This window comes from Monodelphis domestica, chromosome 5, assembly GCF_027887165.1.
Source record: "Monodelphis domestica isolate mMonDom1 chromosome 5, mMonDom1.pri, whole genome shotgun sequence".
Classification (NCBI taxonomy): domain Eukaryota; kingdom Metazoa; phylum Chordata; class Mammalia; order Didelphimorphia; family Didelphidae; genus Monodelphis; species Monodelphis domestica.
Window position 1 is genome coordinate 194,877,526 of NC_077231.1, and position 144,179 is coordinate 195,021,704.

A 144,179-nucleotide genomic window follows, 5' to 3' on the forward strand; every position below is an offset into this window, starting at 1 on the left:
CTCCTAGTTTCTCCATTAGAAATTTGGGTGCTATATTATTTGGTGCATACATGTTGATTAATGATATTTCCTCATTGTCTAGAGTCCCTTTTAACAAAATATAATTACCTTCCCTATCCCTTTTGATCAGGTCTATTTTTGCATTGGCTTTATCAGATATCATGATTACCACTCCTGCCTTCTTTCTATCAGTTGAGGCCCAGAAGGTCTTACTCCATCCTTTAATTCTGACCTTGTGGGTGTCTACCCACCTCATGTGTGTTTCTTGAAGACAACATATGGTAGGGTTTTGGATTCTAATCCATTCTGCTATTCGTCTACGTTTTATGGGTGAGTTCATCCCATTCACGTTCAAAGTTATGATTGTCATTTGTGGACTCCCTGGCATTTTGATTGCCTTCCCTAATTCTAACCTTTTCTTCTTCGGCTCTACCTTTTAGTCCAGTGATTTACTTTGAATCAGTGCCCCTTGTCCCCTCCCTTGATGTTTCCCTTTTTAGTCCCTCCCTTTTTCTTCCCTCCCCCTTCCCCCTCTCTTTCCCTCCCTTTTTGTTCTCCCTCTCCCCCTCCCCCCCTTGGTTTTCCCTTCTCCTTACCCTTGTTGGGTAAGATAGAATTCAAGATCCCAATGGGTCTGGATGTTTTTCCCTCTCAGAGTTGATTTCCCTGAGATTAAGGTTTAAGTAAAAAAAAAAAACCCTCTCTTCCTCTCCTTCTTATAGGAGTTTTCTTCCCCTCCCCTTCCCATGTGAATCTTTGTGTGAGAACCATTATTCTATTTGGTCTTTCTTTACCCCCTATTTATACATTACATTTCCCCCACATATTAGTATACATAGATTGATATAAATGTAGTCCTTATAGAAGAGAGTTTGAGTAAAAGAAGAAGATAACATTTTTCCCCTTTCCTTAATATTTACCTTTTCAGGTATTCCTTGCTCTTTGATTTTCGGTATCAAACTTTCCACAGAGCTCTGGTCTTTTCTTTGCAAAAAGTTGGAAATCTTCTATTTTGTTGAATGCCCATACTTTCCCTTGGAAGTATATAGTCAGTTTTGCTGGGTAGTTGATTCTTGGTTGGAGACCCAGCTCTCTTGCCTTTCTGAAGATCATGTTCCATGCCTTACGATCATTCAGAGTAGAACTTGCAAGGTCTTGTGCGACCCTGATTGGCATTCCTTTATATCTAAATTGTCTTTTTCTGGCTTCCTGTAGGATTTTTTCTTTTGTTTGATAGCTTTGGAATTTGGCAATTACATTCCTGGGAGTTGTCTTTTGGGGGTTTAGTGTAGAAGGTGTTCTGTGAGCTCTGTCAGTGGCTGTATTGCCCCCTTGTTCTAGAATCTCTGGGCAATTTTCTTTGATTATATCTTGTATCACCATGTCCAGTTTGGTGTTTATTTCTGGCTTTTCTGGGAGTCCAATTATTCTTAAATTTTCTCTTCTCCCTCTATTTTCCAGATCTGTCACCTTGTTGGTGAGATATTTTATGTTCTCTTCTAATTTCTTGGTATTTTGGCTTTGCTTTATTAATTCTTGCTCTTTTACACGATCGTTGTCTTCCAGCTGCCTGATTCTGGCCTTTAAAGCCTGGTTTTCCTTTTCAGTTTCATCACACCGGTTTTGTAGATGCGTGAATTTCTTTTGCATTATTTCCAACTTTTCCTCCCAGAAGGCTTCCATCTTTTTGGTCATTTCTGATTCAAATTCTTCATAGGTTTGTGGAGAGTTTCCATTTCCTTTGGAAGATTTTGGAGCATTTTCTTGTATATCTTCTTCTATCTCCTCTATATTTTGTATTTTGGCTCCATAGAATGTGTCCAAAGTCACCCCTTTCTTCTTATTTTTCTTGGTATTTTTGGGCTTCTGTGCTTCTGTGGAGTTTGCCATCTCTGAATGTGGAGGATTAGCTTTTCTTATCTCTGTCTGGTGTTCAGAGGCTTTAGTCCTGGGCAGATTGTCGGTTCTATGAGGTTTCCCTGGGTTAAGTTGAGTATGCCTCACTGGAACTGGAATGGAAGGGTCAGACCAGGAGGCCACACTCTCCCCCGGCTCTCTGGGTCGGGTTGCTTTCCGGAAGTTGCCTTCAGAATAGCTGGCCGTGAGGCTGTTTCATTGGCCTGTGGGGGGATGGGCTGCGGCTTCCCGGAGCTCCGAGTGCAGTGACTTTCACTGAGACTTGGATAGCAGGATCCAGCCTGTGAGGCTGTCTTGCCCGCCCTGAGGTTTGTTGTTGTTTCAAACAACCCTGCTCTCTGAGCCGGGCGGGGCTGCGGCTTCCCGGAGCCTTGGACTCTGAGCTCCTACCCCTTACGTCCGAGTGATCTCGGGTTCTGGCTTTTGAGGGGGGCCGTACCTTTTGATCTGGGTCCAGGTCTAGGAGGAGGATTCCCAGGGTCTATGCTGTTGATCATTTTGAATTTCGGCACCTTAGGAGCTTATAGTTTGAGGTCGGTCAGGAAGGGTTTTCTGGAGATCTGAACTTTAGCTTTCTCTAAGCCGTCATCTTGACCGGAAGTCTTATTTGCATTTTTTTAATCTGGCAAAAACTTATTTGGCCACAGATTAAGGTTTTTTTTTATATCTGGATATGTTTTCTACTCATAACTGTCTCTGAAGGATTTTGGAAATCTCTGTGTTTTTATCTAACTATTTTCAAGCCAATTCCAGAGTAATAAGGACATTTTTCACTAAAGATAGGACTTTTGGTTTTCTTATTAGCTTTTGTAGCATCAGAAAAAAATGCCAGGTTTTTTTTTTTAACATAGAACAACACTCACCAAATCCATACCTAACTGGAGAAAGTTCTTTCTATACTGTATCACTCACCAAAAATAAATAATGGTCTTCTATCATAACAAGACTAAAATTTACTACATATTTGAAATACTAGTAACTAGCATAGTTGTTTTTTTCTTCTGGCATCACTTATTTGATAGAAACTGTCAACCTAAACTTAATGAAGTAGCTGATGATCCTGTAAAACATTACTACAATAAATACTAGTACAGAATGTGGGTAAGACTTAAGTGGCCCCTGAGGTATCAGAAAGAACTTTGAAAAATACTCTCTTTTAAAAATGTCATACATTTTCCAGCTGTACTTTGTGCTATATTGTTCTGTAAGGCGTTTCCATTTGAAAGTAAAATGGGGCTCTGTATCCAAAGTATTTTAGCCTTTTTTTTTTTCACTGAAAATCCTTATGTTCTTTTGGAGACTGACAAAGGGCTACCACAGAAATGATAGAATCTGGATTTCTAAATGGGGAAGGAGTTAAATAATAGCATCCATTTTTAAACAAAAAGAACTTTGATGATGTTACAGGGGGTTGCAAACTGATTAGCATGCTGGGATTCATAGTTCATAAGAAAAAATATTTTTTTTACAATCCTGAGAGCAATTTGGATTATTGTATTCTTTGAGTTGGAAGGGTAATAATTTATGTCTGGGAGTTTTAAAAGAGACACACTGCCTGTGAGAAAGCAACATGAAAGAAATGAATGATAGCCACAAGAATTGAGCAGGAGCGAGACTCCTTAGCCCTACCTAGGGCTGGAAAAAAAATAGTAGCACAGCAGAACTATGTTAAAGGAGAATATCAAAAGCTATGCCAGAGAAGGGAGAGAGTTGGCTGCTGGGATCCTGCTGGCATCTCAGAACAGATGATTCAGATTGAAGTTACCGGTTGTATTCACTCAAGGACTGTATTGATCCAGTAATGGACACTAATACTTTCACTTTGCTTTCTTTACCAAAATGCTATGTGTATCTTGATTTTCCTCAGTTATTAAAAGGTCAGGAGTTAACTGAAAGTAGACAAACATTTAAAACTCAGAAAAAGCCAAAGTCTCCATCTAACTTGGGGCTCTGAGCTGTTATGATTTTACTAATAATATTTTTACTGAAATTATTTAAAATTAAGAAAGGAACTATGTGGATTGAGGGTCATTATATTGCCTTTAATCCAACTATGTCATTTCTAGGCCCATATCAAGCAAGCAAGCAAGCAAGCAAGCAAGCAAGCAAGCAAGCAAGCAAGCAAGAAAGAAAGAAAGAAAGTACTATATATACAAAAATATATACAATTGTTCTTTTGAGCTTTCAAAAAACTGGAAAATAAGAGAATGTCAATTGGGGAATAGCTAAACAAATTGTGGTTGGGCTATGAACATGGTCAAATATAATTGTGCTAGAAGAAATGAGGAAATAGATGGTTTCCAAGAGAAGTGAAAAAATGTAAATGGGCTAGGACAGAGTGAAGTAAGGATAACAATTCATATTATAATATCAATTTGAAAAAAATGAAAAAAAACATTTTTTAAGATGCATTAACCATTAATGAGCCCAGAGGTCCAATGATGAAGCACATTATCTCCCTTCTAATAGAGAGGTGATAGATTTGGAATAATGAAGGAGATATCTATTTTTTTTAACACAAAGAGGTATATTATCTCTTTTATGTATAGTTGTTACAATTAATTTATTTTTCCTTTTTCTTTATTAAATGGGGTGATTTGTGGTAACAAGTGAAATTAGATTCATGTTAATTAGAAAAAAATTAATTAAACTTTTAAAAATTCAATGAGAATAGTCTCTTACCCCAGAATGTAAGGGCAAGACTACAGGGCTTACATCACAGATAGAGAGATTTCAGACCATTTTTTAATGATTTAAAGCATTGGGAAATTTTAATACAAATGCTTTATTTAAGAGTAATATAGACTTTAGGTTTACTTTCCCAATACTACTTTCACTGGAAGGTCAGGTATTCAAAGCGCACCTACAGCTTCTTTCCACCAGGTCCTAAAGGTCACCCTGAGGATTTCTGGCCTCTATGATTATCCTTTACTAGACTTTATCTGGTTCATTCCATCATGTAATTTAACCAGTTGGCATTTCCCCAATATAGATAAACCAATTAATAGAAATTTGCTTCTTTAGAGACATATTTATTTACTGAGAAGGTAAAATATGCACCAACCTACAAGTTTCCCCTTACCTCACCCCACAGGAGTGTGCATTCTCCCCTCTATATGCCCATTTGGTCTCTTTGGAGAGTGGAAGTAAACCTAAAGTCACTTTTTCAATTTTTTTTCTTTAGCAGGTATTGGGGTTGGTGTACTTCATGACTCCCCTAGACCTTTTCTACCTTACTCCAAACTCCATTTCTGGGAGTGACTTAGACCAAGTATGAGGTCCTCCCTTGCTCTGCTGGGCTGGTTCCTTCCTAGAATGGGTCAAGAAAATCTCTTGACTTCTTCATAATCTTTTCTCTAGACTCATCACTGTACTTGGCTGCTGTGCACTGGCAAACTCGATTATAGTCTCTAATTCATAGACTTCTAATAGCACTTCTGTCTTTCTTAAGTCTATGTGTGTGTGTGTGTGTGTGTGTGTGTGTGTGTGTGTGTCTCTCCAAATATGTGTATATATGTATATACATATACATATATATATATAGTAGTAGTCTCTCGGTAACCGAGGATGATGATTGTCTTTGTGCGAAATATACAGTTATATATACATTTACCTAAGAAAACTAAAAACAAAAGAGAGTTGTTATTTGTGACTATGTAGTTGGATGCAAAAGAGGATGAGAAACCCCTTCCCTACCTGGAAATTCGAGGTAACTCTTGCACCTCACTTGAAAGCTTCCAGGCAATAAATCTAGAGATTAGCTGATTAGGATTTTTGTATGCACACTCAATTTTAGCTCTTCAGACAATTAATAAAGTTCTTTTTTTCACCATGAAATAATCTACAGAGACTCCATAATGAGTGTCTGAAAATAGGCTTAAGAAGTCTCCAAATGTTTGAATGAAGAAGGGCAGAATGGGCCTTCACTGGCTAGTCCTTCCATTACCTAAGGTATGTGTTTTTTGTTCTTAAGTTAAATCAAAGGTAAAAATCATTGTTAAAAATAGTTTTTTTCCTCTTTTCTATGAACTCACTTGTGATGAGTTATTAATTGAACTTCAAACTTTCAGCAATTTAACTGGTTAGTTAATTGCACTAAGATTTTGAGAAAATCTATAGAAACTTCTTTGAATTATTTAAAGTAGTACAGTTTACTGTGTCTTACTTTCCATAATGGAGTAAGATATCCCATTTATATTGAAGCTATAATGACTATACAATTTGTGAAAAAGTTCACTTTGATTTGAATTATCTCTATAATTACCACAAGCATCCCACTCTATTCAATACATATAAAATTTTAGATTAGGCAATTATTCTGTGCAAAGCCACAGGTCTGTCACTATTTTAAGAATGATATGATCCTTTTAATTCTATTCATCATTTTTCCAATGTAGACCTCAGCAGTGGTATTTTCATTTTCTGTCTTTTTTTCTTATAGAGAGAATTGAAAATGAATGATTCTTTAACATGTGCTGTAGTCAATGGTTGCTCCATAAAAATATTTACCTTTAACAAACCCATTTATCAAATTATGAATATATTTAGGAATACTGAAAAAATCTTTAACATGCAACAAATTGTAGGCATTACCTCTAACATAACAGTGTTCTTCAGATTTGAATTCAATGGTGGATTAAAAAAATTCTTATTTTATTCCAGTAACAAATTTACACATACGTTTTCCATGATTACATAATTCATGTTCTCTTCTTTCCCTCTTACCTTCCCCCTCACAGAATGGGCAAGCAATTCCACTGGGCTATACATGAATTATCACTCAAAACCCATTTCCATGTTATTCATTTTTGTAATAGAGTAATATTTTAAAACCCAAAACACCAAATCATATGCCCAAATAAGTATGTGATAAATCATGTTTTCTTCTGCATTTCTACTCCAAGAGTTCTTTCTCTACATGTGGATACAGTTTTTTTCATAAATTCCTCAGAATTGTCCTGAATGATTGTATTGGCAGTAGCACAGTCTATTACATTTGATCACCCCACAAAAGTGCAGCTATAAATATTTTTGTAAAAACAAATCTATCCCCATTTTTATTTATCTCTTTGGGGTACAAACCTAGTAGTGGTATTGTTGGATCAAGGGGTGTGCATTCTTTTAAAGCCCTTTGGGCATAGTTCCAGATTGCCTTCCAGAATGTTGACTCAATTCACAATTTAGGGTGGGATATTTTTGAGGAAGGTTCTAATTTTGGTATGCAAAATACCAATTAACATTAAAAGCTCTTTGGAGAGGACAGAGAATTCTATTTGAGTTGAGAAATATTTTCAATTCCATGATAGGCACTTTTGTATCTAGAATCTACTATTTCACAAAAAAGTTATCTTACTTTCCTTAATTGTCCTGTTCAACTCATAAGCCTATGTCTAAGGGATTATATTTTAAGAATGTATGACCATTGAACCCAAAAGATTACAGAGATTTATTTAGAGCTATTGAGAGCCAATGAGGCTGTCATAAGTAAGAAATACTATAATATCCTGATATTTAGAATGCTTAGATTTATGACATTGTTGCTTTAATGATTACATTCTTAAAGTAAAACATGTCAAATTATGAAATTGCGGTCATTGGGATGCCTGGAACAGAATTTTATAATCTGATAAATCTAATACAAAAAACTCCAGGTTTAAAGCAACAATAGGGCCCAAATGATTATGAATACCTGTGTATTAGCCAGTTCCTTAGCATAGAGGAATGCATTAGTTGATCCAAAGGGACCATTTAAGACTATGATAGATTATATTTCTTGTTACTATTCATAGAGAATATACTTAATGAGCTACTGGGCCCAAAGAGACTGGTGCTAAAAATTAAAGGTATAAACAATTTAGCCTTAATTTTTGATACAATTTTATCTATGTATTTTTAAAATATCTTATTGTCTTTCATACATATCACATATGATCAATGTATATCCCTTTTATCATAACTCTGCTTCTAATGTAATATTATTTTTTCTCATCTGGAGATGGTCATTACAAAATTGTCTAGCCCTTTAATTGGAAGCACTTATAATCTGATTTTTTTTAATTTATTACTTCCATAGATTAATTTCCAGCCATGTAAATCATCTATGGCTTTCCATTCTTTGCAATTCGTGTCCATGTCTTTCCTTAAATTCTCGCTGGAGGTTGGAAAGGACTTACCTATTTCTTTAAAATTTTGTGGCTATAATTTCAACACTTAACTAATTCCTCTAATATTTACTTGACTATCTCACTACCATTTCCTGTCAAATATATCCTTGATGAAGCTGTTTATGCTAATTATTATGTACATGTAGTCATCACAGGTAACATGCTGGACTTATTTTCATTTATTATGCATCTCTCTTGTCCTTTGGGTCATCTGTAATTCTGAGTCTTGTGAGATCATATTTTTCAGTGATTTGCAGCCATATAATCTCATCAGGAGAATATTGGTGTTTTAGGAATAAGCTGTTGCATGCTGGGAAATGTAGAAAACTAAAATGTACTATCATTTTCTTAAATGTGGTCTTGCCTTATTCAGTTTTACTTCCATTTTACTATCCTTTTATGGTGTCCATTTAAGATAGACTTAGTCAATAGGTAGTTTTTTTTCTCAACTAGGTGCCATAATCTGGGAAATTTATATTTTTAATCCACTTTGTTTTTCCATTGTGGGATTCTAAGCAACTGAGAATCTCATTGAAGACATCCTTCTGTTTTCTAATGCTTGATGTCAACTAGTCCAATATTGGCTATGAAAAGAGCTTGTGGAGAGTCTTACTATTGATTGGGAATCACTTTTCCCTTTGGAATTTTCCTAGGACATCTTTCATGATGCATTTGAGAATGTTTTCTTTATTTTATGTATACCTTGTATAACTGACAATAGATGGAAATTTTCTGTAGTTATATATGATTTTAACATGTGCATGTGAGACACCTTGTTTGAGAAATTTTAAGACTACAAAGTAACTAGCTGGCTTGACAGATAAAGCATTAGACCCCAAGTTAGATAGATCTAAATTTGAATCTGACCTCAGACCTTTACTGTATAATTCTGGGCAAGACACTTAATGTTCTGCCTACTTCAGTCTCCTCAACTAGAAAATGGGTATAATAACAGCTTGAAGAGCTGTTGTGAGGATCAAATGTGATAATATTTGTAAAGCACTTAACACAAGACCAGACATTTAGTAGGTGCTTAGTAGGCGTTCAAGTTCCATTGTCATTATAGACTTTAAAGATGGAAGTATTCTTCAAAGATTACTATTCCATCCACTCTCATTTTATAGATGAAATATCTGTTCCGTTTCATAGTTGTTGCCCTCTTAGTTTCATTAATAAATGCAAGTTGATTTCACCTGTTTTCACTTTCAAGATTATCTGAGTCACATTCAAAGCTCCCTGCTACCTCATTTTCCCTTCAGTTGCTTGAGGTTCCTTGAAGTGGTCTTGCTCATAATTTTCTATCGTGCTATGCCATAATGTTTTATAAATGAGCTTGTATCTAAGCTCATATTTCCCTTGTCTAATATATATTTCTGCTTGGAAAAGAAATAAAACATTTGCTAGCATGAGTTCTTTATGAACTCTTCTCCTGCTCCTTCATTTGTGGTCATTAATTCTCATTTCATTGGTTAAACCTCTCTAATAAAAAAGGTAATTGAATCAATTTTTTTTATTTTTTCCATTTCCCACAATTTTTTCAGCTAAACAATTTATTTGAACTGATTAAGTTGAATTTTGTGTAAATGCATGCATTGTATTTACACTTTTATAATTTTTCTAATTTGATTTTTTTCCAAATAATTTTGATCTTTTTCTTAAAAAAGTTATCTTTCTACACACAGACAAATAATTCTGAAATAACTGCTATATCCATGACTAGTTTTTTCTTGTCTGTTAAGATATAATATTAATTTAAATTTTTTGCCCTGGTATTTAGTGATTACAATGCCCAGTTTAATGCCTTTGATGCTCTTCTTCATAGAAGTATTCATTGTGTACACATATGAGACTTTTGAGTGGTTTATACTAGACCTTTTTTCTTCTTTTTTTCCTCCTAGAAGGAAAATTAGCTTTTATTTGGAATTGCAGTCAATCTAACCACAGGAGAGCACATCAAAACACTACAATATAAAGCATTTACCTAACTTTTAATGTTTTCATCTTTTTCATTTGTAATGTATTATATCTAGCCTTTTAATAGACTTTGTTTTTATTTGGATAATTACTTTTAATTTAACTTCAATTTCAATGAAAATAAACTGTTTTATTGCAGAAAATTGAATCAATGGTCTATCTTTCCAATTTACTATTATGAATTTTCAAATACATAATGATGCCAGAACATTGTCTTAAATTTCAGTAGGACTGGTATTATTATTAGCTCTGCTACTTTTTGGGGGGCAGTCAGGTATCTAAATGGATAGAGTTCTGTTCTAAGAGTCAGGAAGACATTTTCCTTAGTTCAGATCCATTTTCAGGCTTTTACTAGTTGGGTCACCCTGTGCAAGCCACTTCACTCTATTTCCCTTAGTTTCCTCTTGTGTAAAATGAACTGGAGAGGGAAATGGCAAAGATTCAATTATATTTGACAAGAAAACTCCAAATGGTGTTACAGAGAGTCAGACATGACTGAAATGACTAAACAACTATGCTACTTAGAACTACTTGTGTGACCTTAGACAAGTAATTTCAATTCTTTGAGCCTCAGTTTCTTCATTTTTGGAAAAGTATTGAACTAGATAATCTCTAAGATCTCTTCTACACCTAATCCTTCAATTCTAAGCACCCCTAAATTCACTAAAATGAATTTTTCTTTATCCTGTGACAGTTTTCTCTGGTGTTTATGTTATTTATATAGTATTCTGCTCATTTAACATTTTTCAGTGGAAGTGGAAAAAAAGTTTTTTTGTATATTCTCCTTGATTTCTCTTTTCATACCTATATATTTCATGCTCTTTATGTATATATATATATATGTGCATGTATACATTACACTGATTCAATCACATTAAACATACTTTTATTACATGTGTATTTATGTAAGTATGTATATCAATTACTTGAATAATATTTATTAAGTGCATACTATATACCAGGTACTGTGTGAAGCACTAGTGATTAAAAAAAAAAAAAGCTAAAGATAGTCCTTTATGTCAAGAAGTATTTAGACCCTATTCTAGGGTTTAAACAATTTGGGAAACTGAGCTTTTCTAGACCACTAGATATGACTTCTTAATTCATGTTCTCACATATATACATATTTGCCATCCTTTTTGGTGCCCACAATTGAAGCTAAATCAATAAATATTGAGGTATATTTTTGTACGTTTTGGAAAACTTTTCTAAGTTCTTCATAGGAGTTTTTTTACATCACTTCCTGCAATAAATGTTGATGAATAGATTGTAATTTTCCTCATCATGAGTACTTGCATGGTGAGATGACCAAGTGTTCTGTGAAATGATGTTTCTTGCTGCATTTGGCACACTGTAATGCCATCTCTGCCAAATCCTTTATTTGCCTCTCCAATAGTGCATCCCAGGAGTCATCTTTCCATTTAGCTATAGCTTTTCTATAGCTCCTGTGTTCACTTATTGCAAGAATGCTGGTATGTGCTTAATACAGTAGAAATATATCTACCTGTTGGCCTCTGGATAAAGATTATACACTTAAAAGTATAACCCCTCAAATTCATATTTCTAAATGGCCTAATTCAAAATACTTAAAAAGCCTAAGAATTGGGTAGTAATTTTTAGCAACTGTGGACTTCCTTTCTTTTATTCTTCTTTTATTATAAATTCAATAATCATCCCCAAGCACAAACATTTCAAAATACAAAACACACGGAAAAGAATTGTATAAGAAGTGTGAACTTCTATTATATGCAGTTTTTTGAAAGAAATATTTATGGGACTTTTAGGTATGGCACTAAGATGACCGAGTAGAATCAGAAAAAGCTTGAACCACGATGAGAATCCTCTCCAAACAACCTAAAATAACACCTCAAAATGAATACTGGTGTGAAAGAACCATCAAGGAGACAGAATGAAGCAACTTTCATGTAAAGAACAAGTTGAAAGGTAAGCAAAGAAGGTCTAGTTCACTGGGTGAGAGAAGAGCATAACTTGCAAGAGGCCATGACAAGGAGTTCCTGGGGAAACCAATAGCAAGCTCCCCACCCACATTTACTATTCTAGGTTCTGAAGGTATATGTACTAAGTGTACTATAATATACCTGGCTCAAGCCAATGTGGAGACCCTGAGACCCTGCCTAAGCCAATAGCAGAGTAGCCCCCCCCCCCACACACACACCCCTTAAAGTTTCAAGCTCCAGCCCCAACCTTAAGCGAAGTCTTGGATGCCAGCACAAGGTAGTCTGTGTGGCATGCCTGATCTGTGTAAGCCCAGATCAAGGCTGGGGACCCCAGCTCAAGCTTGTAGTGAGGACTTGAACCCCAGTGCAAGGCAGTATGTGGTATACCTTGTTTGTATGAGTCCAGGGCAAGTACCCCACCAGCCCCAGCACAAGGGAAGTCCACAGTGCACCTGGCCAGAGTAAGACCAGGGAGAGGACTAGTGCCCCAGCTCCAACCTGAAGGGAGGATGTGAAATTTAGTGAAAGCCAATTAGCAGCTTATCTGGTTTGCTTAAATCCAGAGTCCCTCCCCAAACTCAAGGCCCCCAGGGTACCTGACCTACTCAAGCCTAGTGTGAGGCCAAAAGCCTACAAAGTCTGAGATTAGACCTTTAGAGTAGTTCACAGCTCTCTGAGCTCTGCAAGCCTCCAGCAGTCTCAGGGGGTGATTGAATCAGCAGTGGGAGGTAGCTTTCAGAGCTCCCAGCCCACAGAAACAGAGCTAAGGGCAGCAACAAGGAAAAACTGAAGTTTAAGAGAATGTTTCCTCTACCATGAGAACAGAGTAAGCCTTTAATATAAAAGTGAAAGTCAAGAAAAAGGTTGTGAAAATGAGCAAACGTCAAGGAAAAAAAAACACAACACCTAACCAAGAAAAATTCTGTGGTGACAAAAAAGGCAAGGAATAGATTAAAAAGGGGACAGTGGAAGCAAAGAAAGCTTCAAAGAAAAATATGAATTGGTCTTAAGAATTCTAGAGAATCAAGTAAAAAACTAGTTGAAAATGTTAATAGCATTAGAAACGTTGCTGGACACAAAATAAATCCCCCCAAATTATCAGCATTTCTATGAATTTCCAGCCAAGTTCAGTATCTAGAGATAAAAAGAGAAATTCCATTTAAAATAACTCTAGATAATAGAAAATTTCTGGTAATCTACTTGCCAAGATGAACCCAGGAATTATATGAACACAATTAAAAATGCTTTTCATATAAATAGGGTCAGATTTAAACATTTAGAAAAAATATTAATTGATCATGGGTACACCAAACTAACATAATAAAAATGACAATTCTACCTAAATTAATTTATTTACACAGTGCCATACAAATCATACTACCAAATTATTATTTTATAGAATGATGAAAAAAACATTAATACAATTCATCTGGAAGAACAAAAGGTCAAGAATATCAAGGGAATTAATGAAAATAAATGCGAAGGAAGGTGACCTAACAGTACCAGATCTCAAACTCTACTTATAAAGCGGTAATTATCAAAATAGTCTGGTTCTGGCTAAGAAATAGAATGGTAGATCAATGGAATAGAGTAATTACACAATATATAGCAGTAAATTACCTTAGCAACCTATTCTTTGATAAACCCAAAGACTCCTGCTTTGGGGATAAGAACTCACTATTTAACAAAAAATGTTGGAAAAATTTGAGAATATTATGGCAGAAACTAATTATAGACCAATATTTCACGCCCTGTGCCAAGATAAGGTCAAAATGAACATATAATTTACATATAAAGAATTATAAAATAAGCAAATTATGGGAACTTGGAATCATTTACCTGATGAATCTATGCAGAAGGGAAGAATGTATTTAAAAACAAGAGATAGAGAGCATTTTAAGTTGTAAAGTGAATAATTGATTATGTTAAATTAAAAAGATTTTGTAAAAATGAATGTAATCAAAATTAGAAGGAAAACATAAACTGGGAAAATTTTTTTACAGTTTTCTCTGTTACAGGTCTAATTCTCAAATCTATAGTAAACCAAATGACGTTTATAAGAATACAAGTCATTCCCCAATTGGCAAATGGTCAAAGGATATGAACCAGCAGTTTTCAGATATAGAAATCAAAACTATCAATGACCATATGAAAAATGTTCTAAATCACTCTTCGTTAGAGGAATATAAATTAAAACGATTCTGAGGTGCCACCTTATACCTATCAAATTGGCCAATATGACAGTAAAGGAAACTGACAAATGTTGGAAGGGATATAGCAAAATTGGGTCGCTAATGCATTATTGGCAGATTTTTAAAAAGAAATTAATTAATTATTATTTATTTCTTTTAATTATTTGTACACAGAAATGCTATTTAAGTTTATAATAATAAAATATTTTAAATCTGCCCAAGTTGTTTTGAAGATTTTTATAATTTTTTTTCTTTCTTTTATTTTGATAACAAATTTCCAAAAATGTTTTCCAAAGTTATAGGATTCATATTGTTTTCCTTCCTTCTTCACTCTCTCTTCCTGGAATTGACAAGCAATTCAGTCTGGATTATACATGTATTATCAAGTAAAACACATTTCCATATTACTCATTTTTGTAAGTGGTAATCTTATAAAACCAAAACCTTAAATCATATATCCAGATAACCAAAAGATGAATCATATGTTATAATCTGTATTTATATTTCAGTAGTTCTTTCTCTGGAGGTGGAGAGCATTCTTTTTCATAAGTCCCTCAAAATTGTCCTTTATCATTATATTGCTGTTAGTAGCAAAGTCTATCACATTTCATCGTTCCACAATATTTCAGTTACTGTGTATAATGTTCTGGTTCTGCTCATTTCACTCTGCATTAAATTGCATAAGTCTTTCCAAAATCATACTATTCATCATTCCCTATAGCACAATAGTATTCCATCACATCATATACTGCATTTTGTTCAGCCATTCGCTAATTGAGGGACATGCCTTTAGTTTTCAATTCTTTGCCATCACAAAAAGGACAGCTATAAATATTTTTGTACGAACAGATCCTTTCCTAATTTTTAAAAAAATCTCTTTGGGATAAAGATGTTGGTGGAGTTTTGAACTGTTCCAACCATTCTGGAGGTCAATTTGGAACTATGCCCAAAGGGCTATAAATTTGAGCATACTCTTTGGTCCTGTAATGCCATTTCTGGATCTGTATCCCAAAGAGATAATAAAAAAGAAGAAAGGACCTACAAATATATTTATAGCTCTTCTTTTCATGGTAGCAAAGAACTGGAAATGGAAAGGACATCCATCAATTGGGGAATAGCTGAACAAGTTGTGTTATATTTTGGTGATGGAATACTATTGCGCTCTAAGAAATGATAAGCAAGATGGTTTCAGAAAAAGCTGGAAAGATCTTCATGAGCTAATGCAGAGTGAAATAAGCAGAATTGGGAGAACAATGTATACAGTAACAATAATGTACTATAATCAGCAGTGAAATTTTAGCTATTCTCAACAATGCAAGGATCTGGGACAATTCCGAAAGACATAATGGGCAATGCTATATACCTTGAGAGAAATAACTGTTTGGGGTCAGATGGATACAGATCAAAGCATACTGTATTTCATATCAGCGTGTTTGTGATTTTGTTTTAGAGTTTTAATTTTATAACAATGACCAATATAAAAGTGTGTTTTATATGATAATACATGTATGGTACAGATCAAATTTCTTCACATCTCCCAGTGTGGGGAGGAAAGAGAGGAAAGGAGATGGTTTGGATCTTATAATTTTGTGAAATATGTTGAAAATTATTATTACTTATATTGGGAAAATAAAATATATTTAAATTAAAGAAAAGCAATATTTATGAGTATTTTGAGTTCAATAAGGTAGTAATAAAACTTCTTTATTTATATCATTCTTTGTACTTCCTCTCCTTTCTTTGCTTTCAAAAATGCTTTGTTGACGCATTTCTTCACGCCTATCACTATTAATGCATGTTTTTCCTCCATGAGTAGAAATCCTCTCATAACAATTCTAAAGCCATTATGTATATAATATTATTAACTCATAGACCATGTCTGAGAATGAGTATATATGATTCAGTGTCTCTATAGTCCATCACCTAACTACCAAGAAGTGACATGTGTATTGTTTATTATCAATCGTTCTGAAGTTTTGATTGTGCTAGAGCCAGTTTGATCCAGATCAGAAGAGCCAACTATTAAATTTTCAGGAGGAGCACTTATAACTTAGAAATCAGCAAATTCATCAGATCAGGGCTAGATTTGTTGTCTTTCTGCTTGTCTACTTTTATGGATGAAAATTAAACTAAAAAGAGGAATCATTTATAAGTTTGTTTTACCCCATAAAGCTAGTTAAATAATTGTCAGTACATTGTGGATTGTTCCCCATTTGGGGAGAATTCTGAAACCTTTCAAAGTTGTTTCTCTTTAAATTATTTTACACTCTTTTATGAATTATTATCTTGATTCGGCTCATTAAATGGCAATAGCTCATCTATCTTTCCATATTTTTCTAATTCTATCAGTTATTATTTCTTATGGCACAATAAAATTCCACAAAATCAATATTCTATTATTTGTTTAGCTCTTCACTAGTTGATGGGCAGCTATTGTATTTTCATTTATTTATTACAACATAAAATGCCACTATAAATATGTACATATATTTATGTAGATTTTCCCTTTTGTCTTTTACTTTTAGAGATGTATATCTAAGAGTAATACAATGAATCAAATGATATGTACACATTAGTAATTTGGGAAATATAGTTATTATTTTGCATGCTGATTGATCCAATTCACTGCTCCACAAATAATAGCATGCAAGTGTTCTGGGACTCCCCCAATAACTTCTCTAAAATTTCTTAATCATTCTGATGTACATGAAGTGGAATATTAATGGCTTTATTTTAATTTCTCTTATTATATTAGTGACATGGATTTTTAAAATATTGTTTTTGATAGTCTGTATTCCTTCATTTGAGGATTTACACTTTATATCTTTTGACCAATTAGCTATTGAGAATTTATTTTTTATATTTGCATCAGTTATTTATATGCTTTATATATCAGAACCTTAGCAAATAATTTTTCTATATAAGAAATATACTCTTCAATATACGTATATTATCATATGAGCTTTTGTAATCAGGTATTGTATCCATTTAGAATTTCTTATGTCATATAGTATAAGACATTAGTCTGAATTTAAAGTCTGCCTTATTGCTTTCCACTTTTCCCAGAAGTTTTTGTCAGTGAGGGAGTCATTAGCCCAGCAATCCACGTCCTTGGGTTAATTGAATACCATGCTACTGTTTGTTTCTGGATCTCATTTTTATTATAATTATCCCCACCAATTATTGTTTTGCTATTTCTTGCTATATTTCACTTAGATTTCCCTTTATATATTTAGAAATTATGCCATTTGGTACATATTTATTTAATATTTATATTATTTAGTAATTCATGTCACCTTTAAACAAAATGGTTTCCTTGTTTATCTTTTTAAATGTCTATTTTTCTTGTTATCTTGTCCAGAATCATGACGAGTATTCATGCTTCTTTTGGATTCACATGAGATATAATGAAATCTACTTTAGTTTTTCATCTTAACTCTACATAAATTGTATGTTTCACATACATTACTAGTAAACTACATATTGTATTTTTCTTCCCAATCCATCCTACCATTCTGCCACTTTCCTTTGGGTGTGTTTATTAATCTTAAAAGTTATGTCTTGGGCATATCTTTCTTTACATCACTTCTTATAATAAGGTTTCCCCTCTTCTCTTTCCTCTTTTTTCCAATTCTCCTTTTACAGTGAAGAAGGTAGAAAAGATACATACTGAGATCAACACTAATAAGCTCTCATTTTAGTTGTCTGTTCCTATTCCTTTGCCCTTCCTTTTTTTATGCTACTCTGATCTAAATTACTGACCAGAGTTTCTCTCCTTTTAAGTCTCCATTTATAATCTCTCCTTCTTGGTTGAGTTTGTCCTTACTTGGGAGAATTTTCTCCACAATATTCTCCTCATGAATGCTCCATTTCCTCCTCTCTATTCCCACCTGCTTCCCTAATGAAGTTAAAGTATTTCTGGGATAAACCCTGCATATATTTGGATGTTTAAACTTTCTTTTCCTGTTTGAGATGAGTTAAATTCATCAGTTGCTTCTCATGTGTCTATATTTCTTCTGGTCTGCCAAAAATATGAAAAAATTGTGAATTCTTTTCTGTATTTCTTCCCTCATATGTTTTCTTTTCCCCATCCCTTTTCTTTATTCTTCTAAGTCAAAGAATATAGCATAAAACTCCACCTTGGTGTTGTGATAAGGGAATCACTTTAAAAGACTGATATATATTAATTTAAGGTCACCAAGGAATTCAGCCATGTAATTCCTAAATGAAAAACTCAAGTCAGCTGTCAGCCTTTTTTGGAGTTTAATTACAATAGGAGCAAGAAAGGAATTAGAGATAGAGAGAAAGAAAAAGGGAGAGAAGGGAATAGAGCTTAAATACCCCTTCTGTTTAGGCTGGGCCAAAAGGCCCAAGCCCTTAGATAGCTGGGGCAAAGAAAGGAGATCAGTCCCTATCACTCACGTGACCAAAATGGAGAAACAGTCTCAGAGGCCCCCACCTTCAGCTTCCTTCAGCGCAAGCTTCTCCGAGTCCACCACAATCACCCCGACCAAACTCCTCAACCCCCCTCAAGTCTCCAGACCTTCCTATCTTTAAGGAAATCATCCAAGTTCCTCCTCTCAGTTCTCCCATCTACCAATCACTGTTCATCAATTTCCCTGTGCCAATGGAGGCTCTAGCTTAACCCAGGACCGCCCAGAGGTTTCTGGCTTTTGCACATGTCTGTTGAAGGTCATATTTTCAAATGATTAAATCTTTGATCTAAGCTGCAGCCCTTACTCAATCCTGTTAGGACTGAATAGGGTGGAGATTGATTCCAAGTATCTCCATTGTATCAATTCTAAAATCAATCATGATTCAAAGAAATTCCTGTTCTATGCTTAAGCATAGGTCAAAGTCCTTTCCATTGTTCAGCAAAAGGTTTCTGTCCTAAAGTAATCTTAAGAAGGGAAGAGAAGGATCCTCCCATGCCAATGGGGTTCCCATTCCAATAGACTATCAGTAAGAAATTTTCCAAGTATGAAATATCCCAATGGTGAAATTTCCAACATTTATAAGTCTAAGGAATTTTGAGGTTTACAATCCCCCCTGATGATCATTGGGAGACTAGTCTCCCCATTGATCATTTAACATAATCGTTTTGTAGTTCTAAATTCACTTCTAACTAAAGATATACACAATATTCAAAATTGCAAAAAAATTAATTTTTTTCCAAAGGATCAGTGTTGAGTTTATCTTTCAGTGTCTTTCAATTGGCTCTAGAAGATAGCAGAATTTTGAAAGGACAGTTGCCTCCTTTCCCTCATGCAGATATGTGCATTTGGTCATAATTTAACTATTTGAAATGGCTTATAAATAGTATTTAAGTTTCTCATTTGTATTTCAAATATTCTATAAAACTCTCTTATTTCAATAGGAATGCTTAGATGTTCTAAATTTTATTAAAAGTTAATTGTTTCTTTATAAATTATACTTAGCTTTTAAAAAACAATGTATTCTAGGTATTAAGCCTTTTGCATTTTTTGCTTATATTACAGGATTTCCATTATTTTCTAATACTTGCTGGTGGGTCTTATGTGATCCTGACTGTCATTCCATGGCATTTCTCTTTCTTCTGGCTACTTCTAATATTTATTTTGAATTTTGACTATGACATTTCTGAATATATTCAATTCTTTCACATAGTGAGGAGTGTGTTCTTTCCATTTTCACTTTGATCTCTGAATAGTTCTGGAAAATTTTACTTTCATGATTTCATATCTATAGTATATGAGTTTTTAGTTTGAACATAGTTTTATAGAGTCTAATGATTCCTAAATAATCTCTCATTATCCTATTTTCTGGGTCAGTTGATTTTATAGTAATTTTATATCTCACTTGTTCTTTTTAATTTTTCAGTCTTTTGACTATCATTATATTTCTTGTTGCCAAATTGAATCCTTCAGCTATATTTGCTCATTTACAATTTTCAGGCTTCTGCTTACTGGCTAAATCTATCAATTTCTTGCTTTAAGTCAGTGATGGAGAACCTATGGCATAGGTGCCAAAGGTGACATGCAGAGCATTCTCTGTGGGCATGTGGCTTCCCCACCCCCACCCCACCCAAGAGTTTCTTACTAGAAAAGAAGAGGACTTGGGTGGAACTGCTCTCCTCTCTTCTCCATGGCACCTGAAGACATTTTTTCACATCACTCTCCCTTCTGCCTAGCAGCCCACTGAAAGTGCTTTCTTCCTCCCCTGGGTGGGGAAAGGGAAGGGAAGGGCACTAGGTGGGGGGGGTAGGTAGCAGCACTACATGGGGGGAGGGAGCAGCAGGCAAAGCCCTTGGTCTGGAGGGTGAGGTGGGGGCAAAGCCCAACACTCCATCTCTAAAAGGTTCACCATCACTGCTTTAAGCAATTTATTCTTTATCAAATAGTCTAAATTTAATTTCTTTGTCTTTTCTTTCAAAACTTCCTTCATTTTTCCATTCATTCTCAGGAATCCTGCTGCTGAATATCCATGATTTTTCCTTTTAGTTCATATCTACAACTTTTTCTATTGAGTTAGAATTTTGTGACCCTTCCTGTGTTGCTTGGGGTGCTTAAGCCAAGTTTCAAACACCAGTAGCAATCCTAGATGATAAGTCCTGCTTCTAACATCATTTGAGAGAAGCTACCCTGTGGAGCCTGGGTGGAAAGCTGACTGAAGCAAGTCCTAATCTTTTCTTGATACTTGGCCAGAAGCTTTAAACTGGATATAAGATGGATACCAAATCCTATGGACCATTGCAGTCTCTATAGCTTCAGCCAAACTTCTCAGACTTCTGGGGTGACATGCGAACATTATCCTTTTCTTTGTGTAGTCATGTATTGGAGGTCCTGTACTTTAGGCCTAGAACCTGGAATGTCCCAATCTAGAACATGTTGGCTTTTATCTGCTCTCTTTAAATGTTTCCAGATCTCCATCATGCTCTCACCAGTTTCTTTGTACAGTCAGCTTTCTACCAAGAAATCTGAGCTTCTGGCTTCAGTTTTTGGTCTCAGTCCCTGGATAAATCCCAGAATTCAGGCCAATCTACCATTTCAAAACCAGACCTATTTCCTTGTGTAGTTATCTACCTCAAGATATGTGGTTTTATGCTTCAAACCTTGGGGCAAAACTAACAAATATGGTAGATTTCATGTCCTTCTCCTAGAGATTCTTCAGATCCATGTTGTTTGTTTTTTTTTTTAAACTGTTTTTGGTCCATTTTTATTCTGCCCCTACCTTTTGAGAGGTTGCAACTCCTGGGAACAGTTCTTGCTTCAGATCCCTATCTCTTTGTTTCCTCCTTTAGGTGATAAAGGAATTCTGTTGTATTTTTGTCTGGTTTTGTTGTTTCTTCTGACATTATTCATCTTTAGTAAGTATTCTTTAGGGTACCTGAGTTTACTTAGAACTTTTACATAATAATCATAACTAAAAGTACCCCCACCATCCCCTTTTCAAAACTCTTGCTTCTGTCCCTTGTAAAAGCAAAAAGGGATAGCATTGGTCTAAGGACCACAACATTTTATTTTACTTTCATAGGTTCCCCTGGTTCCAAAATCCAATATTTAGTGGCCAATCTACTTTTCTATGATTAGAGAAGCTAGCCTAATATCTGGTATGAAGATAATACTAGTTTGGGGATATTTACAAAAATCTTTTTTCCCCTCATATGCACAAGATACCCAAAGTGAGTTTCATGGAGGACTGTTTTACTTCAAGGAATAGAAATTCTAAATTTAAAATTGAAAGTTTAATAAATTAACCCAATATGACTATGCCTAATTTTTATTTCTTAAGTATATGAGACATTATTTTGAGAATTCTTGATTGTAATGTTTTGTCACCTTAGACTGTATTTGGAATTATTTTGACCTTCCCATTCCTTTCTGTAGTTTTTAGTAGTTACTGAATCTTTTCATTTTATTTCAGTATCATTTCCTTTTTATTTGAAGCTTTTTCTTCTTTGAAACCTGGAGAATCGGTGTTTGCCATTGGAATTGTCAAAATTAATCACTAGGTATCTAGGAGATTGCGAAAGTTTTGAACAACTTTATTTTTATCATTTCTTGCATTATGATACTCAGGATTTTGGACACATGCTCTTCTTAGAGCTCTATGATCCTTAATTAATCTGTATGCTTTCCTTCACTGAGATTAATGTTTTGCTTATATGGATATCTCATTTTATTTTAATACTACTTTTTAAAGTCTCTTCCTGACTTCTCTGTATTTGTATTCACAATTAGTTATGCCCTCTTTTGTTTCTTTGGTGAGGTTTTTTTTTAATTGGGGTTTTAAGTTTTTCTATTCTGCTGATGGTCTCTGCTTTATGGGCCATAAATTCTGTTTTGCAATTCTTGTTTCTTTTTAGTATCATTCATGAACATCCTGCTATGATTCCATGAGGAAGGATCTGGGTGAGGACTGACTACATTAGAAATTAATCTTTTCTGCTGTTGGTTCATCCAGTTTTATTTTTTAAGAGTTCTTTACACCTACAAACTATGAGAGAGTTAATAAATTTGAGTGGTTGTGAGGATCAGAGGACGTGTTTAATCATCTGTCTTGTTGATCATATGACCCAGGAATAGAATATAATGTTTTATACATCTATCAGATTCTTTGGTAACTAGAAAATAGTGAGAATTCACTAGACATTTCATTTCATACAGCTAATTGTTTCTCCCCCTTCCCTGTGTAACCACTGTACAAATATGGATTTTTAGATGTTGGTTTTAAGCAAAGAACATCTTTCTTTTCTTTTCTATTTCCTCTCTCACTATTCTAATTTCTCCTAGAAAATTGAATATTGTGTATATCTTTAGTTAGAAGTGAATTTAGAACTACAAAATAATTATGTTAAATGATCAATGGGGAGACTAGTCTCCCAATGATCATCAGGGGGGATTGTAAACCTCAAATTTCCTTAGACTTATAAATGTTGGAAATTTCACCATTGGGATATTTCATACTTGGAAAATTTCTTACTGATTGTCTATTGGAATGGGAACCCCATTGGCATGGGAGGTTCCTTCTCTTCCCTTCTTAAGATTACTTTAGGACAGAAACCCTTTGCTGAACAATGGAAAGGACTTTGACCTATGCTTAAGCATAGAACAGGAATTTCTTTGAGTCTTGATTGATTTTAGAATTGATACAATGGAGATACTTGGAATAAATCTCCACCCTATTCAGTCCTAATAGGATTGAGTAAGGGCTGCAGCCTAGATCAAAATTTAATTATTCCAATCTCTACCCTACTCAAGTTAACAGGATTTAGAAAGGGCTGTAGCAAAGGAGTAAAGATTTAATCATTTGAAAATATGACCTTCAACAGACATGTGCAAAAGCCAGAAACCTCTGGGCGGTCCTGGGTTAAGTTAGAGCCTCCATTGGCACAGGGAAATTGATGAACAGTGATTGGTAGATGGGAGAACTGAGGGGAGGAACTTGGATGGTTTCCTTAAAGACAGGGGGTCTGGAGACTCGAGGGAGAGGGAGAGTTGGTCGGTGTGGTTTGTGTGGGCTCTGAGAAGGCTTGCTCTGAAGGAAGCTGAAGGTGAGGGCCTCTGAGACTGTTTCTCCATTTAGGACACGTGAGTAATAGGGACTGATCTCTTTTCTTTGCCCCAGCTATCTAAGGGCTTGGGCCTTTTGGCCCAGCCTAAACAGAAGGGGTATTTAAGCCCTATTCCCTTCTCTCCCTTTTTCTCTCTCTCTATCTCTAATTCCTTTCTTACTCCTATTGTAATTAAACTCCAAAAAAGGCTGACGGCTGACTTGAGTTTTTCATTTAGGAATTACATAGCTGATTCCTTGGCGACCTTAAATTAATATATATCAGTCTTTTAAAGTGATTCCCTTGTTACACTGAATATGTATCATATCTTAAAACTGAACTGGTTAATATCTGCAAGGAGAGGATAATTATCAAATGCTTGTGTTATATCAACAGGGAAAACTTCAAGATTACTTGTCTCTCTTCTTGTTTTTGACTTTCCTAGGGACTCCTGTGGTAAAATTGATGCTATGTACTAAAGAATTTTTATTTGAGTTGAATTTCCTCCAATTATGCTGGAATTCTGCTATGAGAAGAAAAGGCAACTCAATCAAGTGGAATAGTGATTCAGCTGGAAAAAGCATAAGGGAGGTCTTTCCTTTATTTTGTTCCCTAGGTGTAAAGAGGAGTGACTCACTGCTTGTTTCAAGTTCAGGGATATATGTCTGGGTAAATGGGGGATTATATGTTCATATCATTCTGGTCACTCTAAGTTCTTCCAGAAGTCCTTTCACCTGCCTGTGCCTATTGTCATTTTTTGGTTCAGCCTGTCAACAAAGTAGGGATTTATCCTGGTGGCAATGAACTAATTTCCAGGCTCTGGGAAAGAAAGCCAAATAAAATAAAACAACACTAAAAACAAAAAATGAAAACCTAAAACAAACTTTGGGTAACAGATCATTCAAGTTTTCTTATTTGACTATTATATAGTTTTAAGAGAAGAGATGATATAAAAATTTTACTATTCCTTCTCAAATCAAGGGAATATTATATGTCCCTAGCTCAGTCCCTGCAGAACTCAGTTTCCTTGCATAATTTGTCTTTAAGGACATTTGAGATCCATTTCACATTCTTCTCAACATCTGAGTGGTGCTCAGGATTCAAACATTCTATATCCAGTGGGAAGTGGCAGATATTTTTTTCTTTTGAAGATGGAAGTATTTATTAGCACATGGAAGGATAGGCATAATGTTGGTATGGATTTATTAGTTCTCTATTGAATCTGCCCATTTTTTTTCAGAAACATTTGTATCTAATGGAAGGAACTTTCATATTCTTATTTCTTCAAAGAACTAAAGATAATAGTTAAATACCTAACTAAATGTACTGTTTTAACATTTTAGTATTTTTTGTTTATATGCATGTTTAAAGAAAATTATTGAAAATTGGGAATGAGGGAGGGAGGGAGAGAGAGAGAGGGAAAGAGAGAGAGATATTTAAATAAGAGTAATGGAAGCCATTGTATTATACAGAGTAGATTAAACTAGTATTTTATTCCTTATTTCAGTTCTCATAGGTTACTTTTGATAAATATTTTTTTTCAATATTTTACTGCAAATTGAAAATGAAAGAACCTTTTTTTTTTACAAGGCAAGATTGTTCCATTTGTCACTAGGCCACAGATAACTTTCCTTGTTTATTCCAAAGGCAACTTTTGTGCCAAGCAAAGTAATTTAGAATGTTTTGTATTCATCAGAAACATTCATAGAGAATGATTTAGTAACAATGATCTAAATGACTTAAGTGGTTAGATTGGAATCTCTAGACTTTTCTGAGGCTTTGGCTAAAGGTTTGCAACAAATGCAATAAAAGGGACAATTTTGGGAAAAGACTAAAGTCTTCTTTTTTTTCTCTTCCCTCTTATTTTGTAACATGTTCCTGGCCACTTTGTTTAGAAAGCAATCTTGGTGGGAAATCAAGAAGATAATTCATCAAACAAGCTTGTTTTGAAAAAGGAAGCACTTGACTTAATTAGAAATAAAATGGAAGACTATCTCATCTTTATGTGAAGCATCGAAGAATTTGTTCAGGTAAGGAATCAGAAAGGAGGTGGTCTGAAGACCTAGGTAAATAAATTTCTTAAGGACCACCATTTAAGATTTGTATAAAACAATTCCTCATACTCCAATGCCTTAAGACAACTATATTTTTTTTCCATTTCATACATAAATAAAAATGACTTCCAGGCCTATTTGATTCTAGAATGAATTATTCTGTCATAGCCTGACAAGGAATGACAAATAAGCCCTCCATAATGAAAACTCTGGCAGAGCCTATATTCTCAGTAGGAGCTCTTAAGAGAAAGCAAGGACAATTTTTCTTGCATCCTTACTCTTTTAAATGTAGGATGCAGGCTTGTCAATCCCTATTATATTATTAGATGACTTTGAAGAGTCTGAAAATGTGAGACAATAATTTCTCTGACTAGCAATCCAGGACATACAACTATAGCAAGTGGTAAAAGAGATCGATTAGACTAGGTCGATGGCTTAGACAACATTAATATATTTTGCCTACTTGTCAACATGGGTATAAACCTCTCTCTTCCAATTCGAGTTAGGAAAACAAAAGTCACATTCAAGCTCTGGGTTTTTTAATAACAGGAGAGTACCAAAATGGCAGTTTATCAGGGGTGTGCTTCTACATAGTTAACAACCTGTTGTTGAAAAATAATGTATAATCAAAACACTTTTATGTTTAATCAGTATTACTAATGTTAAACCTAGAACATCAATATAAGAAACCAAGCCCTGATTTGTAGCAGTTTCCAGGTTTTGTGATATAAGTGCTCACACTGATAATATAATTTTATTTGGCTCTCCCAAGCTAGTACAAACCAGTTCCAGCACATCATGGTGACTAATGTTCAGGGGTACATTGGAACTGCTGCAGACTGTCTAGGACAGCCATTGTTGAATTTTCAGTGTGAACATTTACACTTCAGACATAGTGAAACTACAAATCAGAGCTTGATTTCTTGTTTTGTTCATTGTCTAGACTTAAGAAAGTGATGGAGAAAATTTTAATAATGGAGATTAAACTTAAAAAGTGTTTGTTGCATATCTGGGAAATTTTTCTGAAACATATGGAAGCACATCCTTGCTTATATGTTTCTCTGAATAACAATAAAAAGAACTTGACAGTCTTAATGTGTATTACAAATGCATTTATGAACTGCTTTGGCTCAATTAATTCACCCAACATCCTAGACAATTTATCTTTTAAAAAACTGTTTAGTAGTGGGAAAAGGAGAAAGAAAATAGAAGAACAGTGCTCTCTTCTTTATTCTTATTCTCTCCTCTTCTCTGCTAAGAAAATGCAAACTGTCTCAGGGTACCTTTACAACCTTTCTTGGCTACTTTTCTCCCACAAACTATTCTTCCAGATGTATCACTTCTCCCCAAATCCCAATGTTACAATGTAACATTTTGTGTGAAGGGAGGTGGTAATCAGATTTGGGATAATCACAAAACAATGTGTTTTTTCCTCTGACCATTGAGACCTATTTCTGTCAGGGTCCCATGATCACTGACTTGCAGGATCCAGTGATCTCTGACATAGACACACTAAGAGGGAAACATATATTCGATGTAAAAGATAGTAGTGGGCAACCCACAAATCTTAGAGTAGAGTTCTTAACTTTTAAACAGTCTGGTGAAGCATATGAAAGACTTCTTAGAATGTTTTTAAATATATATAAAATACATAGGAATATTATTATATTTATAAAAGGTCTGTTTGCCAAAGCTGGGACCCTGAATAGTTGGTTGTTTTTTTCCTAAGTACTAGTTACCTAGAGTATGACTCTGGGCAAGTTACTCAAACCTGTTAGCCTCAGTTTTTCTCATTGGTAAAATGAGATGGAGAAAGAAATAGCAAACCACTCCAGTATCTTTGCTAAAAAAACCTCTATTGGATTCACAAAGAATTGGACATGGGCAAAATGACTGAACGACAATAAAAAAGAGAAGAAACAGCTCTAATCATTACATTAAGATTGGGGCTGGGGTCAAAAGAGTTGGAATTTCCTGTTCAGTGGGATTTTGAAAAATCTCTCTGGAGATGGATAGGATAAGAGCTAGAGAATGTGAGCAACAGAAGTAGCAGCAGAAGCAGGGGCAGATGGATGACTCCTCCCAGGAGACAGAGAAGCCTCTTAGCAGCTGGAGAACTCTCTCTTCCCTGGCTCACAGATCAGCTTATTAAGAGAATCCAGCAGAGAGTGACTGAATTCTCTTGTTTCTGAGAAACTTATGCAATAATGGTGAATCTGCTCCACCTTTCAGTTTCTCCCTATTGTTTTATTTCAGGTTGTAAGGTTAATTACTAAGGGTTGCTTTGAATATTTAAAAATTTTTCCCATTAGCTACTTATTTTTTTAAAACAATGATTTAATAAAGATAAGATAATTTTAGTAGCATCATAAATTTGTGCCATTCTTACTTGGCCATCAACAGATGGCCTTAGGACTTGAAGCATCTTATTAATTCTGTTTCCAGTTTGCATTTTAAGATTTTTTCCTTCTTCTTTTTTTAAAGCTTTGTAGAAATAGGAAATTAGTGGAACTGGACCTAGTCTTAGACTAAAATCATCATGAGTTAATTTCAGTATTTCCTACTGAGACTGATTGATGTGTGCCAGAAGCCTTTGGGCTTTTTTTCTTCCCTCATCTATAGAGGAGAGAAAGGAGTAGAGACTTTAATAGGTCATGTCCTATGAGAGTCACAGTGACTTCTGCTGGGCATCATATTGAAACTTAACTATCAAAATACTTTTTAAAAAATTCATAGACATCAGATCAAGACCCCTTACTCTAGTCCTATGTTGGAGAAGACATGCATGCTTGCCCTGGCAGCATGGAGGTGGCTGCTTTGGCCCTCCTCTCCATGATGCCTGAGGACATTTTTGCATGCTCTGCCTCTCTGTCCAACAGACCAATGAGAGTGCTTCCTCCCTCCAATCTCTAGGATAATATGGAGGGGCTCACAGGTGGCTTGAAAGTGCAGTTTGAGCACTCAGTCTCTAAAAGGTTCACCAACACTGTAGTTTATCTCCAAACAGAAATATGTGGACATGCTTTATGCTTTTAGGGAGCTTACACTTCATCAGGGTGGGGGGAAAAGATGAAGAGTTTTCTCTTCTCTTTATTACTTTTATTAGCTTTGGGCAATTGAGTTTAATTTTTTCAGCCATGATCTGTTCGTCTGAAAAAAAATGAAGAGTCTGGGTTAGATTTACCTCTATTATGTCTTGTCCAGCCCCATCCTGCCCTACCCTCCATGATATAGTGGAAGGTGAAAGGAGGTGAAATATTAGGACTACATTTCACAATATCTGGCTTTCTAAAATATTTGGAAAGAACAGTTCCTGTGAGGTGTGTGTGTCTGTCAGCACTGATCATAGAACAGGGGTAAAGGGATGAGGGGAAAAGAGTTTTAATTCCAAGATGCAAATGGAGGTGATTTTTGTGTTTATGAACATCAGGATCAGGGAGAGCTTTTTAGCATCAGCAGCAATATTCCATTAGATGGAATTCTGTGCAGAGATGATGTAGAAGACAAGATATTCTAGCTATGAGAAGTTAAAAAATGGTGCCTAAGGCTAGAAATGATGAGTAGCTCCTGAGGCAATCCAAGCTAATAGTTTTAGGCAGTGGATAGCCATGAGCAGCAGAAGCAACTAGGACAGGAGCTAATAGGAAATGTCTGGGGGTTGCAGATACTGAAGATTCCAATATCACCCTCACCATCTTGCACTTCAGTTTCAAAGACATAGCTCCAAAGGAGCCATGAGTTGTTAAAAAAATGCATACTTCAAACTCCTCTGGTGGGGAATAGGTTGAAATTATACTGATTTGGGAGATTTGTAAAAAATTCTATATTATTTATTTCTATCCTGGTTAAATGTTTTATTGTTTTAATACTTCACCTTGCCTGAATAAGTTAGTAGGTGAGAAACTGAATATTTAGACCTGAAGAGTTCAGAGATTCCAAGTTTTCTAACTGAAAGAAAGAAAATTCAATAGGCAAATTATTATTAAAATCCCTATAACTTGATTTTAATCCACTCATGTGACTTCAGTTTTAATTTTTATGCACATAAATTCTAAATATATTATCTCCAGTTCAAATTTCCCTTTTATCCTTTAATCCAGAATGTGTACCTATCTGCTTCTTGTCTTTACCTGGATATACTGAAGAAATTTAAAATTCAACGTGTTCAAAACTGAGCTCATTATCTTTCCCAATAATCCTTCTTTCTCCTTACTTTTTTATTTTTCTTGCTAACATATTTGTCTCCCAGTTATCTCTGTTTAAAACATTAACATCATCTTTGATAAATATTTCTCTCCCTCATGCCCTACATCCAGTTATCATGCCCTGCTATTTCTGCCTCCACAATATCAATTTGATTTCTACTGAGAATGTCTTTCTCTCTCATTTCATCTCCCTTCTTGATATTCCTTTTTGAGCATTAACTGCTCCTCTAAAATTGTAAATAAACATCATTATTTGCCTCAATCTTAAAATGCACTCAACTATAGAATGAATTTTAAACTTTTTGTCACACTCTAGTCCCCGCTTAAAGTTTGATCAAATTTTCAGTTGCCAGTATTATTTCCGTTGGTTATTGCATAGTAGATAATTTTGTTTTATTTTTAAAAAATATCTTCATCATGGACATTGTGTATATTGTTTTGCTTGTTTTATTTCTTCACTGAATCAGTTAATAAAATTCTTCCCCTATTTTTCTGAATTTTTCATATTTAATCTTTGAATGGCATAATATTTTATTATTATATAATCTGCTTCACCATTACTAATGGATAGTTCCTTGATACCACAAAACAAATTACTATTGTGAATTTTTTGTTATTTATGAGTATGTCTGTTCTTGGCATCCTTGAAGTAATTTGCTACCACTGGAATATCTGGGACAAAATTTATAGACAATTTTTACTGCTGTGCATAAATAATTTCATAGTTTTTTGAAAAGATTAGAACAATTCTCAGCTCTAACAACAGAGTGCTTGTTGTTGTTTTTTTTTTCTGAGCCATTCCAACATTTACTATTTTCATCTTTTGCTGTCTTTCATAATTTCCTGGGTTACAAAGAACTTAAAAAGAAAAAGATACATTTTCCATTTGGTATTATAAAATTTCCCTTCTAGTCTCTAGTATTTTTATATTTTCTTTCCTCCTTTCCAGTTATTTTCCTCCTCTGTACCAATGACTAATATACACCCAATTTGTGGTGTGTGTGTGTGTGTGTGTGTGTGTGTGTGTGTGTGTGTGTGTGTGTGTGTGTTTGAAAGGGGAAAGAGAAAAGAGGAGATTAACAATTCCTGGCTCCTCATCTTTGTTGCTGCTCAGTCACCTTCTTGGTTTTATCCTTTGATCACTCTAGTATTTCTACTTTAGATTCTCAAACTATCTCTTTCAATCACTTGAAAATAATTGTTAAACTTTTCTTTTTTAAATGTGATATTTAACTAGTAATAGAATGAACTAAAAATACACATACACACCTGTTGTCTAATGGATTTAGCTCTTGCCTACACATGTTTTTTTAGAGCTTTGTTTCTATGAGACAAATAATGCTCTGAATGTTAAGGTCTAGAAAAAGAAACAACTTCTACAAATGCCATGAAAACTTTTTCAATCCATTCTGTTCCTCTCTGCTCTATTCTTGTAGTTTTCATATTTATCACTAGCCAGGGACACTTAAAAGATTATTTTTTGAAGGTCTTAGAGATTTCATATCAAGTTCTAACATTCCATGATGTCTGGAAAGATATTCTTACTCTTTTTCTCATATGGCAGATTCACCATGGTAGAGTTTAAAAAACATCTCTTGAATAGAAATCCTGAAAAATATCAATATGGGGACTATAGCAAGAATTTACATTTACCATCTTCTGAATCATAACCTATCAGTTAAACAAATACTGCTTTGATCATATACCACCCTGACATTATAGACCTGTGTCTCAGCACAAATTTTTTTCTTGGATAATAGCTTTGTGCCACTAAAAATAATTTAGAAGTAGTTGATCAAAACAAAACAAAACAAAAAATAATTCACATGATTAATGTGAAAATCTGAGAATGAGGCAGAACTCTCTTGAACAATAAATAAACTATACTGTATTCTGATATTTTAATAGATCTCATTGAGGCAGACATTCCCTTCAGTAACACAGACTGCAACCAATTAATGCCTGCCTAGACTCTGCAACTCTTGTCTGTGTATGTCTTCCTACATGTTCACTACTACAAAATATCCACTAGACATAAAGGGTACCTTTCTTGTATTCTCTGGCTGTCATGAGGATACAGGAACTATTTGGTCGTTCTTGCCTCATCAAAAGCTCATCTTTTTACCCTGATCATAATTTCATCAATAATATGCTTTTATTCTATTTCTGTGTAACTCCTTATTATATGTTACAACCTAGTGGCATCCACCATATGCCACTCAATTGTCTTATGAGTTTCATTCTCATAAATGTTCAGAGGGTGCTAAGAAAGCTTTCCCAAGGTTAAATTATTTCTAATACACCAATGAGTACTAACAAAGGTCATCATTTGTAAATTATCTTCAGTCCAGATAGTCAATTCTTTAATGATAGTTTCTTCATTGATATTTGTTTTTAACAACAAAAAAAAACTAGCTTTTTTTATTGCAAAAAAATTACAAATTCTTCTGCTCTTTAGAGAGAACATAGACTAGAATGGTGCTTCAAAATAATAATCTAATTATTGATGACTTTAGGGCACATGATAAAACTTATTTCCAAAAGCAGTCAACTCCTGGGAATATACTAGTAAGTTTTTCATAAATGGTTATGATAAGCAAAAAACAATGTTTGCTTAATTAGGTAGAAATCAATAAAGTCAGCAAATGAGTTAAAAATCTCTATTCTTAAGTAATCCATACTTCTAGAATAGAGATTTCAGGGCTTAGTTTCCTCAGTTGTCCATTGACAAGTTATTTGTTATTCTTATATATTTGTAAAACATCTAGTGTGAGAATGAGGCAAGTAGAATATGCAGATTTTTTTAGATTGTAATTCACATTGGGCATAAAAATAGCCCTTGGGCCAGCACCATTCTTTCAGTTTTTCCTCTCTTCTCCTTTGTTGAGAGTTGAACACATCCAACATGATGGATAACAGCTATATCCACTCTGGCATGAGAAGTTTTTTTTTTTTTAATTAAGATTTTGTTTAAAAAATGTATCTCACCATGAATTTCTTAAAGGTATTTACAAAGATGAAAAGATCCAATAATTCTCAGAATATATATATATAGTTCACAGTCCTAGAGATCACTAAGGCAAATCAAAGAAATATGTCATATTGTTCAAAAGAGCTCAACAAATTAGGAAGCTCTGGGAACAACAGAAATGTCTCCTTCACAAAGGTGGAGAGTTCTGGGGTGGTGTTGGACTAAATTGGTTAGTTTAGTCAAAGTGGCTTATATGTACAGAAATTGGTATATGCTATAGGATTTAGTGGAAATTTTTACCATAGAAGAGATTTGTTAAGTCATTGTGGAATTCCAGAATTAATCCTGTTCCTGGTCACTGAGGCCCTTGGTTTTAATGTTTAACTCAGTCACACTATGTGACCTTGAGCAAGTCATTAATCCATCTGGTTCTCAGTTTCCTTAAATGGAAATTAGTGACAATTAAATTAGGTGATCTTTAAAGTTTTTAGCTCTGATGCCAAAGAAATAAAGCCATAATGTTTAATTAAGTTAAAACATTCATCAACCATTTAAGATGGTGCATTTCCCATAAGGTATTCAGACTATTTTAATATCATTTTCTCATAATTTTGACAAGATTGATAAAATCTTGATGACATTATTTCTGGAAATAAGGCACAGGATTTTCAATCAGTTAACCATGTTTTGAATCTATATTATATATGGTCATTGATATAACATAGTTAAGAAGCAAAAATTATGATATGGAAAGAATGCTAGACATAATCAAGAATGACTTGGATTCAAATTTCATATCTGATATCAGGCATATGACAAGCCATTAAAATTCTCTGAACCATAGCTTTTTAATATGTTAAATGAAGCTATCAAAGATGCTCATCCTATAAAGATCTCACTTTTTCAAATATATAAAGAACTAAGTAAAATTTATAAGAATACAAGTCATTTCCCAATTGACAAATGGTCAAAGGGTATGAGTAAAGAGTTTTCAGATGAAGAAATCAAAGCTAACAATAATTATATAAACTATTCTAAAACACTCTTGATTAAAGAAATACAAATTAAGGCAACTCTGAGGTACCATCTCACACCTATCAGATTGGCCAATATAAGACTAAAGGAAAGTGATCAATGTTGGAGGGGTTATGACAAAATTGGGAGACTCATGCATTTTTAGTGAAATTGTGATCTAATCCAAGCATTCTGGAGGGCAATTTGGAACTATGCCCAAAGGGCTATAAAATAGTGATCCTCTAGTAGGTCTATATCCTAAAGAGATTTTTAAAAAGTGGGGGGAAGGAACTTATCCACTGCATTTCAAATTTCTCCATTTGCTCTAACTGATAGTTTCACAAATGGATGGTGTGGTGTTGGTTGGTGGACAACCTCTGTTTTCTTCATGTCAGTCTAAAATTGGCACAAGAGGGAGACACTTGATACATTCTCTGCTGTATCACAAACATCTTCAAACAGAACGTTGTACACCAACTGTTCCTCCCCTATAGTCTTTTCTTGTAGCCTTTGCAAGTTAAATAATTTATCAGAATTGTAGTAGCTTATCATGTTGCCATTTTCACCCCATTGAAATTAGTTGAGTGTGGGACATGGGATTTGAACTCTTGAAAGCAGCATAGAACAGTGAAAAGAATACTGGAATTGGAGTCACATGACCTGGTTTCAAATATTGATTGTTATTTAACAGATGACTAACTTTGGACAAATCACTTAAGATCTCTAGACTTTACTTTTCCTCATCTATACAGTAAAGAGGTCAAATTAAATGATCTCCCCAATATAATTCCCATTTAAATCTATGATGTGAAAATTTCTAAAGAGTGAAAAGATTAAAACTTTTAATAGGACTTTGAAAACTGACAGTCATTTTAGAATTTGTAGTTAAGATGGAAAATTATTTCAAATCCAAGAGTAACTTATGACTAATCAAGCCCAATAGTCCTAAAATGGAAATACATAGTCTATGAGACAGCATGAGGCACTGAGCGGAGAGGACGACCTCAAGAGACAAGCTACATGGGCAATAGATGAAATGAATAAAAAAGGAGGATTGATCTAGTATAGGAAAGAGAAATTAAGAAAGGCAATCAGTCCTAGAGGAATAATGGGGCAGAAGATTCAGACTGTAGCTACTGATTATATCTTCTCTTCTAACCACACACATGAGCAAACAAACATACATACCCACATACCCTATAACATTCCCTCTTTACTGAGAGAGGTTCCAAGAAAAGAATAATTTTTTCTCCAAACCCCCCTTCCCAATGAACATGCTCTATTTGTTTCTTTACCTAAACATTTTTAGTAACCTGAAATTTGCTTCAGCCATAAAGAAGTGAGGGTATAACTAAACATAAGTATGACTTTAAATTAGGAGGAGACAAATCTCTTTTCTAGAAGTAGAATTTTTCCTGAGCATAACTTTCTTACATGAATGCCATACAGCATCAGTGGAGGGAACACATTGTTCAGAGGGGCCATTATATTACTCTCCTGTTTTAAACAAGCTTCACTTACTAAATTTCTAGAGACAAAGGGAATAGGGAAGAGAGGCAAGGGACAAAAATTGACTGGCCAATTTCAGCCTCAAAAGGGACACTCACATCCACAAGTGTTATAAAAAGTGTCACACCTTATCTTCTACAGGCACAAGAATGCATACAAGTGAGCCTTCTGAACTGTATGGGAACCTGATTCATATGCCAAATAAGCCTATTTTTTTTGCAACAAATAACATCAGAGGGAATGGTAGTCTGACAATTCAAATACATTGGACACCATTCCAAATTTAAGACTATTTGCTAATGGCAAGTAATGTAAACCAAGAAATTCTGATTCATACCATTTCATGTAACCTAGCTTTCCCAGGATATTTCAGAAGTGTAGGTATCCAATAAGCTGGGAGAAGCAACACATCAAATTGTGACTATCGTCATTATTTTGATCCCATCAGCCTTCCCGAGTACACTGGAACTTTCCTGAACCTTTACCCCAGACATTTCCCAGAGGTCTTGGAAAGCCAGGTTACCTTCAGATAATAGAAAAGTAATCAGAAACAGATAATGTAATTCCCCTCAAGGGCACAGAAGTAGTCAGTTGGCTGGGTATAGCCTCAGGTAATTTGGGCTCCATAAACTACATCCATATATCTTCTTGTGTTACTGAACAATAGTCTTTCAATTATTTTGTTTTATTTCAATTTTTTTTGGAACTTTACAATTAAGCAGGCTGTGTCTATTTAAGGTTTAATCAAAAAGGCCAGTAGTTTGAGTTCACCCCATCTCCATCGCCATCACACACCACTACTGTTGGCCAATTTTCTTTAAATTTAGATAAGTGCACAGGCATTTTATGATTGAATATAGTGTAAAAGAGACTAGCTATTTTTCAGGTTACAAAAACAAGGAAATCCAATAATATTTAAACCCCTTGCTTTATTATATTTGAAATACCTTAAATGCCACAGATCTTTGAAAAGTTAAGATTGTTTTATGAGTTTTCATGTGTGTTGGGAACACCTTTCTTAGCTACTGCTTTCTGACTCATGTCGTTTAGTAACTTCAACACTGGCGATGCCAAACTGACTTGACACTTTGACCAGAATAATGAGTGACAGTGATTGACAGCTTACAATCTTAATATCTTTGTAAGATATTAATTTTTCAAAATCCAGAAAATGAATAGAATTAAATTATGCTAAATTTCTTATGCTAGAATTATATAAGAATTCAAAAGTACTAAACTTTTTCATGGTTCAGTAGTATCTACAAAATCAATACATCATGCCCAAGAAATTATGAGCTATTTCAATTGAGAGAACATGATAGCTGCCTTTAAATAGTTGAAGGCTTGTCATGTGAGAGAGAAATTAGATTTACTGTTCCTGGCCCCAGAGGGCATAACTTGGAGAGTGGGTGGAAGCTGGAAAAAGGCAAATTTAGATTTGATATAAGAGGAAATTTCTTAACAATTAAAACTATCCAGCAGAGGATTCCAGGAGTTAGTAGATTTCTCATTCACTGGAAATTTTCAGGCAAAAGTGGTCTGGCCTCTTGTTAAATGTTATAAAAAGAATTATTTTTTAGGTATAGATTGGATAAGGTTGTCTCAAGTTCTGGAATCTAGTGGTTTTGTGAAATATCTATTAAATGTTGATAAGTACTTGACTATCCTGACATTATTTTAGAAATCTTATCATGTCAAAACTGGACATATTTTGCTCCTAGCATTCTCTCTCCCATTTGGTTTATAACTATTTCGATGTCAACACAATTAATTTATTAGGAGAAAGGACAACAGTGTTACCAAATGTTCACAAAATAAAATGAAAATTATATAAAATTACTTAGACTGCTTACAGTAAGGAAGCTCCAAAGAGACCAAAAAGCATTAAAATTTAGGGTAAAAATCCCAAAAGTCCATTAAATAGGAAGCACAGATCTTGTGTCATATATGTCCATGACAATAAGATGATAAAATAATTATCTCTCACAAGATTGCCTTTTCTAGGCATTATCATAAAATTATAATAAAATAATACAGGATTTTAGTGATATGCCATAGAGTTGATAGTTCAGTGATGGTTTTGTTGTTTAAAGGTCAATAGTCGAAGGAAAATGGAAAAGCACAGGATAGGTATAAGTACTTTGCTATTGAAGAACTGTGTACAACAGATATAGTGAAGGATGTCATCAAAGAGATAACATGATTACTAAAAGGAGCTGGGCCAGTTGTGATTTGAGAGGAAGGATCATGGATCCATGAGTATATACCCAGTGATAAGAGATCTAGATGAAATTGTCTAACTGCCTCACACTCTCAGCCCCCAACTGCTGGACAATTTATAGGAGGACATATACAAGAGTTAAATAGGTAATGTATCATTGACAGAATACTTGTAATGATATGAACATAGATCCATCAAAGTAAATGGATGACCAACTGATGATTATATCTTGGTATCATATTAAGGATGGTACATTAAAGAAGACACAATCTAAATAAGAAAAAGGTGACAGCTAATCTTGAGATAATATCTCAGTCATTTTGATTAAAAGTTTACTTGTCTTTCCCAAACATATTCTGGTATTTAAGAAAAGGATTTTGGCTCAATGATAATATCTCACATTTATAAAGAGTTTCAAACTTTATAGAGTACTGCCCTCACACCAAACCTATGGCTTAGGGGAAACCATTCTTAAGTATCTGATAAATTATACAAGGTATTTTTGGAAATTGTATCTTTTTTGTATTCTGTATTCAAAACTGTTTTCTGGAAAAGTATTTTTCTATGTTTTGCTCACAGCAATCTCTCCTCATCCTGCCTTATTTGGTTTGTAAATACTGTAATTCATTTAGAGCTGGAAGGAATTGTAGAGATCACCTAGAAAAATCTTCTCATCTCACAGAAAACCATAGAAGTTATGTGATTTGTTTTAATTTATATAAAGAGCAAGTAGTAGAACCCACACTTAAATTACAGGCCTTCTGACTCCAAATGCAATAGTCTTTCTATTATATCACATTAGGGAAGTATTTCCTGAATTTTATAGCTGGCTGTGAAACATAAAACTTGTGAAATGTAAGAACCATGCTTGATGCTTGTGAAATAAATGAATGAAGGAGTGAATGAATAATGAATTGAAAAGAATTTGTTAAGTACTTCGTTTGGGCTAAAGGTAAAGTGCTATGGATACAAAGAGAAATTCATTTCCTGCTCTCAAAGAGCCAACATTCTAATTGGGAGAGATAAACCATAGAGGAATCTTCTTCAGAGCAGATAGAAAAGTCTAGAGATCCTTGGGGTCAGCAAATCAGATGTCACTATCTAGAAGCCTAGAGAACAATGTGGTAGGATAGATGGTAAAGCCAGGGGTCAGTGGCAGTTGAGATGGCACATCTCCATCCTACCCAAAAGGTTGTAGTTGGTGATTCCCTGGTCATCCAAGTAGAATGTGTCTATGGCTCTTGCAAATAGTCCAGTCTCTAATCACTGGGGATGGGAAAATGGTTCTTGGAGTTAGAGTGAATTGGGAACTCTCACCTACAGAGGTGGAGATAAAGTCTTACTAATGGTTTAAAATTGGTGTCATTGTACCATGCCAACATATTTTTATATTTTTAGCCAGCTAGAGTCAAGACAAAATAATTTTTAAAAATGTTCATTTGACTAAAAGTGCAAACTGAAACACAATTCATGAACTGATTATTTAAAATAATAATCAGCTGAAATGGACACACTCTTTCTGAGGTTGCTCTGCCTCTAACCCACCTTTCCCCTTTTGAAGGTCAGCCTGTGGGTCATTCCTAAAGAAGTCATGCCAGAAAGTTATCAAGCATACATTAGAAAGTGGTAGGTAAACTAATTCATTATGTTTACAGGAAAATTGGTGGTTTTCCTTTGTGAATGTTCCCATCCTTTTAGGAAAAGATATACCTAGAAAGGAGGAATTTACACTTTTTGGCCTTTTTGTAGAGAAGTCCTAGGGAGCATCTGATTTTCATAGTACTAGCTCTTCTGGCATTGGCTTCACCATCTATGTGATAACCATTTAGTCCTACCTGCTACACACATCAGCTAGCATTTTATCTTCACCTAATACACATATAAACCCACTATGAATTAAGTAAAGTACTTTTAAATCTTTCCTTAACAGAAATTTGGCATTTGGATTATTGGACTTATACTCCACTTTATCTTTAGAGTTGGAGTCTTTAAAGCTAGTGCTCTATTACTTTGGGACATAATGAAAAAAAGGGCTTTAGCTCCATTAGAAGTGAATTTCCTTTCATAAAAGTTGGAAGCAGACACTCTATATATGAAATTTTTAAAAGGATATGCTAGAATTTATTGTAACTTTGACAAAAGAAAGGTAAAGAAAGCCTGCTCACAAATAAGCAGGTCCCTATTAGTTTAGCAGAAATGATCAGAATCAGTTAATCATCAATGTTGAATGAGGGTTGATGGAGGAGAATACAAGTCTTTGTTCACTCAAAGTCTATTTCTCATTTGCTTTAGAGCAATGTAAAAGTAATATGGTACCTTAGGCAAAATAAGGTAGGTATTGTAGATTAATAGGTAAATACTGAGAGGAATCAGAGGTTGTGATGAAGGCAATAAAGATTTAATCAAAGGAGGCATCTTTGAATATGTGAGTTGAAAATTTCTTAGCTATGCATGATAAATGATGTAGTGATCTACTGGCTAACACTAGGTGGCACTCACCTGACTTATTGTTCAGTCCTTCCTAATGCCTCAAGGGAAATTGAAAATATAGGAGCATAGATGGATAATTAGAGCTGGTTGGAACCTCAGAGGTTATTGGATTTGATGTTCTCCTTTTACAGATGGGGACACTGAGACTCACAGAGGTTAAGTGACTTACTCAAGATCACATGGTCAAAGTCACGATTTGAACCTAGGTTTTCTGATTCAGGATGAAGTTCTTTTCCTATCTTATCAAGGACAAACTCTATCACCAAGTCCTGATTAATGTGTGTTTATGGATTAAAAGAACCAAAACTTGGGGGGTCTTTTAGAACATTTGTGTTCCAGTAACTAACAAGTCAGAGCCAAACTCTGCCAGTTTTCCCAAGGTAGTAAAAATAGTTTGAAATAGACCCCCTTTGGAAAGATTCCATTCAAGTAGCCAAGTGGAGTCATTGCTCTCTTAGAGAAGCATGGGTCATGGCACCTCATCTGGGCCCTAGTCTTTACATCTCAGTTCAAGCTTACATATGCAGATACTTGGGAACAATGCTGAAGACAAGGTAGAGACTAGAGAATAATGATTCTTACATTTCATGCCTGGCACTCAGGGAATCAGCAAATCCATGACTGCCTACCCCACAAGGCTACCATAAAGAAAATCCTTTACAAATATCAATTTCAAATCATAAAAATAAGTAGTCTATTAGATTTTGAAACAAATAGAAGTGGATTGTCTATTTCTGTTTTTAGAAGAAGGGAAACTAATTCCTACCTAGTCAGGTAAAAGTATGGATGCCTTATTCTTCACACTATAATCTGGTAAAGTATTTTCTTCCCCTTCTTAGGCTGGAGGGGGAAGAAGACATGCCCCCCCCCCAGCTCTCTTTTGGTCAGATTATTATAGAGCAATAGGGGCAGGAGTTAATTTTTTGGTGGGGTGTAGGTATCCATAGTTTTCAAACTTGAGGTGAGGAGAAAATGGGGAAGGGGGCATTGTTTGGCATCTTGCCCAAGATCTCTTGTGATTTCTCTGTCTTTCATCAATATCTTTTGCTGTTCTAGGAAATTTTCTTTAATAATTCTTTTTTATTTATTCACATCAATGATGTAGTCTGCTTTTCTGAGGTTCTGCAGAGGCTACTTTTCTATTTTTAATTCTCTTGTAAATAATGCCCTGAATTTGTTTATTGCCCTCTCCAGAGTATTATTATTATTGGTTCACTGTCTCACTCCTCTTGTCCAGATCCATTAAATTCTTTACATATGACCAAGATTGAGAAGAAAAACAGGGACAGTATTTTAAGTAGGATTTTGGAAAATGATTAAAAAAAACTAATAAAGACCAGAAAGAAAAAAAAAACATACAAACAAGTGTTTAAAGTGATAGATATGAAGTCAAAGATCAAATCCCATCTCTATCACTTGGTACCTGTTCACACTGTCCATATGTTGAGTCTCTTAACCAATGTGGGCTTTGGTTTCTTATCTGTAAAATGAAGGATTGGGTTAGATGATTACCCAAGGCCCCTTCTTACTCTATATCTACTATTTTACAACAGACCTACTATTAAGTACTACATTTTATATGGAATCCAATGTCTTTCCATTTTGACAGACCTAACGAATTCTGGTCAATATGATGAAAGTCATCTTTCAGGTTTCCATTTTCCCCCTATTTCTTGCATGCTGTGAGTTTTTTTTCCTACTAATCCTTCCTAAAATCTTGGTTATGATGAGTAGAGAATTTATTTTTTAGGAATAGCTTCTTGCTTAAAGTCATTGCTTAATTTCTCAGATCATCAATCCCTGCTTCCTTTCTTAGTGCAGTACTTGAAAAGAATCTATTCCACTAGGGGAAATTTCTCATTTTTTTCTTTATGTGTGTTTGCATTTTGAGAAATATGAAGCATGATTATATTTGACAAAGAGCAGCCCTAAGAGCACCTTAATTTAATATTTTTAATAAGGGTAAGATATAGTGGCCTTTGCTTCTATTTCCCAAATACAGTCCTTTATGTGTCCAATTAATCTACCCATGGTAAAATATACAGGGCCTTTATATTCCCATAGTGATACATGGTACATTGTTTAGAAATGGTTATTCTTCTGTCTAAAATGAGGGGACATGAACTAAAAATCTGTAAACATTATATAATTTCATAAGGGTCTTTCAATTTAAAAATGTATATCTCGACTTCTGGGTAAACATGGCTGCAATCTAGATGTGAATTGCTTCCCCTCCCCAGCACTGAACGAAATAGACTACCTCAAAAGAGCATAAAAATCATCTTTGGAAGAATGGAGGGGCTCTCCAGTACCCCATAGAAACGAAGGTAAGTGGGGTTTGAACATTGCCACACTATAAGAAGAAGGAAAAGCTTGCACAAAAATCTGAACTGAGCTGCCCTTCCTCCTCCTCCCCCATGGAACCAGAGTAGGGAATCAGAGCATTCACTGGGACAACGAGTGAGTGAGGAATGTCTCTGTCTGGGGGGGGGGGGTACACCAGGGTCCTTGGGATCTAAAGACTGCTAGAGAACGACTTCTCAGGACGGTTTCATGGGAGAACCCTGCTCACTGCAGAGTGCGCAGACTGAGGGGCCCCTGCAAACTGCAAACAGTGTGGAGTCTTGAGAATCTGTAAAAATTTCCTAAGGCTGAAGCTTTGCCCCTTGTTATAATGGGGGGGGCATGCCAGGCTCCCTGGAAACTAACAGAGAATAACAGAGATTCAAGCCACAGAGTGGTTTTACAGGAGATTCCTACACACCGGTGAGAAGAGGCCACAGAACACGGGGGCAGGTGTACTAACAAACTGCGGAGTTGGGAAGAACTAGTCTGAGGCAACCGAAATCCACAGAAAACCCGCCCATATCACCCAGACCTCCAACCAAAAAGGAAAGGGGAAAAAAAAAACCAATGAAGGGATGGCTCACATGGCCCAAAATCAAGTGTCCAAGGAGAAAGGGGAAAAAAAGTGACTATTGTAAACTTTTATGGCAGGAATACCCAATGAAAAGAAGAGAAAGAGGATGAAATTCAAACAAAATCAAAATATGCCGCCCAAAATGGAAATTATCCACAAGCTCTGGAAGAACTCAAATTGGAGCTTACCCAAAAGAAGGAAACCTTCTGGCAAGAAAAATGGGAAAAAACCCAGAAAGAGGTCAGCAGCCTGACAGACAAGACCTCACAATTGGAGAAAGAGCTGGAAGTCTCTAACAGAAGAGCAGATGAAGCTGAAAAGAAAAACCAGTCCCTAAAGACCAGAATTAAGCAACTGGAAGACAGGGATCTTGCAAAACAGCAAGAATTAATAAAGCAAAGCCAAAAAATTAATGAATGAGAAGAAAACATAAAATATCTAACTGACAAGGTGACAGACCAGGAAAACGGAGGAAGGAGAGACAACTTGAGAATCATTGGTCTACCTGAAAAAACAGAGATAAACAAAAATCTCAAAGCCATTCTACAGGAAATTATGGAAGAGAATTGCCCCAATGTTCTCGAGCAAGGGGGAAAAATAGAAATAGAAAGGGTTCACAGAATACCCTCTGTACTAAATCCCCAAAAGACAACCCCCAGGAATGTAATTGCCAAATTCAAGAGCTTCAAAGCTAAGGAGAAAATCTTACAAGAAGCCAAGAAGAGGAGCTTCAGATATAGAGGAGCCCCCATAAGGATCACACAAGACTTAGCGGCTAACATGCTAAGAGACTGCAAAGCATGGAACACAATATTTAGAAAGGCAAGAGAGCTGGGTCTCCAACCAAGAATCAACTACCAATCAAAACTGACTATATACTTCCAGGGGAAATTATGGGCATTCAACAAAATAGAAGATTTCCAAGTATTTGCTAAGAAAAGACCAGAACTTAGTGGAAAAGTTGACATCCAAATACAGAGAGCAAGAGAAACATGAAAGGTAAATATGAAAGAAAGGGAAAAGGAGAAAAATCTTATCTTTTTCTTTAAGTCAAACTTTCTTCTATAAGGACTACATTCATATCAAATTATATATATATATATATATATATATATATATTAATATGTGGAGAAAACGTAATGTGTAACTCGCAAAAATTGTGTGCATCATAAGAGTAGTTAGAAGAATCACGCATAGGGAAAGATTGGAGCATCAAGACAATTTGGTGGGAAAAGAAAGAAAAAGGGAGGGGGGAATCATTGATGATACTAAGATTTACTTCAAGAAATAGAGTGGGGTGAAAGAACTAAATATAATAATCTTTCCCACACAACGATACACATGGGAAGTGGAGGGGAAGAATTCTCATATGAGAAGGATAGGAAGAGAGAGTGAAGTGGTATTACTTAAACATTACCCTCAGTGAAATCAACTCTGAGAGGGAAGAACATCTAGATCCAGTGGGATCCTGAATCTTATCCAATAGGGTAAGAGAGAAGGGAAAATTAAGGAGGGGGAGGGGAAGGGAACAAAAAAGGGAGGGGCCAGAAAGGGAAGCATATCAAGGGAGGAGACTAGGGGGACTGACCTAAAGTAAATCACTGGTTTAAAAAGTTATAGCTAAAGAAGAAAGGTCAGAATTAGGGGAGGATATCAAAATGCCAGGGAATTCACAAGTGTCAATCATAGCTTTGAACATAAATGGGATGAACTCACCCATAAAATGTAGAGAAATAGCAGTTTGAATTAGAACCCAAAACCCTACCATATGTTGTCTTCAAGAAACACATATGAGGAGGGTTGATACTCACAGGGTTAGAATTAAAGGATGGAGTAAGACCTTTTGAGCCTCAACTGATAGAAAGAAGGCAGGAGTTGCAATCATGATATCTGACAAAGCCAAAGCAAAAATAGAACAGTTAAAAAGGGATAGGGAAGGTAAATATATTCTGTTAAAAGGGAGTATAGACAATGAGGAATTATCACTAATCAACATGTATGCACCAAATGGTATAGCACCCACATTTCTAATGGAGAAACTAGGAATTGAAGGAGGAAATAAACAGTAAAACCATATTAGTGGGAGACTTGAACCAATCACTATCAAATTTAGATAAATCAAACCAAAAAATAAAAAAGAAAGAGGTAAAAGATGTCAATAAAATCTTAGAAAAATTAGTTAATAGACATATGGAGAAAAATAAATAGGTACAAAAAGGAATACACCTCAGCACCACATGGCATATTCACAAAGACAGATCACAGACAAGGTCACAGAAACATGGCATACAAATGCAGAAAAGCAGAAATAATAAAGGCAGCCTTTTCAGATCATAAGGCAAGAAATATAATGATCAGTAAGAGTACATGGAGAGCCAAATCAAAAATTAATTGGAAATTAAATAATATGATACTCCAAAATCAGTTAGTTAGAGAAGAAATCATAGAAACAATTAATAATTTCATTGAGGAAAATGACAATAGGGAGACATCCTTTCAAACCTTATGGGATGCATCCAAAGCAGTACTCAGAGGAAAATTCATATCCCTGAATGCTTATATTAACAAACAAGGGAGAGCAGAGATCAATCAATTGGAAATACAAATGAAAAAACTGGAAAGCGATCAAATTAAAAACCCCCAGCAGAAAACCAAATTAGAAATCCTAAAAATTAAGGGAGAAATTAATAAAATCGAAAGTGATAGAAGTATTGAACTAATAAACAAGACTAGAAGCTGGTATTTAAAAAAAACAAAATAGACAAGGTACTGGTCAATCTGATTAAAAAAAGGAAAGAAGAAAGGCAAATTAATAGCATCAAAGATGAAAATGGGGACCTCACCTCCAATGAAGAGGAAATTAAGGCAATCATTAAAAACTACTTTGCCCAATTATATGGCAATAAATATACCAACCTAGGTGAAATGGTATTTACAAAAATATAAATTGCCTAGACTAACAGAAGAAGAAATAGAATTCTTAAATAATCCCATATCAGAAACAGAAATCCAATAGGCCATCAAAGAACTCCATAAGAAAAAATCCCCAGGGCCTGATGGATTCACCAGTGAATTCTATCAAACATTCAAAGAACAGCTAATTCCAATACTATACAAACTATTTGACATAATAAGCAAAAAGGGAGTTCTACCAAATTCCTTTTATTACACAAACATGGTACTGATTCCAAAGCCAGGCAGGTCAAAAACAGAGAAAGAAAACTATAGACCAATCTCCCTAATGAATATAGATGCAAAAATCTTAATAGGATACTAGCAAAAAGACTCCAGTAAGTGATCAGGAGGGTCATTCACTATAACAAAGTAGGTTTTTTACCAGGAATGCAGGGCTGATTCAATATTAGGAAAACCATCCACATAATTGACCATATCAAGAAACAAATGGACAAAAATTACATGATTATCTCAACATATGCAGAAAAAGCCTTTGATAAAATACAACACCCATTCCTATTAAAACACTAGAAAGCATAGGAATAGAAGGGTCATTGCTAAAAATAATAAACAGTATATATCTAAAACCATCAACTAACATTATCTGCAATGGGGATAAACTAGATGCATTCCCAATAAGATCAAGAGTGAAACAAAGATGCCCATTATCACATCTATTATTTAACATTGTACTAGAAACACTAGCAGTAGCAATTAGAGAAGAAAAAGAAATTGAAGGCATCAAAATAGGCAAGGAGGAGACCAAGTTATGGCTCTTTGCGGATGATAGGATGGTCTACTTAAAGAATCCTAAAGAATCAACCAAAAATCTCGTCGAAATAATCAAAAACTTTAGCAAAGTTGCAGGATACAAAATAAAGTCATCAGCATTTCTATATATTTCCAACACAGCTCAGCAGCAAGAACTAGAAAGAGAAATCCCATTCAAAATCTCCTTAGACAAAATAAAATACTTAGGAATCTACCTCCCGAAACAAACACAGGAACTATATGAACACAACTACAAAACACTTTCCACACAACTAAAACTAGACTTGAACAATTGGAAGAACATTAACTGCTCATGGGTAGGATGAGCCAATATAATAAAAATGACCATCCTACCCAAACTCATTTATCTATTTTGTGCCATACTCATTGAACTTCCAAAAAAATTTTTTTTACTGATTTAGAAAAAACCATAACAAAGTTCATTTGGAAGAACAAAGGATCAAGGATATCCAGGAAAATAATGAAAAAAAATACAAAGGAAGGTGGTCTTGCAGTCCCAGATCTCAAACTCTATTATAATGCAGTGGTCATCAAAACAATTTGGTACTGGCTAAGAGACAGAAAGGAGGTTCAGTGGAATAGACTCGGGGTAAGTGACCCCAGGAAGGCAGTATATGACAAAACCAAAGAGCCCAGATTCTGGGACAAAATCCCACCATTGACAAAAACTGCTGGGAAAACTGGAAGGCAGTGTGGGAGAGATTAGGTTTGGATCAACACCTTACACCATACATCAAGATGAACTCAGAATGGGTAAATGACTTGAACATAAAGAAGGAAACTATAAGTAAATTTGGAGAACACAGAATAGCATACATTTTCTAAATCTCTTAAAATCAGAGAGATACAAATCAAAACAACTTTCAGGTATCACCTCACACCTAGCAGATTGGCTAATATGACAGCAAAGGAAAGTAATGAATGCTGGAGGGGATGAGGCAAAGTAGGGACATTAATTCATTGCTGGTGGAGTTGTGAACTGATCCAACCTTTCTGGAGGGCAATTTGGAACTATGCCCAAATGGCAATAAAAGACGGTCTGCCCTTTGATCCAGCCATAGCACTGCTAAGCTTGTACTCCCAAAGAGATAATAAGGATAAAGACCTGTACAAGAATATTCATAGCCGTGCTCTTTGTGGTGGCCAAAAATTGGAAAATGAGGGGATGCCCTTCAATTGGGGAATGGCTGAACAAATTGTGGTATATGTTGGTAATGGAATACTATTAAGCTCAAAGGAATAATAAAGTGGAGGAATTCCATGAAGACTGGAACAACCTCCAGGAAGTCATGCAGAGTGAAAGCAGCAGAACCAGGAAAACACTGTACACAGAGACTGATACACTGTGGTACAAGAGAATGTAATGGACTTCTCCATTAGTGTCAACACAATGTCCCTGAACATTCTGCAGGGATCTAGGAGAAAAAAACACTATCCACAAGCAAAGAACAAACTGTGGGAGTAAAAACACCGAAGAAAAGCAACTGTTTGACTACAGGGATTGAGGGGACATGAATGAGGAGAGACTCCAAATGAACACCCTAATACAAATACCAACAACATGGAAATGGGTTTGAAACATGTGATACCCAGTGTAATCGTGCGTTGGCTAGGGGAGGGGTGGTTGGAGGGGCAGGAAAAGAAAAGGATCTTTGTTTCCAAGGAATATTGTTTGAAAATGACCAAATAAAATAATGTTTAAATTGGAAAAAATGTATATCTCTCCCACTTGTCAGTCTTAATTTCATCATCATTCTGTCATGTTGACATGCCAACAGTTATTAAAACTCTTCCTTCATGTTTCATATTTGGGTTACTTATAGGGTTTTTGTTTGTTTGGGGAATTATAATCATTATTGCCATGAAACTCTTTAAACAGATAACCATTTTTCTTAATTTTTTCCTAATATTCCCTACAATGAAATTATTGCATTTGCAGTTTAACCTTTTGATCATGTAGAATCCTCTCTCATGAGTACCATAAAATTTATCTGTCAATATAATTGGCAATATAATGTTATATCAAAAAGATGGTTTCTTGGTCCTTGTTTCAGTTTCTAGAATGACAGACTTTTGAGTGGTATTTATCTAAGAAAGTCCAAAGCAATTTTATGTTTTTATGTACATGACATCCTAATATCAATTTAATGAAGTGAAGAAATCAGCCCATTGAAATGTATCATACTTTGTCACCAAATCACCTAGTTGTTTATTTTTTGTTTTGCAGCAATTTTTTTTTATTTTTTAGAAAAGAAGTGAAATGAACTCATTTGGGATCTGTCCCATTAAATCCCCATCACTCTCCCTCTTTTAAGTCAAAAGCAGTAGCTCACAGACTTTTGAAAAGTATCAGAAGTCAAAAAGGAAAGGCAAAAAACACTGAATTGCAAAAAGGAGTGACAATTCAAGGACAAAGATAAACTATTTGAATTATCCTAGAAGGTTCAATGTGATTCCCTTTTGAATGGGTCACTTGCTTTCCACGCTCACATCATCCTATCTTCATACACTTAAGCACAAAGCCCTGTCATTGACCGTGATTTTGTTTAAGAATATTTAGTCTGAGGATGGGAGTAGGGACCATGTTGAAGTAGTTGTCAGAGGCTATTATAATTACAGTGATTGTTATCTAGTGAAAGCTTTTTTGGCAGATTTCCATCAGAAAGATTAAAAAAGCACCAATCTAAGTTTACTTTCATTATCCCCAAAAAGCTTTGATGGTTTATTTTTTTCCATTTAAGATGAGATTTAAGCCATTTAAAAAAAAAGTCATATATTCAAAGTCACAAATCAGGCTTCCAAATACATTTAAATTCAATTAATTGATTTTTCAAAAAACTACCATAAACTCTGGGTTCTAAGTATATTTGGTGAGTATTTGTGTATTTTACTTGGTGTCACATATGGTGGTTTTTCATATTTATTTATAGCTACAACTGTGCAAAAATATTTAAACCCTTTTATTTCTCTATAAGCTATAATGATGAAGATGTATTTCATAGGAAAATAAGTTCATATAGGGAATTTTTAATAAAACTTCCCAGGAACTAAAATCAATTTATTTAATTTATTATCAATATACTAGGTATATGTCATGTGGAGTGTCATGGTATTTACTAGGATGAGTAAGACAAAATCTTTCTCTTCAGTGAACTTACAATCTAAAATGAGAGAAAAGATAAATACAAAAATGAGTAAGGAGACTATGAAGAGGATTAGAGAAGGATTCATAAAGGGAATAGCATCTCAGGATAGGATTCTGACAGTTAGAGGTAGGGAAGGAGGGAATTTCATATAGAAAGAATGTTCCTGTACAAGGCAAAGATGCAAAAAAGGTATGGGGTGAGTTTGGAAATGGTGATTAAGTACAGTTTGGCTAAACTGGAAGGCATATTCAGGAAATTTATGGGAGAAAGGTAGGTCCAGATCATATCATGAAGGACCTTGAATGGTAGAAAAAATTGGTTTGACTTTCAAAGCCATTGAAGATTTTTAGCAGATTGAGCCCAGTCTTCTATACCTTCTGAATCTAAATGTATAATGAGATAGTGTAAAAATATTCAATATAAATACATATTGATAATGATACAATTGTTTCAATAAAGGTAAGACGTAAGGGTGAATATAAAAACATTTTCCCATTAATGTTGCCTTTATGTATTTTAGAAAGAATTGTAACAAGGGGTGAAAGAAAAATAGTTTTCTGCTGAAACCTCCCTTAATCAGAAAATTCAATTAAACAATACAATCTATTCCCAAAGAAGCTTTGCTAAACAACACACATATGTATGTATGTATAGATAGATAACAAGATAATTTCCTGAAAAGGAAAGCCATAATTGTATTTGTAGAGGAGAAAATATAGACATGGGAGTTTTTTTTTTTTTAATCTCTATGACACTTCACTTATCTATGCCTTAGTTTTCCTATCTGTAAAATGAAGGGACTGGTCTTTACAATACATCCTTTTTAAAAAACCTTTACCTACTCTCTTAGTATCAATTCTAAGACAGAAGAGCATCAAGGACTAGGCAATTGGAGTTAAGTGACTTGCCTGGCATTGCAAAGCCAGGAAGTGTCTGAGGTCATATTTAAACCCAGATACTCCCAACTTTAAGTCTAATGTTCTATCCATGTGCTATTTAGATTCTACTACAATCTTTTTTCTTTTACTCTAGAACTGTGATTCTTTTTTTTTTTTTAAACCCTCACCTTCCATCTTGGAATCAAAGAGTGGTAAGGGCTAGTCAATGGGGGTTAAAGTGACTTGCCCAGGGTCACACAGCTAGGAAGTGTCTGAGGCCAGATTTGAACCTAGGACCTCCCATCTCTAGGCCTGACTCTCAACCCACTGAGCTACCCAGCTGCCCCCTAAATCTGTGACTCTTTAACCAAATTCCATAAATTATTACTTCTTCTGCATCCTCTTTACTGGAAATAACCACTAAGTTCCATTATGTATTCCCTACCTTCTTTATTTGCAATGATTCCTACTTTAACCCATGAATCTATTTCTTTGAAATGAGATATCCACTTGTGAACATTAAGACCAATATTTATAATATATTGTGAACATAAATACCAATATTTATAGTATATCATTCTTTTTAAAATATTGAATTTTATATTACTTTCACTTGTCAATAATTCTAATCCCCCAACCCTCAGAATTCTCCCTACTAGCAAGGAAGTAAACTTAAGAAAAATGTTGTCTTTATATGAAAACGTATTTTTTTATTTCAAAACTTTATACATAATTTTTTTCTGCTAATAGGACTGAGATAAGTTTCACTCTGTATTTTGGAGTAAAAATAATTAACTTCATTGAAATAGGGGAATCATGGGTGTACAGCATTGCATATATGTCAGTTTTTTTCAATGTATTCATTGATGCTGAATTATTTCTCTCTTTTTCCCTTTTATTTTTAAAATATTCTTTGTTATAAGGGGTAGTTCTCTGAGAGGAGAGAGCAGAGGGTAAAGTTTAAGGGGCATAAAACCAGAAGATATCAATAAAACATTTAAAGTTGTTTGTCACTACATTCATCAGAATGCTGGTGTTTTTTACTATAGTTGTCAATCATATTAATTCTTTATTCTTCATGCTTCACTCTGCATCAGGTAATTAGGTCATCTGTCTTCTCAAGCTTCTCCAAATTCTTTCAATCCATTATTTATTTCAGCATAACAATATTTCATTATATTCATCTGCCATAATCTGTTCATTCATTCCCTAGGATAGGGAATATTTGTTTATGATTCTTTGTTAACATAAAAGTGCTACTATAAATATTTGCATGTACATGTTTATAACTTTGTCTTCAATTTTAAAGCTACATATATAAAATTTAATGACTTTTCTAGTACATTTTAAAGTTTTTTTTCCATAACAGTTTTGAACATTGGTGCATTAGTGTACCAGTATAAAATAGTATTCTTTTTTATCTCTGAATTTTATTTATTTATTTATAATTGAAAAAAAAATATTTAATTATTTGATTTAGAATAATTTTCCATGGTTACGTTTCATGTTCTTTTCCTCCCCTCTTCCCCCAGCTCCTGTAGCCAACGAGTAATTCCACTGGGTTTTACATATGTCAGTGATTAAGACCTATTTCCATATTATTAATATTTGTATTAGAGTGATCTCTTGAAGTCTACATCCCCAATAATGTTCCCATCGACCCATGTGAATAAGCAGTTGTTTTTCTTCTGTTTCTACTTCCACAGTTCTTTCTCTGGATGTGGATAGCATTCCTTCTCATAAGTCCCTCAGAATTGTCCTGGATCATTGCATTGCTGTTAGTAGAGAAGTCCATTACATTCTATTGTGCCACAGTGTATCTGTATATGTATAATGTTCTCTTGGTTCTGCTCCTTTCACTATGCATCAATTCCTGGAGGTTGTTCTAGTTCACATGGAATTCCTTCAGTTTATTATTCCTTTGAGCACAATAATATTCCATCACCAACATATACCACAATTTGTTCAACCATTCCCCAATCGAAGGGCATCCCCTCATTTTCCTTTTTTATTTGCCACCACAAAGACTGAGGTTATAAATTTTCTTGTCTAAGTCTTTTACCCCATTATCTCTTTGGGGTATAAACCCAGCAGTGGTATGGCTAGATCAAAAGGCAGACAGTCCCTTAAAGCCCTTTGAGTATAGTTCCAAATTGCCCTCCAGAATTGTTGGATCAATTCACAACTCCAACAGCAATGCATTAATATCCCAACTTTGCCACATCCCCTCCAACATTCATTACTTTCTTTTGCTGTCAGTTTAGCCATTCTGCTAGGTGTGAGGTGGTACCTCAGAGTTGTTTTGATTTGAATGAAATAGCATTCTGAACAAGGGACATTGGATGTAATGTAGGTTTATGCCATAAAATCAAGAGCAACACATATTATGCTTTAAAATTATAAAGTAAATTATATTGATCAAGGTCTCAAAGAAAATACAGGAACCCCAAATACAGTATTCTTCTATATTTGCTCTACTGTATAGTTTTTTTAAAGTGTATTGTCACAGTAGACCATGATTTTGAGTTTTATTGGATATTAGGGATCACTTGCTTTAACCTCCCTATGCAAATGAGAAAGTTGTTGTTGTTTAGTCATTCAGTTATTTCTGACTCTCTGACCCTGAGTCTTGGAGAAATGAGATGTCTTTTACAAAGTCACACAGGTAATAAGCAGTGGAGGCAAAATTTGAACTCATGCTTACTCTGAATAATTGCTGTTTCCAATTTCACTGCTTGAAACATATGAAAATATGTACAAAGGGAGAAAGAGGAAAAAGGAATTAGATTGTTATTTAATGGGAATAGGGAAATCCTGTAGGAGAAAACTCCCTCTAACCATGCTCATCTGTACCTTTTCTGAAATTTGTAGACAAAAAGGGTTGAATAAAATAGTGAGTGATTAAATTATCTTCCTAAGGTCACCTAGGTAACATATGTTAAAAGGAGGACTAGTATCCAGGTCTTTCATGCCATGGCTTTCTATTTCTGTGTACTACCATCTATTAGGCTGTGTGCATATAAATATTAAATGAAACTTCACAAGATTTTCACTATGCTCTCATATAGCATACTAGATTAAGTTTTTTAAGGGTTTGTTCATCTTATTTTCTTAATTATCTTATATTAGATGATTAAATTGTGCTTAAAGTCACAAATAAAAAACAGAGAATGAAATACAAGTTTACATCATCATCATTACCATCATCCTTTTATGTTGGAGTTTTGCTTCCCTTTCCATACTTTCCCCCATTTTGTTCCCCCAAAAGGAACAAGTAATTTCCTTTCAAATTCAATCTTATAATTTGGGTTCATAGCATGGGATTTTGCTATTAATTGAAAATTAGGAACTTTATGATTCATATTCCTCTTAGAATTCTGGGCCTTGCATGGGACTTGCTTCATGGAAGTAAAACTCCTAAGAGGCAAGTACATCAGTGACAATGCCTGGTTCTTTGTTGACATTTATTTTCATGTTTCAATGGCCACAAGTTCTTAGGTTCTGGCAAAAGGACCCTGGGAGACATTGTGTTATGCAACAAGGTGAACCAGTGTAGTATCACAAAATACAAGGAAAGGGTGGTGGCCATTAAAAAGATGGATACTTTCTCAGAGAGGAAGTATATATCTCCTCTTTTCTTCTCTGTTAACTTATATTTTATAAAAGGCAAAAATAGCTTTGGATTACTGTTAGTAGAATTTCTTGAATCCCTCTTTTAAATCAATAATCAGTCAAGAAGAATTTATTGAGTACATTCTATGTGCTTGGCACTGCACTAAGAGCAAAGACCAAAATAAGATTGTTCTTATCTCCAAAGAAAGGAGAACTGTTCAATCTTTTTCTTTTTCCTCATCTTAAGTGAAAAATTATCCTAAAATGGAAGCATCCAGGTGGTCAGTAAGATCAAAGACATTTGAAGTTTCATTGAAAACTAGAGTCCTGAAGCTTGTAGTAACATGAGTTGACAAGCCAGAGAAGCTACAAAATGACCCATTATAATACCTGGTATAGTACAAAGATAAGTTTAACTTGATTGTCAAAACTCTAAGCAAGAGGTGAGAGCATGTAGGTAATGAGAGGGCCAGAACATTTGTTTATTCCTTGGTCCTGCCTGTGGATTCCCGAGTCAGGCTTATTATAGAAATTATCCTTGGGAGGCAGAGTCAAGATGGTGGCCTAGAACGAGCAGAAGTTCAGACCTCTGAATACCCTTCCTAACTGATCACAAACTGAATGCTCCCAGAGAATTGAAAAACAAACTTAACAACAAGCCAGAGCCAAGGAACCCTCCTGCTAAAATTAATTCAAAAGTTATGCCCCCCCAAAAAAAGCCAGAATCCGAGAACACTCCAGTTTAAGGGGAAGACAGAAGGAAGGTCCCAGGACCCATCCCTCCTCCCACCCAGAGCGCCAAGACTCCCAGACTCCAGTGGCAGCAGGAACTTCTGGACGGGCAAAGGTGCTAGTCTGGAGGGCATACATTGCAACCAGAGCTGTGATAAGTTCAGAGTGTCCAACACAGATGGTGGGGAAGGAACCAGAGAGGCAGAATAGACCTGGCAGCCTGGCCAGAGCTGTGGAGATCCTCTATATTTGCTCCAGTCTCCTAGGAAGATTTGGACTCAGAGTACACCCAGCCCAAATAAGCTAAACTTAATCCCATCAAAAGTCTCCAGAACTCAGGGAAGCCCAGGCTCCATACCCTTCCTCATTGACTGCTGAACTTTAATCCAATCAAAAGCCTCCAGAGGACAGGGAAGCTCAAACCCCAACAAACCTCCACCAGAGACTACACCAAGAGATCTCCTGTTAAGGCTCCAAGAGGGGAGACTAACAGAAGCCCCCAAATCAAAAAAAAAATGAGAGGAGCAAGAGCATAGACAAATATGGGGAGTAAAGAAGGGGTGATTTTGAGTAAACAACAGAAAAAGAAGAAAGAAACTACAATAGACAGCTTCTACTCAGCCAATGGAGCAGAGGGGGAGAGATCAGTAAACAATAAATCAGAAATCCCAGTGAATTGGATACAGGCTGTGGAAGAACTCAAAAAGCAATTAAGAGAGGCTGAGGACAATTGGGAAAAGAACTTAAAAATTAAGATAAGTCATCTGGAAACAGAGGCACTTGAACTAAAATGAGAAAATAGTGTCTTGAAAGCCAAAATCAACCAGCTGGAAAATGAGGCAAAGGAGATGAAAGATGAGGTGAAGAAGATGAAAGATGAGAAAAAGGAGATGAAAGATGAGGTAAAGAGGATGAAAAATGACCTCCAAAGAAAATTGGACCAGAAGGAGAGGGATGACCAAAAATCCAGGGATGAAATCCAGCCTTTAAGAACCAGAATACAACAACTGGAATTAAGTGACCTCACAAGGCAGCAGGACACTATAAAATAAAATGAAAATAATGAAAAAATTGAGGAAAATATGAAGCATCTCATTCACAAAACAGATGATTTAGAAAATCGTTCGAGAAGAGACAATTTAAGAATTATAGATCTACCAGAAGACCATGACAAAAGAAAAAGCCTGGGCATAATACTACCATAATACACCATGTATTTGGGCATAAAAACATTTCAAACATGTGCAAAAGAGCAGAAATAACAAATACAACCTTTTCAGATCACAATGCAATGAAAATAATAATTAGTAAGGGTACATGGAGAGGTAAATCAAAAATTAATTGGAAATTATATGATATGATTCTCCAAAACCAGTTAAAGAACAAATCATAGAAACAAATAATAATTTTATTGAAGAAAATGACAATGATGAGACATCCTTTCAAAACCTATGGGATGCAGCCAAAGCAGTACTCAGGGGCAAATTTATATTCTTGAGTTCATATATTAACAAATTAGAGAGGGCAGAAGTCAATGAATTGGGCATGAAAATTAAAAATACTATAAAGAACAAATTAAAAATCCTCAGATGAAGACTAAATTAGAGATCCTAAAAATCAAAGGAGAAATTAACAAAATTGAAAGTCAAAAACTACTGATTTAATAAATAAGACTAGAAGCTGGTACTTGGAAAAAACAAATAAAATAGACAAAGTACTGGTCAGTTTAATTAAAAATAGGGAAGAAGAAAACCAAATTGATAGTATCCAAGATGAAAAGGGTGACCTCACCTCTAATCAAGAGGAAATTAAGGCAATCATTAAAAACTACTATGCCCAATTATATGGCAACAAATATGGAAATATAGGTGATATGGATCAATACTTACAAAAATATAAATTGCCTAGACTAACAGAGGAAGAAATAAATTACCTAAACAACACCATATCAGAAAAAGAAATTGAACAAGACATCAAAGAACTCCCTATGAAAAAATTCCCAGGTCCAGATGGATTCACAAATGAATTCTATCAAACATTCAAAAAACAACTAATCCCAATATTATACGAACTATTTGGCAGAATAAGCCAAGAAGGGGTTCTACCAAATTCTTTTTATGACACAAAAATGGTACTGATCCCAAATCCAGGCAGGTTAAAACCAGAGACTATAGACCAATCTCCTTAATGAATATAGATGCAAAATATCTTAAATAGGATACTAGCAAAAAGACTCAAGCAAGTCATCACAAGGTTATCCACTATGATCAGGTAGGGTTCATACCAGGAATGCAAGAATGGTTCAATATTAGGAAAACCATCCACATAATTGACCATATTAACAAGCAAACCGACAAAAATCACATGATTATCTTGCAGAAAAAGCCTTTGATAAAATACAACACCCATTCCTATTGAAAACACTAGAAAGTATAGGAATAGAAGGGCCTTTCCTAAAAATAATAAACAGTATATATCTAAAACCATCAGCAAGCATAATCTGCAATGGGGATAAACTAGAAGCCTTCCCAATAAGATCAGGAGTCAAACAAGGAAGCCCATTATCACCTTTACTATTTAATATTGTACTAGAAACACTAGCTGTAGCAATTAGAGAAGAAAAATAAATTGAAGGTATTAAAATTGGCAATGAGGAGACCAAGCTGTCCCTCTTTGCGGATGATATGATTTACTTAAAGAATCCTAGAGAATCAACCAAAAAGCTAGTTGAAATAATCAACAACTTTATCAAAGTCACAGGACACAAAATACACCTGCATAAGTCATCAGCATTCCTATATATCTCCAACCCAGTTCAGCAGCAAGAATTAGAAAGAGAAATCCCATTTAAAGTCACCTGAGACAATACAAAATATTTAGGAATCTATCTGCCAAGACAAACACAGGAACTATATGAACACAACTACAGAACACTCTCCACACAATTAAAACTAGATCTAAACAATTGAAAAAAACATTGATTGCTCATGGGTGGGACAAGCTAACATAATAAAAATGACCATCCTACTCAAACTTATCTATCTATTTAGCACCATACCCATTGAACTTCCAAAAAACTTTTTTTACTGAATTAGAAAAAACCATAACAAAGTTCATTTGGAAGAACAAAGGGTCAAGGATATCCAGGGAAATAATGAAAAAAATTACAAAGGAAGGTGGCCTTGCAGTCCCAGATCTCAAACTATATTACAAAGCAGTGGTCATCAAAATAATTTGGTACTGGCTAAGGAACAGAAAGGAGGATCAGTGGAATAGACTTGGTGTAAATAACCTCAGCAAGACAGTATATGACAAACCCAAAGCCTCCAGCTTCTGGGACAAAAACCCACTATTTGACAAAAACTGCTGGGAAAACTGGAAGACAGTGTGGGAGAGATTATGTTTGGATCAACACCTCACACCCTACACCAAGATAAACTTAGAATGGGTGAATGACCTGAACATAGAGAAGGAAACTATAAGGAAATTAGGTGAACACAGAATAGTATACATGTCAGACCTTTGGGAAGGGAAAGATTTTAAAACCAAGTGAGACATAGAAAGAGTCACAAAATGTAAAATAAATAATTTTGACTACATCAAATTAAAAAGTTTCAGTACAAACAAATTGGCAAACAATCTTCATAACAAAAACCTCTGACAAAGGTCTAATTACTAGAATTTATAAAGAGTTAAACCAGTTGTACAAAAAATCAAGCCATTCTCCAATTGAAAAATGGGCAAGGGACACGAATAGCAGTTTTAAGTTAAAGAAACCAAAACTATTAATAAGTACATGAAAAATGTTCTAAATCTCTTATAATCAGAGAGATGGAAATCAAAACAACTCTGAGATATCATCTCACACCTAGTAGATTGGCCAACATGACAGCAAAAGAAAGTAATGAATGCTGGAGGGGATGTGGCAAAGTGGGAACACTAATTCATTGCTGGTGGAGTTGTGAATTGATCCAACCATTCTGGAGGGCAATTTGGAATTATGCCCAATGGGCAATTAAAGACTATCTGCCCTTTGATCCAGCCATAGCACTGCTGGGTTTGTACCCCAAAGAGATAATAAGGAAAAGACTTGTACAAGAATGTTCATAGCTGCACTCTTTGTGGTGGCAAAAAAATTGGAAAATGAGGGAATGGCCCTCAATTGGGGAATGGTTGAACAAATTGTGGTATAGGTTGGTGATGGAATACTATTGTGCTACAAGGAATAATAAAGTGGAGGAATTCCATGGAGACTGGAACAACCTTCAGAAAGGAGCAGAACCAGGAGAACATTGTACTCAGAGACTGATACACTGTGGTTCAATTGAAAGTAATGGACTTCTGCATTAATGGCAATACAATGTTCCTGAACAATCTGCAGGGATCTATGAGGAAAAAAAAAAACTATCCTCAAGTAGAGGACAAACTGTGGGAGTAAAAACACTGAGAAAAGGCAACTGCTTGACTACAGGGGTGGAGGGGATATGATTGAGGAGAGATGCTAAATGAGCACCCTAATGCAAATACCAACAACAAGGAAATGGGTTCGGAGCAAGGACACATGTGATACCCAGTGGAATCACGCATTAGCTAGGGGAGGGGTGGTAGGAGGAGGGTGGAGGAAAAGAAAATGATCTCTATTTCCAATGAATAATATATGAAAATTATCAAATAAAATAATGTTTAAAAAATAAAAATTAAATTAAAAAAAGAAATTATCCTCATCTTCTTACATTCAATTTGGAAGAAACAACATATATATGTAAATGCATATATAAAACATGAGTGATATGACTTAGACATGTGTTTTATTTGGTGTGATCCCCGAAAGGATATTTCCTACCAATACAGACTGGTATATTTTCCATATCCCTCCTGGATAACTGCCTTATCATGGCAGAGGTGCTTGGGGAGCTCAGTGAAAAGATGAGCCATGCCATGCAGTTACCCAAGATGAATTCATAGTGAAAAGTTCTAACAAAAGATGATCCAGTGAATGAAGAAATGACAAGCCACTCCAATACTTACCAAGAAAACCCAATGGACAGTAGTAAAATAATAAAAGATATGAAATTGGAATGCTATGCTATGAATGGTCCATAAGATCATGAGGATTCAGACATGACTGAATGACTAAATAACATCAAAAAACATTTTCTACAACTTATAACCTTGTAGAATTATCTAGATTACTGAAATATTGAACGAGGTACTTCTGGGCTCACTCTCTTAAACTGGACTTTTTTTGGAAGGTAAGATGCAGCTAACTATTTCTCTCCAAAGCATTCTAGAAGAAAACTTGGAGGACTGCGTTTTCTAAGAGTATCAAAAATGAATCACCTCCTCCTTGCCTTAGTCAAGTTATTTCTTTTAATATAAATTAATCAGTTGATATCAATTAGCTTTTGTAAAGGAATATTTATCAAAGACAGGAAGTACAGAATCAGAAAACATCCTCTAAACTGGGGGTACACTCTATCAAATTGGGATCCAATTTGAAGCTTAAATGGATTAGAGGGCCATATGTTTGGAAACACATGTGGTAAAGGACTACTTCATGGCCCTAACAGAACTTTTCTCTTTTGAAAGAGTCACCACTAAGTTCATTTCTGTTTCTGGCATTGTTGATGCTTGAGTTGCTTCCTTGCTCAGATTGGAGTAGGCTGGGTCAAGTGGGTCATCTTGTATCTTCTCTGGTTTCTCATCTCACACAATTACTATTACCACAGACTTGAGAAGGACTCATTTTCAGGGGTACTTTAGATAACCTAAATAGATCTTTGGTCTTCCTAATCACCTGGGTGCTTTCATATTAGGATAATCATTCTTTGAAGATAATGAAAAAAGAAACAACAGAATAGACATACCATGCACTCCAGGACACATTGTGTCCTCTTCCCTAGGTTCACAGCAATTCTTACTATGCTTATAGCTAGGAAGGAACAGAATAAAAAGACTTAGGGAAGGATACATTTTTGGATACAAACTCAGTTCAGGTTCTCTCATTAATCTTTCCAACTCATAAGTCAATTAGAAAACTTTTCATTAGGAGAAACATCAGTCCCTCAGTCACTCATGGCCAGAAAAGAACTCATGAAGCTTATGGCTTGGGTTGAAGCCAGACAGGTAATATTGTGTATGTTCCTATAAACCACTTAAGAAGGGCAAATCTTTGAATACTCTAAGGATTAGCCTCTCCTTGGCCCGTTCCTTGTGATATATACAATGAAAAACCCTCTTGCTACCCAGCACATAAGATGATATCTTTCATAGGATTCTAATTAGTCACCATTTCTTAAAAGTCCAACCATGGTTTTAATGACTGTTACAGAATGATATTGCGTAAAGGTGATTTGATATTTTTTTTTTTGGATTTAAAGTTAGGTGAACCTACTGAACACATTTAGAAAAGGAGGGTTTTTATGATATGCTTTTTTGTGCTCTTTAAAAAAATTGCATGAATTTCCACATTCAGCACTTTATTTTGATAATTGTATGTTTAATTTCCCTAGGCATAAGTCTACTTGAGGTATTAGAATAGAGCTTCATTATTCTTCTCCCTTGAGCAAATAGAAAATCAAAAGTCAAAAGTGACCTTTGTCTTCTGGCGAGCTAACTTGACATATGGTCACATATCTCTTTTCGAAGGGCTGTCTAATTAGTACTTAGCAATGATCTCAATGTATATTTCTATGTGATTATCAGCACAGCTTCCTGCCAAAATAAGCTAAAAATAGATTCTGAATACTAAGTTGCCTTCATGATGTTATTGAAGACAATGGTTTTCAAATAATAAGTACTTAATAAATCCTTTAAAATTGTTGAATTGAAGGCCACTTCAAAATTATATTTTGTGTGACTTTTTATTTGAAAAGTTAAGTCACATGAAAAATTAAAGCCAGATAAAAATATGAAGATGAACCTCATGGAAGAGCTTTACTGAGGTAGTGCTATTGGGGAGATGAGTGGGAAAGAGAGAATGAATTATCTGCTTCTTTCTTCAATATAAGTGTTCTTCCTGAACAATGCCATAATAGAACAATGATCATAAATGGCTTAATGAATCCCCAAGCAAAGCTTCTAGTGGTCTAGGTCCAAAGTTGCAGAGGATGACAATGAAAGGCTGTTGTCTCTTGGGATTAGGGGGCATTGTTTAGTGTGGCTTTAAATATATTATTATAGATTCCAGTCACAATTAATGGAGGTGTCCCAAGAATGGTCATTTGCAAGAAGAGTAAGAATAAAGCACTACATGTTCTTTGTTACTTCTTTCAACTCCTCAGTACAACTCTTTGAAGGCATTAAAGCTTGAGACATGTCATTATACATAGAAAACAGATTTAAAATAAAATTCTGCATAAAAGGCAACCATTAGTCTTTTAATGGGAAATCAAAGCAAAATAAAGACTGTTGAGTGTTGGTTTTTAATTCAGTTTATGGATTGGAGAGATATTTTCATTTTAGTGTTAAAAGTTTTTAAAATTTAAAAAATTTTCATTTTAGTGTTAAAAACATGCAATAAAATCTATAGCACATTTCTATTCATCCTCTTTGAAAATCTCTAGCCCTGGTAGATGAATAAACTCCTGCTCCTGCATTATACTATTTTGGAATCAATATATTCAGTTGGTAGTGCTATTTGAAAGTTAAAGAAAACTTAAAAGTAAAAGAAAAAAAGTTACAGAAGAGCTTTTTTTTCTGCCATTCACAAGTTTGGAATCAAGCTCTAGATTTGGTTCAGGATTGAACTATTATGAATTTTATTTTTCTAGAATCTAGAATAGTCAAACTGAGCTCAGGGACATTTATTTTTGACATGTGCCTAGAAGGAAAGTAATGTTGCATAGGAAATAAAAAGCTAGTCTTGGAGACAGAAAACTTGATTTCAAGTCTTTTTCCTTATACAGATTAGAGCCATGTGACCAAGGGCAAGTTATTTAAATGATTCAGGAAACTCTCAGGCTATACTGTAGGACCTCATTTTATGTAACCAATTGCCAAGAATTGAAAATTGTACATAATAGTGAACCCCATTATTCAAAAAGTATTTCTTAAATGAACATACCTAGGCAGTTTCTGACTTTTCTTAGGCTTACAGAAGCTTCCAGCATCACTATCATTGTACTTTAGGGCCATTATTAATAACTAAATTGTGTTAATGAAACAAAGGGAGGCACTGCTCTGACATGGGCATGATTTGTTACAAACAAGAACTCTGGGCAAAAACTGAGACAAGCTAATGTTTGGTACAAAACAATGTAATGATTTACTAATTCTCAGAACAAGATGATTGGAGTGGGTGAACTGTTGTGAGACATTTTGTTGCTTGGGAAAATGGCAAGAATTTGACTCCAAATTTAAAAATATATATTTCACCTATTTTCCTGCCTTTATTTTTTCAATTGCCTATTATGAATAACTGAATTCACATGTATTGAGTTCATGTCAAATGAGTTTTTACTGTAATTTCTAAAGGAATTCATTAGTTATATCAATGAATCTTAGTATTATGCATTTAAAATTAGAAGGGACTTGTAGTCATCTATCTCAACCCTTTATTTTACAAATAACATAAATGACCTATCCATTATTATCTGGTAAGTACCTGAGGTAGGATTTTCCAGGTTTTCCTCATTTAAGTCCAGCATAGGCATTATGTCACATTGGAGGGGGTCTTCATACAAGAAATTGCCTATATTCATTAAACCATAGGTTCAGATCCTGTTACAATAGTTCAGGAGCCTGAACTAGAACTGGGAAGGGGAGAGAGAGAGAGAAATAGAGAGAGAGAGAGAGAGAGAGAGAGAGAGAGAGAGAGAGAGAGAGAGAGAGAGAGAGAGAGAGAGAGAGAGAGAGAGAGAGAGAGAGAGAGAGAGAGAGAGAGAGAGAGAGAGAGAGAGAGAGAGAGAGAGAGAGAGAGAGAGAGTCATATATTCTTTATAATCTGAAGCCCTCTCTTCTGATGACTGAGTTTCTAGCCTGGAACTCCATTTCATGAAGCACTCAGGTCATGTTTATTATTTAGGTTTTTGTGACACTACTTTTTCCTGCTTTTCCTTCTACCTGGACCTGGTCAATGTCTTGGACCCTGTTCTCTAACTCCAGGATTTTGTTTGGTGATATCATCAGCTTCAATGGATTCACTTATTACCTTGATACTGATGATTCTCAGATCTACCTGTGTTGGAGCACAAAAGACAACACGGCCATCCAATGCAGCTGAGGAAGTCTCCAGGTGTAACGAATTTTCATGCCACTGGACCCAGGCTTCCAACGCCGAGAGAGTGGGACTGTCTCTGTGCATCGACTTTTCCACTTAAATCTTCATGCACAAGTGTCTTTGTGCACAAAAACACACAAAGACAATAGTCATCCTCGGTTTCCAAGAGACTACTACTACTACCTATCCATCTCCAACTTCTCTCCTAACCTCCAGTTTCACATATCCTGCTGCCTATTAGACATCTGGAATTGGATATCCTATAGACATCCCAAGTTTAACATGTCCCAAACTGAATTGATTATTCTCTCCTCACCCCCAATCTCTTTTCTATGCCTAACTTTCCTATTCATATTGAGGGCATTATCTTTTTAGTGACTCAATCTAGCTAACTAGGGGTCATTCTTAACTCCCCACTATCTCTCACTCCTCTACCACTACTATACCAATACCATTATGTCACTAATTCCTGTTTATTTTACATTGCTTAACATCTTTCCTTTATGCCCCCTTCTTTCCTCTGACATTGCCACACCCTGGTACAAACTCTCATCTCTTTACACTTAAACCATGGCAATATTCTGCTGGTTAATGTTCCTGCTCCTCAAAGATTTCTCTCCAGTCCAATCCATTCTCCACTCAGCTTTCAAAGTGATTTTTGGATTTTTCTATTATACTTCATTATTCAGTGTGCCTCCTTTTTGTTTTCAGGCTCAAATATAAAATCCTCTGTTTGTTTTTTTAAAGCCCTTCATAATCCCTTCCCTCCTTTGGTTCTAATCCTACAATTTATTCTCCTAGATGCATTCTGCATCCATTTTACATTGGCCTTTGTGGTATTCCTTCCACTAGACTTTTAATGGCTCCAATGAATTCTGCAGGTTATTCCTGACCTCTGCAATTCTCTTCTTCTTCATCTCTACCCCCTAACTTTCTTCATATAGTAGCCAAAATCTCATATTCTACAAAAAGCCTGACATAGTCCTTTTTAATCTCAGTCTCTTCCGCACTTGACTACTACAATTTATTGTGAACATGCCTTCTTGCCCATGGTTGGTTCCTGGGTTCATCTAAGTTTACCTGGTTCTTCATTTACCTCAATATCTGGTACTCTTGTCCCAGTCTATGCATCCATTTCAGTTCTGTTATAAATGACCTGGTCTATGCCTTGATTTTCTCTAGTTGAGAGCTGGAGTCACTAACTGTATTATGACATTAATGTATTTTTTGAGGACTTGAAACTCAGAATCAACTTGGAGATGGCTGTTTAATTACATATCACCATTTGACACCTTTCAGTCAACTATAGTTAGAAAAGTGGCACTAGAGGAATGTTGCAAATGCCAAAAGATATTCCATTAACTCAAAACCAATACTGAAGACTTTCTCAAGCAAAAGTGCTTTTACCAATGAGTAAAAGTTACAAGGGACCTCAGAGACCACCTAGTCCAAAACTCTTATTATATAGTTGAGAAAACTGAAGCTCTAAGAAGATAAGTGACTAGATCAAGATGACTCAGCTAAGAAGTGTCAAGGATAGGTTTCTAGATTCAGGTCTTCTGATTTAAAATCCATTGCCTTTTGCACTAACCTGTGAATGTACTGAAAGGAAAGCATTTGTGAGGAGATTGAATAAGGAAGAAAACTACACCATTGAGTTTATCATTTCATTGAAGAGACAGAAAATATTTGTGAAAAAATAGAAAAAATATTAGGAAAAATGCATAACTTGTTCAACTCAATATACATTATTATAATATAAATTTAATTCACTCCAGAGAGAGGCCCGAATCAGGTCAAGTGGAGATAATCAGAGAATGATTCCTGGAGATGCAAACTTAAGGTGACATCTCAAGGAAATGATGAATCAAGGTTGGCTGAGAGGAAGAAGACAACAAACAATCCAGGCAGAGTAACTTAACAGGGTTGCTACTAAAATAATCAGTAAACATAAAGTTCTACTGTGACCATATTTTATGAGAATATAGATTTCCAGATGTTTTACTGACATAGGTAGTATATGATTTGAAGAAGCCTGCTGGAACATCAAGATATTTTTATTAGTCATATCTTGTTGAAATGGAACCATATTGTCTAAGAAACTATGGCCTTCTATTAATATGGTTTTGAAAATATACTTGGACAGTTCTGCTATAATTTAACATAAGTATTTGTAAAAACATTTTACTGTGTTTTTGTTGTTGTACAATAAAAACCATGTGGGGAAAATAGGGTTAAGGCATAGCAGTGATTTAGTGACACATAAAAAAGATAGGAAGCTAATAAAAATAGTATCATAGTTTTATGCATGTAAAATAACTAAAAAATACACAATTACTCCAATAAATAGTGACTGGTGGTATCTAAGGCCTTGGAACTGTTGCTTGGCCTGTGTCCTGGTTACTAAGTCTACAAGGCAATAGGATTATTTCAAAGAGGGGCTGGAGAGGAGGAATCAACATAGCCCACAGGTCCTATTGCACCAGAAGATATACAATAAATAGGGTACTTCACTTGAAAAAAAAAAACACCTGATATTTTCTTTTAAAAGTGGATATCGGAAGGATCTGAAATATGGATGTACATGCATTTTGTGTTTTTCTATACAACATTGTTCAGCTGGGTGCAATTTTCTGCATTATGAAGTCATTAATGAGCAAAAGGAAAATTCACATTACAGTAAAAATTGTTCCCTAATATATAAATCACATTGAATCAAATTTGTGTTTTTAAAAAGAACATTATAGCAGAACTTGCTATATATAGAAATTAAATTGAACGAAGTACTCACAATATCAATTTGTTTCTATCCTTTTATTTTTTGGTTTTCTTTTGTGCATTTCCAAATGGTTCATTATTGCTCTTTTTGGGGGCATAGTATCCCTACCTGCCAACCTAATTCTTTTCTAGATAGGAACTCTGCTGTTGAGGGTACAGTTCTAACACTTCATAGTTCTGTTTCAATGTGAGCTGAAGTGAGGCACTTGGAATTCATTGAAAATTGAAGACAAAGATGATTACTTTGCCCCGATATAGCAAGGATATGTGACAAGGATTTGGTGCCACTTCTCTTCCATAGAGGGGCAGGCTAAAGTTACTAACGAGACCTTCAGAAATCTGCCCAGTCCAATGGATGTAGATTCCCCAGACTACTGTTTTTAATGCCCTTAGATGACCAGGAAACTGCATTAGAGAAATTAGAATTAATCAAGTAGACCAATCAGGTTCAAGGCAGCTTTGTCTTCTTCTAGGTAAAACTCCTACAGGCTGTGGGGAGGAACAAAGAAGCTAAGCCAAAGAAATGCTAGAACCATCACATCTGCCTTGTAACAAATATTTATAGTCCACCAAAACACAGAAACCATTAGCTTTCTAAGAATGTATTTCTCATCCTGTTCTTTGTCTTTTGGTGTAAGAAATGGTAAACTTCAAAAGTAGTCAGTGACATATACTATCAGTTTTAATCATTCTCTTAGGTTATTTTAACTATTTTTAGCCAATGTACCTTGGTACATTGTTGAGAGTTGAGAGAGGGTTGAGAGGGAATTTATCATTTGGGTGTTTATCTGGGAGTATTGGCTATGTCAAAACAAAATGGATTGATAAAACAAATCAGGCACTATATGATTATAGGGAAGTCACTTAAATTCTCTTCTGAGCCTCAGTTTCCTTAACCTTTAAATGAGGAAAATAATACTATTATTGTCAAACTCACAGAATTATTGTGAGGGATATAAGGCATTTTGTAAATCTCCAACTATAACATTAATATCATGTATTTATTTTTTATTTCTATTATTTTTATTGAATTACTTCTTCAATATTTCTTACAGTCATCTCTTCCTCCATTTTACTGCTACCATTAGAGTGCAGATCCCTATTTACTCTCATTTCAGCAATTTTGAGGCAGCCTCGTATAGTGCACAGACTTTGGAATCAGGAAGACCTGGGTTCTAGCTCTGCCTCTGACATCTACTGACTATGTGAATCCAGACAATTCGCTTAACTTTCCAGTGTTATGCATAACACTCTTAGATTATAAATTACAAAGAAAGTGTTGAGCTGTAGTGGTGGGGAATTTTTACAGGAAGCCCTCCAGTCCAATGAATTCATAATTCTGGTCCCCATTTCTTGGATTATTAAATTAGTCCTTCTAAATGATCATAGGATCAGAGATATTAGAATTGAAAAGACTAAAAACCACTGTGTCCAAATTTTTCATTTTGCAAATGAGAAAACAGGATTAGAGAGAAAAATGGTTTATCAAGGACCACATAGTAATAGCTATGCGAGGCAGATTTCAAACACAGGTCTATCCACTCTATACTATGTTGTTTTCCTGACAACTAGAGGTTTCTCTGCTTCTAATTTCTCCTCATTTCTGTGCTAGATACTGTCAGGTTAATTTTCCAAATATATAGTTCTTAGCCCATCGTTCTCTTGATAAAAAAAATCTTAAATGACCCATTCACATATTTCCTATTAAATGAAATCAAACTTCTTGGTTAGGATTCAAGACTCTCCTCTATCTGGATATTTCAACCTAAATTTCTTCTATTTCTTTTTTAAGAACTCTTTTTTATAGTTTAGTCATTTTAGTCATGTCTTCCTCTTCATGAACCCATTTAGAATTTTCTTGGCAAAGATACTAGAGTGGCTCATGATTTTCTTCTCCAGATCATTTTATAGATGAGGAAAATGAAAAAAAAAAAACCAGGACTTTGCCTAGGGTCATACAAGTAGCAAGTGTCTAAAGGCCAGATTTGAACTCAGGAATATAAACTTTCCTGATTCTAGGCCTGGTATTCTATCCAGTGTGCCACCTAACTGCCCTACTTTGTGAACTCTAGAGCCTAGCTAAATTGGGATATAAACTATTCTCTAAACACATAATAAGTTTCCTGGCCTCATGGTCATTGTCCATATTGCCTATAAACTGCCAGGCTAAAGAATTCACAGCAATAAGGACAGGAAGGAATCTTAGAGGTCAACAAAGCCAAATCCTTTTGCACAAAGGAAACTGAAACTCAAGGAGTTAAATGATTTGCCAAAGGTGGTACAAGCCATATTATAAATGTCAATGTCTGGATTTAAATCCAAGTTTTCTAACTTTATAGCCAATATTTTATCCAATGTGGTGTGCTGCTATTATTTGTTAAATGAGAGAATTCTACAAAAGTTTTTGAATGGTAGAATGATATAAATAGTCTAATGGGACATAGAAGATTGCTTTGGCAGCAATATGAAAATAGATGGTAAAGGGGTAATCCTAGGATCAAAGAGACAAATTAGGAACCTGTTACAATAGTTCAGGAGCCTGAACTAGAACTGGGAAGGGGGGAGAGAGAGAGAGAGAGAGAGAGAGAGAGAGAGAGAGAGAGAGAGAGAGAGAGAGAGAGAGAGAGAGAGAGAGAGAGACAGAGAGACAGAGAGAGAGAGAGAGACAGAGAGAGAGAGACAGAGACAGAGAGAGAGACAGAGAGAGACAGAGAGAGAGAGAGAGAGAGAGAGAGAGAGAGAGAGAGAGAGATTTCAGAATTAGAACTGACAGAATTAATAGCATTAGATTGGGAGTATAAAATAAAGAGAAAGTTCAGTATTCCTCTCAGGTTTAAAGCTTGATAACTGAGAAGATATTACTATCATCAACCAAAATAGAGAAGTTAGGATGTGTGGAAGATTTAGGATGAAAGATGATGAGTTCAGTTTTGGACATGTTCACTTTGAAGTGGCGATGAGGAAGACAGATGCAGCTGTCTAATGGGTGCTTGCAAATCCTGGAATGGAGTTTAGAAAGATGATGAAGCTAAAGATATAGACTGGGAATCATCTGCAGAGAGGTTATGATTAAAGCTATGAGAATGATTGCATTTAGCTCTACTATTAAAGATTAATGGCTTAAGGGATCATTTAATAACTTGAATATAGTAATGATAATTTGGAGAAAAGTTCTTTAGTGAAATAATTTGTTATAGAATAGAAACTTTAGGATTTATGAAGGAGCTGGTTTTAACAGGTATTTTATGGATTTTTTCCTTCAATTGAAATATAGTAATCAAAATTTCATGACTAGACTTGAAATGATGGTTTAATGGATGAGTAGAGTTTGTCATTTATGAAATATAATACTGATTACAAAATATTGCTAACTAGGCAGGGCTATAAATATAGAAAATGTGAGCACTTCCTGTTCATTTTTGCTAATATATGTTTTAGGTATAGGTGGTTTCATGGTAGGAAAAGTTACAGTAGTTATAGTAATTCTCTAAGGAAGCTAGACACAAAATCTAAAAGTGAGGATGACAAGAGGCAGAGTATGAAAAGAAGGCTGAATTTTTCAGCTTTCTTCAGAGGCTGTGTGACATTTGTCTTTTTTTTCATGGTCAAATAATTGTTTTCTGGATTCAAAATTCATATTCTTCACCCTCCTAAGAAGAAAGAACTTAAAAGAAGTCAAAAGATGGCATCTCTATGGAGAATACAGCATCCCATATACACAAAACAGACATATATACACACACAATAAGTCTTTCAAGCCATTTTTTAAAGGAAAAAAAACTTTAAGAGGCAGAATAGATCTTTTCTGACTTGTGTAAAGAGTTAATACAGTAATAGGATCAGAAGCGAAAGGATGGAACACAAGTAATAGAATGACAAAAGCTAAAAAAATAGATATGAGGAGAGAGATGTAGTATTTTCTTGAGCATGAGGCAAAGTATTTAATACAAAATATGACTATATGGGTCCATAAAATCGTTCAGTGAGAGAAATCTAGTAATGATAAGAGCAAGAAGACATACATAGAGGTAGCTGGTAACTCCCTGATGATAGTTACTAAATTAGCTATCTGGCAGCCTGATAACAATGTAGGAATGGTCTTTCCAGTGCATATATGCTGGATCCAAAAGAGCAGAATGGTGACTAATTTCTTCTTCTAGTTATTTGAACATGTGTGAAAGATACTATTAGGATCTAAATAGCTTTGATAAGTTTGAAGGCGTGGACAAGAACATAAGACATTAAAAGTACATGATAGTTTCATCCCTGCTGTAAAACAAAAGCCAAGATAATATAAAAGCAGATCTGGGAGGTGAATAATTGGTTGAGAAAACATGAAAAACAGATTTGGATTGCAGTATCAAAAATAGGAATGATAGGCTCTCAGCCACAGATTAAGTCAACCTAACAGGACTTAAAATGTATTCTTCTGGATCTTCCAAATATCAAAAGGCTTTAAACTGAAATGCAAGGGGGAGGGAGAAAACTGTATATGTGTGTGTTCCAAATTAGATGAAGAATAGCTATAATAAAGGAAGAAAAATATCAGCAGAGAAAGCACTCTGAAATTCATGAGACAAAGTGCCAGCAACAAAGCCCATGATCTTTTAAATCTATGCACAAAAATGAGAAATAAGCAAGATTAACTAGAGATCTTAACATTTGATAGTTTGTAGATGTCATTCAGAATTTTTAGGATGAAATGCCTGACAGGAATAGAACTCTGAAAAAAGATGCCTTGTTCATTTTTTTCATGTTTTAGTGTGGTTAATGTCTTTTCTTTTTTTACATCACATTGTTTTATGAAAGTATCCTTATCCCTGACCCCACATGCATCCAGTGAGACTTCTCTTATAGCAGATTAATAAAGAATAAATAATAAAGTGATTCAAAACTGTCAACTACATTTGAGAACATTTAATAGTTTCTGATTCTTCTCTATTTTGTTCAGTTGATTTACAATTCTAATTTTTAATTCATAAGATAATTTTGATAATTATTATATATACAGAAATATTATTACCCCTTAATTCAACTTTTTCAGTATTTTCCTTAAGATTCTAGATTGTATGTTGTTCCTCCTAACAAATTTCATTATGGTTTTGCCAAATTCTATAGTAACCTATTGGCAATTTGTTAATATGACACAATTTGTAAATCAACTTAGGTAATATTGCCATCTTTCTTATTTTGGTAGGGTCCAATTATAAGAAGTGAATGTTACTCAATTATTTGTCTACCTTTAATTCTATACAGAAGATGATATAACTCTGTGTGTGAGTCTTGTGTGACTTTCATAGATTCACTTCCAAATATTTGGTGAATTTTTAGATATTTTGTTTGACATTTCTTTTTATATCATTTGCTGTTGGTTTTGTTTTCTTTACTGTCTTAAAGAATTACAAGTATTCTTTTTTTTTTGTTTTATGTTTTTGTTTTTGTTTTTACTTTTTATCTGTTGTTTTCTAAGTAATCCAGATTCAATCATGCTCTCTTGAATGATTGTTGTATCCCATCTTTGACAGCTAAATTTTTAACTGAATTTTCTTTTCATATTGCATCACTAAGAGTCTTAGAACTATATCAGGCATGGAGAACTTCTTTGTTTTACTCCTTCATTTATTTGAAAACTTTCTATTTTTTCATATAAAAATAATGATAATTTTGGATTTTAGATTCATGCCTTTTATCATATTAAAACAATCCTTTTATGTCCATGATTTTTAGTCTAAATTATTTGTATTTTGTCAAAGAATGTTTCTATAATTATTTACATAATAATGTGACTGATTTTTTTATTAATAAAAATAATTCTGCTGTTTTCCTAATAATGAATTATCCCTAAATATTTTATATAAATCTAACCTATTTAAAATGAATAATTTATGTACATATTATTTTAATCTTGTTGATAGTGTGCAATTACAATTTTTATCAATATTCATTTAAGATAGTTGTCTATGGAGCCATCTATTTTATTTATTTTTCCAGTTAAGGAACTAGGACAATATTTGTTTCATAAAAGGATTTTGGTTGAGTGTTTTCCTTCTAATGGTTTGAGAATAATTTATGTGATACAGATACTAGTTGTTGGACCTTTAATAGAATTCATCTATAATTTTTTTTTGTACTAGGCTTTTTCTTCCCTTTGTGGTTCCTTTATGACACAGACTCACCATTGCATTTTAGAATCTGCAAAGCTTAAGATTCCATTGTTCCTTTTAGGTGTCATTTTATTATTACTTCATATATAGCTTGTGTACAAGAAAACACTTTTGATAGCGGGATTGAACTAAAAACTAAATTTACGTGAGATTAAGGAATAATTTTACACAAAAAGTAGTGATAACTGAGTCATCATGTATTCACAAAGAATGAATTATGGCAAACTAAATTTATTTCATTTAAAAAAAAATATTTGCGACACGCAGAGGCAGCAAGAAATAAGAGGCCGCACGCATGGTGCGAGGGCCCTCGAGCCCTCCCCCACCCTCCACCCCTTCACCCTCACCCCCAACATTGCTGGGCTGTGACCCACCCCCCCCCAGCCCCTGGCCCCTCCGCCCATCATTCAGTCCATCAGCTTCTTCGCCCACCATGGCTGACAAGGAAGCAGCTTTGATGATGCTGTAGAAGAACGAGTGATCGAGGAGTATAAAATATGGGAAAAAAATACTCCTTTTCTCTATGACTTAGAGATGACCCATGCCTTAGAATGGTCCAGCCTGACTGCACAGTGGCTTCCAGATGTAACAAGACCCGAAGGGAAAGATTTCAGCATTCATTGACTTGTCCTGGGTACACACACATCTGATGAACAGAATCATCTTGTGATAGCCAGTGTGCAGCTCCTCAATGATGATGCTCAATTTGATGCCTCTCACTATGACAGTGAAAAAGGGGAATTTGGAGGCTTTGGCTCAGTTAGCAGGAAAATTGAAATTAAATCAAGATTAACCATGAAGGAGAAGTGAACACGGCCATTATATGCCCCAGAATCCTTGCATCTTTGCAACAAAGACTCCATCCAGTGATGTCCTTGTTTTTGACTACACCAAGCACCCTTCAAAGCCAGACCCTTCTGGGGAGTGTAATCCAGACTTGGGCCTCCGTGAACATCAAAAGGAGGGCTATGGGTTGTCGCGGAACCCAAATCTCAGTGGACACTTGCTTAGTGCATCAGATTATCATACCATCTGCTTGTGGGACATCAGTGCTTTTCCAAAGGAAGGCAAAGTAGTGGATGCAAAGACCATATTCACAGGACACACAGCAGTAGTCCAAGATGTTTATTGGCACCTCCTCCATGAATCTCTCTTTGGATCAGTTGCTGATCATCAGAAGCTTATGATCTGGGATACATGGTCAAATAATACTTCTAAACCAAGCCACTCAGTGGATGCCCACACTGCCGAAGTAAATTGTCTTTCTTTTAATCCTTAGAGTGAGTTCATTCTTGCCACAGGATCAGCTGATAAGACAGTTGCATTGTGGGATTTTAGAAATTTGAAATTGAAGTTGCATTCCTTTGTCACATAAGGATGAAATATTCCAGGTTCAGTGGTCTCCTCACAATGAAACTATCTTGGCTTCCAGCGGCATTGACCAAAGGCTGAACGTCTGGGACTTGAGTAAAATTGGAGAGGAGCAGTCCCCAGAAGATGCAGAAGGTGGCCCACCGGAATTGTTGTTTATTCATCGTGGTCACACTGCCAAAATATCTGATTTCTCCTGGAACCCAAATGAACCATGGGTTATTTGTTCTGTATCAGAAGACAATATCATGCAAGTCTGGCAGATGGCTGAGAACATATACAATGATGAAGACCCTGAAGGAAGTGTGGATCCAGAGGGACAGGGGTCCTAGACTTGTATGCACTGGTGCTGATTTTTAGACTCCCCTTTCTTCCCAACCTGAGATTGACAACAATGGTTTTGAGACAGACATTTTTTTTTGTCCAGACATCGTTCTATAGGCACCAGTTAACCCAGACAGTGAGTGATCTCACTCTTAACTGAGGTGGAGGGGGGGCTTGACTCAGCAGAGCCACACACCCATATTTAATTTTTTTCCCCAAGAACTTTTTATGAGCAAATGCAGCTCAAAAATCTGATTTTAGCTACAGAAAATGGACCATGAGTGTTTTTTTCTTCCTAAGCTATAACTGCAAGTTTTTTTAACTAAAGTTAGGATGGGATAGGATTTCTATCCAAGGGAGGAGTCTGAGCCACTGAGGAATAAGCATTGTAAGATGTCTGAACTGTTTCCTTGTTTTTGGAGAAATTCAGAGACTAAAATTGGCATGGCTGACCTTTTAGGCTACCCTTGATGGTTTCCTCTGTACCTGGTCAAAATTTCTTAGTGAAATTTTTTTTTGTTATATTTTTTCCCCAGTGACTGTTTAGTGTCTCCTTCCATTTCTCATCTGATGGGAGGGGGGGCGGGCAAGCAGCCATGTGAAATGTTTTGTAACTGTACCTACAAAATATCTTTGTTCACCTTCTCATATAGTTTTACTCTCTAGTGTATTTCTTGAGCTATGTTTTCATATTATTTCTTTGCTTTCAGTGAATTTTTGTTTTAAACTTGGGACCACCAGGTTACAAAGAAGGTATATGTTCTTACCTGACAGATGTACCCCTGGTAGCATGCACAATAATCTGAAAACAGAGCAACTGGTAGCTGACGTACTTTAAAATTAATTCTGAATGGCATTCTTTCTTTTTTTCCTTTCTTTAAAAATTTTTTTGAACAAACCCCACACTAACAGAATTAGTCCATGACTACCCGTTTTCTACAACATCTTTTGGGGTAACTTGTCCAACCAGCAGCCTGTTACTGTCCATGACTAACTGTAAGTGATTATGATGGAATAAATTGTTTTTCTACCTAAAAAATTATTTGCTACATAAATTTAATGGCATCATTATTCTATTTGGTGTCAGCAATGCATTTGATAAAATCTGTTGTGATATGATATCCTTTTGAATAAGATTAAGAAATAATAGGCCAGAAGGTGATATAGTTTAATGGGTATTTAGTTAAATGAATAGCTAAATATACACAGATATTAATAGACATATAAACTTCAAAGGATGTCTTTGTAGCTTGCTAAAAATTTTATCAGTCAGTGACTTGACTCCATCTTAGCCAATATTTAAATTAATTTTACTAATTTAAAGAAATTCATAGAGTACAATGAAAAAAATTTTTAATGATATGAAATTGGGAGAGATCACTAATTTTTTTATAGAATTGATGCTCAGGTGATAGATCAGAATTCTGAACCAAGATGAGTAACATTAAATTACAATAGATATTAATATAAGGCAATATGGAATAAATATAAACTATCATCCTTACGTTAAAAATGAAATATACAAGGATAAGATGAGGCAATGATATGAATCGAGTGCTAAAAAGACAATTCAACTTAAGGCTTCATTAGTAGAAATATAGAGTCCACCCAAATTAAGAGAGGCAATGATGACCATGTATAATGTTCTGCTAATGCCATATATGATATACTATGGTTAGTTCTACGTAGTTTATTTTAAAGAGGACAAAACAAACTGGAGTGTGTCCAAAAGAAAGTACCACACTGATGAAAAATCTGTCCGACATATTGTTGTTCATCCTTCTTTTTCCAAGAGGCTCCAAAGCATCACAGAATTATATCTTGACTTAGCACTTAAACTGGCTTTAAGGGAGGAAATGTTGCAAAAGTCATCAGCCTCACATTCTCTTTGAGTCATAAAAGTCTAGTGGCATACAAAATCCAGGATGACAGGTGATGGCTGAGTATGCAGTGGATGATCTTGGCATTTTTGAAATCTGAACAAGCCCTAAGTACTCCACAGTGCTGACTTCAACAGCTTTCATGGCCATTAGAACAAATAGTTTTCATCTGTTCATTCTGCTAGGAGGAAGTATTTATATGCTCATGGTACACATCCCTCTAACTCATTGATGGGTTTGAGGCTTGTTAGTTACTCTCAACCAGGTTAAATCCTTGGTTTAACCAAGATAGTTTTACTGAGGTATGTCCTTTGTTCATGCTACAGCTTCCTGGAGTCACAGGTGAGAATTAGGTGAAGATCAACCCTAAAGGAAGATGAGAAGCTCTGAAAATGACTTACAGGCCCTTACACCACAGGTGCTTCTTTTCCCTGAACACTTCATATACCCCATAGTATTATTATATAATAAATTATTAAAAGAACTTGTTGCTTAGTTTGGCGAAAGGAAACATCAAAAAAATGGAAGAGATGTGATTTCAGTCTTCACATATTTTAATGGCTATGATGGAAGGAGAATTGTACTTAATTCAAGAAGTAAGATATAGGATGAGTCAGTTGACATCAAAAAGAGGAAGATTTTTGCCCCAATTTTAACCTGGATTTTTATGAGTTGCCCTCAGCCCCCTACTCTTGGAGGTGGTAAATTATCAATCAATGCAAATGTCTATAACAAGAGGCTGGATGCCTTTATAGGATTTTATATTAGAAGGGAAGTGATTAATCATCTAGTTCAATCCCTAATTTTACAGGGGAGAGAATTTAAAACTAGAGCTGTTATGAAGGAATTAGCAGAACCACAAAAAAGCCATGTTCTTTACTTTTGGTACAGTTGCCTTTCCAGAACATTATGCTTCTTCTCAGGGATGTTATACAGAAGATTACTTACTCCAATGGAGGATATTGGATAGACTAACTTACTTTTGAGGGTCCTTCAATCCATAAGAGTTTGTAATTCTTTGAGTGGAATGTGAGAAAGCAGAGGAAGTGAGTACAGGTTAAACTCCATATAATCAGAATATTTGACTAAGCAGGACATTCTATTTTCCAGCTATGTCAAATTACAAAAAGCTAGCACATTGTCTTCTTCATTGCAATATCTAATAAATATTTGTTGTAATGAAAGCAAGAAACTTTCACACAATCTAGGAATAATTATAAAACCTCTCCTTAGCCATCTAATTTTAATTCATTCTTCAAAAAAATTCCTTGTTGTTTTAACATATTTTGTGGACTTTATTACTAAAACTTTTATGTTTTATATTTTATGGAAGCAATTTTCCAGTGAGTGAAAAATACTTAAATTCTTTCTTTACCATGCAACTGTGTAAACTCAAAAGTGGATGTTTATCTACTTATCTTACTCAAATGTATGTTAGTAAGATACCTTTGTACTAAAGAGAAAAATACCTCCATAAAATACATTACTTTTTTGGTTTATTTTCATTCATTTCATTTAGCACCTGGAAGATTAATGTAGGAATATCTAGGAATTAATCTTATGCTTTTGAGAAATACAGAAAAATGATATCTGGCAGAAACCTACCACATTTTGTTTCCATAGCTTTGTTGATTCTCTCTCTCTCTCTCTCTCTCTCTCTCTCTCTCTCTCTCTCTCTCTCTCTCTCTCTCTCTCTCTCTCTCTCTCTCTCTCTCTCTCTCTCTCTCTCTCTCTCTGTCTCTCTCTGTCTCTCTCTCTCTCTGTCTCTCTCTCTCTCTCTCTCTCTCTCTCTGTCTGTCTCTCCCCTCAGGGAGGATTAGTACCACGGATATGAAGGCTTGTTATGCCCTTTTCACAGCTTCTTATTTGCTTTTGCCATCCACCTTCTCTCAATTCTCACTTGTGACCCCAGGAAATCTTACTTTGAACATCCTGATAAAGCCATCTTGACAGAGGAGCAATACCAGGTTGAGGGTGACTACCAGGACTCAGACTCATTGGTGAGTTAGGGAGATGTCTACCCAGAGTATGTGAAGTCCATGGTATCACGTAGAATCAAACATAACTGAATGGTTGATCAATAACAATATTTTTTAGATTTAAAATATGAAGAGTGCATTTCTTACTGTGATTAGTTCTGATTTCATGTGTCCTTGACATGAGAATATTAATATTCAGCAATATACTAGCCAAAGACTTTTAGGAGACCATTTGTAACTTAACTCTGATTGATTACTTAAGCTATGTTGTTATAGATACATACCACTCAAATAAACTAGACAGACATTTGTTAAATACTTACTATGTATACAGGTGATAGGTAACATGACATAAAAGACAGAGAAGAAATCTTAGATTCATGTCTGACTTCTGAGATGATTTGGTTGTATTATTTATGTTATTGTTGTGTTATGTTGTGTTATTGTTGTATAAACCTCATCAGGTCATATAACTTTCATGTGTTTCCAAGGAAACTCTTTAAAACTATAAATTACTGAAAAGTTTTATCACTGGGAATTCCCTCATCCCCATTGAATTACAGGTATGAAATAAAAAAAGATAAACAAAAGAACAACAAACCCTGAACACAAAATGCCTTACTGTTTGAGGAGATAAAGGCAAAATGCAAACTATTTTTATTCTCACTGTCAGTATTAACTTGGTGCTTTTGTTTTCAGGGGCTAGCCTCCCCCACATAGCAAGACCCACTTACCATGATGCCCTCTGTTGCAAGGGCTGTCCCTGCATACATAGCATAGGGAGTGGTTCTTTGGCTTGAATAATGGCAAAATAGGCACCTTTAGCCTCTTTTCTCTTCACCATTCTCCCAGAAAGACTAATTCTTGCTAGGAAGAGAAGCAGGAAGTTAGGCAATTACTAGTTGCTCTCCTCAGAAAGAAGGGGCATTGAGCTAGAATTATATCTGTTTTTTTTTCCTTTAAATATCGTTGAAACACTAGCTCAAGCTTTATTCCAAGGCTTAGCCCTTTCTCACCCAATACAAATTCAGCAATAAATACTCATAACATTTATCCAAGAAAAACATTTAGCTAAATCAGTAGCAGAACAGAAATCAGAGAAGACATACATAGAACATATACTAGACAATACAGAATGTTGGGAGTGAGGTAGCTCAGTTCAACCCAGAGAGAGAGTTCAGTTCCCTGAAATCTGTAGTGTGGATAGGGATACGGAGGATAGGGAACCAAAGGATACAGCCAGGTCGAAGGATACAGCCAGGTCATATGTCCTGCTAGAGTTTTTTCCCTTAATAACTTGAAGTGAGGTTGGCCTCTTCTCTCTCTCCTCTTAAAGCTCGAAATCAGAAATGTCCAAAGTGACTGCAGTGCCCAAAGTAACTTAAAGAAAACTTGATGAAGATTATTGAGCTTCAGGAAATTTCAAAGAAAACTCAAGAGTTCTCCTCTTTACTGCTTTCACTATCTCTATCTTTCTCCTCCCACAGGATGTACCAACAAGAGGTAAAGTCTCATACCAATAGGCTTTGTGACTGGAGTTACACTTTAAAGTTTGCAATGTGTTTTACACGTACTATCTCATTTCAGACATTTTACAGATAGAGAAAATGATACTGAGATGGTTTAAGAGACTTGCTTATGGTCACAGTGGTAATAAGTGACTTGGGACAGGTTTCAAACCCAGGTTTCCCTGACTCCATATCCAGCACATTCTGCCAATAGTGTATTAGTGTCCCCATTTTTCCACATCTCCAACCTTTGTCATTTTAGCCATCTGAGATGATATGTCAGAATTGTTTTGGTTTGAATTCCTCTAATCAATAATGATTTAGAGCATTTTCTCATATAAATAAACATGGCTTTGATTTCTCTATCTAAAAATTGTCTATTCATATCTTTTGCCCCCTTATCAATTGAAGGATGTTGGGCCAAACTAGTTACAGAACTCTTCTGCTCAGGATATTTGGTGTAACCTATTACCTTTAACCTACTTAAGTGGTTTACACACTAGGAGTGATAAAACTTTTTGCTCCTAGCTTGTCCTATTGCCATAGAGGCAGACTGTGACTAATCAGTTTGATAAAAATTACAATTGAAATGAATCTTTGATTGATTTACTACCATGGATGAAGACAAGTGATTCTCAACTCTTTTTGAAATTGCAACAGTTTGTTATTGTCTGATTCCATAATATCCTTCAATTTTACTCCTCCCTCACCAAGGATCCCTAAACAGATTTCCAAAGTATCTTTCGAAACTCTTTTAAAAGTAAGTTGGTTTTCTTTTTAAAAATGTAGGTTTTAATCATATTTTTTGTTCCTGGATAATTCTTTATCATCCCTTGAAACCAATATCATAACAGAAATGGTGCAGTTTAGCAAAATTACTCAACACATCAACACCCAACACACTAATAGTATATTTAATGTCTCATACTTATATCAGCTCTCTTCTATAAAGAGGAGAATATATATTTTCTCAACTTTTCTCTAGGGCTAAGATTTGTCATAATTACATAGGATTTCATTTCTTTTTATTTTTCTTCTATTTTTTTTTAGTTTTAGAAAATAACATATTTGTTCATTTGGTAGAGGATAAAAGCTGGAAGTAGAGATCTCCTTGAGTTTCCAAAAATATACAATGCTTCATGAATTTGCATTTCTTCTTTGAGCAGAAGCCATGTTAATCTTCTCTGATTCATTCCAATTTTAGTATATGAGCTGCAAAAAGTGAGCAGCATTCAATTGTCTCATTTTTTTGGATGAGAATGTTGTCATGAGTGTATAGATTGTTTTCTTGGTTCTGTTTATTTCATTCTGCATCAGTTTACAAAAGTCTTACTAAATTTCTTTGAATTCATCATGATCATTGTTTCTTGCAGTACAGTAATTTTTTATTTTATGAGTATACTATAATTAGTCTACTCATTCATTAATCTGGCTGTTATTTTGTGACACTCATTGAAATAATTGGAAATGCTCAGTGGTGTTGCAAAATAGTAATGGGAATTCTTAGTGAAGATACAAGCTTAATAAATAAATGATGATGTGTGAAGATTTCAGTTTGTTCCATCATAGAATCTTCTTTCTCTGGAGCAGTATTTTTCTTTAGCACATTTAATTGTCTAATTTTTTTCCTAGTGAAGATGGTAGTATTATGCAAATTAATGATTAAGCAGGGCACCAGAAGTTTGTAGATCATTCATTTACTTATTTCTTAAGCGCCTACTATACAGGATGGATCATTTTAGATGCTAGTCAAAGATTAATAAGGTGTGGTCCTTGCCCTCAAGTAGTTTGAAATCTATTTTTAATATTAATTCATGTGCACAAATTGCATTTACTAAATAATTACAAATATACAAGAGAAACACAAAGTCCCAGGAATTTAAATTGGGTACTAATTCTTCTCAATCTATGTTCTGAAAATATCTGTGAAGTCTATAGAAGAAAGAACTTAAGAAATTAGAATGGTAACTTTGCCTCTTAAACCAAATGCCAATTCCCAGTCATCTTTCTGAATCACTGTTCCCAGTCAGTAACTTGGCTGCAAAAGCTGAAAATGTCCTTTTTTAAAAATTCCAGTTGTGGCCATTCTCTTGTTCTCAATGTGCTCTATCTTTATCAGGCAGTAGAAAGATCTGTCCAAAACTTAGTGGAGTAAAACTAAAGCACAGCCATGCCTTGTCAACACTATTTATGGTCTGACTGTAAAGATGGACCAAAGAAAAAACCTAGAGGATTTGACAGTCTGTGCACGCAAAAGGCTCTCATGTTGAAATGGTACATCTCACTTGTCAAACAGAAAACGGAGACAAGGAAATCCATATCTGTGATTATCTGCTTCAGTACACTGTCCATTTCTCCAGACCCCACATTAATCATTTATCTTGACTGGTTTCACATAGAAGTTCATCTCAAGAATAAACAATAACCTTTTTATTTCATTTCTCTCTTGTGCCTCTTTTACAAAATCCTTATTAAATTCCTCAAGTTACATATATTTCAAGCAAGAGCAGGACTTCTGAAAGAAACGTGTTTTTTAAAAGTTTATAACCATATCTTTTAGGACCCATTTCTTGATTGAGGCAAAATGGTAATTGATGGTTTCCTAATATCCAAATGTTTCTGTAAACCATAATTGGCTCAATATATTATGCTAAGAGATCTATTTCAATTATGCCTATTCATAGCTTTTAACTTCCTTTCTGTGGAAAATATTTCTATAACCAAGAATAAATTATTTAGTCTCCTTGAGCCTCAGTTTACTTATTAAGGGAAATAGTCAAATGGCCTTGGATAGCTCTTAAAGATGCAAGATGCTGAGTCTTTGTCCCAGCTCCAACATTTTTTTTCCTGTGAATTCCAAGTTCCAATTGTATATACCAAAAATATAACTCTTCAATCCTTGAGAAAAAAACAAACAAACAAACAATAACTGAGAATTAGTTTCTGGTATGAAGAATCTGAATTTGATTGGAGGTGCTGATTCTTCCTGGAGTATTTGTTAACTCCATAATTGCCTAAGAGAAAGTGCTTCTATATTTGCATAAGAAACAGTAACTATATCACTATTCTGAGCTGAGGAAGAAGAACAACTGGGCAAGGATGTTTAGTTCAAGAAGACTATTCATAAATATGAGGAACTTCATCTATTCAATAAGCATTTTTATATTACTACTGTGGGCAAGTCACTTGTACTTAAAACTAAGGATTCACAGACCATGTTTCTGGTGTGTATATATACATACATCCCTACATGCGGGCATAGAGTTTCCTTAAAAGACTTAGTATAGTTTTATGCTTTTTAAAATTTGTTTTGATTTATGATTGTTGCATCATTATCAAAATTATTTGAATTATTTGAATCTTTAATTATTTAAATTTATTGTACACTTTTTAAATATTGCATTTTAATAATGAAAAGATGTGGCAAATATTTCTCTTTATTTTTCTTTTAAATTTATTATGCACTGTCTATTATGCAATTTATAATTTTTCCTTTTTTAATATTTCTTTTTTAGATATAACACATAACATAAAAGCAAGATATATCTTGTTATACATAGGTAAGAATTATAATAAATATGTTTATCCAAGAGAAGCAAATTCTCACACTGTGTATGCCCAAAAATCTATATCTCTTTTTTTCCTTCCCTCTCACCCTTAATGTAGGTTATACATATGTTATCACATAGTACATAATTCCCTGTTAATCATGTTGTGAAACAAAATACATATTGCTCACACAAGAGAAAAATTCATGGAAGAAATAATTGAATTTGTAATTTTATTCTTAACAAAACGGAACACTTATTAGTCATTGTCAGCTTGTTTCTGGATGACCCATCTAAGGACTGGTTTATTGTATGACAAGTCCTCTTTTTTAATTTTTAAACCTTTTAAAATTTTTTTTCATTTTGCTTAATTCAATTTTTTCCCTTTTTTAATTTTTCCATAGTTACATGATTCATGATTCCCCCACATTTTCTGCTCTTTCCTCTCTACTCCTGGAGGTGATAAGTAGTTCCACTGGGTTATACCTGTATCATTATTCAAAACCTATTTCCATGTTATTCATATTTAAAAATCAAAACCCTAATCATATCCCTATCAAACCACATGATCAATCACGTTTTTCTTCTGTATTTCTGTTCCCATAGTTCTTTCTCTGAATGTGGATAGTGTTCTTTCATATAAGTTCCTCTGGATTGTCCAGAGTCATCGTGTTGCTGCTAGTAGAAAAGTCTATTCCATTTGATTGTACCATAATGCATCAGTCTCTGTGTACAACGTTCTCCTGGTTCTGCTCCTCTCACTCTACATCAATTCCTGGAGGTCGTTCCAGTTCACATGGAATTCCTCCACTTTATTATTCCTGTTAGCACAATAGTATTCCATCACCAACATATACCATAATTTGTTCAGCCATTCTCTAATCAATGGACACCCCCTCATTTTCCAGTTTTTTTGCCACCACAAAAAATGTGACTATAAATATTATTGTACAAGTTTTTTTTTCCTTATTAACTCTTTGAGGTACAAACCCAACAGTGGTATGGCTGGGTTAATGAGTAGACATTCTTTTAAAATGGCAAGTCCTCTTGCTTGGCTGCCTCAGTCACTAGATCTATCTCCATTAGAATTTTTCTTGAGGGTAGTGTCAAAACTGTCATGTACACATCAAAATCTCATTCTTTGAATGATCTTAAGGTTAGAATTATAAATGCAATCTTTTCTGTCACTATGCAAGAGCTGATGAAAGTTTTTTTTTATAAAATTCAAAATCTTACAAAGATATATACATAAGGCAGTGGCCATGTTAAAATGTAATTAAAAAGATATCAATATTTTGAATTTAAAGGATTAACCTTTTATATGTTGTTTTTGTATGTTTATAGCATTCATACTTCTGAAGGTATTAAGCCTAAAACCAAACCAAGACATCTGAGATACTATGTGTGTGTATTCACATTATATTTATATATACTTTAAATATATAAATAAAAATAAATAGTAATGATAATTACTGGCATTTATATAGTGACTTATGGTTGGGAAAGATTATTCTCAGAATAATCCTGTTGTTATTATTCCTATTTTACAGATGAGGAAATGGAGAAAAAAGAAATTAAGTGACTTGCCCAAGGTCATCCATCTAGTAAGTGTCTGAGATCATATTTGGACTCAGGTCTTCCTGATGCTAGATTCAGCACTCTGTACAATTTTTTAGCTAGCTCATTCAATATTAAAATCTTAAATAATTAAGCTTTCACCTACATATGTGTATATGTGTATAGTTATTATCTCGTGTGGCTATATATAATGATAGATATAATAGTATCTACCATAAAGAAGATTATATGCTTACATGTATTGCATTTGATTTCTATTTATAAGTTGGATCCTGACTATAATAATAGATGACCTTTTGACAAAATATTTTATATTCTGGAATTTATTTAATCCTCACCCCAATACAAAATTAGCAGTAGCAGATGAAATTCATAGAGATTTGAGCATAACAAAATAATTTTCTTATATTAATATTAGTCTCCTTCATAGATGAGAAGACTGAAGCATCTAGAAGTTAAATAATTTGCTTTGCATGCTGGAGCTGTTAAGTGGTAGAGTGGGAATTTGAACCCATGTCTCCAATTTCATAATGCTCTTTCTCCTACACTGTAATTGCCTGTATATTCTTATATATTCATCTTATCTCATTGAGTGAACTTCATTCTCTTAACTCACTGAATTTCCACCCCTCCACTGAACTGAGGTTTTCCCTAAAGCTATTCTCAGTTAAGTATTTTCTGTATTAGCAGTCCCTTTAATTTCTCTTATCAAGCATTAAATGATATGGGTTATTCTTGATTTCTCAGAGGTAGTACAAACCAGTTTGAGTTCACTGCTTTCATTTCAATACATTTTCTCAGAGATAACACAAGACAAACCAATCCTTTATGATGTTACTCACTTGGAGGGTTTCCCTGAGGCATTTAGCATTGTCCATAGTTATTAACTACTCAAGCAATAGAATGACCCAGTTTAGCTAATAAAGCCATAAGCAACTCTTTCTGATTTACAAAATACAAATCAGTGATTTGTCTAAAGACACAAGTTAGAGATCTGGAAAATGAAGACAAGTGTCAGGTTGAGTTTTTCCTTTCTAATTTACTACAAGCAGTCAACCTGAACATAGAGATGCTTCCTGTGTAGTCAGTGAAAAATAGAAGAGAAACTCATGGCAGTAGGAATCTTTCCACCATCAGTCTGGAATATTTGTGGCTAATAAGAGAAGCACGAAGTATTTCCTGAGGCTTTCAAAGGTTAAGTGATTTGCCCAAGGTAAAAATCTTCAAGGAGATTTGAAGTGTAGCTTTCAATCCACTATTTGATTAGTAATGTTTCAAAGATATCTCATTTCTACCTCTATGTTTGACTTTATTCCTCAACAGAATTTCTGGAGTACTAACATTAACAACAAATTACCTTTAAATGACTCCAGATACTTCCTAATTTGATACAAACATTTTATAAGGTAGGTAGTACAAGTTTTAGCCCACCCATTATATAGATTAGGAAATTGAAGATGAGGGTGTCAAGGAACCTGCCCAAGGTAACACAACTAGTAAAGAGTAGAACCAGGGATTAAGGGCCATATTTTTTTTTCAGTTTGTCCCTTCTTCCATTAAATTTCCCATGTATTTCTCTCTATCCATTTCTCCCTTTGATTCATGAGAAGGCATCATTTGGCAAACAAACAAACAAACACATAAACATAAATACACACACAAACTATATTGTTTAATTTCTATTGATAATTCCCCCCCCCCAAAATGGACATTCACTGTTGTTCTTCACACTGTCTATTGCTTTAGGCAATATTTTCTTTGGTATGCTCATATTGCTATTCAAAATTTCATTTAGGTCTTTCCTTTTATTTTTTAAAAATTAACCTGCTCATCATTTCTTGTAGAGCAGCAATATCCCATTACAATCGTGTGTGATATACCTTGTTTAGTCATTCCTCAATTGATGGGCATTACCTCAATTTCCAATCCTTTGCCACAATGCAGAGAGCTGTTATAAATATTTTAAAACACATAGGTTCAATAATCACCTTAGGAAACAAACCTAATAGTGGTCTTTCTGGGTTAAAAGGTATATAGCATTTTATAACTCTTTGGGCATAATTCCAGATGAGCCTATATCTTCCCTAGCTCTAATCTGGTTAATTACCTATCTTGAACATTCAGTTTCATTTTGGGCTTCTTTTGCACAGTGGGTGTGATTCTAACTTTATCTTTCATGGTCAGAATGACATTTAACCTTTCATAGAGTTGACACGAGACTTGATCAAACATATCACTCCTTCATTCTGTGGCACACAGTACAGCTGTGCACCTGTCACTCCAATCCCCTGTATCTCTTTGAGTTACATTTCCTTTCTCATACCAGCACTATTCCCTTTGCTTAAGCATTTTGTCAATCAGAAAAACGGTCAGGGCTGATTTTGTCAAATACACGATACTTTGACATTGTCTTTTGAGTTTCTTAACATTTACCCTTTTATAAATGTGGTTCTCTTATTGCCTTATTTACCATTTTTATGTTCTTGACAATTCCCTAAAAGAAAGAAGTTCTTCCTCCCCCAATCCCCACCCCCAATCCCTGTATTTATTATTACTTTATACCACTGCTGTCAGCTCAAATTAGGACACAGATATCTGGGAGAAACATGTCCTATGCTAAGATCTATTTTTACTGAATTCCATCTAATAAAATGAATAGCATCAATTTAACCAAAGGAAATGTTTTCTTTTGACCACTATTTTTTAAAAGAAAAGATTAGTTTTGGATGGTGAGAATGTACGTGCAAACAGTCCATCAAATGCACTTATAATTATTGCTTTGTTTATTTGATTAAAAAAAGAAAAAAGATGAATTTTTGATCTGGCTAAGATTGCTGAACATGAAAGATGGGGTTGGGGGGAGGAGTGCTCCCAGTCTGACTAAATAGTCATAAAAGTTGGAGGGGAAAAATCATAGAAAGGCAAAAAATACTTTTCCCTCAACCTACAGTGCAAGTTGTTGCTCATCATTGAAAGAAACCAGCCCACCTCCTTTTGATTCCATATAAAATGAAATCAGAGCTCAAAAAAGGGACCCTCAAGGGAGTACATTTTAAAAGTGATCTACCTTGTTTGTTGTTTAGTCATTTACTATCATATTTGACTCTTTGTGATCCTTTTCATGGGATTTCTTGGCAGATACTGGAGTGGTTTGCTATTTCCTTTTCCAGCTCATTTTATTTTTATTTATTTGTTTTAAATCCTTACTTACTGTCTTAGAATCATTACTATCCATTGGTTCCAAGGCAAAAGACCATTAAGGGCTAGGCAATGAGGATCAAGTGACTTTCCCAGGATCATACAGTTAAGAAGTGTCTGGAGGTCAGATTTCAAACCAGGGCCTCCCATCTCTGGACCTGGCTCTCAATCCACCGAACCACCTAGTTACCACAGCCAGCTCATTTTATAGATGACCAAAGCTGAGGCAAACAGGGTTAAATCACTTGCCTAAGATTATACTAGTAAATATCTGAGGATGGATTTAAACTGAGGAAGTCTTCCTGATTCCAGGCCTGGCACTTTATCCATTGCACCTCCTAGCTACTCCATCTATTTAATCAGAACATCATAGATTATAGTTTACAGTTGCCTAGATTTACTTGGTTAATTAGATTATCCATATTATTACTGAAGTTGTAAGTATGTATCCAGTCCTTCTACCACTGATCATCCCTGTATACTGTACATGTAATTTTAAGCCCATCTATTTAATCAGAACATCATAGATTATAGTTGCCTAGATTTACTTGGTTAATTGGATTATCCATCTTATTACTAAAGTTGTAAATATGTATCCAGTCCTTCTATTACTGATCCATCCCTGTATACTGTACATGTAATTTTAAGAAGGCATCTTCTAAATATGTGTTATTAGCCATTAGAGGACTGCAATGAAAGAATGCATGTTTTGATGGACTTCATCAGTATTGCCTGGAAGAAAAAAAGAAGTTTCTAAAATGAGCCTTAGGATAACATGTTTATGATTTAATTCATGTTTTATTTCATGACTCTATAACACTGTTCACTTAGTGATTCTATCAATTAACTGGTGATTCTGTCCCCAATTAGGAATTCATTGAAATCGTGTTAGGCCAGTTGTGGTGGGGCATACCTATAATTCCTACTATCCATAAGGGTGACACTGACAGATCTTCATCTTAGGAATTCTAAGTCACAGTGGGATAGGCCAGTAGGGTATCCAAACTCAAGATTTATCATTATTATGGTCAACTCTGGAGAGGCCGGGGATTACAAGATTGCCCAAAGGAGTGAACTGACTTTGATTGGAAATGAAACAAATCAAATTTCCAAGTGTTTCATAGTGGGTTCAGGCCACTGAAGGGGCAACTGCTCTTACTCTCTGGGTAAGATGGGGAGAAAGACTAAAAAAAAAAACAAACAAAAGGTAGTTTACTACCCTATTAAAAAAACCCTGAAGGCGACAACTCCCTATGGCTTCAAGTCTAGTTGGCAGGAAATTCTTCCTGATGTTTTTAGCAAATTTCCCAATTCCCTCCTTTTCTAGCCAAAGGGAAAATGGAAAATAAATCAATACTAATCTTCATCAGTGCATTGCCTCTTCTAGGCATTTGAAGAATGTATGTTCATATGGAATCCATATATTGTATTTTTAAAATATCAACAGCTTTTATTTCCATATTGACATAATCTCCAAATATATCCTTCTTAATTTTCTCACTCAGTTAGCTCCTTATATAAAATAAATGAATAAAAAGAAAAAGAGAAAAAACAATTTGTTGGTGCTGTTCAGTAGGATCAATCACTATATGAACTGTGTTGTGTATGTTGTTCAATACCTCATATTTTGTATCATAAGGCATGTAGGTGGCTTAGTTGATAAGAATTCTGGGTTTACAGTCAGGAAGACCTGAATTAAAATTCTCCCTCAGACAAAACCCAGGGGATTTGTAAATTTTACTTACCCTCTCTCAGCCTCATTTTCATTATCTTTAAAGGAGGAATAATAATAACACCTACCTAGTCAGGATTAGAGGACCCTGGGTTCCTCTAGATTCGATAGTGAGCAGGGGACCTGTGCTAATAGTACAAACTGTGCTTGGCAGATAATGAGTGATTATTTTAATGTTTATAAATTGTGCTTGAGGACTAGGCCTGAATTTTGCCTGTTTTTGTATCACCAACACTTGGAAAAGCACCTTGCACATAGTAGGTACTTAATAAATGTTTGTTATCTGACTGATTGCCTAGTTAGGGTCTCAAAGTAAGGTGAAAGAGAGCTGGATTCAGAAATATAGATTCATGTCTAAGCTCTGCCTTTTATTAGCTGGATGACAAAGAAACCACTTAATGTCTCCTGAAACTCAGTTTACTTACAGGTAAAATGAGAATAATTATGTCATACACAGGATTATTTTGATAAAAGCTTAAAGTACAATGGAAATATGAGTTGTTCACACAAGTTTTCTCAAGTGTTTCTCTGAAGCCATCATATTTATCATTTCCCTTGTCCTTCAGTACTCTGATCAAAGTAGCAAATGATAGTAACTTCAAAAAGACCAATGATGAAGCCTCTCTCCCACCTTTTGACCTAGAGAAAATGGCCTAGAAATGCAGAAAGAGCTCTGCATTTTCAGATCTGGCCAAGGTGCTGATTTGTTTGGCTGATCTAAAGAACGTTTTTACAAAAGAGGTTTCCACTAGTGTAAGGGTGCTCAGTTATTGAGATTAAAAAAAGAACATCAATAAAATATTTCACAAAGAAAATATTTTAATGTGCAGAAGGAAAGAAAAAACTTAGGAGGAATCATAATCAATTTTGTTACTTCCCTGTTAAAAGATAGACATTTTATATAACAGAAAATTAACTTAACTAAGCCTCCTTCTTGTTCCATGTTGAAATATATATTTGTTGATCTTTAAGTTCACACACACAAAGAAATTAACTTAAAAGAAAAGTGACATTAAACACCATATCAATATATAAGAAGTAGCTTAGCACAGTGGAGAGAGGGCTGACCTTAGATAGAAAAAATTGGTTTGTCAGGGACAGCTAGGTGGTGCAGTGGGTAGAATCTGGGGCCTGATGTCAGGGAAACTTCAATTCAAATCTAGTCTCAGAGATTTACTAGGGATGTGACTCTGGACAAGTCTCAGTTGTCTCCTCTGCAAAATGAGCTGGGGAAAGAAATGGGAAACTACTCCAGAGTCTTTGCCAAGAAAATCCCCAAAAAGGGGTCACAAAGAATCAGACATGACTGAAAATGACTGAACAACAAGGTTTAAGTCATATCTGTGTTACCATAAGAAAGTAAATTAACTACTCAGTGCCCCAACCCAAAATTTATACCTATAGTTTATAGATTTATGTCTTATCTGCATTTGATAAAGGGACTTTCTATACAAGAAGTTTCCCACACCCTGAAAATAAGCCAGTTAGCAAATTATTCATGCTTTTTAATTCTCATCTTCTTAGTAGTTTTATAACATAAATATTTCTATTAGTGGGGAAGGAATGATGAAATACCAATCAGCCTATTTCTTAGTAGTGTAGGAAGCTGTCTCCCACATAAGAAGTTGTCTCCCATATTTATCTTCCATAAACCCCAGGAAACTTCTAGTGTTAATCTGATAAATTGAGATAAGGGACTAAGGAAGTTAAAATTCTTTCCCATATTCTGAACAACCTGAATATACATATACATATATATATATGTACTTCTTCAAATTTGGTTATTTTACTTTGTCTATGAAATACAGTTTGCAAATTTCTATATTCCATAAGACAATAAATAGCACCAGTTCATGTGGTAAACCCATTTTTCTTTCTTCTATACACCCTAGTGACCTAAAATGAAACCAGCACTAACCTACTACCCTGTGGTGAATGCAAAAAAAAAATTCCAACAATGATAGTGGGTGTATGGGGTGTTCAGAGAGGACTAGCACCTTTGGTGTGAGGGATTCTATGTCTTTTTCAGGGCTCCTTTCCTCCTGCGGTGTCCACCTACCTCCCAGATCTCACCTATGGCTCCAAAAAGCTGTAGTGGCCACAACCCAGAAACCAGTGTGGTTTAATGTTATAAACAACAACAGTAGTCACAACTAAGCAACTAACCTCACAGGCAGGCTAAAACAGGTTGAGGATAACCAACGAGACAATCTGTCCTAGGTAAATGAAGACTTCCTCTTGTGGAAGGGACAGGTGAGAAAAATTTGTTCCAACAGCTATGAAAGCAGCAGCAGTATGTTTAGAGCTTAGTCAGACATCTAAGATACCAAGGTCATCCACTGCCATCCTAGACCATGGCCAGTCATCCTGACATTTGTCTTGCCACTGAACTTCAGTGACTTTGGAAAAGAGTGAGGCTGGTGACTGTACAACTCTTTCTCTGGAATAAATCCAATTCATGTGTAAGTCAAGATATTATCTTGTGATGTCATTGATCCTCTTCTAAAAAGGATAAACAATCACACATTTATATACACCTATATACACTCATTAACATTGAATCATTGATAAATTTTGTCTTGACAAAGAAAACAAACCTAAATAATTGAAAAAATAAACCACCCACAAAATATATTCTCTGAAAACAGTTAACCCAAATAACACGAGAGTGTTTGTGATGGATAATATGTATGACTTTACAGTTTTACCTTGTGTAAATTTCTCTTAATTTCAATAGTGACAGCAATTGTGCATTTTGTCCTTTGGCTTTAATTTCCTTATTTTGGATTACTTACATTCAAGTCTTCACATATTTCTTTTAATTATTCTAATTTGTGAATCCCTAAACATCTGCAACTTGTTCAGTCATTGCCCTTTGGGGACATAGCTCATTTTTACCTTTTAATGTTACAAATAATCAGGCTTTAAAAACCTATAACATCATAGGCATGAGAATTCTCAACACAGGAGCTTCTCTCTCTGTTACAACTCCAGTAGTTAATTGCTTGAGGTCCAGAAAAGTTAAGGGTCTTTCCCTGATCACATAACCAGTAAATGAAGTCTTCTCAATTGCAAGCCCAGCTTGCTTACTTACAACTTGTTATACACCAATATAAAAGTGCCATAATAAATACACTTGTCCAAGTAGATCAGTGGTGTTGTAGTGGAAAGAGCACTGGAAGACTTGACTTTAAATCCCACTTTAGATCTCTAATATGTGACCCTAAGCAAGTCATTCTCTAGTTAAGTCTCAGTTTCAGGGAACTAGCATTAATGTCTTCTAGGTTTACATTTATGATCCTATTATCTCTTCTTGCTGTCAATAACCTTCTTTGTGTAGAGACAAAATAGTGAAATTACTAGCTTAAAGGATATATATTTTCAAATTCTCATACATCAAATGTAATTGACTTTGCTACTAAAAACAATGCAACAATCCAGGACAACTCTGAGGGACTTATGAGAAAGAATACTATCCACCTCCAGAGAAATAACCGTTGGAGTAGAAATGCAGAAGAAAAACACATAATTTATCACTTGTTTATGTGGGTATGTGATTTGGGGTTTTGGTTTTAAAATATTATAAAAATGAATAATACAGAAATAGGATTTGAGTGATAAAATATGTATAACCCAGTGGAATTCCTAGTCAACTCCAGGAGGAGATAGGGAAGAGAGGAGGGAGACAACAAGAATCATACAACCAAGGGAAAAAATTTAAAAATTTAAATTAAAAAAAATAATTACTTTTGAGACTTGAATAGTAGAGTCCAGGTGTCCTAAAGTAATATTATCCTTGAAAATGAAAAAAGTTAATTAAAAAATTAAAATAAAATAAAATTCTTGTACAATCCCAAATTATTTTCTAAAAATAGCCTAACCAATTCATAGTCCAGCAGCAGTGAAAATGTTTCCCACTGATCCATCAATGCTATTTGACCCTTAATCAGTTTTGACAATTCGATAAGGGTAAGATGATATTTCAGTTATGTTTAATTTGCATATAGGCAATTGCCATCTATATTATTTAGATAATTGATGATATCTTCCTTTTCTTTTTTGAAAAATCTTATCCTCTGACCTCTTATATACTGGGGGGAAACTTGACATTATAGATTTATACCATTTAACCATAGTTTATTTACCAGTCTTTAGTCAGAGATATGTTGCACAGCTCAGAAAATGTTTCTCTAATTATTTCCCCAGTCTCCACATACATAATAAAATCAGCTTTTTTTCTATATTCATTGAAAAATTCTCCTATCCCAGGTTATATATGGACAGTTTAGGGGCTCCCCTGTAACTTTCAAAGTTTTAAATAAGCCAGAGGAGGACCCTCAGCATGTTTGGCAAATCATTTCTACAGTAATAATGGAAGGCCATGGGCAAAAATTATATAGGCTGAGATTTATGGGAAATGTTGTAAGCTCCATGGAGTCATATCTGATAAGATCACAGATATATCTAGGGAGCTGAGTAAATTCTGCAAATATGCGGGTGTTGCTACTGAAGTCAGGCTCATACTTTGAATGTAGATTCTAAAGGTGTAGCTACATGAGGAGGACAGTAGCCTTGGCAACTGACATTTGGAAAGTTTTGTATATTGGTCCAGTGACTATTTATGCATTTATTTTCTAAGGTCTACCTTAGTTTAGAGTTTAAGAATTAATCTGAGAAAGGTGGCCCTCAAAATATGTAACCCATAAGAAATCAGAAGGGATGACCACAGAATAAGCACCAATAAAATTCAGAATGATTCCATATATTTTGAGAGTTTTAATGTAAAGTAGATGCTATCCAGTTGAATATATGTGTGTGAGTAAACATATACACACAATTTTATTCCTTGAATGTTTCCAGGGTCTATTTTTCATTTTGTCTCAGCATCCCCAGAAGGAACTGAAATGTCTTGCACCCAGTAGGCTCTTAATAAGTGTCTGTTGAAGTTAATTGGATTGAATAAGGGCGAGAAGGCTAGAGAATGCTTAGCCTCACACTTATTTTATGCTTAAATGGTTAGGACAGGATGACAAATCACTCTGTAACAGGCAAAGTGCTACAGTTAGCACACTCCCTAATCCCTGTGTGCGGTGGACAATTTGCATGTATTAAATGACCCATATAATTTCCTATAATTAGGGTGTTACCACATAGTTAAGGAGATTTGTGAAGTAACATATGGGCTAGTTAGTGTCATTGTGGTAAGATGCACTTCAGATAACAGAAGAGGCCATCCTGCAGCAGAGGGAAAAGAGACTCAGCAGTCTGATTTCTGATGGTGAATGGAATTCAGTACATCTTTATTTGGGTAGGTTGAAGTGCTCCTGCTTCCCATGGCTTTTGTATTTCAGTGTGTGCGTTCATCTGGCATGAAAGTAGAAACTGAAGACAATGAGTCTCCAAAGACACATTTAATCATGCAGATCCCAGGGAAAAGTTAATCCTGCAATATTATTCAGAGGGAGAGAAGACTATCCTTTTGACTGCCTGGGGAAAGAACTCAAGCCTAAATACCCCAGACTTGACTCAGTTATATTCCCACATAATCACAGGCATAGTAAAATAATTTTATGTTTTAAAATAGAAAATGTGTCATATTTGAGCATCTCAGAATGTAACTTCTACACTCATCTAGCCAATGAATATCTACTGTTCACACACAAGAAATAGTTTTATATCCTTCTCTCTGTTTTCTTTGCAGAGATGAGTGACCAGAGGGGAGTGTATTATCTATCTATCTATGTATCTATCTATCTATGTATCTATGTATCTATCTATCTATCTATCTATCTATCTATCTATCTATCTATCTATCTATCTATCTATATGTACATATATATATATATATATATAGTGTCAGATTCAGTAGCTACGAGTCATTCTACTAAACAGCATTTTTCCCCTTCTCTGATTTTTCTTTACTCTTTGTTACAATGAATATTTTTCTGGGCAAAGGAAAAAGGAGGGATACATTCATAAGCGAAGATGATATAAAACATAAGAGATTAATTAAAAGACTGATTTTATATTTCCCCCAGAGGCTTAATAATTTTTAAGTGATTACTAGGGGTATCAGGTCCTGGCCTTTGAGTTAGGAGGCCTTACTTTGGGACTTTCTCTAGCAGATCTATTTCATTATCTGTTCTTGGGCAGGTATGTTGACATTTTGGAGCCTCAGTTTCCTCATTCACTTTACATATAAGCTATCAAAATCTATTGAAACATTCTAGAATTTATCAGTGTATGTGCTTTCTTCATGGATGTGGGTAAAAGTCCTTCTGATTTTTTATGAATTATGTATTTCAAGGACCACCCTTTTGGGATTAATTTTTTGTACTCAGCCAAGTAAGCCTTATAAAATAGAGGCATAAAATCACTAGACCCATTTATAAAACTTGCAAATGTTGGAGTTGCCAAGGCTTCTGTACTGTTCATTTGAGTCTCACTACAACTCAGGAGGTAGGGTAAGTATTATGTCATTTTATGACATTTTACAGTTGAGGAAACTGAGAAAGTTATAGGTTAAGTGACTTGCCTAGGGTCACGTAGCTAGTGTCTGATGCAGGATTTGAATTAAAAAAATGTTGACTTAAGGTCAAGCACTCTATTCACTCTAGCACATATGTGTCTCCAGTAATATTAGGAAAGACTTTATTAAATGACTTGTTGAAATCCAAATATAATATGTTTATAGCATCTTTTTTGAGCAACTAATCTCAGAATTCTGCTAAAAAGAAATAAAGTTAATCTGTCTGAACTTCCTTTTTTAAACCTTTACCTACCATCTTACAATCAATACTGCGCATTGGTTCCAAGACAGAAGAGTAGTAAATGCTAGGATTTGCCCAAGGTCACCCAGCTAGGAAGTGTCAAAGACACAGATTTGAACCCAGGACCTCTCATCTGCAGACCAGTCTCTCAACCCACTGAGCCATTTGCTTCCCCCTTAACTTCTTCTTAATGATCTGTTTTAGTTTTTAGGAACCACCTCTGTCCTTTAAGAGTGCACAGAAACTTTCACTTTGATAGTAAGTTTTCGAATTTTAGCAAGCTCACTATAACTTGGAATATCTTCTTTTCCCTTTTTGAAAATAAGGATACTTGATTATACATAATTATAAGGCACATTGCTTAAGTCCACTGGAAAGTGTATTGGCTTTTGGGTCTTTGGACTTTAGTTCAAATCAAGCCTTACTCTTTGGATGTTCTTGAACAACTTATGCTTTCTGAACCTCTGTTTCTCATCTGCAAAATTAAAGGTTTTAATTATATGACCTTCCAGATTTAACTTTCTAAGAAGATTCACCAAAAATGTATAGTCAGAAGAATTTCATCTTTATATGCTCAAATATTTTATTATTGTTGTTCAGTCATTTTTCAGTAGTTGTCTGACTTTTCATGACCCGAATTTGGGATTTTTTGGCAAAGCTACTGAAGCTGGTTTGCCATTTCCACCTCCAGCTTCAGATAAATAAGCTAAGGTAAGCAGGGTTAAATGACTTGCCCAGGGTCACCTGGCTAGTGTGTGAAGCCAGAATAGGTATGTGCCACCTCGCTACCCATCTTTTATTATCTGTGCACATAAATATAGTCAACTATGACTGCTGCTTATCTGCTTTGTAATCTAGTAATACATAGAATGAAGAAACCCATTAAAGTGAATAGCTCTGAGACAGTCCACTTTTGGATATCTATTGTAGTTACTTAATAAGACGCTTTTACTCCATTGTGTCAAAACCTCTTTTCAAGAATTACTATTTTATGAGAGCAGAAAAAATTCACTTTTGTGATTTATGCTGTGACCAAATGCCACCAGTAAAGATGTCTTATATTTTAAATGAAAGAATATGTTTACTCCTGAGGATGTTTCTGTACATTGTGCAGTTAAAATTGCTATATGCAATTTGATGATCTTTTTTTCATAAGATACACAGGTGTTCTAAAGAGGAATGCCTGATAAATGATAGCACTATAATTCTGACTAAAACCTTTTCTATAACTAACCAAGAAGTTCAGAAAACCTAAGCATTTATTTCTTATCTTTTAATGAGTAATAAACTTCTTTTAATAAATATTTCTCTGTCTGTCTCTCTGTCTTTTTCTGTTTCTGTCTTTCTCTCTCTGTCTCTGTCTCTCTCTCTGTGTCTCTGTGTCTCTGTCTGTCTCTGTCTCTGTCTGTGTCTCTCTCTGTCTGTGTCTCTCTCTGTCTGTGTCTCTCTCTGTCTCTCTCTGTCTCTCTCTGTCTCTGTCTCTGTCTCTGTCTCTGTCTCCCTGTCTCTCTGTCTCTCTGTCTCTCTGTCTCTCTGTCTCTCTCTCTCCCTCTTCTCTTTCTATTCCTTCCTTTTTAAAACAGAATGGACAGCAGAAATCTCCTGGAAGAAATCACAGAACAGCAGAGCTGACCTAGACCATTAAAAATGCTCTTCTGCAGCTGGGCCCCAAGCACTGCTAGGCAACACTAATATTCCTCCCTGGTTGACCCTCTAGCTCTCTATCCATGCCAGCTGTCTCTGATTTTCTGTTTTCAAGCCCCTTCCCCCGTTCTGACCATTCCCCAACAGCTGGTGACCCATGACCTACTTCACATAGAAGACTGAGAATAACCAGGCAAGAGCTTTCCAAAGCAATCAATCCCTTTCCTTCGTGCACTACCTCCATGTGACATATTGTGAGGTATTACTGAGGTATATCTGAATTAATTCTCCATTCTTTTTTTACTCACTTCAACTTTGATGAGCAGGATAATCTAAAAATAAATACAACAGAGCATGAGCCCTCACTGTCCCATGTCCCCATCAGATACAGATGAAATTAATGCTCAGAAAGTTAAATTGAGAGGAGGTCATGTGTCCCAAAAGAAGGATAACTGGCTTTGGAGTCTGACACATTCTACCTCTATGGCCTTGAGCAATTCACTTGAGCTCTGGTCTCAGTTTCCTCATCTGTACAAAAAGGAAGTTGGACTTTTTGGTCTCTGGGGTCCCTTCGAGGTCTAGATCTAAGATTGCAGGACTATTTACTTGTTTTGACAGAGTTATAAATATGGTAAGTATCAAAGAAAAATTCTATGTTGGGTCTCCCTTTTACTTTCAGTACTGGAATGGATGGATAGATCTTCAAAGATCATTAGACAGGAAGGGATCAATAGGAGGTATTGGAGATACAGTGCTAGGCCTGGAATCAGGAAGATTCATCTTCCTAAGTTCAAATCTGGTCTTAGATACTTACTAGTTGTGTGACTTGGGCAAGTCCACTTAATCCTGGTTGCCCCCATTTTCTCATCTGTAAAATTATCTGGAGAAGGAAATATCAAACCATTTAACAAAAGTGCAAAATAGGGTCATGAAGAATCAGACATGATTGCAAATGATGAAATGATAAAAGATAGGAAGGAGGAAGATAACAAATATGTGTTTATTAAGCACCTACTATGTGCTAGACACTATGTGAAGCACTCGGCTAGCATTATCTCACTTGATTCTCACACTATGATGGGAAGATGCAATTATTATCACTATTGTACTAATGAGGACTGAATCCAACAGAAGTGAAGGGATCTGTCCAAGGTCACACAGTTAATCGGTGTCTAGGACTGGATTTGAACTTAAATCTTCCTGACTCTATCCATTGTGCCACTTAGCTGCCTTAGGAAGAAAGATTTTTATCATTTTTAAAAATTAAGGACCAACATTGTAAAGAATACTCCTCTTCTAATTGGAGCTATGGGTCTTGAGTGACATCTCACTGCATGCTCTATGAAGTCACAAGATGGAAATAATGCTAATGTAATTGGCAGTATACTCAATGCCTTTTCCCCCCTGAGATTAATAAACAAGAGAAAAAGGTAAATCTTTAATAATCTAGAACTGGAAGGCTAGCTATGCCCTGAAAAGGTAAATTCAGAGGCCATCACCTCCTATCGTTGTACAGAGGTAGGAACTGAAATCTAAAAGAACTTGCCTAAGGTCACATAGCTAGCATATGTCTGAATCAGGACTTGAATCCAAGACCTCTGACCCCTTGGATCAACCACATGGCCTCCCCCCCCCCCATTTCACCATTCTGAGCATCCTGACTCATCTATATGTAACAATGGGTTTAGGCCAGGTGGTACCAGGCTGGGAGTGTGGGAGGCTGTGGATGTTTGGCAAGCTTACTTCCACAAATTCATAATAGAGGTCTTAATCTCTTCTTTGAAGCATTTGGAGCATTGTGGGGGTGGTTCTCTATGACTATTGTTTGTTTGTTTATTGTGCAGTGAGTAAAGGCTTTTGATTGACAACTGAGCTAGAGCTGTATCGGAATGCAAATACTTTCTCCTGGACAAATCAATCACCTTTTCTTCTTTGGCTGCATTGGAGGGACTTTCTGGGTACTTGAATTGTCTGTATTTGTTCCATTACTATTCAGGTGTATCTTCTAATTTTTAAAAAAGTAATCTTATTCTGATAAAATGTCAGAGAGTCTGCAAGTCAAGAAAATATATATTAAATGGCTACCAGTGACCAGGTACATAGTAAGAAAGCAAGAACAAACTCTGCCATTAGAGAACTTGTATTCTACAGGAGGAAATGATATAAGAATAATTATGTACATACAACATATATACAGTATAAAGGGAATGTCATCACAGAGGGACGGTGTTACCTGAGGGATTGTGGGAAGGAGAAAGGTAGGTACAAACTGGGGTAAGAGATCTTACACAAGGTGGAATTTGCACCAGAAAGAGAAAGTGAAGAAGGGAGAACATTATGGCCATGAGGGGGAACCAGTAAAATGATGCTTGATATTTATGTGAGGCCAAAGGTATCTTTAGGAAAAATAAGGGTGACCCTTTTTAGAGATCTCCCCTCTCCCCCTGCCTCAGATGGCTATGAAAAAAATGGCCATCTAACAAATGAATACAGTTTTCATTCTGGATCTCAGATATATGTGTACAAAATAGCCTATAAATCCCCACTACCATCACCCAAGTGAAATGGGTAAGATAGCCATCTCTCCTCCAAACCCATTTCTCCAGCAGTCCTGGATGTCCATTTTGACAGGATGTCATTTGAATAACAATGGGAGGGGAAGAGAGGAGAAAGTCAGAGATGGGGAAGTGTTCAAAGTCTGTGACTGGGGCTTGGAACCCTTCATCCTCCTAGGGTGAGCCTCCTCCTTCAATCTCTTGGGGACTGCTGTGTTAAAGATGATTACATGCTCACCTGTCCTGTACTTAACTTTTCAAAATTCAGTGTTTTGATCCCCTTGGCATTCCAGCGCTAGCCTATCAACTGCCACTGCTTTAAAGAAATTCAAGCAGAATAGTAAAATTGGGGACTAGTAAAAGATCAAGGTCATGGAGCATTCCCAGTTCCATTTAGGTGAAGCCCTAAGAGCTTTCCTTTGTGGTTAAGATTCTTGGGAGGGATACAGCACAAAATCCATCTTTCTTTTTTTCCAATTTCATCTCTGTGTCTTTTTTCCTTCATTTAGTAGAGACTCAGCTAGGATCACTCTTATCCCAGGACTTTATTTGTGAGGGGATATTCTTCTTGAATTACTCAAAAATATATGAGTTGTATAACCTGGGTCATTGTAAACTGCCATCCAGCAAGCCCTTGAAAACATGTTTTAACTCTTTTCCTATGACTATTCTATAAACAACTCACCCAAAATGAAAATTATCCTCCCAAAAAGCAAAGGGAAGGTTTCTCTTTTTGGTATTTTTAATCATTATTTTATTTGGTCATTTACAAACATTATTCATTGGAAACAAAAAACATTTTCTTTTTCTCCCCCCCCCCCCAACTCTCCCATAGCCAAGGCATGATTCCACTGGGTCTCACATGTGTTCTTGACTCAAACCCATTTCCATGTTGTTGGTATTTGCATTAGAGTGTTCATTTAGAGTCTCTCCTCAGTCATATCCCCTCCACCCTGTAGTCAAGCACTTGCTTTTCTTCAGTGTTTTTACTCTCAGAGTTTATCCTCTGCTTGTGGATAGTGTTTTTTAGATCCCTGCAGATTGTTCAGGGACATTGCATTGACACTGATGGAGAAGCCCATTACCTTCGATTGTACCACAGTGTATCAGTCTCTGTGTATAATGATTTCCTGGTTTTGCTCCTTTCCTTCTGCATCACTTCCTGGAAGTTGTTCCAGACTCCATGGAATTGCTCCACTTTATTATTCCTTTTAGCACAATAGTATTCTATCACCAACATATACCACAATTTGTTTAGCCATTCCCCAATTGAAGGGCATCCCCTCATTTTCCAATTTTTGGTCACCACAAAGAGTGCAGCTATGAATATTTCTTGTACAAGTCTTTTTCCTTATTATCTCTTTGGGGTACAAACCCAGCAGTGCTATGGCTGGATCAAAGGGCAGACAGTTTTTTATCACCCTTTGGGCATAGTTCCAAATGGACCTCCAGAATGGTTGGATCAATTCACAACTCCACCAGCAATGAATTAGTGTCCCTACTTTGCTGCATCCCCTCCAGCATTCATTACTTTCCATAGCTGTCATGTTAGCCGATCTGCTAGGTATGAGGTGATACCTCAGAGTTGTTTTGATTTGCATCACTCTGATTATGAGATGTAGAACACTTTTTCATGTGCTTATTAATAGTTTTGGTTTCTTTGGCTGAGAACTGCCTGTTCATGTCCCTTGCCCATTTATCAATTGGAGAATGGCTTGATTTTTTTATACATTTGATTTAGCTCTTTGTAAATTTGAGTAATTAAACTTTTGTCAGAGGTTTTTATGAAGATTGCTTCCCAATTTGTTATTTCCTTCTGATTTTAGTTACATTGGTTTTATTTGTACAAAAAGTTTTTAATTTGATGTATTCAAATTATTTATTTTGCATTTTGTGACTCTTTCTAAGTCTTGCTTGGTTTTAAAATCTTTCCCTTCCCAAAGGTCTGACATGTATACTATTCTGTGTTCCCCTAATTTTCTTATAGTTTCCTTCTTTATGTTCAAGTCATTCACCCATTTTGAATTTATCTTGGTGTAGGGTGTGAGGTGTTGATCTAAACCTAATCTTTCCCAAACTGTCCTCCAATTTTCCCAGCAGTTTTTATGAAATACTGAATTTTTGTCCCCAAAGCTGGGATCTTTGGGTTTGTCATATACTGTCTTACTGAGGTCACTTACCCCGAGTCTATTCCACTGATCCTCCTTTCTGTCTCTTGGCCAGTACCAAATTGTTTTGATGACTGCTGCTTTATAATATAGTCTGAGATCTGGGACTACAAGGCCCCCTTCCTTTGTATTTTTTTTTCATTGTTTCCCTGGATATCCTTGATCCTTTGTTCTTCCAAATGAACTTTGTTATGGTTTTTTCTAAATCAGTAAAAAAAATTTTTGGAAGTTCCATGGCTATGGCACTAAATAGATAGATGAGTTTGGGTAGGATGGTCATTTTTATTATATTGGCTCATCCTACCCATGAGCAGTTAATGTTCTTCCAATTGTTCAAGTCTAGTTTTAGTTGTGTGGAAAGTGTTTTGTAGTTGTGTTCATATAGTTCCTGTGTTTGTTTCGGGAGGTAGATTCCTAAGTATTTTATTTTGTCTAAGGAGATTTTGAATGGGATTTCTCTTTCTAGTTCTTGCTGCTGAGCTGTGTTGGAAATATATAGAAATGCTGATGACTTATGTGGGTTTATTTTGTATCCTGCAACTTTGCTAAAGTTGTTGATTATTTCGATTAGCTTTTTGGTTGAATCTCTAGGATTCTTTAAGTAGACCATCATGTCATCTGCAAAGAGTGATAACTTGGTCTCCTCCTTGCCTATTTTGATGCCTTCAATTTCTTTTTCTTCTCTAATTGCTACTGCTAGTGTTTCTAGTACAATGTCAAATAATAGATGTGATAATGGGCATCCTTGTTTCATTCCTGATCTTATTGGGAATGCATCTAGTTTATCTCCATTGCAGATGGTATTAGTTGATGGTTTTGGATATATACTGTTTTTTATTTTTAGGAAAGACCCTTCTATTCCTATGCTTTCTAGTGTTTTTAATAGTAATGAGTGTTGCATTTTATCAAAGGCTTTTTCTGCGTCTATTTAAATAATCATGTGATTTTTGTTGGTTTGTTTGTTGATGTGGTCAATTATGTGGATGGTTTTCCCAATATTGAATGAGCTCTGCATCCCTGGTATAAACCTTACTTGATCATGGTGAATGACTCTTCTGATCACTTATGGGAGTCTTTTTGCTAGTATCCTATTTAAGATTTTTGCATCTATATTCATTCTCTGTTTTTGGCCTGCCTGGCTTTGGAATTAGTACCATGTTTGTGCCATAAAAGGAATTTGGTAGAACTCCCTCTTTGCTTATTATGTCAAATAGTTTGTATAGTATTGGGGTTAGCTGTTCTTTGAATGTTTGATAGAATTCACTGGTGAATCCATCAGGCCCTGGGGATTTTTTCTTAGGAAGTTCTTTGATGGCCTGTTGGATTTTTTTTTCTGATGTGGGATTATTTAAGAAATCTATTTCTTCTTCTGTTAGTCTAGGCAATTTATATTTTTTGTAAATATTCATCCATATCACCTAGGTTGGTATATTTATTGCCATATACTTGGGTAAAGTAGTTTTTAATGATTGCCTTAATTTCCTCTTCATTGGAGGTGAGGTGAGGTGACCTTTTCATCCTTGATATTGTTAATTTACCTTTCTTCTTTCCTTTTTTAAATTAGATTGACCAGTACTTTGTCTATTTTCTCTGTTTCTTCAGAGTACCACTTCTAGTCTTGTTTATTAGTTTAATAGTTCTATCACTTTTGATTTTTATTAATTTCTCCCTTAATTTTTAGGATCTCTAGTTTGATTTTCTTCTGGGGGTTTTTAATTTGTTCATTCTCAAGTTTTTTGATTTGCATTTCCAATTCATTGATCTCTGCCCTCCCTAATTTGTTAATATATGCACTCAGGGATATTAATTTTCCTCTCAGTACTGCTTTGGTTGCATCCCATAAGGTTTGAAAGGATGTCTCACCATTGTAATTTTCCTCAAAGAAATTATTAATTTTTTCTATGATTTCTTCTCTAACTAACTGATTTTGGAGTATCATATTACTTAATTTCCAATTAATTTTTGATTTGGCTCTCAATGTACCCATGCTGCTCAATATTTTTATTGTTTTATGATCTGAAAAGGTTGCATTTATTATTTCTGCTTTTCTGCATTTGAGTGACATGTTTCTGTGACCTAGTGTATGATCCATTTTTGTGAATGTGCCATGTGGTGCTGAGAAGGTGTATACTTTTTGTCCATATTTATTTTTCTCCATATGTCTATTAACTCTAATTTTTCTAAAATTTCATTCACCTCTTTTACCTCTTTCTTATTTATTTTTTGTTTTGATTTATCTAAATTTGATAGTTGTTATTTCAAGTCTCCCACTAATATGGTTTTACTGTCTATTTCCTCCTTCAATTCTCTTAGTTTCTCCATTAGAAATGTGGGTGCTATACCATTTGATGCATACATGTTGATTAGTGATATTTCCTCATTGTCTATACTCCCGTTTAACAGAACATATTTAGCTTCCCTATCCCTTTTGATCAGGTCTATTTGTGCTTTGGCCTTGTCAGATATCATGATTGCAACTCCTGCCTTCTTTCTATCAGTTGAGGCCCAAAAGGTCTTACTCCATCCTTTAATTCTAACCTTGTGAGTATCAACCCGCCTCATATGTGTTTCTTGAAGACAACAAATGGTAGGGTTTTGGGTTCTAATCCAATCTGCTATTTGTCTATGTTTTATGGGTGAGTTCATCCCATTCATGTTCAAAGTTATGACTGTCACTTGTGGATTCCCTGGCATTTTGATATCTCACCCTAGTTCTGACCTTTCTTCCCTAGCTATATCCTTTTGAACTAGTGATTTACTTTAGGTCAGTCCCCCTTGTCCCCTCCCTTGGTATGCTTCCCTTTCTATCCCCTCCCTTTTTATACTCCCTCTCCCCTCCCCCTTCTTAATTTCCCTTTCTTTCTTACCCTGTTGGATAAGATAGAATTCAGGATCCCACAGGATCTAGATGTTCTTCCCTCTCAGAGTTGATTTCACTGAGAATAAGGTTTAAGTAATACCACTTCATGCTCTCTTCCTCTCCTTCTCATATGAGAGATTTTTCCCTCCCTTCCCATGTGTATCTTTGTATGGGAAAGGTTATTCTATTTAGTCACCCCCCCCCCCCCGATTTCTTGAAGTAAATCTTAGTATTGTCGGTGCTTCCCCCCCTCCCTTTTTCTTTCTTTGCCCCACCTTTCACCAAATCTTCTTGATGCCCCAACCTTTCCCTATGCATGATTCTTCTAACTATTCTTATGATGCACACAATTTTTGAGAATTACACAATACATTTTCCCCACATATTAATATATATAATTTGATATAAATGTAGTCCTTATAGAATAGAGTTTGATTTAAAGAAAAAGATAAAATTTATCTCCTTTTCCCTTTCTTTCATATTTACCTTTTCATGTTTCTCTTGCTTTCTGTGCTTGGATAGCAAATTTTCCACTAAGTTCTGGTCTTTTCTTAGCAAATGCTTGGAAATCTTCTATTTTGTTGAATGCCCATACTTTCCCCTGGAAATATATAGTCAGTTTTGCTGGGTAGTTGATTCTTGTTTGGAGACCCAGCTCTCTTGCCTTTCTAAATATCGTGTTCCATGCTTTGTGGTCTCTTAGTGTGTTAGCCGCTAAGTCATGTGTGATCCTTATGGGACCCCCCCCCCCCCTATATCTGAAGCTCCTCTTCTTGGCTTCTTGTAGGATTTTCTCCTTTTCTTGGTAGCTCTTGAATTTGGTGATTACATTCCTGGGGGTTGTCTTTTGGGGATTTAGTATAGAAGGTGTTCTATGAATCCTTTCTATTTCTATTTTGCCCCCTTACTCCAGAACATGAGGGCAATATTCTTCTATAATCTCCTGTAGTATAGCATAGAGGTTTTTGGTTTTCTCTGGTTTTTCGGGCAGACCAATAATTCTCACGTTGTCTCTTCTTCCTCTGTTTTCCAGGTCTGTGACCTTTTCAGTGAGATATTTTGTGTTTTCTTCTAATTCATTGATTTTTTGGCTTTGCTTTATTGATACTTGCTATTTTGCATGCTCACTGTCTTCCAGTTGCTTAATTCTGGTCGTTAGGGACTGGTTTTGCTTTTCAGCTTTGTCTGTCCTTCTATTAGATGCTTCCAGCTCTTTCTCCAATTGTGAAGTCTTGTCTATCAGATTACTTATCTCTTTCTCCCATTTTTCTTTCCAGAAGATTTCCATCTTTTGGGTAAGCTTCAATTTCAGTTCTTCCAGAGCTTGTGGGTAATTTCCATTTTGGGAGGCATGTTTTGATTTTGTTTGGGTTTCATCTTATTTCTCTTCTTTTCCTTGGGTACTCCCGCCATAAAAGTTTTCAATAGTCACATTTTTCCCTTTGTTCCTGGAAGCTTGATTTTGGGCCATGTGAGCCATCCCTTTGGTGGTTTTATTCCACTTTCCTTTTTGGTCTGGGATCTGGGTGATATGGGAGGGTTTTCTGTGAATATAGGTTGCCTCAGACTTGTTCTTCCCAGCCTCTGAGGTTTCTTAGAGTACAGGCCCCTGTGCTCAGAGTGGCCACCCCTTTCCTCAGCGTGGCCTCCCCTATGCTCAGCATGGTCGCCCCTTTGCTCAGTGCAACCTCTCCTGTGTTCAGCATGGCTGCCCCTTTGCTCAGCGCAGGATTCTCATGTGAAACAGCCCTGAGAGGTCGTTTCCTTGCAGTCTTTAGATCCCAAGGACCCTGGTGTACCCCCTCAGACAAAGATGTTCCTCATTCACTCGCTGTCCCAGTGAGCACTCTGATACCTTACTCTGGTTTGGTGGGGGGGGGGTGGGGAGGGAAAGTCGGCTGAGTTCACGTTTTTGTGCAAGCTTTTCCTCCTCCTTATAGTGTAGAAATGTTCAAGCCCCACGTACTTTCATTTCTGTGGTGTACTGGAGAGTCCCTCCATTCTTCCAAAGGTGATTTTTATGCTCTTTTGAGGTAGTATATTTCGTTCGGTGCCGGGGAGAGGAAGCAATTCGCGTCTAGATTACAGCCATGTTAACCTGGAAATCACTTTTTGGTATTTTTTATCTATATGGGAGACCACTTATCATTGATAATCTCAGAGTTATGGAAGATTAGAATTCACATTCTGTGACAGTTAAGATCATTATAAATGCATTAAATATTTTCATGACTATATAAAAACAAACATTAAAGATGCTAAATTACTAATTTTTATTGAATGATATATGTATATATATGTGTGTATATATTATATATATACATATATATATGATATTTAAAATTAAGGCACAAACATGGGTCACCTAGGTTGCTCAGTGGATTGAGAGACAAGTCTAGAGATCCCATCTAGAGGTCCTACATTCAAATCTAGTCTCAGATACGTCCTAGCTGTGTGACCCTGGGCAAGTCACTTGATCCCCATTGCCTAGCCCTTACTACACTTCTGCCTTGGAACCAATACATATTATTGATTCTAAGGCAGAAGGCAAAGTTTTTAAAAAAATAAAATAAAATAAAGGCACAAAGAGAATAAATCACCCTGAGTTACACAGCTAAGAGGTAACTAAGACAGAATTTGAATCCAGGTCTTCCTGAATGAAAGTCTAGTGTCCACTAGACTACTTCATATTGCCTCTCAGTATTTTTTATTGCCACATTAAACTTATACAAAATTATGAACTGTGCCTTCACATTTACTAAATTGTAGAAGGTCTTTGACCCAATGATATCACTAACTAGTTCTATATCCACAAAGGGATCAAAGAAAGAGAAAAAGGAGTCCAAGGGCCTTAAAATTGTCCATAGCTTTTGACCTAGGAATACCAGTCTTAGGTCTGTTTCCCAAAGAGATCAAAGATAGGAGAAAGAACCTAGTTTCCCCAAAATATTTATGGCAGCACTTTTTTGTGGTGGCAAAGAACTAGAAATTGAAGGGATGTTCATCAACTGAGGAATGGTTGAACAAGTTGTGGTACATGCTTGTAATGACATACCATTGTGCCATAAGAAAAGTCAAAGAAGATGATCACAAAAACAACAACTTGGAAATACTTGGAAAAATATCTATTACAATAGAAGGAAGTGACAGTTTGAATGGTGACTGAGGCATACTATTCTTCACATTATTTCCTCCCTGAATTTTTCTCTAATGTAAGTAATGTGTGTTTATTTTTACAACATGATGAACATGGAAATATGTATTGTATGATAATATATACACAACCTATACCATTACTTGCTGTCTTGAGAAGAAAGAAGAGTGAATGGGAGGGAGTGGCACAATGTTAGAAAACCATTTAAAAATTCTATTGATGTTTTATAATTTAAATTTTAAAATTTAAAACATTTAAAAAGGAAAAGGAAACATGTATAAACATATTTATAACCTTTCTTTTATAGTGGTAAAGACTTGGAAACTAAGATGATGCTTTCAGCTGGGGAATGGTTAAACAAGTTATAGTACATAAATCTGATGGAAAACTATATGCCTTACAAAATGATGAAAAGCAAAGGTTAGCGGAACTTAGGGTGGCATATAAACTGGTACAAAGTGAAGTTAGTAGAACCAAGAGTACAATGTATACAACAACATTATAAAGACAACTAAAAAGTATATGAAAAATCTGTTCATTATAATGATCAACCATGATTCCAGGCACCCAATGATTTATATTTTGGAAAGAAGTAGTAAATTCAAGAAACTAGGGACCTAGATCTTTGGTTATTGACAGCATCAGAATTTGTATAGTTTGATTGTCATACTTGTCACTAGGGTTTTCTTCTCTTTTTCCAGTGGGAAAATGTGAAGGTAGAAAATAAATGCTTATTAATTGACATGATAAAGAATATTTAATAGAAGACACAAAAATTAATGAACAGGAAAACACTCTGAATTACTTACATGTAATGATTGCATTATAGTTATGCTGGGTAATTCATTCTCTTATTTTGGCCAGGTCAGTAATATTTGGCCACAACCTAATGCTAATAGAAACTATTCCATTGCTAACTGATTCCTCATGTGAAGCAGTTTTGAACCCAGGATGACAGTTGAAATTAAAGTGACAAGACTACGAAGCTTAGCGTAAAAAGTTTTCTGTTCTCCAGGAGCACAAAGGATTCCAGGAAAACAGCACCATAAGTGAGCTACAACAAACCCATAGCAACTAAATAACAACAATGACAACACAAAAACTCAATCAACAATATCAAGATGATTTTGATAGTCCTTGGATCTTTCCTCTTGAGCAGTGACACATCTGCTCAAAAGGGAGTGAATTTCATAGAAAAATAAAGAAAGGCAAGAAAAATCACTAGTCATTTCTGGTGATTTGTTTACATTTCTGCTGTCTGAACTACACAGACCTGTATACATAGTGGTATGTTCGAAGTGATCTTTGATCTCATCAGATTGGATGTTCCCTTCAACAATGCAAATTACAACCCATCCATGCCTGCCCATCCTGTTGACTATTTATCCTTGTCCTCACATGCTGTTCATTCATATCCAATCCTTCATAAACCCATTCAGAGTTTTCTTGGCAAATACACTGGAGTGATTTGACATTTCCTTCTCCATATCATTTTGTGGATAAGGAAACTAAGGAAAATGGAGTTAAGAGTCTTCCCTGGTCACACAGTTGGTAAATCTCTGGAGACTGCAATCCTAATTTATAATTATTTGTTAAAAAATTAAAAGTAGGCCAGAGAAAGAAAAGCTAGCCCATTGGGGTCAGCAGCAAACTTTGCTGCCTGTCCCCTGAAATTATAAACTTAAATAATAGTTTATTTTAAGATAAGAGAAGGAAGGGAAGGGAATTGGGATGATCTATCTAAAATTATAAATAAACCTCCCACCAAATCTAGTTGCTAACTTCAGAGATGGTATCTATACTGTCAGTTACCTCTCTACCTAAAGTCCCAGTTTCTATAATACAATAAACTTCACTAACCCAAATCACCCCCCTTGGATAATGATAGAGAAAGTAAGGTTGGAAGGTAAGCAGGAACAGGGCTCAAAGCGAAGTCTCACTGACAGATGGCTTTAGGTGTCTCAAGCATCTCTGTAGGAATATCTCTCAGGCAGCATCAACAGGATGCACAGGAACAGGTAGTTGGTAAGATGTATCACAAGGAAGCCACAGGAAAGAGAATAGCTAGTTCACTAAGACCACCCTAGGAGACTAGACAAAACTCAACCTCCTGCTTCACTGTCTATTAGAATAAGCAACAGTCCTCTCCCATCTCCAGAATTCTGGTACTTTCCTGCTTCTGCCTTTTCAGCAGCTCCTGCTCCAGCTAATTTCCCTATATACAGCAAACCTCTTCAGGCTGGGATTCCAAGGGAAATGGTCCTACTTACTTCTACTCCAGTTTATGCTCTTTGTGATGTCTGTTTTCCAAGCTTCTTTCATCAGAGAATTCAGACCTTACTGAGGGCAAGAGATGGGTCTTCCCTTTGCCTGGAGTCATGATGGGTAGCATAGCTGCACAGCCAGGATGTCCTCTTTTTCCCTCCCTGATTTTGCCTGGATTAGTTAGTTGCTTCATTATCCAAGAGGCTTGTATACAGATAAACAAAGAACCTGTCCCCACCTTCATTCAGAAGGGGGAGGGGGGGAAGGAAATATATTGTAGCTTCAATGTTAATGTTAAACTTCTCCTTTAAAATCCAAAGGTTGTCTTGTAGTACCAAAAATGTGATACAGATCAATATTAAATTTCTAACAGGCTGGATTTAACCTTAGGTCTACTTGCCTCCAGACTCAATGCTCTCTCCATTGTGCCACCATGCTGCTCTAGCTCCCCTTATGTCTTCTCCATAGAGGATATGTCCAATGTGCCAGAATATAGGCCTTTTAATATTTCATAGGGAGTAGTATAGCCTTTGTCAAACACTTTACTCTTACTACATGACCTTTGCTTTTCCTCTTGGAAACATATTCCTTGGATTAATATTCTTTATGCTACTTCTTGTATACAATTCATTGTTGGTCATAGATTGTGACTTATTTAATGCATGCTTTTCATTGACTTTAAGGCAAAATATTTTCTTAAAAATATACTATGAACAAAAATATTTATAGCTGTTTGTTTTGTGGTGGCAAAGAATTGGAAACTAAAGGAATGTCCCTCAATTGGGAAATGGCTGAAAAATTGTGGTATAGTGAGAGTTAGAAATACTTTCATTGACTGATGAAATAAGCAGAACTAGGACATCATTGTACACAATACTTTCAATATTGTGGAACAATCAAATGTGATAGATTTTGCTACTAACAGAAATACAATGATCCAGGACAATTCTGAGGGATTTATGAAAAAGAATTCTATCCACATCCAGAGAAAGAATGTTGAAGTAGGAATACAAATAAAACATATAACTTATTGCATGTTTATTTGGGTATACATTTGGGGGCTTTGGCTTTCTAAGATTATTCAATTACAAAAATGAATACTATGGAAATACGTTTTTTATGTATATAACTCAGAAAAACTTAAAAATTAAAAAATTAAAAACAATAACAATTACTATGAGATATGTTAAACTTTCTCAGTAGAGTGATGGCTAGGGCTCTGGACTTGGAGTCAGGAAGAATTGAGTCTGAATCTCACCATAGACTCTAGCCCTATGTCCCTGGGCAAGAAACTTAACTCTGCATACATTTCATCATCTGGAAAATGAGGATAATTATAGCATACACCTCATAGGGTTATCATGAGGACCAAATAGGATAATGTATATGAAGTATTTTGCAAACTTAAAGAGCTGTGTGAATATTGTTATAATTATTGTTAATTGATGCTTTCAAATCTGTGCATGGTGACTAGGCTGGATAATAATTACCTGAGTTAACTTTCCTAGCACAAAAATTTCCTTGAAGATTTATCCTAAATGAATGATTACCAACTCCTTGGTAAAAGGATTTTTAAAAATGCTATTACCCATATTTATCCTACAAACTTTACTTTGAATATGCATTGACTCTATAGTTATATATATACTCATATATATATCATACTATACTCAATACTATTGAGTATTTGCAAGTGAAGAGGCTTATAGAGTAATACTTTGAAACATATTTTATGATAATTTAAAATTTCTCATTTCCTAGCTTTGGATGTGGGGAAAAGTGATGTGGGGGGAAAATAAATAAAAGTTTCTTTGCTAATTTTCCTCCTCAGGGTTTTGGAAATATTTAAAGTGGTTTAAAATCACCCTAAATGTGAAGGAACATAGAGAAAACACAGTGTAGACAGACTCTTTGGAATTCTGAATCTAGTTACTAAATAGAGGGCATATGAAAGGGAGTATCTCCTCAAAAGGCACTGGGAGTGACTATAATTGATCCCTGAGTTAAAGTTGATGAACTATATCATATTTTAATAGGGCAAAATAAAATAAGAAGAAGATGAAAGTATCACTTTGTAGAATGAAAGTATCTTGATTTTCTGGATAACCTCAAGGGACTTTGACTATGTAGGGAAAAAAATTTATGATGTTAAAAAAAATCATTGTGCTGTTTGACTTAAACCTCTTATGATTAAAGATTGTCTGAACCCAGAACACAGTCTGACTTCAGTAACTCTAGTAGTGGTAGAGAAGGTTCCAAGGTATTTTAGTTTCCCCCAGGTCCTAGACCCACCCAAAGCATTCTTGTTTTGCATTACCACACCTAGGACTTGTGATGGATCTACTTAAGTTTCTATTTTCAGTTTACCTAAATATTATTGTTTATATTTACTCATATCAAATTCAATCTATCTTACTTTCAAATTACCTCCTTTGCAAAAATGCTTAACTATGTATGTGTGGTTCATGTTAGGGCACCCTTGACTATATCCTATATAATGTGTACCTTTCAGAGACTCCTTTTCAGTTTGCTCTCCTCTGCCAAATAACTTAATAAATTTCTTTCTATAGCAATTTCAGATTTTGGAGTGTGTTCTCAAAAACAACTGAGCACTCTTTCCTACAAATTAAATTACTTTTGATTACTGGTTCCAGATTTATTGGCAGGGATTTTATAGCAGAGGGCAGGGTAAGAGCAGAAAGCTATTATAAATAGCTAGTAATGTTCAGAATGGGCGCAATATTCTATGGGAGCTAATTGAGAAGTAACCGAGGAAGTTAAGAAGTGGTGTGTCAAGAGGACAAACCATTAATAATGAACTAGAGGAATTGCATGTGAACTGGAATGACCTCCAGGAATTGATGCAGAGCAAAAGGAGCAGAACCAGGAGAACATTGTACACAGGGACTGATACACTGTGGCATAATTGAACATAATGGACTTCTCTACTAGCAGCAATGCAAATGATCCAGGCCAATTCTGAGGGACTCATGAGAAAGAACACTATCCACATCCAGAGAAAGAACTGTGGGAGCAGAAACACAGAAGAAAAACAACTCCTTGATTACATGGTTTGATGGGGATATGATTGGGGATAGAGACTCTAAGCAATCACCCTAGTGCATAATCATCATATAGAAATATGTCTTGATCAATGACATATGTAAAAGCGAGTAACACTGCCTGTTGGCTACAGGAAGGGGTAGGAGGAAGGGAGGTTACATGATTCATGTAACCATGGGAAAGCATCCTAAATTAATTAAATAAATAAATAAACTTAAAAAAAGAGGACAAACCATTGTGATATATACACTTGCCCATAAGTTGAAGCTAAAAGTTAATTACCTAGAGATCCACAGATCCATTTTCCATTTTCTATTGTGCTAATTTACCACTCATATCACTTCTCTACTTAATATATTCAGTGGCTTCCAATTTGCTCTGAAAAATATCCTCTTCCTAGCATTCAAGGCCTTCTATTATTTTATTTCAGTCTATCTTCCCAGAATAAATTCCTACTACTCTCATGCTTCTCATACAGTAAGCAGATATAACTGTTGAATCAGCAAACCATATTTCTCTATTACCAGCTATATACCAAATAATTTCTGAGGTTTTATTTATAGTTATTATACTTTCAAAAGATGATAGTAAAATTTCAGAAGTTACTTAGTTGAAATAGGAAATCTTAGTCCCAAAAGTTTCAAAGATGTTGGAAGTATCAAATGGAAATCTGTCACTATTGAAATACTGCTTCTTGGACCTTTCTGAGGACAGAGAATCAGAGAACCACAGAATCTAGGAGCTAGGCAGGACCACAGAGGTCCTCTAGTCCTAGATAAATCATTAATCCCAGTTAGAACATCAGTCAAGCATCTTTTCACCATCTCTAATGATAGGGAGCTCATTATTGCCTTCCCCTCTTGTCAAAGGCACTTACTTCAATTCAGCCTTTAAATGTTTTCACCCTCAAGATTATCCTTCTTTGGATGTGTCCCACTTTTCTTCTTTTACCTCCACTGTAACTAATCATAAAAGTCCTTTTTCTTGTCCTAAGTATTTATCTATGAGTGGAGGATCATCCTCTTCCTTAGCCTCTTTGCCATTTTACAGGATTTATCTTCAGTTTCATGCTTGATATTGGTGTTGTGGATACAGTCTTTTAAAATCAGCATTGATTGCTGAATTCACTATCTAGATTCATCAAAGGATTATAGAATCATAGTCTTTGAATGAGACCTTATAGGCTAGAAGACTATACTAGAAACAAATTAAGATACTTTTAAGTGCAATCCCTTAATTTGATAAAAGAAGAAACTGAAACCCGGACAAGTGATACCTGCCAAGAATCTCACAGCTTGGAAGTGAGATGGGATTCATATCCTGGCCTTCCTTCTTGACTCCAAGAGCAATAGTCTATCAAGTATACCATACAACAGTTTTGAATTACCTCTTCTTTTTTTTTCCTCATCCCTATCAACTGCAACTATAATCTAAGGAATTTGACAAGTCAGTGCCTTAGGAAGAAGTGCCTTATTTGTGCAGCATATTAAGGTAGCACTGTAGAAAGAGGAGGATAGAAATAGGTAGACAAAAATAAAGGTTATTGTGATCACTCAGATGAAGGGCAGTTGTTGCCCTTTGTACCACAAGGGGATAATAATGATATCATTGGTGATGTCTTTTGACTCACATAAATTATATGTAAGGGAAGCAAAGTTGCACAAAGTTCTCAGCCTTACTCTTTCTTCCAGAGTCACTGGAGTTCAGTGGCAAGACAAAAGTCATGACTAGTGATGACTTTGGCTTCAATATTTAACCAATTTCTCAGTGTTCCACAGTACCTGTCTCCACTGACTTCGTGGCCACTGGAACAAATTGTTCTCATCTCTCCTTTCCACTGGAAGATATCTTCTTATATTTAAGGTAGATATTTCCTCCCCTAAGGCACTGGTGGGTTTGAGACCTGTCAGTTACTCTCAAACTGGTTTTAGCCCACCTGCTAAGATGATTTACTAGAGTGTGGTCACTGCACTTGCTACAGCTTGAACTGATTAAGGGTGTTATGAATGAGGACTTAGGTAGTGACAATGGTGACAATGGGAATGTATAGAAGGGGCTATGAAAGAGGTTGTGGGATTAAAATCAATAAGACTTAGTAAATGGGTATAGAGTGTGAGGGAGTTTTAAAAGTCAAGGATAATTTGGACACCGTGGACTTGGGGAATTATCAGGCTGATGCTGTTTTCAATAAAGAAAAAGAGATTTAGAGCAGGGATGGTCTTAGTTAATAGTGAAAACCATGAGTTTCACTTTGGAAATGTTAAATTTGATGTGTCACTGTGATATCTAGGTGGAAATAGCTACAGTTAATTGTCAATGAAAGGCTGTATTTTAGAAAAAAATAGATCTGGATGTCATTTATAGGGAAAATGAATGGGAATAAGAGAAAGATGTGTGAAAATATGTATGGAGAGAGAGAATATAAAGAGAAAAGAACCTATGATGTAATTTAAGGCTATCCTCTCTTAGTGATAGATGATGACCTAGGAAAGAAGGCTAAAGAAAGTTAGAAAAGGGGAATGAAAGCTGAAAGAGAACTGAATCTAATATGATATTTTACATTGAATTGGCCCTTAAATGGCTATACAACATAAGGCTAACACTAATGGCTTATTGAAGAATGTAAATCTCAAGCATTACCCTCTTCATTCCCCTGAAAAACTGTCCTATACTAAGGGAGGGAAAGAATAGGAGACACAATGCAAGGAGCCTCATAGGAAGCAACTCCATTCAGCTGATAAGTAAGCAGAAAGTCACAGAGGAAAAATCATCAATCTACCAAGATTGAAATTGCAGTGATGAGCCTACTGTTACAGATTCTAGAGAAACAAGGTGAATTTAGGCCAGTCTCTTAGTGTCCTGAGGGGCAGACTCAAGGTTGATGATTCCTCACTTTCCTCCTCTCTTTTCATTTCCTTCTCCCCTTTGGGCAAACATGTATGTTCCAGTAACTTGAATTGTCATTGGTGGAGTCAATGAAAAGGAGTGATCTCCTCCCCTGACCATCATAATACAACATGCACCATTATTATAACTGCCAGTCTTGATTGATTAAGAAGGCAACATTTTCTGGAAAAATTGATTTGAGTAAAAATATTTTTTTAAAGATGAGTTAAATAGTTTTGCAATGTGTGTAGAAGACTGTCCTTGGAGTCAGGAAGATTGAGTTCAACCACTGCCTATGACAAATACTGGTTTTATGACTTTAGATAAGTCACTCAACCATTCAGCACCCTAAGAACCATGAGTCAATACTTGACACTCAGAATCTAAGTATGGAGGAAGTATCCAAAAAGTAGTTGTCAGTAAACTGTTGTGAAGTAAATCCAAGTTGAAGAAAAGGACATCAGATGCAACATTTAAGAGAAAGTAGGTAATATTAGAAAAGAATGGTTTTCATTTAAGAGGTTTGAATTCATATTGCAATGACCTGAGAAGTGAGGAGTGGAGAAAAGTAATGAAGATGGTTTTTTTAGGGGTTTGCCTATGAAAAGGAAAGAAGATATATAGGAAAATAACTTGAGGATAGAGTTAAAATCATTTTTAGTCAGACAGAAGTATTTTTATATAGACCACAGTAAAGGAGTCAATATATTTTCAAAGAAATTGAATATAAAAGGGAGGAAGTGTTTGAATGGGGCCAATTCCTATTGCAGGAAATGTGAGGTAATTGGATGAAGGGCAAAATTAGAGAGACAGATTTGGCAAGGAAAAAGGCCATCTCCCAAAGAGAATGAAGTAAAGGAAGGACTTATGGCATTACTCTAGAAGATAATTTATTATCCTTACCACTCTATAACCAGCCCTTCCTTTGAGTTCCACTTAAATGCTCCCCATTACAATTTTTGCCTCAGGTCTGTGGATTTTTTCATATAGGAATTTCTTCAGATTATATATGCACTCCAAATTCTCCATCTTTGTAATCTTTTCTACCTGACCAAAAAAACAAAACAAAACCATCTTCCTGATAGTGACCCCCCCAAAATACTATATTGCATTGGACTATTTCATACTTATTTTTACTTATCCTTTATCCTCTTGTATATGCTTGTATGTGTGTGTGTGTGTGTGTGTGTGTGTGTGTTGTCTCTCCCTTTAGAATGAAAACTCTTTAAGTAGGGATTATTTCATTTATAGTATTTATTCCTCTATACCTATACACCTGACATACACTCTGTTTTTAATATTTTATTATTGAGCCTCTTCACAGTCATGAGTCACATCCTTCCCTCACAATACTCTGTATATTTACTAGATTTGTGATTTAACTGGTATAAAGAACTTTCTATCTTAGGAAACTTAATCAATGAAGAATAGCACCTGCCCTGTGAAATATAAATCTTAGAGAGTTGTCCAGAATACTGATTTGTCAAGGGTCCCACAGTCAACATGTCAGTCAGGACTTAAACATGTGTTCCTGGCACCTAGGCCAGCTCTCTATCCATCTTACCCTGTTTATAGCTCTCTTAGTGATAATGATAATAATAATAATAATAATAATAATAATAATAACACGATTTATCAAATAATTTCCTCTCAATTCCCTGCATATCGGGAATATTTCATTGATGAAAATTTGGGTCTCTGAAAGGCTAAGAAACATGTAGATTCTTCACACGGTCTGTAAGAATAAGAACAAAGATTTTAAACTAAGCCATCAAACTCTAAGTCCAGGGCTCTTCTTTATATACTCAAACAATTTAGGGTCATATTTCACACCCTGAATTGAAATTCCTAGTTAGTTTTGTTCATCACTCATATACTCTGTATACTGGTATAGAGACCATTATATCCCTGAGTTTTGGTTTTCCCTTCTCCCTTATCATTGCCTCCTGTGGGTTACTAATTACTTCTCGTGATTTTGTCTTCTGACCTGAAATTTGCTTCCCTCCATAGGATTTGGTTTATTTTTCTCCCTCCATCACTCTTTCTATTTAAAATTCTCTTAATCAGATCAGCAAGTCTTAAGGAAAATTCATTCATTCTTCCTATCCCTTATAAGAAGTGCTCTGTTTCTGGACAACTGTCTTTCACTTCCAGATTTCACAGAATTTGAAATCTCATTTTCAAAAAACATTTTCATTGTTATTTTCCCACTGACCATATCCTACTGTTTTTAAAAAATGTTTATTAAAGGCCTTACCTTCAATTGACATCAGTGATTAAAAATAACAAAACGTCATACCACCTGTGATCCTAAATCCTTTAGTTTTCTGTCCAGGAATTTATTATCCCTAGATGTCCTATGGATTATGATCCCTGTGATTTTGTGATCCTAGGGATTATTATTCAAGTGCAGGGCACTAAAAGCTGTGCATGATGCTGAGCGGCTCACATTGGTAGAAAAGACAAATCTGCTTTATTACAATTTAAAGAGAAGCAACCACCAGGCAAGCTGATTGAAATGCCAGTGTCATGAGAATGCTTTCATCCATTGTTCAGTCTTTATTAAATTTATTAAATTTATCCCAAATTGAGGACTATTCAGGATTGTCTCAATAGACTATATAATTGTGCAATAAATTTCCTTTAAGAAATCAACAGAGGATTCTATATACCCAGGTGTGCAAGTTAAAATTCTAACTATTAAAACTACATGAAATATATTATCTTTTATTGTTGTTCAGTCATTTTCAGTCATGTCCAACTCTGTGACATCATTTAGGGTTTTGTTGGCAAAGATACTGGAATGATTTGCCATCTCCTCTTCTAGTCCATTTGAAAAATGAGGAAACTGAGACAAAAGGATTAATTAGTGACTTGCCCCATGTCACACAACTAGTAAGTACCTGAGACTGTATTTGAATTTACTGATTCCAGGCCAGGTGGTCTATCCACTTTGCCACCTAGCTGCCCTGATATAGTATGTAGTATTAAGAATCAGGAACATCTAGGTTCTATTAAGTGACTTGACCTGGGTCACATGTCTAGTAAGTGTTAAAGGCTGAATTTGAACCCATTTCTTCCAGAATCCTAGTTGTATAAACCTGGCCAAGTCACTTAATGACTTTGTTGACTCAGGTAACTCACCTGTAAAATTAGGAGATTGGATTCAATAGCCTTAAGTTCCTGTCTGCTCTCAATCTATGATTTTGTGTATAATCCCAAGAAATTTTTTATATTCTACATCTTTCTTTCCATGTTTTTTTTTCCTATTCTCATATGCTATTATTGTTGAGTAGTTTCAGTCTTATCCAACTCTTCAAGACCTTATTTGTGCTTTACTGGCAAATATAGTGGAGTGTTTTGCCATTTCCTTCTCCAGTTCATTTCAAAGATGAGGAAACTGAGACAAATACGGTTAAGTGACTTGCCAAAGATCACACAGCTATTAAGGGTCTGAGGCCACATTTGAACTCTGAGTCTAGGATTGGTACTCTATCCACTATGCCACTTAACTGCTTGTCTATGCTTATATGATGCTTCCCAAATGATTAGAGAAGTAATAAACTAGTATAAGTTTGGTTGGTTGTGCAGCAAATTATAGCAATTTAATGAATATTTTATCAAGCCACTTTGGTCTAGAAGGCAAGACGCTCTCCAGGAGATTGCAGTTGTAAGTATTATTGACTCCAAATATTTTCTTGATTCGCACACCTTATTATGAGACAACTCAAAATCAGCCTTTACATTGCTGATAGTCTAAATCTTGTAAACTTTCTAACATGGTTGGATCATAGGATCATAGATTTAGAACTTGAAGGAACCATAGCCATTCCCTAATACAATATCTACTTTCTACAGATGGAGAAATTTCTAGCCTCAAGAGGATATATGCCTTACTTAGGATCACAAAGGACAAATAGAAAAAGCAATATTTGAAACAGAGTCCTTTTGGTTTCTTTTTTCTTTCAATTACCTTGTAGACAGAGAACAGAGGAGAAGGTGGGAATTTGGGGCAAAATTTTAACTAACATTTATATATCACTTAAAGGTTTTCAAAATATATGTATTTTCCTTGAAACACATAATAACCTCGTGATATAGATACTACAAGCATTATTATCATTCTTTTGCAAATTGGGGAAAAGTTTCAGAGAGGTTAAGTAATGTGTCCACAGATGCCCAGTCAGTCAATGTCAGAAGCAAAATGTGAACCTTCCTTTTCCTGATTCCAATTTCAGTGTTCTATCCATTATCCTATGATACTTCTCAATAAGTCAATACCAAGCAATTATTAAGCATGCACTATCTTTCAGGCACTGTCCTAGGTGTTAGTAATACAAACAACAAAAATAATTTCTGGTGTCAAGGAACTTATAATATGAGGGGGAGACAACACAAAGGCAATAAAGGGTAAACAGATTTTGATTCCAAATCCAGTGCTCTCTAGATTGTACCATGCTCTCTCCTTAAAGACAAAGAAATAGACTACTACTATTTTATTTTATTGTTAGAGTAGTAACAATAGTAGTAACTATTGACTAAGAGACAATAATTATTCCAAAATTCCAACCAAGGGTGTTACCTTCCCAAGTAGACTGGTTATAAGTTCGGAGGGCAGAGATCATATCATATATTTATTTATTTCACAATGGAAATAACATTTTATGCTTAGTCTTTTTTTAATTGATCGATTGATTGGCAGGTTATTCTCATATTCTTAACTATGGAATTGTCCTGAATTTTTCCATCAGCTTTTCTTACCATACCAGTGAGCAATGATTTACCTTAATGCCCAACCTTTCAACAAATTAGCTAGAAAACTGACTTGTTTGTACATTGAAGCGTCATTTAAATACTAAGAACCTGGTTTTAGGAAGTATATATTCTTTGGCCTCTTTTAAATCTCTCAACATAACAACTCACCATATCTGATATTCTACCATATATCTCTATTCTGTATTAGGGAGATAGTTATTGGGCTACTATTTCCCTTCATTTAATATAAAGAGCAATGGATTTGAAGTTAGTAGATCTGGATTCAAGATTTGGCTCTGTTCCTTACTACTTTTGTGGCCGCTTTACTTCCAGGCCTTATTTCCCTAAGCTGCAAAATAACAGGATTGGATAATGTTTCTTTCACCTCTAAATCTTAATTGTTCTATGACTTGCAAGTTTAAAAAAATCTTCTTGTAAGTCTCCAACTATGGTTGTATATAACAATGTGTGAACTGCTAATATAGTCAAGAGGAGGCAGGAACATCTTGGTGAAGAGCCTACATCCAAAAGAAAGGTTATAATACAATTTCATTATCACAGTTAAAGGTATTCATTAAAGTAGGACTATTGTGTGTAGGGTGAACAGAGAAAAGGAGAATGACTCAGGAGGGACAGAGAGCAGGGAAGGAAGAGGATCTCAGGTATCTGCTTATGGCAGCTAAGTAGAGTGTGAAGGAAAGGTTAATAAGAGATAGGAGGAAACCAAATAGGAAACTGAACTTCACCAACGACAATATGTACTTAATTTAAAAACTTTTCCTGTAACAAAGTCTGAAAATGAGGACTGATGAAAAAGCTGAAAGACACTGAAGTAAGTATGCATGAAGACATCCCAGAAAAAGTACTTTTGAATGAATTGAACTCTTTACCTTGGTTAAGCAAATATTACTTGTTTTCTTAACCAAATGCCACCACATCTAGATTTAAATATCACTAGATGGCACTATGTTGTTCCCAAGAGAAAGGGAGGAATTTTATGAGGGGCCCAAATTAATTGAGATTCTTTAATGAAATCATATGAAAAAGTGAGATGCTTCTCACCAATTCTCAATTACATGAGAAATCATCTTAGATAAGAGATGAGGAAGAAATTAATGAACATGTAAAAATATGTAATGAATGGGATTAAATATAATTGTATAAATAAAATTGACATGTATAAATGAAGTATATATATACATACACATGCAAATTTAGACATGAAAATTTTTTTAATTTCTCAATGTTAAATTTACTACATAAGGATAATTAAATTTTATCTACATTCTACATGATTCTGAGTTTGAAGTAGCTTATTTAAAATAGAATCTTAATTGTGTGGGTAGGATACTATCAAAGAATGAAGCCTAATTAGAAAAAAATATGATCTGCCTTGTTTTTTTCTTTTCAGGAGAAATAACTAAAATTTATCATAAGTTTTAGACTCTTAAAAATATAAAAACATAACCAAAGAAGAAGAGAATGATCTAATTATATGCAACAATTAAAACTAAAGCATAGAAGGCAAAGGAAATCTTGATTATTCTGCATTAGATAATACAAGCATAGTTCTAGTGGACTTTACATCAATATTTTGTTAATGAAGCCAAATGCCTTCTCAACATCTTTTCAGGCTTCCAGAAGCCTGTCTGAAGACTGTAAGTTGTTATTTCCAGTATTTCAATACTTCTGTGTGGTCAAATATAGATACATCAATCAAATGATATTGCATTAAGCATTCAGCTATAGGGCAGCTGGTTTTAGACAGCAAATGATCATTTTTTGCTATCATAATTCCATTCGACAGAACATGGATCTCATTTGTTTGCTGCTGATCAAAGCTTGCATGCCATCATGCCAAATAGTATAGCATAGCTGGAACAGGATGTCATGAGACTGCCAGGCCTGATCTCCATCAGACGTATGCCTAGTACAACCCTTAGGCTGGGAGGGAAAACGACATCAATTTTTCAGTCAGTGGGATGACATGGCACACACATTTCACTCTTTGTTGTTATCAAAATGAGACAAGGTATAGGAAAAGATGAACAGCTTCCCTTGGATTAGATTTAATTCCCTCCTCCCCACCCCCCCATTTGCTATGTGCAATTCCCTGTTCTCCTAAATCACTGAAAAAGAATTTTGTAAAAGAAGTCATTAGGCATCAAGTCTATTCCTTTGTCATTGCTGAACTATTTTCTCTCACCATGTTCTGCACTTGTTATTCTTATATCTGTGTAGCAACCAAAAAAACATGGTGAGCTGTGACTTCCAGGTATTTTTAGTTAAACTTTAAAGGTATAAAAGATCTGATTCCAAGCAAAGATTCTGAATGCCACAGAGACCTTGAAAATGCAGCCCTTTTTCACATAAATTCTTAAAATATTCAAGAGTTTCTCTTCAAAATCGACTTAGAACCCTCTCAGGAGAGGCATTACAATTCTTTTGTGAAGTTAACTTAGTATACAAGCAATAACAGGATTCTTTTCTAAGGCCAGGAAAATGACGTGATGCTAGAGCCATTCTTCTGTTTACCTAAAAGTCAGGTTGGCACTTTCCCTGGGTGTGGATGTTCTGTGATGCTAAAGTAGAGGACAAAATCACCTTGCATACCTCTAATTACATAGGTACAAGTTAAGAAGTGAATTGGAGGCTGTTCTCAAGATTAATCTTGATAGCCACTTAAATGTTTCCCTTGTGAAGCCCAGTCCAGAGAAAGGGAACATTATCTCTTTGCTTTGAGAAGTGATGACTCTGCAATGGCAGACCCAAATTACGCTGACCTTTTTGGTTGCCATGTCACACCCAGCAGTGATAGCCAATTAAGTAGCAACTAACACCCCTAGATTTCTTTTTAGCATTAGTGCTTTACATGACTTTTGCCGTCTCCTTGAACATCTGTATTTCTAAGTAGCTTGCTCTCAGTGTATTGTTTGCTCTTTCTGCAGTAACCTGAATGCCCCCCCTTTATCGTTGTATTTCTAGTCCTTCCTTTTCTATAGTCTTAGCATATATGTTAATATAGAAATGATGGATTTGTTATTACAAAAAATAAGTGGTACAAGCAATTTTTAAAAGGAGAATGAGCTATCAAGAATCATATGAAGAAAATGCCTTAAATAACTAATAATTCAATAAATGTAATTAAAGCAACTTCAAACTCTTCATCATACCTACGAGACTGACAGAAATGAGTCAAAGAAAAAGATGGTAAAATTTGGAGGAGCAAAGAGAAAAAAGATTCGTTGTCAGTAGAACTATGCATTGGAATACACTGTTGGTGGAGCTGTTATTTGGTTCAGCTATTCTGGAAAGCATTTTGCAACCAAGCTTAGGGAGAATTCTTTCCCAGAGAAAAAAACCAAAGCAAGAAGAATGGATCTAAATGTACAAAGTATTTGTAGCTGCTCTTTTCATGGTAGTCCCAAATTGAGAACTGAGAAGATGCCATCCTATTAATAAGTGGCTACAGAAATTATGGTACATGAATGTAATAGAACATTATTGTGAATTAAGAAATGATAAAATAGCCAGTTTCAAAAAGAAAACTGGGAAGGTCTTTATGAACAAAACAAAACAATTTATGCAATGATAAGAATACTTAAAAACAAAACAACTCCTGAAAGACTTTATAACTCATAAGACTAATGATAAATATGACTCCAAAAAATGAAGAGGAAATTTGACTTCCTAATAGTGAAGGCTGAACTTAAAATAAGGAAAGAGATATATTTTTGGACATTGCTGATGTGAGAATTTGTTTTGCCATACATGTGAATTTTCATAGAGGGATTTTTTTAATTTCTTAAAGAAGGAGGTGTGCATAATGAGAGTGACATTAATTTTAATTATAATTGAGACCTGAAAATTAAAAGAAAAAATTTAAAAGAAATACTGGAGGTGAGGGGAGGAGAAAACTATCTGTTTTAGACTAAATGGTAGTGTGAATCTAAAAAATGTCACAAAAACATATTTGCCCAGTATATTGAAAAATGTAATTCTATGTTCTCTGATCATTTTAACCATTTTAAAATGTTACCTCACCAAGAACTTATCAATTTGAGCTCATCTCCCCCTAAAACTTACTCTTTTCTTGGATTTTTCTCCCAATGACACCACAATTTCCCAATTTTCTGAGTCTAGACATCTCAAATTCATCTTTGGCTTTCTTCCTAACTCCAGTAAGTCACCAAAATCCTTTCTACCTTAAATGTATTTCTGTCATTTGTCTCCTCTTCTCTATTCTCACTATTACCATAATTCAAGCCCATATTACTTTTGGTAATAATATTTCCCAATTTCTCCCAGCCCATTTAATTCTCTAATCAATTCTTCATACTCACGGCATATTTATGTCCCCAGAGATGCTGGTGCCCTCCTACAAACTACCTTGTACATATTTTGTGTCCTTTTCACATCTACCCACATACCATATATATTGTTCTTTTTATTTTCAAGAGGACCAGTGACATCATGGGATGATATCTTGACTTGTCCATGAATTGGATTTAAGTGAGGCAGAATTACATGAAATCATCAGTCTCACTCTCTCTTCTAGTGTCATTGAACTTCATTGGCAAGATGTCAGGATGATTGACAATGACTCAGAATGAAGTAAATAACACCATAACTGACCAAGCTCTAAATGCTTCACAATTTTCTCATCTACCCATTCTACTGTGGGGGAGTCATTCCATTCTTGAGTAGACATCCTCCTAACTCATTGACAAGTATGAGGACTATATGCTACCTGTTTACATACATAAACACAAACATGCTATTTCCCATGATAAAATATAGGTTCCATGAGGGTAGACATTTTCATTTTTGTCTATTCATTTTTGTATCCTGAGGGCCTAGCACAGTGTCTGACATATAATAGATTCTTAATCAGTACTCATTGATTGGTTGAGTATTACGTAACCAACTGCTTCCCTTTCTAATATTTGTACTGTTCAGTATCCTTTATACTACTTCTCAAAAAGAAGTCATCGTTTCCAAATAGATTGCAACATGTTTAAACCAACCTTTGTGCACTGGGTCACCTAAAATTCTTATTATTCTCTGCTATAACATCCCTTGGTTTAGAATCATAGAGAATCACTCTAAGAATGCATTCGAAATCTGGATTTGCCTTTTCATCAGTGTGGGCCTCCAAGCAATGCATATCATGACTTTGCTCTCACTTTCAGTACAGTTTCTACTTGTATGACACACCTTGTGGAAGGAAATATGGAAAAGTTCTTGTGTTCTAGAGGACACAAAGTAGTCATCTAAGTTATTGACTTCTTTAGTACTGTTCCTTCATAAGTATATCCATTTTATTCAAAGAAAATAAAATCCAAATCAAAGACAAAGAAAGGAAAACTAAAATGATGAATTTGCCCCAAAATGAGAGTGATTGAAATATAGAAATTATTTAGTATGTATGCATAAACAGGGTCAAATTTGAGTCAGCAGTATTTGAACCTCAACAGAGGTGCAATCGGCAACTTAGTATCTCTATTAAACAGAAAAGATTCATGATTCAAATGAGTTGTCATTGTGATTCTTGCCTCATCTGAATGAAAAGTGTCTATTTGAAACTAAGGAATAATTTCATAGAAGTTTAAAAGTTACATATTATCTTCCATTTGTTCTGGGAAATACAATAGAACAGGTAGGTTTACTTAAATTAAAAAAAAACTTTCTACTTTGAAAACACTGGAAATTATTAAAGTCATTTGAAATTTTAAATGATTAAATTTTAATTAATTTTCTTAAAATATTTCAAAAAGGGAAATAATCTTTTTAAGGTGAATAAATGTGTAACCTGTTTGAAGAGAAAATCAATTGGCACGTCTAAAACTAGTATAAGAAAATAGAAATAATTTAAGGAATAGACATATAGGAATACAAAAGAAAAAGAACCAAGTCCAGAGAATATGATACATTATATTTATCACTGGGAGCCAGACGTACAGATAGCATGAAACCTAACAAATTGAAGACATATCTTGAAAATGCACTTGCTGGATATATTTCTGCAGGTGTGTGCAAAACAAAATAATTTTCCAGAGAAGATAATATGCATATGAGCCTAAACAGTCTTTTCCCAAAGTTTGTTAACATCAGGATTGCTTAAATTGTGTCAAGTTCCTAATGGAATTACTAAGTATAAAAATTGTCAGAAGAAACATTGGTACTACCTCTAGCTACTGATGCAATGGAATGGATACTTGGTGAATCATGCAATGCATTTTGGAATGATGCCACTAGCAGAGAGTTCAGTAGTAAGGAGAATCCTACATATATATCGTCAGTTAAATAACTAAAACCCTCCTCTTTTGCACTTTAACTGAATGAAGCAGCATGGACAAGTGTCTTTGTGCACAAAAACGCACAAAGACAATCATCATCCTCGGTTACTGAGAGACTACTACCATAGAATGAAGCAACAGATAATAATAGTTAAAGACACTCATAGATAATAAGTTGTTGACATTATTTATATAAAGTCATCATATTTTGGTATAAGTAAACAAACAGGTCTTTGGTTTATTATACAAAGTGAAAAACATTTTAGTTCAGAGAATCTATTTAGGCTAGAACAGGATTTTCTGCTGAAGTTATAATAAAAACAAAATTTTAATCTTGATTAGCTATATTATTAATAGTGTATTGTAAAAAAAACAAACTCATCCAATTACTAATATTGATATTATATTCATAATTTTAATGTTTTAATTATAAAAATTGAAGGATAATAGTATTAGTATATAATTATTTATTTAAGATTTGCTTGTATATACATGGTATAAAATTATAACAAATTCTCCATGAGATGGGTAATAGATTTTTTGTACTGGTTATTTTGAGGAAAGATGTTTTTTGTTTTTGTTTTTTTAAGTGAGAGAAGGTCTATTGAATGTAAAGTTTGGAAATCACTGGATTAGGAGATGGCCTTGCGAGTTATTTTACCTTAAAAATCCTTCACCTTGAAACCCATCTGGTCATGAACTTTTCTAAATGAACTACACTGGTCCTCACATAACAGATAATTATTAATCTCTGGCCCTGCACTGAAAGTCTTTCAGATTCATTAGATACTACTAGAACTAACATTCTACTATAACAGTTATGAAGAATTCTAGGTCCTCTTGTCAATGTGATACTTCAGACTTGAGCATGGTTCATGAAGAAATTTATTTTGTTTCACTATGTAAATTTATTTCCTTCCTTCCTTCCTTTCTTCCTACATGTCTCTTTTTAATCATAGAGATACTAAATATATTAATTGACCAAACACTTCACCTTGGAAGTTTTCCAATTTTTATTCCAAATTTATTTCAATGCTTCAGGGATCATAATTTCATTTACACTCTTTCTTTTGCTAATGCAAATTTCAATCTTCTTGCAACTCAGTTGACTTTACAAATTCCTTTGAAACATTCATCTTTCTACAGCTAGACTCTTTACACTAAGTTGAAATGAACTTCAATAACAGGAACACTCTATTAGTGGTTCCATGTTTTAAGTCTTTTTAACTTTGTGAGTCCTCTAAGGGCTCCATTGTTATGGCCTCCAAGAACCCCAGGTCACTCCCATGCCATGATAGATCTCCATAATGGAATTTTATTATGTATAATTTAAACTAAAGCATTAAAATTAACATTATTCTGCTCAGGCCATTAGTCAAGGTCTCAAAACTTTTTTATGAGAAAGAGAATATTTTTCATTTTAATTATGGCCTTGAGATGATCAGGAGAGTTGGAAAGGGATCAGAGAGCATGATGAAATTGAATTGGAGGTTTTGTGAAGGGGTGAAGTTGACACTGGAAATGAAACCACTTTCTCCAAAGGGAATTATGATATAAGGATGTGTGTTTGTGTCCATGTGGGGAAGAGTCATGGAAGAGAATACCAACTTAGAATTCTATCATGTAAGTCTCTAAGATTAACCTGAGATTCAAGACAACTGATTGGAGACTTCTATTATAGGAAAATTTAATATTCATATTCCTTGAATGAGACAGATGTTAGATTACTTTCTTGTTACTGGTTGTGGACCTCAGTTGTAGGAAAAGGCAATATTCACATTTCTTGAATGAGAGAAAGGTTACATCTCTTTCTTGCTAAAATTCAACATCATCTCCATTGACACACATTTTTCTAGTGTCAAACTGCTCAGAAAGCTATTCTTGGCACATTACAAAGAGACTTGTGCCCACAATCTTGGATATGATCCTGCCTGCAGAGAAGAATGTATAGGGCTCCCTTGAGGAAAGACAAAAAGGATTTAGAGTGAAATGATTGTAATTGGGATGAGAAAATGCTTCAAACCAGGTGCCTTCATTCCCCCAAAACAGTCTTTGCTAGCTACAAATAGTACAAATTATAGCCACCCCGGTTTTGCCTTAGCCTTCTGGTTAAATTATTTGCTATGTTGGTGCTTCTAAATTTAATAATCCAGTCACATTCCTGGTGGGGGGATAAGCAACCAAATGGAAAATTAGAAGAGTCAATTTGAGTGCTAGGTCTGTCATGACCATTTGGTTGTTGTGGATCCAGGGCAAGTTGTATTATGCTTTGGTGCCTCTCTTTCTCTCCTTCTTTTTTGGTCATCATGATAGATAATAAGGCAGGAAAGGAAGGATTTAAGAGATCATGGTTTCCTCTATATTCAATCCAACACAAAAAATTTATTCTGCATCTATCAAGGTTCCTGTACTATTTCAGGGTCCTAGGAGACACAAAGATAAGCAAGCCATGGTCTAGATTATCAAAGAGTTTTTAATGTCATAGGTACAATAAGACACACATAATAATTATATCATGATATTATCTGATTGTATTTAAAGTATGAGAAAGGCATAGTAGAGATAAACAAAATAGTAATCAATTCATCAATCAATATTTTTTAAGTGCCTGTTATGTTCCAGGCACTGTGCAAAGCACTGGGGATATAAGAAAAGGCAGAATATTGACTGAGATTCCTATAGTACAGTACACTAAAGTTTGAGTTTCACAACAACTAGATTGTTACATTTTTTTTTTTGTTTTCAGTCTGGCTCTCTGATTTCTTTGATATAGTTAGCTCCCAATGATAAAAAAACAAAAACAAAAACAAAAACCTTCTATCCATGCGAAGTAGCAGCTGAGTCTTGGAAAGTGCTTGGGGTCCTGAAGAATTCAATGACTTGCCCAGGGTCACAGAAATTTTAAGAGTCAGATGCAAGGTTTGAATGTAACTATTTCTGATGCTGAGTCCAATGCTATCCACTCTTTCATGGGGGTTTTAGTGGCAGTAATAAAATAGTGATTTGAGAAAGCAGAAAAAAGTAATAGAATACTTTGGGGCACAGGATAAGAGAAAGCTTTGTGAAGCAAGTGGTTCCTGAGCTGAATCTTGCAGAATTGATACTGCGCCGTTAGGTAAGAATAGTGGAGTAGGGAAGAATGCATTCTAGGCTTTCGGGACATCATGAGTTTATCTACTAAGGAGGAAAGAATGGAACTTGTCCAGAGAAGGACAAATGGCCCAGTTTGGGAGGAGCATAGAATATGTGTGGGAGAGTAGTGGGAGATGAAACAAAATGGTAAGATAGATAGAAAGGCAGCACAAATGACTACGATTGCTTTTCAAACACCAACGAATAGATTCGTTGCCAAAAAGATTTAACATACATGTCTTAGGCTAATGTATCCTTTAGACACTTAGGATCATCTAAAAAGATGAAAGGAATCTTAAAAGCTATCAAGTCTACCCCTCTCCTTGTTTTGTAGGTAAGGTCACTGGAGGCTATAAAAATAAAATGATTTGCAGGCAGCTAGGTGGTTCAGAGAATTGAGAACCAGGGCTCAAGACAAGAGGTCCTGGGTTCAAGCTGAGCCTCAGACATCTCCCTGATATGTGACCCCAGGAAAGTCACTTAATTTCCATTGTCTTTCCTTTATCACTCTTCTGCCTTGGAACCAATATGCCGTATTGATTCTGAGAGAAGGGTTTAAAAAATATTAAATGACTTGCCCAAGATTACACAGAAATAAGTGGAAAAGGCAGGATTTCAACACAGATCCTCTAAATCTAAAATTAATGTTCTTTTCACTGTACCAAGTTTTTAGATGTGTAGTTTCATTGTAATAAGACTTTAGACAATTTACTTAATGGGCCTAGAACCCAGTTTTCTCATCTATAACACAAAAGGGCTAGGCTAAATCACCCCTGATGCTCCTTTTAGCTCTAGACATGTGATTCTGAATTCATGGTTTATTTAAAGCACTCAGTTGAAAAAAATCCTCTACTATTACGTCTCTTTCTTCTGCCCTCCTAGATAACTATGCCTTTCATGCACCCAAAAAAGAATAAATAATTTTAGTCTAGGTGACTTTCCTTTGTTCCTCCTTGGGCTCAAGTGCTAAAACTCTGGAAATCTGACCAATTGGCAAATGTATGATTTTTGGTCCAGCATTTAGTTCAGGAATCCACTTGAGTGGATTTGGATGGAATGGGAAAATTGAGGCAATATACGTGTACATATGTGTATATATATATATAACCTTTACCTTCTCTCAGAATTGATACTAGTTATTGGTTTCAAGGCAGAATATCACTAAAGCCCAGGTAATTGGGTTTGAGTGCCTGCGCCCAAGGTCACACAGCCAGGAAGCATCTGAGGTCAGATTTGAACCCAGAACCTCCCATCACTAGGCTTGGACTCTATCCACTGAGCAACCCAGTTGCCCCCGAGGCAATATTTCTATAGGATTTCCTATAAGGAAAGCAGGGTTAAGTGTGTCTCTGTGTGTGTGTGTGTCTAAGCGGATGCTGGGGGGATACATATATTTATTTTCTGTAGAGACTCTGGTAATATTAGTTATTGAAAATGAAGTATTTGCTTCAGGCTCATATTTGGGCACCTTTTGGTGAAGTTATCTTCCAGTGCTAGAGGTCCTTACAAGAAACTTTGGACCAATTAAGAGGATTTGAGAGACTGAGTTGAAGGGTTATGGAACATGAAGTCTAAGTCTTCAGATTCTAAAAGGAAAGGAACCATTCTTCAGACTCTGAAATGTGGCATCCAGATTTTGTTCAGGGAATTGGTAGAAACTGTGGAGGAGTAATTGGCTTCCCTGACCTCTGATCAGTCTGTTAGATCAATACAAGGAAGACTGCACCAGCTTGGAGTGCAGGCAGAGATAAGCAACCAATTAGAGACTCAGGAAAACTAAATGGCAGGATCAAAGGTAGAAACTAAAAACAGAATTAGCAGGTGTTAAATAGGAAAGTACAGACTTGCAGCTCATTTTAAAGTTCTGAAGGAAGACAGAGAGGTGATAAGAGCTATAAATAAAGGACAGAAATAGAAAGTTTAAATGCTCATTGGAGCATCCATCAATTGCAACTCCATCTATACTGGCAAAAGACTAGTGTAAGGAGGAATTTTTAATGGCCCCAGACTCTAGTCCAATTTTTGAAAATCCAACCTCAAAAGGACTATCTAAAGGGTGCTGACTACTTACTTTATGGGCTAAGATGAAGCTTTATCTTTCATGCCAACTCCTTGTGTCTCCATCTCTCCAGTAAAGCCTTTCAATAGGAACTGAGAAGATGCAGAGACAGCCAGTATGGACATAAAAATATTTTCAGAAATTGGTGGGGGAGGAGGGGAGGGCAAAACAAAAATGGAGAGAAACACAGTGGATTGAGAGTCAGGCCTAGAGACTGGAGGTCCTAGGTTCAAATCTGGCCTCAGATACTTCCTAGCTGTGTGACCCTGGGAAAGTCACTTAACCCCCCACTGCAGAGACCTTACTGCTCCTCTGCCTTGGAATTAATACACATTAATGATCACAGAAGGTGAGAGAAAAATAAAAAGGAAGAAAAACAAATGGAGGCCCCAGCCTTTTAGTCTTTTAGCTGACGAATAAAATAGACAGGGAAATTCCTGCAAGGGCATCCCTTTCTTTGGGATAGGTAGCCTCTGTTTTAAGATCATATTTAATGTTCCTATCCACTTTCTGAAGTTAGATCAGTGGGAATATTAAGTTATGAAAATAGATTATTTCCTTCAGGTCCATATTTGGACAGTTTTAGGTAATGTTGTCTTCTGGGACTAGAGCAGAGGAAGGTCCTTAGAAGAAATTCGGGCACAATAGGGAATATTTGAGAAGCTGAGTTCAAGAGACATGGAATATGAAGTCTAGGGTGTCAGATATTAAAAGAAAAGGAGCCCTTCTTCAGGCTCTGAGGAATGGCATCCACATTTTGAGCAAGGAAGTGACAGAAAATCACTCAGCAGTCCTTAATCTTTGAGGTTGCAGAATGCCTACTGCTACATTATGGATCACCCCCAAACATACCTGGTTTGGCCAATCCAGGCAGAGGTTGAAATGGACAAAAAAGGAATTTCAAATAATTTGGATGAGTGAGCTATTTTTAGGTGCTAAGAAGGGATACCATTTTTAAAATAAACTTTTGAGGTAAATTGAGACTTAGAAAATTTATTACCAAAATAATATTCTCAAGGCAGAGGTTCTTCAGGGATGGTAGATGTGTGGATAGGGATGGAGCAAAGAGGAAATATCACTTAGTCAGGAAGACCTCTTATTATGTACTGTCTGTGTGTCCTTGGGCAAGTCATTTAATTCTGTATTCTAAGTAACTCTCTAAGACTATGTAAGTTGCTAAGAAAATGCTGGCAAAAGTTGGTGGAGGTAGTTTACTCAGCAGAAGTTCCTTAATCTTTCTTTTCTTTGTCTCTGACAAGTACTTCTTTTAAGGTAGTATTTTTCCTCATATTTTCTCACCTGAACTCTTAATATAGCCTCTTAATTGGTCTCCCAGAATCAAAGCTGTTTTATCTTCACTGCAATCTCTACATTGTTACCAAACTAATAATACTAAAACACAGACCTAACCATGTTACTCCTTCATTCAAAAATCTTCAAAAGCTCCCTATTACCTCTAGAGTACAACAAAACTTTCACCGTTATATTTAATGCTATTTATAATCTTACTCCAATCTACCCTTTCAGTCTTATTTCAAATTAATCAGACCTAGAAGTGTTCTCTGGACAAAGTTTGATTTTCTATGTCCAAGTCATTGTATAAGTGTTCCTCTTTATCCCGAATGTACTTCTTCCCTTCCTCTGCCTCATAGCATCACTTATACATCAAAGTACATTTCAAGAGTTTAGAGTTTATCTTCTCTATAAATTCTTTCCTGATCTCTTCTCTGCCTCCCTAAGTCAATGTTCTCTCTTTCTCTTGAAATTACGTTGTATAGTCTTCATTTTATTTAATTAAGCAAATTTTATATCACCCCAAGAGAATGTAAGCTACATGAAGGTAGGGGCTGTTTTTTGTTCTTTTTAGTATCTTTGACATGTAACACATAACATTTTTGTTGAACTATAGTGCTTTTTCTCTGTCCCTCCTTTACCCTAAAATATACTATATAATATCTTACTCATTGGCATATATGCTTCATGTACTTCTTCCCAGCACAACATTTCATCTCTTCATACTGTTAGCTCCTAAAAGGAAGCATTTGTTTATTTTAATGCCTTGATTTAGATTTACTTTTCTAGCAGTGGGAATGGATTATTCATTAATCTAGTAACTCTCCCCCAACCCCTACAGCAGCACATTGTAACCAACAAAACTCATTAACCTTTAAAGAATCTAATCAGAATGAAGGATGAGATAGACTTTGGGAATGGGCAGAGCCCAGCCAGTTTAAAGAGAGCAGGGATGGAGGCACTCTCCTTGTTCTGAAGGTTTATCTAGGCAAAACAGAGAGTTTCCACCTGCCAAACCATGTAACTTTTCCCTATGCCACTCTGAGTAATAAGGGAAGACAAATAGTATCCTATGTGAGCTCTTTAAACCCAGGAACTCTCTAGAATGATGTATACACACACATTATATGTATATAACATATATTACATACACACACACACATACACACACAAAGGAAATCTAGTAACTTTCTCTGAACTTTGTAAGGAAAGTTTTGTATGGAAAACAAGTCTTATCCCAATCACATAGGTGAATGTCTTTCCCCCCAGCCCTGCTAGAGTCCAAAATTTCTGCATCCCTCCTTTGAAAAGAAAACTTTGAGGCTGTTAGAGTCTCTATTGCAGCCCAGCTATAACTTAGGAGAAAAGCATTATAAAGAGCATCCTGAGACTGGAAACTTTAAGCAGAGGTCCATCAGTTGGCTAATAGATAAACAAAATATAGCATATAAACATAATGGAATACTATCAAGCCCTGAGAAATGATGAAATGGATGGTTTCAAAGATACCTGGGAAAGCGTGTATGTTATGATTCTGAATGAAATAGGCAAAAATAAGAACATAATTTATAGAGTAGCAACAATGTAAAGAGCAAGTTTGAAAGACTTAAGAAAGAACTCTTACTCAGTGCCAAAAACAAGCATTATTCCATAAGACTAGTGATGAAAAATACTTAATATACACTTCCTGACAAAGTGATGCACTAAAGATACAGAATAGCATGTATGGGTTTAATCATGTCCATTATGGGAGCATCTTGCTTGAATATGCATATTTTATAAGGGTTTTCTTTTTCTTTTTTTCTCCCATATTGGGGGTGGGGGAAGATGGGAGGTAAAAGATGCTTATTAATCAAAAAATCATTTTTAAAAAGCTGCCTGAGGACCAGAGAAGTAGGGTGTTTGGCCCTAGTAAGTGTCAGGTGTTGACCATTGAATCTAGGTGTTTCTTATGCCAAATTCACTCCCCTTTCCCCCACATATCTACTGGGCCAAACAATCTTTCTAATTATCAGGAGACAAAAATAAACCAAATGAAATAGAACAGATATGTTATGTACCTAAGAAGATAATTGAAAATACATACCATATCAGCAGGTCTGGGTGAAATTCCCTACTTAAGGGCTCTGAGGATCCAGGCAGAATATGGAGACACGTGTAAAGGGTTGAAATTATGCTTGGACTAAATAGATGAGTGTGGTCACTTAAATTAATATATCTCAAGTCAGAATGACTTTTTATGGTAGTTTATTTACAAAAGGAGAGAGAGGAAGTAAGGAAAACTTGAAAGAGGATGGGGTAAGATATCTAACCTAACACACTAAGTATTTTGCTCTGGCCCCTGGCTTAACCCAGTCAGGGCTAATTAATCCTCAGTCCAAGGGGCCTCAGCATTCAGCTGAGGGTCCAGTGATGAATAGAGCAAGGGCTTCAGCCACAAAGCCTATCCAAAGAGGGGAGACCTCTTTGGAGGCTAGCCCCTCCAGAAAATCAGGAAGAAGTCAGCCTTTTCATTCACACATGTGGTGGTTCAAAGGGAGAGATTCCAGGATAGTCTCACCAAGTCCAGGGTTTCAGGTCCAATCAGCAGATCCTTTCACTAGCCTAAAACTCAAACTCAGAACTCTAAAGAACAGAGGAGTGACTCTCACAGGAAGTTACCGCTCCTTTTAAAGATGCTTCTTTGCCTCACTTCCTGTGCCTTCCTTTACTTTATGCAGACTGATTGCAGCTTCAAGTTTTTGTAGGACTGCCCAGGGGGAAGTCAGTCATTTCTGATTTGTCACCCACTTTTAGCACACATGGGTTATAGACCTCCCCCAACCCAAATGTTAAGTGGGGTGTATATGCTTCTGGTGATTAAATCTAAAAATGGGCAGGGGAGACGTAACCTCATCTTCATACAAAGGGCACCCATGTCAAGAAAAAAGCAAGACAGAAGAATACCCAGAACAGAATTCATGAAAAGTGATAGAGGACCAATGAAGACAAACCTAATTTCATAGAGTATCAAATTATAAGGGACTTTACAAATTACATAGTATAATGTCTTCATTTTAGAAATCAAGAAACAGAATTTTCTCTCTAGCCAATCTTGCATCCAATCTTTGATTATATGGATCTTATATATAATCAAAGACCAATGGAAAGAACTAAAGATAGAAATGCCTTAAACAGATGGCATTATAATAATTATTATTATTACTATTAATATCATCATTATTGCTACTACATTCTAGAGGCAAGGAAGAAGTATGGTGAATGAACTGTCATAGTAATTTAGAAAATTACCATATCAGAAGGTTGGATGGATTTGGCAGAAGATTATAAGAGAATAGGAATAGGAAAGAGAGGAAGAGAATAAAAAGTAAAAGATGACCCCAAGAACACTTGTTCAAGAGATAGCAGCAAAGAAGAGGGAGAAAAGAAAAGAAGGGGAGGGTGTTTGTGAAAAGTTGAAGCTATGCTACATTTTATGTTCAAAAGTACAGCAGCTTGAGCTGTCATCTTTTCAGCTTTAGCCTAAGGCTATGAACCTTTCCCTGAGAAAGGTTGGTCATAAGTTGTTGATAGAATTTAAGGTGTCAGCCCCTACTTAGTCCTCCAGATATTTTCTCCTCTAACAGTCAAAATTGTCTCTATTAATGTGAATTGAATCCCTCTATTGCTTGCTTTTTCCTTGAACCTTTGGGAAATTCAAGAAACCATAATGCCTTTGTTCACTGCAAAGAGGATATATAAAGAACAAATTAAGTTAAATTTTTACAAGAATACTTACTTATTTCTCTCAGTCACCCTACAGCTCCATTTGTACAGGAAAACTGGCAGAAAACTATCCTTTAACTATACAGAGAAAGTGTTCCTGGATCTGGCATAGTAGAAGAGACACCTTTCTAAGAAATGATGAATGATATGGTTATATGCTATATGTAAGCCTAATTTCCTGTCTCCTATGCCTTTAATGATACTCACTCTAAACAATATCAAAGAATAGATATCTGGCTTGGTCCAATGCTCTGAGTAAAACATCCATTTTGATTCTGTAAAAAATTTTATTTTCAGGTAGATTCTGATAACCAAAAGCCCTTTAAAAATCATCAGAACTCCACAAATGACTACACTTTTCAGTTTCTGTTAGTTATAAGCTACCTATGTCCTTTTGATTCCATCCTTGATGAATTTCACTTATCAGGTCATGTCAGGCTTTATTTATTAATGACTTGGCAGGATTAAGAAAGGGTTGAATCATGTACCCCTGATAGGAATTTGGAATGTTCCAGTTTGAATGATTGAAGAAAAAAATGAATACCTGGAGATAACAATTGATAGACACCAGCTAGTTATATGGAAGAAGAGGACCTGGCTGTGTTGAAATTGTGAAATTAAATTGATCACCTGGAAAATTAGGTTAGTGCAGTAAGCATCTGATAGAGGGACAGGAGAAGGTGAATTAATCTTGTCAGTCAGAGTGATGCTTAGGGTGCTGGAGATAGACATCTTGTGGGGCTTCATCTCTTGTGCTATATACTCATGCCTTAGAAATGCTGGTTTAGCCACATGCTAGAGATGTTTCTATAAAAATGATTCAGCCAGTCTTGGAATAACTTGCTTCCATGAAAAGGGGACTAAGTCTCTTAAATTCCAATATTTCAATCTTCTACCACATTTAGATGACATGATAGATCAAAATAATACCAGATTAGGAACTGCCCCCTTTGGAAAACTCATAGAGGTCAAGTAAGAACAAACACAAAAAGGCAGAGGAGGTCAGGGGCCCTCGTGCAAGGTAGCCTACTGAAGTCTGCACAGAAGTAGTTGATTCTTCAAGAAATTTGAGTAGATGACTGTTTACCTTTTACTAAAATGTCACAATGCTATGCGGAGAGTCAAAAGCTTAAATAGGAGCTGTCTTTCCTTTTACAAAGTCTATTAAGTCATCAGCTCTTTTGAATCAGCAGATAATTAAGGCATTTTTTCATCATCTATCATTGCAAGTTACTCATCAATAATACATACATGACTAGAAGTAGTGTCATATATTGTGACCTTCAAGATACCATGTAGTGACTCCATTTCACTCTGAATCACTTCATATGTCTTCCCAGTTTTCTATTTATCATTTTTGGGACACCCTCATATTCATAACTTTCATATCCTATAATTTACTCCACCATTGAGAGTATTTTGTTAGTTTCTAATTTTTTGATACCACAACTATAGCTGCTATAGAAATGCATTTTGATAAAGGGAATTGTGTTTTCTCAATGATGTCCAAAAGTCATAGATAATTCTTTAAGGAAAAACAAAATTGTGTTTATTTGGTAACATTAGTCTTTGCCAATGAAGGTCTGTTTTTTAGTGCTAAGCCTTGTCCAACAAAACTTAGAACTTAAAACCCAGTGCTCTGCATGTTGTGCATGAACAGCAAGGACCCTTTCATCAGGGAACACGCCCAATCACAATTCCTGGTTTAGAGAGTTAGTAAAGCCAAGAGCATCTTAGTAGATTTGATAAGCAGATGGTAAAGCTGAAGTAAATAAGGCTATCCCTTAGAGTTTTCACTTCCATGCAGTAAGTGCCTAAGACAATTCTAAAATATGTGACTACTTTAATAATCATTCTGATGCTTGATTTTCTTTCTTTGAGAATGACAAGGTAGGGGAAGATAGGTAAACATTATATTTTAATTCTTTTAAAAATATTTATTTTTACATCCATCATTTTGAAACAGAATGCTTTCCCCACCCAATCTATCTAGCAAACCTTGTTGTAAACCATTAAAGTAAATAAAAAAAGTTTTTGAACAAAACAAACCAACAAAAATAGCTCTATGTGACAATGAATGATTGGTTTTACTATCTGCCCTGTGCATATGCCTGGTAATTTCTAGGCATTAACATTTTAAGTATGTATTTCATGTTATCTGACCCTTGCCACCTTTATCCCCACTTCTGCAGATGCTCATGGACCTTTCTATTTTCCCCGAAGGTGAACGTTGTCTTATTTATTGCTCTCCCCCCCCCCACAACCCAAATAGAGGGTGAGCTCCTTGAGAACAGGGAGTCTTACTTTTCACTATTAGTAACCCCAGTTACAAGTTCATTGCTTGCCACCTAGGTAAGACTAAACAAATGTTTTTTTTTTTTTATTCCTTCCTTCATTTCTCTTAAAGAAATTAAAGATATCAAATTATCCACAAGACGTAACAATTTTTCCGTATCCTCTTGCACAGAACACACTTCTGTATTATTGTCTCATGATTCTGAGCTTCTTATTTTTTTAGTTTTCAGTATCATATGCCCCTGTCTCACGCAAACACTACTCAAACATTCACCAAACCAACAACTGACCTCCTCACCATAGGAGGGTAATAGTGATAAGTTGTTCTTTGAGGCGCCTGCTGGGAATCTCCATTGCAATTTAATGATCTTTCTGTAAGGGGACTGCAGACTCTGTAGGGACAAAGGAACATGGATATTGAACTCTTTACATTTTATCAAAAAACAGCAACCACTCAGATCAGTCAGTATTACTCCCAAATATACACTATTTACCTTTTTTGAATTTGGCAGAGTATAAAGTTTAAAATTACACTGAACCCTAATCCTTTATTGTGGGTGGTGGCTCTATATATGTGCATATATGTATAGTGGGGAGTAGGAGAGAAATTCTAAATCACCTCCCATTCTTCTTGGTTCTAATTTTTAAAACTGACTTTATTGTCAATACTAAATGGATTCTTTCTTTTGGTGGCCTCTCTTTTAGGAGACTCTTTTTCTCATGGCTGATCTGTCTTTGCCACTGTTTCTGATACGACTCCTTTAGAAGCCAATAATTTGCTGTTTGAGTGACCAGGGATGAGGGAGATGCCAATTGCCTTGCAAGATATCATAAGACTGGACTTCCAGGGGTGGAGCTTAAGATGGCAGAGTAATCCAGAGCAGCTCTGTGCCACCATGAGAATCCTCTCTGAGCAAGATTAAAATATGATCACAAAATAAATACAGGAATAAAAGAACCAACAAGGAAACAGAGTAAAACAACTTTCAAGAAAAAAAAAACTCAAAAGGTAGGCAAAGAACATCTGGGGCACTGCATTGAGAGGAGAACAGACATAACAAGAAACTGTAGCAAGGAGGGAAAAGCAAGCCAAGAGCAAGTCACACTCCACACCCCACATCTGCTTTCTGAGGTTTGGAATCTATGTCTAAGCCATTTCCAGACCCTGAGATCCTGCCTGGGTAAATAGTGGTATAAGCCAACCTATACCCCTTGAAATTTCAAACCTATGGCGAAATCTAGACCCCCCAGCCCAGTGTAATCTAGTCTGGGTTTGGTATAAGAACTTAGTTTATACTTTGGGGTGGCAGATAGTACTAAGTACTAAGTACTGATCTTTTTGCCTAAGCTCAGGGCAGAGCTCCAAGACTGGACAATGTAATGGAGGCAAGAAATGGGGAGAAAATGAGTGAAGGTTTCCTCTCCTCTATTACTAATGGGGAGACGTAAACCAGATACTGTCTTCACAGGAAGTATGTGACTCTAGTAAGTTGTTGAAAGGGAGAAGTGGGGGCTGGAGACAGATATGAACCAGGTTTACTCAGTAAAAGTGGCAATATGTCTCCCTCAGAGGAGCTCATGGCCCCTGAGGCTAGTCTGTTTCAGTGAGGCAAGATGTTTCTTTATAGATCCATAACCCACAGGCACTTTAACTACCTGCCTTTAAGGTTTAAGGTATGGAACCAACTGGCAATGAAAAATGACAAAAATTCCTTAGTTAGTGGTACAGAGCCACAAGGGTTCAGAATCTTATCCTTTCTGTGAAGAAGTATGACAAACCCAGGTCTGGATTCCAGACAAGGACAGGATTTCAGATTGAAATACTGTCTCAATCTATTGATCCTAATCTACTAATTTGTTATCTAAAGACAAGTCCAAACACAGATCTAAATATTTCAGATATGATATATTTAGATGTCAAACGAGGAGGATAATGGCAGAGGAATTAAAGAAAAGGTAAGTGGGTAAAGAAAGGTCAGCCCTATCGTCTGTCCCCCTTACAGACTGGCTTTCAAAATCTGGAGGCCAGAGGCTTATGGGCCTTGGCCCCCTTCTTCACCAACCCTTTCTTATCCTTATACTTATGGTCTAATTAAACCTAATGTTAAGGGTTGAGTAAGGAAGAGAGATCCCTGGGGAAGGATTCAGGTTGGCTCAGGCCAGAGTGAGTCCAACAAAATCCCTGTTGAGAATCACATAGTTGTTGATTGAGTCTCAGTGGAAGTATTGAGGCTCTCTGGATGGAGTCAGGTCCCAACTGGAAGAGAAATCTGGTTGAGCTCTTTCTCAGCTTCAGGAAAATTCTCCTTCCTCTTTCCTTCCCAGTCTAGAAGCCCTGACACTTCAGAGTTTTATCCAGCTTTTCAGAACTCCCAGGACTCTCTTGCCCCTCCTCCATTGCTCCTCAGGCTGATCTGTCTATCAGCCTGACTTCTCATCTCTCTTCCTTAATTTACAACAATCAAGGGTTTACCTAAAGGTATCAAGTACAAGGTGAGACCAAAAACTTGAGTCTAAACCTGGGGCTAGATTTTGATCAGCCACTGACCTGATCAAGATTAGAGTGAGATCAAAAGCTGACACCTTAAAGGCAAGCCTTTAAGCTATCAGCATCTCAAGGGTCAATTTAATCAGCAGGGGGAGCTGGCTTTCAGAGCTCTCAACCCTCAGAAAATCACATCATCTCCTGATACCTACCTA

General features: G+C 35.4%; 1 long non-coding RNA gene, 1 other non-coding gene and 1 pseudogene across 2 annotated transcripts; 2 read left to right on the forward strand and 1 right to left on the reverse strand.

Moving 5' to 3' along the window:
- The first annotated feature begins 11,359 nt into the window (after positions 1-11,359).
- LOC103095483 (uncharacterized) lies at positions 11,360-85,723 on the forward strand. Its single transcript, XR_008912288.1, has 5 exons — positions 11,360-11,999; positions 13,413-13,543; positions 24,183-25,767; positions 83,976-84,020; positions 85,559-85,723. It is a non-coding gene; the product is annotated as an uncharacterized LOC103095483 (long non-coding RNA).
- LOC100013922 (histone-binding protein RBBP4-like) lies at positions 73,832-75,385 on the forward strand (annotated as a pseudogene).
- LOC130454866 (U6 spliceosomal RNA) lies at positions 81,582-81,689 on the reverse strand. The gene has a single exon (XR_008912653.1). It is a non-coding gene; the product is annotated as a U6 spliceosomal RNA (small nuclear RNA).
- Positions 85,724-144,179: the final 58,456 nt, after the last annotated feature.